Consider the following 144,179-nt stretch of genomic DNA (forward strand, 5'->3'; position numbering starts at 1 on the left):
TGTGCAACATGGCCTTTCCCAGTTTGAAGAGACACTTGGCCAACAGTCTGAGGCTAAGAGACAAAGAAGGAAGGCCCATAGCCAGGGAGACAGGCCAGGGACAGACTGCACTTGCTCCCAGTGTGGAAGGGATTGTCACTCCCGAATCGGCCTTTTCAGCCACACTAGACGCTGTTCCAGAACCACCCTTCAGAGCGCGATACCATAGTCTTTCGAGACTGAAGGTTGCCAACTACTAGTGTAGTGGACTACATATTGATCCCAACATCTTTCCAACCCTGTGTAGTTGATTTTAGAGTTGATGACTATATTTTAAGTGATCGTTTTCCACTAGGGCTGGAGATGCTGGAGTCTATGCCAGTTAATTTGCCAGTGCAGACACGAGAACCTCCAGGTCAGGCTATTCAGCCTGACCTGGAGGATAGGATCCAGCAGAGGTTTGACAAAAAGGTGTGAGGAACATGGTAAGGAGGGAAATTATCTGTTTCTTGCTCTAGCAAGTGGGATGCAGATAACTGCAGCTTGTGCTGACAGCAGGTTGGACAGAGATGGCATCAGCAGCAGATGACTCAGGGTGAAAAGCCCCCCTGAGTCCACCACCCTCTTGGACCCTTCACATTTGCTGCTTATGCAATCTGCATCAGGTGGCCTCATGGATGGGCCAGCAGTGAGTGTGACCAATGGTGTTCTGCCACTGAGCCTGAAAGCCCTACTATCGTGTCAGGTATGATGGTGGGCTGAGAAGGATGAGGCACTTCTCTCCCATTCTTGTTCTTGCAAGAAATGCAGTCAAGTCTGTCAACACCCAGATGCTTCTTTTTCCCGGCCCCACTGAAGAAGGACGCATGCAGGGGTTAAGTATTGTGCAGCGCAACCCAGACTGCACATTGGGCCAGTGCAAGTCTCTTGCACTAGCCCAGGAGGGTTGCAGACGTGCCATATGGCCTGTTTGCACCTCCATGTAAGTTGATAAGGCTGCCGTGCAAAGACACACCTGCCTGTGGAGGTTGGCATAAGCATCCACGCTAAGCTCAGTTGGTGCAAGGCTATAGGGTGGGTGGGGGGAGGAGGGAGGGAGACGTTCTGGGGTGGGAGGAGGGTGGGTGATCCCAGGTGTGGGTGGGTGGGGAGCAGGAAGTGGGACTAGGATTCAGCAGTTATGCTGGATCCCAATTCCCATTCCCAGGGAGTTTGGAGCAACTTCAAGCCACTCTGTTCTCTTTGGACTTGCACCATTTCAGGAGGTGTACAGGCCCTTGTACAGTTTCTGTGTACGCTAGTTTTCATGACTCACCACAAGGGGCAGTAGAATACAGTTATAAGGAATCTGTAAATCACTTAGACTCCTTTGCTCTTACACTTTACTAGGTGTACTTTTTCCCTGAGGCCCATTTTGGCCCAGCTGCAAGCCTACAGAGTAAGAGGGCTGCAAGGGTACACAAGAGCCATGGGTTTGGAATCTCAAACTGGGAAAAGCTATTGGTGTATTCTGTACAAAGAAAGCACACCTTGGCTCAGTTCAGAAAATACCTGAAGTGCCAAATGGACCCCCTTCAATTAAAGATGAGTGTGTCCAATAGTTTCATTATGCTAACTGTCCTCACCTTGAAACCTTGTGTTCATATTTTGCCTTTCCCTATGCTGGAAACCAATTAGGGCAAGAGCTTTTTTCAGCAGGAGACACAGTGGCCCTAATAGTGGTCCTTTTTTGTTTCTTGGGCAGTGCGTTCAAGTTCTACCATATATGCTTGGAATTTTTTTCAGGGATGGACCATAGCTCAATGGCAGTGAACTGCATTTATATGCAGAAAGACCCAATTTCATTCTCTTGTATATTCACATAAAGGGATCTCATATAGTAGAGCTAGGAAAAGCCCATACCTGAGACACACTGCCAACCCAATACTAGGTCAGATAAATAGAGCATTTTCATATGTTTGTAACATCCAACTGGGAGCATTTCTATCCTCGAGCATTCTCTTGTTTAGCCATATCAGTGTTTCAAAAATGTTTGACAAATGTTTTAACGGAGGCATGTTTTATGGAGGAAGAGCATATCATATCATCTCCTGCATATGTCCAAGTGCTTCAGCGCACGTAACTGATTATGTGCAGTTTAAGGATAGGTGTAGCCTGGGTGACAGTAAATCTATTCTTTGGTAAGGAAAAAAATTATTTTGCTGCTTTTAACCATTGTGATTTTTTAAAATGTACTTTATTGCAATTTTGTCTTGTAACCTTTGCTATTAGCTGCCTTTATCATCCCATTTTCTAGGTGGAAAGGCAAGATAGAAATATTTTAAATACACACAGTGGCGTCGCTAGGGGGGTGTGGGCCGCACTGGGCGATGCGCCCTGGGGGGTCACAGCCTTAGAAGCTACCATGTCATGCCATACACCGTTGGATGCAGAATGTCCAGCGGAATGCAATGCAGGAAACAGAATTGAAATAGCCCCTTTCCTTCAAACGTTATGGCCAAAAAACCACAAAGAAAAAATGCATGGATCCCTATGGAAAGTGAAAGTGAGCTGTATCACACATTTACTTGTGAGCAGGTGTACTTGCCTTAGTCCGTCGGAAAGGGCAGGCTGAGAGGAATCCAACGACACCTGAATGGTTCCAATCGAACGAATGTAGCCCCCCAAAACACCCGAGAAAGTCCCTCCCTCCCAGCTGCAAATCTGAGCCCAAAACAAAGCCACGTGGCCGCGTTTACTCACAAATAGGCAAACTTGCCTTAGTCCATCAGAAAGGGCAGGCAGAGAGGACTCCAAACAATGTCAGCATGGTCCTGATCTAATGAATGCAGCCCCCAAAACACGCAAGGAGGTCCTTCCCTCCCTCCCAGCTGCAAGTCTATTGAGCCCAATGGAAAGCAAAGCAGCCTCATGCTCACATTTACTCACACATAGGCAGACATGCCTTGGCTGGTGGTCAGGTCAGGCAAAGGGGAATGTGTGGACACCAGAATGGTCCCAATCCAATGGAGCTGGAGTGCAACAAATGCTCCAGAAGGCAGCCTCCCCCCACTCACTAAACAGGACAAAAAAGAGGCTTCAAGTGGTAAGGAGAAAGTTTTCTATTTTGCACTTGCAAAGCCAGGAGGGTCCTTATCTTGATGTGCCTGAAATAGAACAACTTTAAACAGGACACTGGGGAGGGCTAGAAATCTCACTGATTCTTTTTGGGCGTTTGTTATTGCAGGCAGACTACAGAGTAAGCTCCATTGACCACTATGGAACTTGCTTCTGAGTAAACATGCATAGAATTTGGCTCACAGGCTGCAATCCTACCCACACTTTCCTAAGAGTAAGCCCCATTGACCACAATAGGACTTACTTCAGAGTAGATTCACTTGGTGGAACAGAACTGGCTCCCCCTTATTTCATTATTTCTTTTATTTTGATTTAATTATTTATAATTATTTATTTTAATTTGCTTGATGATGTCACTTCTGGCCATGACATCACTTCCAATGGGTCCTAGACAGATTGTCATTCTAAAAAGTGGGTCCCAGTGCTAAAAGTTTGAGTGCTGCAATAAGGTGTTAGTAAGTTGACAAGGGTGTGTGTGTGACTCTACAAGTTTTCAAAATCACTAAAATCAGAGTTTGGAGGAATAATCCCATCATGTTATACATCAATCAATGTGTAATTTCATGCAGAATGCAATGAAACAAACCACATTGAAATATCTGTGTTATAACAAAAGGTACAGCCAAAAAACCAGTGGGGGCAGGGCGATGGCACATCACCACGCCTACTATCTGGGGTGTTGCCCCATCCACTGCATGGGGTGATGTGTAGGCCTCCCGCACCAGGTGACACGAATCCTAATGACACCACTGAATACACCCATAAAAATTGCAAACATATGCATAATTTTGTGAAGTAGATATAAAGTTTTGAGGATCCATTTGGAAAACAGGTTGGGTAGAAAATAGTGATAGATCCATCTACCATTGTTCTGAATGGTGTAGGAAGAATTCTTAGAAGGTAATTTTGCCTTTGTGGTTCTGTTGATTACTTTTTTTGTTTGTTTTCAGTAGACTTCATCTTCCTGTGTGTGTTTTTCCTACTGCAAAAATCATATGCATCCAAATAATTGAGAACATTTGGAAACCTTTGTAGGAAAGTTGCTTTTAGAATGATATCAGGCCCAACTGTCCATACTTCCTTGCAGCATTAGAACAATTTGGAGCAGATTAATTATTTTACATGGCATGCAAAACTTCAGTGGAAATTAGCAGTTCCATTCATGCAAAGCAAATCATATGCAATTACATAGCATTATCTGGTTACCTACCACATGAAGAGGAAAGTTAATTGCTTCTATCTGAAGCAGATTAATGTGCAGCAGGAAATTGCCTTTGTGCTTCAGAATTCACAGAATATGCTTACTTCTTGCTAAAATGCACTTCTTGGTTTCTTGGCTACCTGAAAATTAAATTTGTAGTTAAATGCAAAATGAGCATGTTAATGAGTAGAATGAAATAACTATTACACTGCAATGCTATGCATGTCTATTCAGAAGTGCTGGAAAGGAATGGGGGAAAGCAGAGTAATCAGCAAAAGCAGTCATCGCCTATGGTAAAAATAACTCACCACCCACACTAGTTGCTATCAGTAAAAAAAATACACAGGAGCAGAGGCTTGGTTAAGCTTTCACAAAAAATACTTTATTCACAGTTCAGAATTTATTTCAGCAGTGTTTCTCAAACTGTGGGTCAGGACCCTCTAGGTTGGTCATGAGCCAATTTTAGGTGAGTCCCAGTTCATTTTCATTTTGTATGTCATTTTTAATGTATCAGACTTGATGCTACCATGGTAGGTGACTACATTTGGGGAAATGTTACAGATCTGTACTTTGAACAGGCTACAATGCATATGCTTTTAACAATGATAGTCAATGGGGTTTACTCCTGGGTAAGTGTGGATATGATTGCAGTCTTTGGGAAGGCAGATCAGCAACTGTTTGGGAGGGTTAGGAAGGTTCTTTATCTTAAATAATTTTTTAAATGTATTTAAAAAGTTTACAAACTTTTAATTTTCTTAATTAGGTTTTGTCATAAGGGGGGGTCTTAAAAAATTTCCTGTTTGATGATGTCACTTCTGGCCATGATATCACTTCCAGGTTAATAAATCACTTCCGGTGGGTCTCGATAGATTATCATTCTAAAAAGTGGGTCTCAGTGCTAAAAAGTATGAGAACCACTGGTATACAGGCATTTTTTGATTATGATCAAATATCAAAGCCCTACTACTTTGGAACAGGCTCAAATCCCTAATGACCATACTAATAAATGATTCCCCCCCCAAACTTCCGTAGCCCACCTGCAGTCCATTTGCACTGCATGGAATTAATTGATGAATCAAGCAATTAGTGTTACAAACTCATAAATGAAGAACCACTTTGCAAGTTATTTTGCAAGTTATGGAAGAACCATTTTGCAAGTTACAGAAAGAAGAAAAAAGGAGGTAATTGCAGAAGTTATTGCCATAGCAGCCCCTGACAGAGTTTGGGAGAGCACAGAAAGAAATTAGGATCCACCAAACTGGTTCATGCCATGGCTAGGATGGTGTAGCGGATTGGGAGTTGGACTTAGACCTGGAAGAGCCAGGTTTAAATCCCTGCTCAGCCATGAAGCTTCCTGGGTGACCTTGGCCCAGTCATTATCTCTCAGTCTAACCTACCCCACAAGGTTATTGTCAGGACAAATGGATGGGAGGAACTATGTTCACCACTCTGAGCTCCTTGGAGGAAGGGCAGTATAAAAAGGTAAAAAAATAATAAGTTAATAAATGGCATGTAAGAATGACTCTTACCTGTAGGTGCTGTGTCTTGCCAAATCCCAATCCACTGGGCCTTGTGCCCACTTAAGGCTGATTAGTTTCCCTTGTGAAACTCACCACTGCAGCAAACAAAAGTCAGAGTCCAGTTCCAGTCCACAGATTCCAAGTAAACCAGTCCAATCAATAAGAGTTGCCAAATCAGAGTCCAGAGCCAATAAGCCAAGTTACAGTCTAAAATCAGGTTCCAAAGTCCATAAGCCAAGTCAGTCTTCTCTCCTACAACCCACACCACTAGTTCCTCCAGGTGCTGTTTATATGCTCCCAGGTTCATTTTAGCCTCTAGTGGCTGCAGCTGTGCTGCAGCTGTGCAGCACCCCTCCAGCTACCATCTGGGCTTTAACCCTCCATTTACTTAGAGCAAGGGGCACTGTGGACACCACACCCTATCTCCTCGGTAATATCTTCCGCAATTCCAATACATGCTGCTCCACTCGTTCACTGGACCTTGGAAACCCTGCACAGAAACCCTGCAGGATTACCGTATTATCCTTATGGTATCCATGAGCATTTTTCTCCAGAGACTTGAAACATTTAAAAAAAAAACAACACCCTGCTTTTAATCCATCCAAGCAGCTGTTATTTATTGCCTTATAATGATTTTGCCTGACATTTTGGGAATCTTTATGAAGGCTTTAGCACAGTGGTTCTCACTCATTTAGCACCAGGTCCCACTTTTTTAGAATGAGAATCTGTCAGGACCCACCAGAAGTGATGTCATGACTGGAAGTGACATCATCATCAAGCAAGGAAATTTTTAACAATCCTAGGCTGCAATCCTATTACCCACACTTACCTAGGGGTAAGTCCCATTGACTATCATTGTTAAAAGAATATACATAGTAGCCCACAGCTACAGGTACCATACAGGTACAGCTACCATACAGGTAGACCACAGCTGCGATACAAGGACATCTGCAAGAGGGATCTGAAGGCCTTAGGGATGGACCTCAACAAGTGGGAAACCCTGGCCTCTGAGCGGCCCGCTTGGAGGCAGGCTGTGCAGCATGGCCTTTCCCAGTTTGAAGAGACACTTTGCCAACAGTCTGAGGCTAAGAGGCAAAGAAGGAAGGCCCATAGCCAGGGAGACAGACCAGGGACAGACTGCACTTGCTCCCGGTGTGGAAGGGATTGTCACTCCCGGATTGGCCTTTTCAGCCACACTAGACGCTGTGCCAGAACCACCTTTCAGAGCGCGATACCATAGTCTTTCGAGACTGAAGGTTGCCAATACAAATACATAGTAGCTTGTTAAAAGTACAGGTCTGTAACATTTTCCCAAATGCAGTCACATACCAAGTCTAATATATTAAAAATAAAATATTGAAATGAATGGGGACCACCTGAAATTGGTTTGCGACCCACAGTTTGAGAAACTCAAACAGTTAGCGAATGGCTCCATCTGCAGGCTTTCCCAACAATATTCCTGCCACCACAGCTCTATTCTTTTATAAGCAACAGACACCTTGGCAGTGGTGCTTCTTCAGAACTCTGAAAGTCTTCCACTGAGCACTCCTGTTGTAACTTTTTCTAGTTCTCCAGACTTCCATAATCTGGGCACCCACTTGCCCCTTTGGCCAGCTCCAGCCACAAAACTCATGTCAAATGAAGGTACTTCATCACCACTGCTGCATTATAATTACACATGGATGCCCGGATTAAAGGGATGATCTCACATCTGGGCCTGGAGGAGGCATATAGCAACATTAGTACAGATAACTACACTCCAGAATCATCATGATTGAATTAGGGGCAAATATTAAGAGCCATTTTAGAACAAAGTCACCCACATGACCCAAGGAGGAACCGTAGCTCAGTGGGACAGCATGTACTTTTGCATGGGGCAAGGGTGGGTGGAACAGGGAAACACGGGTGCTGCGATAGGGGTGGATCAGGTCTGGGAAGGGTGTGGGTTCAGCAGCAGTGGTATCGACTGAATCCAAACCCCCTTCCTGAACCCACAACCTAATCCTGAAGTGGCTACCACTGGATTCAGAGACGCTGCTGAGGCTGCTGGAGCCAGGTCTCCTAGATGGAAGGGGACTTTCATCCCCTTCCCCCAGGGAAAGCCCCAGGCCCCAGAATGGGGATTCCCAACTTCCGCTTTGCCAGAGCAGACTTGAGAGCCTCTGTGTCTGCTTGACACAGAGGATAGGATATGGCAGAGCAAAGCTCCACTGGTCCCAACCCCTCCCACCCCAGTTCCTTCCCCAACCTCTCCTCCCCCACCCCACTCTGCCCGTTACTCATCTCCCCCCAAAACACCCCTCCCCATTGCCTCCCCCAGCCAGCCCTCCACATGGCGCTGAGGCTCAGCATCGACTGGTGCTGGCCCAGCACTGGTGGCCCCTCCGCTCCAGGTGCTACAGACATGCCTTATGGCACATTTGTGACACCCAGCGCTGGTTCTGAAGCTCAGCACTGGACCCACATGGACTTGTGCCAGCAATTCAAGTAAGTGAAGGAACATTTGCTCCCTTATCTGGAGGAGATCTCTGTGACCGCCCCTCCACAGGCTGCAGTTCAAACCATTTTAGTGTTGCTACATTGGCAGGGGGAGAGAAGGGATCTGGCCCTTTACAGGTCTAAATACAGCTTCTGCCAATCCTGCAAGGCAGGGCCTAGGAGAGGGGGGTGAAGCGGGTAATTTGTACCCAGGCCCAGGGTCAGAGGGGGGCCCAGGAGCCAAAGGAGGGGGCCCAGAAATTTCCTGGGATCTTATGTTTTCCAATCTCACCCAGACTCACAGCCCATATGAGATGCTGGGGGTACTACCGTGGGCACATGGTGGCGACTGCTGACACAAGTCATACACACCAGGCCCAGGAATGCATACATTCCTTAACAGTGTCACATCTGGGAGGAAACTGACCTGCTACAGTAGTTCTTTGGCTTGGGATCTGCTAACCATGGAGTGTATAGGAGCTTAGTGACACCGCTGTGGGACTGCAGCTATTGCAGAAGTCGGTTTTGGTGTACACATTCTAGTTGTGTACACATTCTACACATTTCCATTCTATGGTAAGCCTAAATACAATGATGCTAATCTCTTGCAATGATTTTGTATATTTGAAATATTTTGGAGGGACTTAGGAGTGAGTTTGGTTTTCTGTATTCCAGTATCTAGCTTCTAACGCCGGGCAGGCAGGTAGACCTGAACCCTGCATTGGGAAGCCTGGTAGACCTGAGCTCCAAAGACTATTCTGTCTATTGCCATTTTCCTCCTGCCTGTTTTACCCACATTCTGCCCACCCCCATTGCCACCCTCACCCCACCCCTCTTTGGGGAGGGGCCCAAAAGAAACTTTGTACCCCCTGATAAAATTCCTCTCAGAGGCCCTGCTGCAAGGTGACCTTGGAGCTTGAAAACTGAACTGGCTTCTGAATTCCTAGTTCTGGACATTGAAACTAATCTGCTCTGTTGATGCCCCAGGCAAAGTTTTTAAGGCATGAGTCTAGCACAAAAAAGGACATACTTAAGCTATTGATTACAGGTGGTGAGGAACAAAACAATAAACATCTTCTGTGCTGCGCTGTTCCATGTTTAATGTAAGGCTGTCTGTTGAAGACATACTGAAACTATATAAAGGGAGGTGTTGCTTGTTTTAAAGGTAATGGATTCACAGCTGCAGAAACAGCTTCCTTTTTTCTTTTTTACATCTCAAAACTATTTATATTTTTGTCTTAATTTATAACCTGGGGGGGGAGGAGAATGGGACTGGGCTGTCAGTTTTTCAAGCATCAGAAAGAATTGCATGATCAAATCTCACCATACTAAGGAAGAGAATGTGGAATTTCTAGTCTCCTGCAGAATTCACCTGTGACTCACTGCACATGCCTGTAAGTAGGCATAAGGTGACTCCTGTTGTTTGAGTTTTCTCTATCTCATACAGAAGAACAAGGTGAAAGAGCAGCCTGAATGGGAATGCAGCTCTTCTTCCCATTCAAGGTGACTGGGGATGGGTGGAAATCTGACTGGCACCTGGCATGTTAGCAGCTATGTGAGCAGATCTGGAGCACGAGATAAAATAATACGTGCATCCTATACATATGGACTGGAAAAGGAAGTATTCATTATACAAGTGTAATTTACTAAGGGTGCAATCCTAACCCACTTTCCAGCACTGACATAAGGGCAATGCAACTCCGAGGTAAGGGAACAAACATTGCCTTACCTTGAGGAGGCCTCCTTGAGTGCCACCCAACTGCAGGATGCATCACATGCCCCATTGGCACAGCTATGCCAGTGCTGGAAAGTTGGTTAGGATTGCGCTCTAAGTGAAACCCAAGTAGCTCAACTGCAGGGCTGATATGGAATGAGACGAACCAGATGTGGAACTGCCTATCTTGCTGCTCATGCAACAAGTTGTTGAAAGACAGATGGGTGATTCTGGCAGCTCTCTCTAATGTAAATTACACTACCTGACCTCTTAAAACATATCCTGTAATATTGAAGAAAGGGGGGGGGATCTGGGTGTCCCTTTTTATGTCAGTTTCAGTGCTAGTCAATATGCACTGCAACTGTATTTATTGAACCGGGTGCAAACATGTTTGAGGCACAGTTCCATTTTTCTTCTAAGAAATGTGATAATCTTGCCCCAGTTTTTACATCGCCTAAGGAGAAAGCCCATTGGGTCAACTCAGGGCTGATCTTGGACATGTGGAAGCACTGCTATGAGTGGTTATAGTTGATATAGGTATAGCATTAAAAAAGTCTTTCTTTTGAAAGCGTTGGAAGTTGCATGTCAACAATCTGCACTGTAGTGGTTATCTACACAGGCGCTGGGCTTAGCCTTGGTAACATGGCAACCAGCAGGCAAACTTACTGGTTCCCTCCCACTCAGGCACGCCAGAGTGGGCTAGTTGCTGAGTCTTCGCCCAGAGCTTGTAAACAGAGGATTTATTTTTATTTTATTTTGTTCACATTTTTATACCGCCCTTCCTCCAAAGAGCTCAGAGCGGTTTACACAGCTGCTCCTCTCCTTCTTCTTGTCCTCACAACAACCCTGTGAGGTAGGTGAGGCTGAGAGAAAGTGACTGGCCCAAGGTCACCCAGGAAGCTTTGTGGCTGAGGGGAGATTTGAACCTGGATCATCCAGGGCTGAGTCCACCTCCCAAACCACTACACCATCCTGGCTCTCAGATGTTATGAAGAAGTGCATATCTAGGAATGTGTAATGCGGTCAAGCCAGAGCCAGCAGGTTTCTTAGCAGTGCAAATTTCAGCAACCTCCAGTAATTTTCCTCAGTGTCATCATGTGTTTTGAGAATGAATAAAAGTCAGAGGAAGCTAGCCGGGGGAGCGCGGACTTCTCTCTCAATCTCAGACCGTCCTACTTCCGGCTTAGCTCTCACTGCATCAACTCCCTGAATGGCTGCTGTGTCTCTCATTGCTTTTATTCCTTGCTGCTCGAGTTCTAACTTTCAAACCCTCAGAGTGCTTCTGCTTTTAGCACTCTCACTCAGGCACCAAGGTTCTAAACCCTGGGTGCTTCCCAAATAGCGTTGCGTTGCAACACTGCACAAGCCAAGCCTTTCAAATTGATGGCTAAAAATGAAAGAGAAATATTTGTATCTGCTACTGTATAGTTAGTGGCATTGAAGGAGAAGAAAAATAACCCCTCCTTGGAGTTCCAGCTTGCTCTTTCTTCTGTACAGTTTTGGATGTGTACAATTAAATTAGCAAGGCAAGCTAAGTTCTGAAAGCAAATTAGATCAGTAAAGGCACCAATCAAACAAACAGTAACAATTTGGTAACCTTAGTAACAATATTAAGTTTCCTAATTTTAACAAGCACCATAGACTTCCAGGTTGCCTGCCTGCCTGGCTATCTGATCACAGATGCAGTTCCATTCCTTCACTGAAATGTGTGGACAGCTCAGTCAGTAGTGGAGGGGATCCCAAAGAAATGTTGGTCTTTGGTTTAACCTGCTGGTTTAATCAGTTTCCATTTATCACCACCTCTTCTTTCTCCTTCTCAAAGAGTGGCATCAATTTCTACAGATTTTCAGCAAGAACTCCCCTACAGTTTTCAGCAAGAACTCCCCCTCTGCTTTGCTGTATCCAGCGCTCATCGGGAACAGGCTGGAGATCTCCTTGGGTAAAGGGATATTTTTCCCGTTACCCTGAGTAATGCTCCAGCCTGCCCTATGGGGCTACTCAGATCTTTACCAGCTATTTAAGCTGCCCATGTAAGGCTGCCAGGCCTGGGACAGGGGTTAGGATGCAGTGGAGACCTTCTCTGGCCCCTCCTGAGCTTCATCTACCTCCCATTCCAGAAATGCCCCCTCACCCAGAAACACCTGCCCTGCATCCCACTGCTCCTCAACTGCCTGGCACTCCACTCACCTCTGCCAACAGCCAATTCCTTGCATGCAGCATCAGCAAGGCAGTGCAGGCCTCTCAGCCAGCGCTACTTACTCATCGCGTATCACAACATGCCTTATGACAGGTTTGCAACATCTTTCAACAGGCATCAACTGGCACAATGGCCACTGTACTGGCAGAGCAGCCACTTAGGATGGCACTATGAGATATACAGGTAAAGAGTACAGATTATAAGGTGGGAGAAGGATGCAATTCTAAGTGAGAGTATACAGAGTTGGGCCCAAACAATGTACCATGTCTAGTAACACCAGGATATGAACTCAGATCTTCTTGTTCACAATACCACACTGGCTCTTGTGTGGTGGCCGTGTTTTTCAAGAACTGCAGAAACTGGAAATTCCAGAATTTTCTATAATCATGATCAGTTTATTTATGGAACTAGTTATTAACTCTGAGGGTTAATACCCTCAGGTGTATTATTACCTCTGTTATTACCTCTGAGTTTTTACCTCTGAGGGTGGCTTGTTTTCAGCAGCAGAATTGCACTGTATGCCTTCAGACCATTTTCTGGATCCTCTGTTGTATGCAAAGATTTGTAGGAGAAGGGACTGTTTAAAAAGAAACACACACACACTCTTTTGTCATTGAGAGATTTCTAGGAGAAATATCCATGAAGTGCCTCTGAAGCATGGGCAATGGTGATCAGATGAATGCTGCGACCAACATGTTGTACTGCTTAGTACAGGTGTACTATATGCATCTGGATTGGCAACAAATACTTGTCTATAGTTTGATGCTGGGGGGTGATCACCATGAATCTGCTGTGTAAGTATTTCCTGTCCAAAAGCATGTGGCTTGACCTGTCTGATTCCATTAGAACTATCCCCTCTGCAAACTGACTCCCTGTTATCTGGAACATGTGGTTTAATCCGTGGGCAGCTGATGTGTGGATGCGTTTGCTTTGGGACAAGTGCAAGGGATTGGACTAGATTAAAAGAACAATTGAGTCAAGAACCTTGGGCATATTGTTTTTATTATTATTATTATTAACAACAGAATTTAATTATACAGAAATGCAGGCTGCCGGGACCATAATGCAGTTTCAAGAAGACAGCAGCACTGAAATCAGAGCGTGGTGAGGTGCTGACAGCTGCATTCTGTCAACCAGCCTCTGCATTGCAGTCTTGTTTAATCCCAGATAAAGCAACAGCACAGCTTCAGGTAGTAGAGCGGGAAATCATCCACAGAAGCCAAGAACTCCTGGTGCCTCTCTGCCAACTAGACTATCTGTGGCTGCAATCTGATACATACATATGAAGGAGGCTGCAATCCTATGCACACTTTCCTGGGAGTAAGCCCCACTGAACATAGTAGGTCTTACTTCCAAGTCAACATTTATAGGCTTGCACTGCATCAAAGGAGATCCTGCTATTTTAATGGATGCATAATGAAGTACGTGCAGTCAGAGGGCCCAATTTGATCCAACTTTCCAGTGCTGATGCAGTGGTACCAACAGGGTGCACACTGCATCCTGTGCTGTGGGGACAATCACAGAGGCCTCCTCAAGGTAAAGGAACATTAATTCCTTTACCTTGGGGCTGCGTTGTGGCTGCCTTGGAGCTGGAAAGTTGGACAGGATTGGGCCCTCAGCAACATTCAAGTGGGGCTGCTAGCAGCTCTCCATATTCTCAGGGAGTTTCTCCTATAGCACTGACAGCCCAATCCTATGCAATTGACTCAGAAGTAAACCCCATTATAATCACTGAGGCTTCCTTCCTAAGGCTTCAATTCTAGCCATACTTTCCTGGGAGTAGGTCCCATTAAACACAATGGGGCCTAATTGAGTAGACAGGCCTAGGCTTGGGCTGTAAGGGTGACTAGGATGGCAGCCTACTGAAGAGAGGATGCCAGGGACTGAATGACTCCCGATTCCAGCAGAACTCTCAATGGGACAAGACTTCCTCACCGATATGGGCTGGTTTCCTGTGCTTCTTCCCCAGTTCAGAATAAGCCAGAGCCCATCCTACTAAGCCCCTTCCTTTTATCAGCAGCCTGAGATCCCTTTGAAATTGGACCCAGGCTGCCATCCTCCTGTGCACACTTTCCTGGGGGTAAGACCTATTAGATATAATGGGACTTCCTTCTGAGTAGACATGGGAGAGGCTTGTGCCCCCCAGGCTGCCATCCTAGCCACACTTTCCTGGGAGTAAGACCTATTGGATATAATGGGACTTCCTTCTGAGTAGACATGGGAGAGGCTTGTGCCCCCCAGGCTGCCATCCTAGCCACACTTTCCTGGGAGTAAGACCTACTGAATATAATGGGACTTCCTTCTGAGTAGACATGGGAGAGGCTTGTGCCCCCCAGGCTGACATCCTACCCACACTTTCCTGGGAGTAAGACCTATTGGATATAATGGGACTTACTTCTGAGTAGACATGGGAGAGGCTTGTGCCCCCCAGGCTGCCATCCTATCCACACTTTCCTGGGAGTAAGACCTATTGGATATAATGGGACTTACTTCTGAGTAGACATGGGAGAGGCTTGTGCCCCCCAGGCTGCCATCCTATCCACACTTTCCTGGGAGTAAGACCTATTGGATATAATGGGACTTACTTCTGAGTAGACATGGGAGAGGCTTGCGCCCCCCAGGCTGACATCCTACCCACACTTTCCTGGGAGTGAGTTCCATTGGCTGCAGTGGGGCTTACTTGCAGTGGGTACACACGCCTAGGACCGGGCCTCCAGTGCCCATCTTTACTCCGCACCCAGGCTCCTGCGGCGTTGGCGCTGGTCCAGGGGTGCTCAGGGCGATGCCCATCCAGGCGAGGGAGCGGCCGGGTCGACTGCGGAATCGACCGGCCTCTCCAGCGCGGCCAGGCGCGCTTCCTGCAGGGCGGGCCACCTGGGCGGAGGTGGCGCTGGGCGCTGCACCTGTCCCGGTCCCGCCCCGCCCGCCCCGCCCCGCCCTTGCCCCGCGCCGCGATCGCCGCCCGGGCTGGGTGTGCGGCGTGTGCGGAGCCGCAGCCCGCCCGGGGAGCAGCATGGCCTGGCTGGCCCGCAGCCTCGGCGACTCGCAGCCCGTCGCCCGCTTCCAGAGGCGCTGCGGGCTCTTCCCTGCGCCCGAGCCCCGGGGGCTGGGCAACGGGAGCAGCCGCCCGCGGGACGCCAGCGATGGGGGCAGCAGCCCGGCCGTGCACCGCCGCCGAGCCACCTGCAACGGCGCCTGGAAGGTAAGCCCCAAAGGGGGGCGCTGCTACGGCTTCCGCGGCCGCTGCCCATCCAGGACGCGGGCTGGTGCAGTGTCCCCCGGGTCTACTCAGAAGTAAGTCCCATTGTAGTCAACGGGGCTTACTCCCAGGAAAGTGTGATTAGGATTGTAGCCCCAGTCAGCAACCCCCCCCCCCTTATTTCTTATGCGCCCTTGTCTCACCTGTCTTCCAGGTATCTCTTATGGAGGCAGGTGGACTTCCTGTTGCTGGAGCGAGGGGAGAGAAGACTGCAGGAGACCCATTTCTGGCCACAGCCACACTTCCACTGCAAGAAGGGTGACTTGTGCAAGTCTGCCACATCCCTGCAGTCATATAGCAAAGGGCCCAATCCTATCTAATTTTCTATTGTGTAGTTGCAATGAAGCCCCATGGTAAGGGAGCACATGTTCCCATGCCTTAAGAAAGTCCCAGTGACTGCCCCTCCACCACAGGATGCAGCGCACACCACTGGCACAACTGCATCAGCACTGGAAAATTGGATAGCATTGGGCCCTTTAAAGACCAAAGTGCGCACTCTATCTGTGGACGAAATAGAAAAGCAGGATAAGTTGCTTGATGGATCCTGTGGAAATATCTCGCACACCCACACAAGTATCTGTGTGGAAATTCTCACACACCCACACAAGTTATGGTAGCAGGAAATAAGAAAAGTGGCTCTTTCGGAAACTGTGCAGTTTTATAGCTTCCAAAAGTGCACCTTGCTAGCCAGCTCAGTGACTTTTATTTTTCATGTCAATCATCAACAAAAGCTAATTGGGCTGTAGGGCAATTCCTCCAAGGTAAGAGTTATCATAGAGTTGGAAGGGGCCTGTTAGGTCATCTAGTCCAAGCCCCTGCCTTAGGCATGAGTTATGGTGATGGAACAATTACAAGAGAGTAATTTGTGAGTTGGCTGGAAGTTGCCAAAGATGCAGCTTTTTTTTTTCCTCAATAAAAGGGGGAAATCCTGGGACAGAGGATGGCACACTATAGCCTAGAGATGCTGCTGTATCTGTGCTATACCTTTTGTGGGCAAGTGAAACAACTGATGACATAGTATTGATTCTGTTTATATTTCTGACGCTTTATGGAATTGTTTTGTTTCAATCACTAAACTACCTTGAATGGGGGAAAAAGCGGTATGGAAACCATGCAAGTTCAGTAGATTATCAGCAGCACCCCAATCGGTCTGTATGTCTCAGATTAGATATGGTTATGTCTTCACAGCCGCACACTTTAGCCAGGGGTTTCCAAACTTTTACTGTTGGGACCCACTTAAAAAAGTATCATTTTGCTAGCCACTCAGGGTCTCTGTGGCTATAACAGTGATTGGGCAGTAGTGCTCCCTCCCCTGCAAGTAGCTGCTTGTTTAATCTTTGATGTAGCCAGCCTAATTTGTCTTGTCAGTTTCACATCCCACCAAAAATAATTGGGTCCCAGACCCACAGTTTGAGAACCGCTACTTTAGACTTTGGGTCATAGTTAATGACACATTTAAAAGCTTCTGTTCTTGGCCCACAGTTGCCTTTCTGACCTTCTGCGCCTGAAATTGATGTCAATCTGAGGCTGCAATCCCATACACCAGTGGTTCTCAAACTTTTAGCACCAGGACCTGCTTTTTAGAATGAGAATCTGTCAGGACCCACCGGAACTGATGTCATGACCGCAGTTGATATCATCAAGTAGGAAATTTTTTTAATAATCCTAGGCTGCAATCCTACCCACACTTACCCAGGAGTAAGTTCCATTTACTATCACTGTTAAAAGCATATACATAGTAGCCAGTTAAAAGTACAGGTGTGTAACATTTCCCCAAATACAGTCATATACCATGGGAGCATCAAGTCTAACATATTAAATATAAAATATTGAAATGAATGGAGACCCACCTGAAATGGGTGTGCGATCCACCTTGTGGGTCCTGACCCACAGTTTGAAAAACACTACTATACACACTTTCTTGGGAGTAGGTTTCATTGAGCACAGTGGGGCTTACTTCTGAGTAGACATTCATAGGCTTGCACTGACAATCTCATGTCATTTTCAGTCCATCATGATAAGCATTGATTTGCTTGCTATGACTACAACAATTCTGTACTGTGACAAGTGAGAATTTTTTGAGGCTTAATCTATCGCTTAGTGAGGTTTGACTTGAGCACAGTAAGGCAATGCATGAGTGGTGGACTTCAGTTCCCATCAGTATTTTGTCAGAGAGTACAATGGGAACAGTGTGTACACATTATTATTATTATTATTTTATTCATTTATACCCCGCCTTTTTGCCCCGCCTTTTTGATCCTTGTTTGGAAGGCAGCTTACAAACATTTTAAAAATACAACATTAAAAACAATCATTAAAAACAATTTACAATAATTAAAAAATCTAAAAACAAACAAACCCTGTGGATTTTCATATAAAAAGCAAGAAGCAAGAATGCCAGCCAGCCTGTCAACAATTAAAAGCTTTTTGAAATAAAAAGGTCTTCAGTCCACGCCGAAACGTTAGCAACAAGGGAGCAGTTCTCAGTTCTAAGGGGAGGGTATTCCACAGTTCGGGAGCCACCACCGAGAAGGCCCTCTTCCTGGCCGCTTTTTAAGGGCTTTAAAAGTCAAAACTAGCACCTTGAATTGGGTGAATTGTAGCTGCCGGAGCAACAGCTCGACAGAGTCAAACCAACGTGCCCCAGCAACCACATGAGCAGCCGCGTTCTGTACTAGTTGTAAATTTCCAGACCGTCTTCAAAGGCAGCCCCACGTAGAGCACATTGCAATAATCTAATCTAGATGTCACTAGGGCAGGGGTGCTCACACTTTTTTTGGCTCGAGAGCTACTTTGAAACCCAGCAAGGCCCAGAGATCTACTAGAGTTTTTTTACAATGTTCGCGTCATCATAACGTATACCATTTATGTGTACAATGTATGTTGGTGTACTGTTGCAACGCAACGCTACTTGGGAAGCACCCAGGGTTTAGAACCTTGGTGCCTGAGTGAGAGTGCTAAAAGCAGAAGCACTCTGAGGGTTTGAAAGTTAGAATTAGAGCAGTAAGAAGTCAGAGCAATGAGAGACACAGCAGGCATTCAGGGAGTTGATGCAGTGAGAGCTAAGCCGGAAGTAGGACGGTCTGAGATTGAAGTCCGCACTCCCCCGGCTAGCTTCCTCTGACTTTTATTCATTCTCAAAACACATGATGACACTGAGGAAAATTACTGGAGGTTGCTGAAATCTGCACTGCTAAGAAACCTGCTGGCTCTGGCTTGACCGCATTACACAATCCTAGATATGCATTTCTTCATAACATCCTCTGTTTATGGCTCTGGGCGAAGACTCAGCAACTGGCCCACTCTGGCGTGCCTGAGTGGGGGGGGGGGAACTAGCAAGTTTGCTTGCCAGTTGCCATGTTACCAAGGCTAAGCCTAGCGCCTGTGTAGATAACCACTACAGTGTACCTTGCATAACCACATGAGCCAATATTGCACAACACAACATAATTAACTATAAACATTTTTTGTAATTACTTGAGTTTACTTTGATGACTTGCACTGAAGTGAATCAGCCAAGGATGCATAGTCCGGACAGTAGCTGCTGACAGCCAGCCTCAAGCACACTTCCAAATGTTCATCAGTCATGGTGGAACGGTACTTGGACTTAATGATCTTCATGTAGGAAAAGGCTGACTCACATAAATAAGTGGAGCCGAATAAAGCAGTCAAGGAGGCAGCACATTTCCTCATGTTGGGGTACTTTGCCTCTGTGAGTAAGTTCCAGAACTGTCCATGAGCTCTTTACTTCAGCTCAATGTCGGCTTGAAGAGTCAAAATCTCATCTTCTACTCCAGAAGAGTTGAGGTGAAACAGTGTTGCAATTTTTGATGCGAGTGAATCAACCTCAGCATCTTCCCGAAAAGGATAGCACATGACTCGTAGCGACTGGCTCGAGCAAAGAAAAGTCTTGAAAGCATTTGTCAAATTCTGACAGACAGTTGTCAATCTGCTCCATGTAGCATGCACTGTCAAGTTGCACACAGGCCTTCCCTTGCGTCTCCAGCTCTGACGCCAGGTTCTGGAAATTTGACAAATCATGGCGCTGCAGCTTTGAGGAGAGATGTTGCAGCTTTCGTTTGAAAGCATAAACTGAGCTGATCATATTGATCACTGTTTTGTCTTTTCCTTGCAGCTCTAGATTAAGGTCATTCAACATGTTTGTCAGATCGGTTAAAAATGCCAACTCTAACAGCCACTGACCGTCATTTAGTTGCTTGTATTCTGCATGTCCAGTTACACAGAAAAACTCCTTAATCTCTGGACAGAGATCTCAAAATCTTTGCAGGAATTTCCCTCGACTAAGCCATCTCACATCAGTATGTAGCAACAACTCAGAGTGGTCACAGTCAGGCTTCTCCAGATGTGCACGGAATAACCGTCTTTGAAGAGATCTGGCCCGAATAGAACAGGCCATCTTCATTGCCACATCCATGATCTCTTTCATGTTGAGCATTTTAGCGCATGATGCTTGTTGGTGGATTATGCAATGGTAATTCAAGAAGTCTGGGAAAGTATCGTCCTGCTTGCACTTGGTAATAGATCCATTCACGTGGCCAACCATTGCGGGTGCTCCATCCATGGTGATAGACACCAATTTGTATACTGGGAGCTGAGTTTTCTCAATAAAGTTTTTAAACAACTGAAAAATGTCCTCTCCTCGCGTGTGTTCTTTCATGGGAAGTACTGTCAATAACTCCTCTTTTGCAGTGATATCACTAAACACCATATGAATGAAAATGCACATCTAGGCTGTGTCACTCACGTCAGTAGATTCGTCCAACTGCAGTGAGAAACACTCACAATCTCCAATGTCCTTCCACATTTGCTGTGTTACATCCTCAGCCATGGCTTCACAGCGCCGTGTAACGGTACTTCTTGACAGCTGCAGAGCTTTGATTGAAGATAATATTTCTGCCTTACTTTTAAAGTCCCGGAACAATGAGTCAGCTGCTTCAACGAATGCCTCTTTTACCACCTCTCCGTCTTGGAAGGACTTCTTGTTATTAACAATGATGCAACTCACCCGGAACGACGCTTCGGTGGCGGCTTTCGCTTTTGAACTATGTTGTGTGAAAAATGTCTGCCGTCCGGACAACTGGGATTTTAGTTCATTCACCTTTCTCTTTCTCAGCTCGCTTTTCGGCGGGAAGTCGGTGTCGTATTTTCCATGAACAGTCCTAAAATGCCGCTCCACATTTCCCTTCTTTGGTGTTGCGATGGTACACTGGCAGATGAGGCAAACGCACTTAGAAAATGACATCGTGGAAAAAAAGTCCACCTCCCATTCCGTATGAAAGTGATACGTTTTTGTCTTCTCACTTGGTTCAGCAACCCCACTCATTTTTGATGGTCATAAGCTTTCTTTAGTTTAAAAGAAAAAAGCGAGTGCTTAAAATTGGACAGGCCACAGAAGTTTCCAGGGATCTTACATTTTCCTATCTCACCCACTCTCACTGCCTGTGTGGGATGAGGCAGCAGCTACTGCTGCAAGCTATACACAAGGCTCAGGAATGCATGCATTTCTGGTGTCACATTTGGGAGGAAAGTGGCCTGCTCCAGCAGCTCTTTGGCTTGTGGATCTACTATAGGAGCTCAGGGACTCAGTTGCAAAACTACAGCTGCTGCAGAAATCAAAATTGGTACACTCTTGCCATCCTAGTGTGAGCCTAAATACAATGATGCTAAATTTTCTGCAATGATCTCCTATCTTTAAAAGATTTTAGAGACTTAGGAGTGGGGTTTGGTTTTCTGTATTACTGGATCTAGCTGCCCACACTGCACAGGCAGGAAGACCTGGGCTCCAAAGACTATTCTGGCTGTCACCATGGCCCCCCCTGCCCTGTTTTGCCCTCCTCCCCCTTTGAGAAGGGACCCAAAAGAAACTCTGTGTCCCCTGATAAAATTCCTCTCTGAGGCCCTGTGCGAAAAAACCACAGGACAGTCGGTTTGGCAGAGGAAAGCAAAGGGTCTTTCTGCCTGGCACCCAATGCAGAGTTGGGCAGGATCCTTTTGCAAGCCCTGTTGCACTTAGATTAGCTTTGCAAGCGGAAAGCGCAGTCCTGTGCAGTTTCCAGAGAAGCAAATCGCACTGATTGCCGTGTCACTCAGGGTCCAACCCTATGCTTGTCTACTCAGAAGTAAGCGCCATTATAGTCACTGGGGCTTACTCCCAGGTAAGTGTGGATAGGATTGCAGTCCCAGTGGGACTTCTGAGTAAACACAGGCATAGAATCGGGCTGAGCAACATAGCTGGTGCGGGGCTCCCAAGTGGTGGCTCTGTTTTTGCACCTGGATCGGGGCCAGCAAGGCTTTCCTGCCGCAGCGCTCACCGATCCCCTCTCCCTTCCCTGGATCGGTTTGCAGCGAGAAGAAGGTCGGGTCTTACTGTGCTCTGCAGGCCCGCGCACAGGAAAAGGCAGTGGGGGTGCAAGACGCTGGGCAGCACAGTGGGTTGCTCCGGCAAGTTTGGGCACCAAGACTGGAATCTGGAGGGCTGGCACCGCCCAGCCCCACTCTCAAGGCGCAGCAGCAGCTGCAGGGGAGGGAGCCAAAAGAATCCTCCCACGCCCCTAAGTCAAAACAGGCGGGCATGCGCTGATGTTGCAGCATCCCTATGTCAATCAAGTGACGGGATGGATTATAGACTAGACTAGAGTCTAGCTAGCGGCTCGTATGACTCATTGTCATACAAGCATATTAACAGTTTGGAGAGACAGTGCTCCGCGATCGACTCACTTTGCTTCGTGATCAACCGGTCAATCGTGATCGATGTATTGAGCACCCTGGCACTAGGGCATGGGTTACTGTGGCCAGGTCCGCGCAGCTCAGGTATGGTCGCAGCTGGCGAATCAGCCAAAGCTGAGCAAAGGCTCCCCTGGCCACCACCGTCACCTGGGACTCCAGGAGCAGCTGTGGATCCAGGAGAACCCCCAAGCTGTGGACCTGCTCCTTCAGAGGGAGTGCAACCCCATTCAGAGCAGGACGATAGTCCAGCACCCGAGCTGTGGATTTCCGAACCAAGAGCACCTCTGTCTTATCCGGATTTAATTTCAGCTTGTTCACCCACATCCAGCCCCTAACCACCTCCAGACAGCGATCCAGGACCCCAACCGCCTCCTCAGAATCAGGGGGAAAGGAGAGATAAAGCTGGGTGTCATCAGCATACTGATGGCAACCCACTCCAAACCCCCGGATGACCTCTCCCAGCAGCTTCATGTAGATGTTAAAAAGCATGGGGGATAAGATGGAACCCTGCGGCATCCCAAACCTAAGGGGTCGGGGTGCCGAACAGGCATCCCCCAGCACCACCTTCTGGGATCTGTCAGCCAGGAAGGAGCAGAACCACTTCAAAACAGTGCCTCCAAGCCCCAACCCGGCCAGCCAGCCCAGAAGGACACCATGGTTGATGGTGTCGAAAGCCGCCGAGAGGTCCAGCAGGACTAACAGGGTTGCACTCCCCCTGTCCATCCCCCAGCGAAGGTCATCCACCAAGGCGACCAAGGCAGTCTCCGTCCCGAACCCTGGCCTGAAGCCAGATTGGAATGGGTCCAGATAATCCATTTCCTCCAGTACCCTCTGAAGCTGGGACACCACCACCATGTAACTAATGCTACTGGATGAGGTAGTTGCTAATGTTTCCCACATTTGAAGTTTGTAGAGAAAACATTCAGTGCTGTATCTGTACCAGTGGTGTAGCTAGCAGGGGGGCTGGCTGCCCCGGGTGCCACCCTTGGGAGAGTGACACCACTGGTGACCAAAGTCACTGCAATCACATTTATTAGGAATAATACCATCATGTTATATACCATTTGATGTGTAATTTGTAGCAGAATGCAATGAAACAAACCAGAGTGAAACATCTCAAATCTGTCAAAAGTTATAGCCAAAAAACAAAAACTGAACTTTCTTATGTAATAAAAAGTAGATTTCTTAAACTCAAAACAGACCAATGAGTGATTACTTGAAAAGTCAATTAAATGTTAATATGACACAGTATGGAACCAATAAGGTGTTAGTAAGGTGACACCCTCAGGGTGGAGGTGACACCGCTAGTGACCAAAATTGTGGAAATGGTGGTTTTTAGGAATAATACCACCATGTTTTTATCATATTTTTATCAGTTGGTGTGTAATTTAATGCAGAATGTAGTGAAACAAACCACACTGAAATGTGTTCTATCAAAAACTATAGCCAAATAACCACAAAAAGAAAACACAACTGCCTTAAGTCAGAAAAAGTGAATTTTCTTAAGTCAAAACTGAGCAATGAGTCTTAGTGTTCTGAGAGCTAACAAGATGTTATTATGACACAGCATCTTACCAGGTAAGATCTTGTTAGCTCTCAGTGGATTCTAAACATTCATTAGTGGTAATTAACCATAATAGCTACATTGCATCTCCAGATGCAGGGACAGTATGTCACTGGCTACTGTATGCAGAGGAGGGCCCTGATGTTCATCTATTACTTGTGGGGAAAATAGTCATTGTGTTTATTTTCTGGCCTTATTATTATTCATTCTGTGACTATTACTATTTCTCAACTATTACTATTTCTCAATTTCTTCAACATCATCTATCTCACAAGGTTGTTGAGAGAACAAAAGAAGGAGAGGAACCATGCACACCACCCTGAACTCCTTAGAGGAAGGGTGGTATAAAAATGTGAAAAATATTACTTAAATAAATAAATAGGTAAATAAACAATTTTGCTTTATGGGGGTGACAAAAATTTATGGGCCCCAGATGTCAAATGACCTAGCTACGCCACTGATCTGTGCTACTGGAAAAGCAACATATAAAGTTAATGATGGGCACCAGTGGAGAGAGAAATGTGTGCCAGTTTTATGTAGTACTTTCTTATTCAAGTGGTCTTTGTAGCGAGTTGATGGTTTGATTTGTCTTGTTACATTTTCTCTGTATTCCCATCCATTTATCTCAGAAGACAAGAGGTATTACCTGAACAATAATGTCTTGGTGCATTTACAGTTGTCTGTTCAGTTGCGCACAAACTAGAGCCCAATTCTTTGTCTACACCTACATTTAATTCCTACTAGTTTCTGACACTTTCTGAATTAGATTCTTACTTTATTAACATTCTATCAGTATGCGGTGCTCTTCTTCCCCTGTAGTCCAGCAGTCAAGCATCTGTGTGCATGCTGAAGACCCAAATTTCTAGCCCTGTCATCTCTAGGTAGAGTTCAGAAAGACCCTTCCTGAAATCCTGGTCTGCTGTTATCAGTCAGTGTAGACAGTATTGAGTTAGATTGGAATCATGGTCTGGCTCCATGTAAGGCAACTTAGTATATTCACTTGTTCTCTTTTCTTTTCTGCTGAGCATGCTTCCTCCCCTGGGGGCTGGGGGATAAGAATAGGCCCTCAGTTTGGCTGTACTTGTCGTAAGAGGCGACTAAACAGCCAACGGGTAGATGGGGCTCGTTAGCCTGGGAAGGCAGCTCATCTGAGAGAAGGAAAACTCTGATCCTAAACCTCCACTGCCTTGCGGCTACATCCAGTTGTGGAAAAGGCTTCAGGAGTCAACCTTGAGGCAAAATCCGGAGCCGGTGTCCCTGAGGCAGTTCATGGCTGAACACAGTCATGTTCTGGCAACTCCTGCGACGCTGCTGGAACCAACCGTATTGGCCTCTGCCTTTCCATTGGACCATTTCAGAGACGTGGAGAGGGGGGATTTGCTGCATGGGAAACAGTCTATCCTCCATATCTACTTTACCCAGGCTTTGTGCACTGGAGAGGTTACACTCTGTTCCAGAAACACCATTCAGAGTGCGATACCATAGTCTTCCGAGACTGAAGGATGCCAGCATGGAGGATGCTTCATTTCTTGTGTCATCTACACTGACCCTTTTCTTTCTGAATTCCATTGTCTCTCAGTTCTGAATTCTCCCAGCTGACACTTGTATCATCAGTTTCTTTCTTCTGGATCTTTTTTCCAGATGGTCTTGCCCAAGCAAAAAAAATTCTTGTTTTTTGAGGAGTTATTTAAATTTTCCATTTTTAGGAGTTACTATTCATTCTGTTTCTCCTTACCTTTACCTCTTACCTTTTTGGGGGGGAGGGGGAAGTGTTAGCTACTTATATTGTGTTGAATCCTATACTTCTAATTGATTGTTTGAATGGATTCCATCTGGATTCTGTCCACTTCATGCTACTGAATCTGCTTTATTGAATATCTTCAATGACCTTCCCCTGCTGAATCTCATGAGTTGTGTTCATTCTGCTGTAATGTCTGACTATGTTCTAGTATTTCGTGAGCTAACCTCAGGCTGACATACACCCTTCCCACCTGCTTCCCTCCCTCATTTGCAGCGAACCAGACTTTGCCATACATATGAACAGAGCAAACTATGTCCAAACTATGTTTGCTGTGACTGTTGGAGGGGAAGAATAACCATTCAAGTCTGAGATATTTATATAACAAACCATAGTGTCCTATTTCACCTGAATCAAGCCACAATCTCTTCTTAAATTTCTGTTTGTACTTATCACATTTTGTATCCCACCCTGCCTGGCATAAATTGGATTGTCCTACTTTATCCTATTGAGCCTCATGGTTAAAGGAGGTGACTTGAATCCAGGTCTCCTTTGTCCAAGTCTGTCATTCTAGCCTACTAGTTTTTTCTAAGCTCTCTTTAATACTGTTGATTATGCCAGCCTAACTCTTCTCCTTGAATTGTCTTAGTATTTCTCAACATTCATCCCCTGCTGTACCACTTTGCATGGTCCACCTATTGGCAGTACCACAGGAAGTAACTGATGATGACATCATCTCCAGTTACTTCTGGATTGGGAGGCCAGACATAACACAACAAACCCTGGTAAGAGGCTCATGGGGGATGGGAGGGCTTTTTTGAGCATGTGAAAATTGCATGCTAGAGCTCTGTCTGCCAAGCCAAACCTTCTACTGATGCTTGTGGTGTTGCATTGTTGGTCTTGCTGCCAAGTGGCAGAGGTCTGGGGTATCACCAGACACCACCTCAAGTACCACTGGTTGAGAAACAGTAGTGCTTTTACTTTCTGATAACTTTCCATGACTCTTGATGATCCCTTGTTGTCACTTTGTCCTTCCTGTGATGTTTCATATGGCAAAGTTCTCAGCTATCTCTTTGCTATTAAATCTATGCTTTTGGTGATTATATCCCGTAACTTCTCAACTCTCACACTTACACTGATAGATTATCTCCTGGATCTGTCTACGTCTCTGTCTTTTGCATCTTCTTTAGCTAGCCATTTTACTTGTTAATCATGACTCAAATTTACCACATTCCTCCTTCAACCCTCCTCTTATTTATTTCTAGTATTTGTATACCATTTTTTAACAAACCAGAATAAAACAAATGTTCCCAAGCCAAAGCTCTCTGTGAATAATTCACTCATATATTCTTCTTAACTTTATACAGTAGCCTTTGGTACTTTCCTTACTCTTCCCTTTGGTTGGATCATCTGATAACTGTTGCTACTGGTTCCTACAGGCTGGTTCTGCAGAAAGTTTCTGACATTCACTCTTCTCCCTTGACAGTAATTCTGCTTTAAACATAGTTCAGGCCCTTGTAAGTTAATGCTTACATCAGCCATTTTCAAGCACCATGATAGGCCACATTGGTGTGCCATGAGAGGTCCACAGGTGTGTCACAGGAATTTGGTGGAAGGTCATTCATAGTAGGTCCTTTGGGGGATGTGAGCCCTCCGCTGACAGAATGGTGTGCCTTGTCAATGGTTAAAAACCTGATGGTGTGCCTTGACCATTTTTTAGTGCCTTGTCAGTGTGTCGGGAGATGAAAAAGGTTAAAAATCTCTGGCTTACATTATCACGTATTGCTTACAATATCATCATAGATTTTTTTGTGTAATGACTCCTCCCCTCCCATGCACACACTTTTACTTCTCTTTCTTGGCTACATTTCCAACTGGCTCAGTTTTAAATTGCTGTTTCTCTTCAAGAAAACCATTAAAATTTGTGACCTGAATGTTATTGGTAGGAGAAATTCAGAAACTACGGAGAATTGCTTCTCCAACCAGCTATTTTATTTAACAGTTAGGCAGTATTCTTTGTTTATATAAGGGTATGTTTTCTCAATCGGATCTTAAATATGGTTTTTCTATCATTCTGAATCTATACCTGGGTTGAATTTTTCTGAATATGTGTAACAAATGATTGTTGGCTCTATGTTACAGCAGGCTGACATTTTTAATATTCAAAATAATGAACATCAGTTTTTCACTCTTGATGCTCTTCCTGACTTTACTATTTCTTGTGTTTTCATCTCATGATCAAGCATCCAGCACTCTGGATCATTCATTTTCCACCCCTCCTCCTCTTGCTCCCTCTCCCTCTTGCGTCCAAAATATATTGACTAGACCTGTGTAAGTCAACTTCAACACAGAGAGGAAAGCCTACATTTAATTCATCCTTTTGAAGCATCAGTCATTGGCTTCAGAGTATTCAAGGAGAAGGGCTGGAACCTGATCAGAAGTAGGGTGGAAAATTTCACAGAGCCTTCTGTGAATTGTAAATACAGTAGTACGTGAAAAGAGAGAGAATTTCATGTAGCCTTTGGTTCTAAGGCACTATGTAAAAAGATACATAACCAACATTAGCAGTCATCCAAATAAGCCTGACTCCAAACAGAAACTTATCTGAATGCTTCCATATAGCTTGTATCCTTTACCTGTCTTCATGATGATTGATTTAGAGTTCATTTCTTTTGCATAATTACTGTTGCATATTGCCTAAATATAGACATCACGTAGTGACCACATTTGTTCATGTATGCTTCACTCATGTGTAAGTCAGGGAATCTAATTTTAGCATCCAAGGGGCTCCATGTATGTTTAGAGCTCATCCTCCTTTGCTTTACCTCCGTTTATCACTCCAGGTACTTTTCTCGAAGTTCACTTCATTTCTGATGTTGGAGCTAGGTTGTCTCCTTGGAAAGGATTTTGGTCCATGAATTGCAGAAAGTGTTAAACTCTCTCATCTACATCCCTCCCCTTTGATGCCGAAATTGGCACCTATGCACCACTTTATATGTAGCCAGAGCAGATACACAGAGAACAAATGTGGCTGACGCTGTTGCATGTTGTCTGGCCTCTGTTTTGGCCAGAAAAAGGCTTGTGTGCAGTCGGGCATAGGTGACCTTTAAACCCATGCTGATCTTCTATGGCAGGGGTGCTCAAAGTTTTTGGCAGGAGGGCCACAACATCTCTCTGACAGTGTGTTGGGGGCCGAATTAATTTACATTTCAAATTTGAATAAATTTACATAATTGAATATATTAGAGAGGGAAAATGGATGAATGAATTCAATCCAGTTTATGATCACATTCACCCTAAGAAGGGGGGGATCTTCATGCCAGCTTATGATCCCATTCATACACACACACACAAATGGAGGGGGGGATCTTCCATACTTTCACATACTCACTTGCTCACCTGCCCCCTCGCCCTCCCTCCTTTGTTTGCTTGGGCTGCCTGCCTGCTTGCCCATATGCTGCTGCCGCCGCCTGCCTGGCCAGCTGGTTCCAGCCCTCCCTGCCTCCCTCCCTCAGGAGGGAGACTTGCTGCCAGCTTGGCTGGGCTCCCCTCTGGGCTGGGCTCCCCTCCCTCGTGATCTCTCTCTCTCTCTCCCCTGGCTCAGGTTGCAGGAGGGGAGGGGAGGGGAGCCGAGCCAAACAGCAGATACCAGCCAAGCCCAGCCTATGGGCAAGAAAGAAGAGACCAGCAGGCAAACGCGCAGGGTCTTTTATAATGGGAAGTAACGCGAGACCTGCAAGTCTCACATTACCTTCCCACTATAAAAGGCCCTGCACGCTGGCTGGGCTCGTCTTTCCTTTGCTGCCACCGAGCTTAGCGGCAGTGAGGGAAAGCAAGGCGCGGAGCTTGCGCGGCGGGCCAGCGCGAGCTGGGGTGAGGGCCGGGTGCCCATTGGAGGTGGGGGGGACCCCCTGGGGGCCGGATGGGGACCCGCAGCGGGCCGCAAGTGGCCCGCGGGCTGGGGTTTGGGCACCTCTGTTCTATGGGGTCTCCTTACATTGCCATATTGGTGCTTTGTGAAGTTAATACTGTCCTGTAGGTGTCAAAGAACTTAGTTGCCCCTTAAAGTTGTCAAAGCCAAGTTTCAAAATACTTGAATTAAAAAAAAAATAGTTTGCAAGAAACCATACAAATTTCTATTTGCCTTCAGTCTTAACAGAATTCAGGTATTGCACAAGAAAGTTAATTTATTCCATATCCTGTATGCCATAATATCTAAGGGACTTTCAGTCTTAATGTACAACTGCATTGCCTTTGGCAGTTTATTTAAAACATTAGCTTGACACACATTCTTTTATAGTTAATTAAAAAAATAAGCCTGACTAAACAGAGGCAGGATTGGTCACTGTGCTTAGCATGGGACTGATCAACGGTAACACTAAAATTCTAATCCTAAATCTACAAATGTCTGTTTATATGCCTGTGGGAAGTCATTTTCTACAAAAAAAAAAAAAAAAAAAAAAAATGGAGATGATAGCTTCATACAAGTGGTGAAGTTTAATTTATTAATGTTGTACACCGCTTTGAAGATATAAAGCCACAAATGGAAGCTGAGGATTAAGTATTGTCTAATCATGTCTCCCAGTTGGATATGAAAAAAAATAGAAACCCAATGTAGCAACTCTAGTTTTTGAAGGATTTGCAGCTGTGTGTCAGGTGAGGGGGAGGGTTGTGGCATATTATTTTTTTATTTTGCTGAAAACAGAACAAGGACGCGTGGTTTGGGATGGACATACTCAGATTAAAAAAAACCAGAATTGCATAACAGCTAAATAGCCAGTTCAGAGCTTATCCGTTCATGCAGCATAATCAAGAGAGAACTTTTCTTAGACTGGTCCACTTCAGATTGTAGATGAGGTTGCACATGTGAATGTACTCCTGTGAAAAAAGATGTTCCCTGCACATATGAAACTGGCATATTGAGGTGAACGGTTTTAGGCTAGCTTTCTCCTTAACATGATGGCTTTCCTAGTTGCAGTAAATCTTTTCTTTTTTCATAAGGAAGCATTCAAACCTAAGACCTCCCCTGCCACCCACAGTCAGAAGTGGTACAGGCCACAAAATGCTGTGTTGCATGATTCTTCTGTGATGGAAGGTCAGCTTTGCCTTTATTACAAAGGTGCTAAAGGACTTACCCATGTGAATGTGGTGAACTGGACTAACAGCCCAATCCTATGCATGTCTACTCAGATGTAAGTCCCATTATAATCAGTGGGGCTTACTCCCAGGAAAGTGTGGATCGGATTGTAGCCTATGTCCAGGACTGCGGTGTTTGTCCCTGTGGCATATGTTGGTGTATTATGTGCAGGAAACAGTCATAAATATGACCCTCCCTCACCTGCAATCCAGAGCTCTGCCATTGCATGATGTGTAAATAGCTCTTTGGAAAGAGTCAAATGATTGAGTTTCATGTCAGGCTACCTACTCTGGTGTTGTTGTTGGCAACCTTCAGTCTTGAAAGACTATTGTATCGCGCTCTGAATGGTGGTTCTGGAACAGCATGTAGTGTGGCTGAAAAGGCCGATTCCTTTTCGAGAGTGACAATCCCTTCCACACCGGGAGCAAGTGCAGTCTGTCCCTGGTCTGTCTCCCTGGCTATGGGCCTTCCTTCTTTGCCTCTTTGCCTCAGACTGTTGGCCAAGGGTCTTTTCAAACTGGGAAAGGCCATGCTGCACAGCCTGCCTCCAAGCGGGCCGCTCAGAGGCCAGGGTTTCCCACCTGTTGAGGTCCACTCCTAAGGCCTTCAGATCCCTCTTGCAGATGTCCTTGTATCGCAGCTGTGGTCTACCTGTAGGGCACTTTCCTTGTACGAGTTCTCCATAGAGAAGATCCTTTGGGATCCGGCCATCATCCATTCTCACAACATGACTGAGCCAACGCAGGCGCCTGTGTTTCAGCAGTGCAGTTTAACACAATCATGGCTACTGTTCAAGCAGTGCCTCAGCTCCCTTGAAGAGGCTCGTGCCCACCTACAGGCATGAAGTACCTGAATGCTTTTCAGTGCCATGGTCATCTTCAGTACCTCTTGACCTTAAATCTCACATTTATGGTAGAAATTATTATGGCAGCTTCTCATTCTGGGGTAGTTGTGTTCAACTGAATGCTGCCCGTAAAAGATTGAGATGGTAAATTATTGAACGTATCTTATGAAGTATTGAAGACATCTGGTTCCATCAGTAGGTTAAGTACAGTGCAACTATTTTTAGACCATTCTGGGAGGCTCACAAATTATTTAGATTCAAATGCTCATGAAACTTCTCCTTAAAAACTCAAGGATGGGGAGTTTAGAAATATCAGTTGACTTGAGCTGAAGACTTGGGCTGTTCCATAACAAGTTCCATGAAATGGGGGGGGGAGGGGACAGACGACCCAGTCTGTTACTGGAGGCTATTTGGAAGACTGATTGATAATTGCTGGTGTGTCAACTGAGGACTGAGCTCTGGAGTTGAGATGGCAAAATTGCAATGATAGGTATCAAGATAGCACCCTTGAAATACTGCCTGGTTGTTTGCCCATGTAATGATTAAATTTCTCCGCAAGTCTTGTTGCCAGCCAGCTATAATATATTCCATACTCGTGCCTCACTTCTCTGATCAGCAAGCAGTTCCAGGAGCTGCAGCATAACATGGGTTTGAGCTTCCTTTGGAGGAGAGTAATAGTTGCTTCATTCACAAATATACAGGTTTGAACATTGGATGGAGCAAGTAGCATGTTCCTGCAAGCAGCCTAAGCTAAATGCATCTTCTAAGCATATCTGTAGCTGCTAGATGTCAGTTCCTTCTCTTTGCTTCTATTGTGATCTCCTTTGGATCACAACTGTGTCTTTCAGAATATCCAGTTTGTGGTGTTCTTCCTCTTACACGCTGACGCAGAAGGGGAGGAAAGACAGAATCATCTTATGCTGTAACCCTTCTGCTGAGATAGCTGTACTTGAGTGAAGACAACAGCATTGTCTGTTTGGTTAAACAGTTTAAGCCAGTGGTTCCCAAACTTGGGGCCATGGCTTCCTGGGAAACTCTGGAAATTAACCAGGGGAGCCACAGAATCCCTGCAAAAACCTGCCATCCTATACAGTGTATAGGATTCTAGCCCTAATGGGGAGCTGCGGCCAATGGTCCCATATGTCAAGGGAGCCACCAGTCAAAAAAATTTGGGAACCACTCATTTAAGCAAATTAAGAGATCTGGTTTGTGAAGTGCTTTCCTGATCCTTCAGCACCTCTTCTGTCCTGGTACATTGTCTTATGTGTACATGGCTGTAATTTTGGGAGCCTCATCTAAAGTCAGTTGTTTTTTTTTACTTTTGATAACTTGGCTTCTTTCTTGCTGGCTACTCATGTAGACAGGTTAGAATTTTCCCAGTCATGTGTACTTACTTACCTAGTCCCCTTACTTAGCAGTAACTAAGGCAATGAGTTTGACATTGTTGGTGGTGAGGCTTTATAAATTTTGCTTCAATATCAGCGATGCATTACAGAGGTCAATTTTCCCTTATCGCTAGTTAACCCAATGTATCATGTGCCCCACTAACACTCACAGTCCAAGGGGGCAAGACCACATCCTTGGGCTGAGGAAAGGACATAGTCTCCTTAAACAGATGCAGCAGACACTCAAATGCAGTCTTCCTTTCATTTAAATGTAACTCAAAACAGTCCCAACTGGGAAAACTTGAACATAAATAATAAATTGTTTCATCTTTCTGTTTATCTCCCTTCTCCGTGTTTGCACTGAGATCTGAACATTAGGCTAGGAGGGAAGTCTTGGGTGGAGGGCCTGCATGCCCAGGAGAATTGGGAGGGGAGGGAGACTTTGGCAAGGGAATTGCAGACTCTATTCAGTGGCGTAGCTAGCTGGGGCAGGCTCCTCTGAGTGCCAACCTGGGGGGGTGTGTGTGTGTGTGTGTGTGAAACCACTAGTGATCAAAATTGCGGTTGTTAGGAATAATACCATCATGTTATATATCATTTGATGTTTAATTTACAGCAGAATGCAGTGAAAAAACCACAGTGAAATATATCAGCTCTATCAAAAGTTATGGCAAAAAAACAAGAAAACAAAAATACAACTGTCTTATGTAACAAAAACTAGGTTTTCTTAATTCAAAATGGACCAGTGAGACTGGTTGTTCGAAGAGCCAATGAGATGTTAGTATGACACAACATGGGGAACTAGTAAGGTGACCAAAATTGTGGAGATCTTGATATTTAGGAATAATATGACCATGTTATATATCATTTGATGTGTAATTTAATGCAGAATGTAATGAAACAAACCACACTGAAATACCTGTGTTCTATCTGAAGCTATAACCAAATAACCAGAAAAAGAAAACACAACTGTCTTACATCGGAAAAAGTAGATTTTCTTAACTCAAAACTGACCAATGAGTTTGAGTGTTCTGAGAGCTAATGGGGTGTTATTGTTTTCATGCTGTGTAATCTTCTTCTTCTTCTACAGTGTTTGTCCTGTGTGGTGGCGGGGATCGGAATCACCATTTCTCTTGATTGTAGACTTGGTCTGGGTGTAGGTGGGTGATTTTCATGTCACTGTGCAGGGTGTCAAGCCAGCGCTGCTTCAGCCGGCCCTTTGGTTGTTTACCATTGACCTCTAACTGAAGGCCCTTCTGCGCCAGCGTATCGCTGTTGGCGGGCAGAACATGCTGTGCAACAATAAGATAATAATGCTGTGTAGTAATAATAATAAGATAGATAATAAGATGTAATGTGTGTCATAATGTTGGGTAAGAGGCACTTTTTCAAGTGGGTGTCCTCTTTTTTAGCAGGGGGAGAGTAACTAGCCCTCCTCACCCCAGCAGTGTCTTTTCTAGTGGCTGTCTGCTGGTGTTCTTTTGCATCTTTTTAGATTGTGAGCCCTTCTGGGACAGGGAGCCATTTGTTTGATTTTCTCTGTAAACCGCTTTGTGAACTTTTCGTTGAAAAGCGGTATATAAATACTGTTAATAATAATAAATAATAATAAGATAATTATGTGTGTAATAGTAATAACGTTGTGTAATAATAAGATGCTATGAGTCGGCTGCCTTTTCCATTTATCAGAGCTAATACTCAAACTCCTGTTCAGTTGTGTGAGTGTCATCAAGTTGGCCTCTTTTTTTGGTTAGTTACTGATTGTTTGGGTAACCTGTATTGCTCTATAGCAGTGATTTTCAACCTTTTTTTTTGTCTCAAGGCACACTGACAAGGTACTAAAATTGTCAAGGCACACCATGCTGTTGGTGGGGAGCTCACATCCCCACTGGCCCTATTAACAAATGACCCTCCCCCAAATTCTCACGGCACACCTGCAGACCATTCGCGGCACACCAGTGTGCCACGGCACAGTGGTTGAAAATGGATGCCCTATAGTAAAATAAATAAAGTTAAAGGGGGTGACACCAACCCTAGTGGTGCTGCTGGTTGGGTGTCACTGGCTTAGATGACTTTTAAACTGGATTCTGTACATTCATGGTGGATTATAGTCTATCAGTGGTTATTAACCATTGAACCACCAGGGGCAGTATGTCACTGAGTACTATGTGCAAGAGCAATAGCGGAGGAGAACACTGACATTCATCCATTGCTTGTGGGGAAATATTCACTGCATTTATTTTCTGGCCATTATTATTATTCATTTCATGTCATGACTATTACTATCTCTCACCTTCACCTACCTCACAGGGCTGTTGTGAGGACAAAAGAAGGGGAGGAACCATGCAAACCACCCTGAGCTCCTTAGATAAAGGGTGGTATAAAAATATGAAAAACATTAATTAATTTTGTCGTATGGGTGGGTGTCAAAAATTTATGGGCCAGAGGTGTCAGATGACCTAGCGACGTCATTGGCCGATGTTGATGAGATGGATTACCCTAGTCCCTGCACTTTCCTCTTCCCCCCACAGGGTTCCTTGAGGGTGCTGGCCTCATGAAGAGATTCCACCAAAGGCTCTGTACTTTGGGCTCTTGGCTGCCTGACATGATGCTCTCAAAGGTTTCCCCAAGGCAGGTTGGCTGTCTTCTTCTCATTCCATCCCCTAACTTTCTACCATTTTCCAGATCACTCTGCCCCACTATCGTTCTTGATGCCTTTCCATTCTGTTCAATTACATATCCTTAATCTGTTGGGTAGGCAGGGGTACAGTGTCCTTCTGTGAAGCAAGACTGGGCTACAAGCTTCAGAACCCAGGGAATAAAGGAAAAACTAGCCAAAAGATATCAGCTGGTGGGTTGAGAACATACCTCCTCCAAAGGTGAGAGTGTTACCAAGGCATGAGGGTCTCCAAGTGGGGAAAAAAAAAAACCTCACCAAAAATGGAGAGAGTGGAAGTCTCTGTTGCAGTGCTTCCCAAACTCCTACATAGAAGTTGGGAGCACTGAAGGTTGTGGTGGAGGAGGGAAGGCAGCAGTGCAATCCCCTGGATTGTGCAGCTGCTGGGCAAGGGAGGTTCCCCCCCCATCGACAGCCAGTGCTGCAGAAGTGCCCTTTTTCTGAGACTTTGCAGGTATGGGGAGTCCTGTGGAGGACGACCCAGACCCCTCCCCAGAGCCCCTAGGACTGCAATACTGGCTGCAGGTAAGTTAAAAACAAAACAAAACTCCCTGGCATCAGCATGATCCTGGGGGAGGGCGTTGCTACCTCCCCACCCCTTGAAGAGCTTTGTCATGAAACCATTGTAATTACTTCCTGAACAGAGGATTCAAGTTTCTGCTTCTAGCTGCAGGTGTTCATCCCTCACATACAGGACCAAGCTCAAGACATTTAGCTGCCTGAGGTGAAGGGCAAGCTTGCTCATGCCCTTAGTGTAAGAAATACAGAACTTTGTGCCTGGAAGAAATATGTACAGATTCAGACTGCTAAAAGCAGCTTCACAACACACCAGTTCATAGGTTCTTGCAGTCAAGGCCTAACCATATCATTGGAGAAAAGTGGTGGTCGTATTTGCCACCACAGAAAATACAGATACACAATGAACAACCTACATCAAAGAATGCGCCTGTTCTTGCAATGCACTAGCTGTATTAAATTCAGAAGCTAGGTAAGAACAAGAGGATTTGTTTCCATTTTAGTGATTTGGAAAACATTATAAAGCTGAGATCCTGTGGAGTATGGGAGTATGTTCCCATCAACTCAACATGTTCCCAGTATGTTCCCTGGGAGTATGTTCCCATCAACTCAACAGGATTTATTTTAGAGTAGGCATGGATAAGCTTACACTCTTGGTTTTCACTTCTGAGGCGGCCACATATGTATCCTCTCTTAGCTGAACATCATCTCATGAACATGAGCTCTGCTAGGAAATGTGAACAATGTTGATCACGTTCTTTGTTTGACTCACAAACAGATTTGGAGTTAAGAGTAGAAGCAATTTTGGGTAGAGTCAGAGGTTTTGTATATTGACTCCACAGCCCTGCTCACAAAACATATAGCAATTTGCATACATTTTCCTATCAGTCCTATTTGGATTCACGTTCCTTAGGCTCCTGTCTTCTACATGCTTACTGGAGGTAAGTTCCAGTGAACTCAGTAGGGCTTACCTGTGAGTAGTTGTTCAAAGGATTCAGGTTTACAAATGCCTTTTGGGCTTGATAGAGATTAGTTGGAACCTACCCTCACCCATAGCACGCAGAGAGGGGATGAGTTCAGATTAGTTATGTTTGTACAGTCTGGGAAGTAAGGAAGGGGAGAGAGAACCCTTACAGCAGTGCTTCTCAAACCTTTTAGAGACCCTAGACTGCTGCATGATTAATAAATGCCAAGGTGTGTGGCTATAATGGTGATTGGGCAGCAGTGCTTTGCCCCCCCATAGCAGCTTGTTTTAACCCTTGGTTCATATAATCTGCCCTGTTTCACAAAACACCAAAAATTGGGTCATGACCCACTGGAGGGTCTGGGAGCCACAATTTGGGAACTGTTGCCTTAGGGAATGTTCTGCAGAAAACCAGCCAAACATCTAGAATGGGCAGGCTGGCAATGGATCCAGCCTGATAATTGTAAGTAGCAAAATCCAATTAAAAGTGGGTTAAAAAAAATTATTTAAAGATTAGTTTCATAGTTCCGAACACAAACCTAATACAGGAAAAAGTGAAATAATGGTCTTTCAATTCTGTTCCTTTTATGAACTATTAATATAACTCCATGCTATTTTGCCCAACATGTTAGAGATTCAAGATTTGCTCACTAGGGGAGAAATGTGGTACAACCTGTATTAGTTAGAAACAAGCTTTCAGTTTCCTATGTTATTGCTTATGTGCTTAACAACAGTGGGATGATACATGAATTGGTTTATGGCAGTCCAATGGCTGTTGAAATAATGAATGTAGTCATAACTTCTCTAACACAGTGTACTACCATAATTTTTTTTTTTTTAATATCTCCTAGGACTGCCCACAGGAATATGTTGTAAAGAATTATTTCTACTACTACCTCTTCAGGATTTCATCAGCAATGGGTCAAGAAGTTTTCTACATTACATTCTTTCCATTCACTTACTGGATAATTAATCCATTCCTTGCTAGAAGAATGGTAATAATCTGGACAGTAAGTATTGCTCTTATTCTTTCTGGATATTAACTAGTTAGTGTACCTTCCTGTTAGTCACCCTCTACTGTGCAGGCTGATTGCCTGCTTGTTTGGTTTCTCAGCTCAGCAGGAATGTTTAAGTAAGAAGCATTTGTGCTGCAAGCACTACTATGGGAATAAAAAGGTACTATGGGGGGAGCATCCCCTTATTCACTGATCCAGAGTGTCCCCAGGATCATTGGATAAGGGGCAGTGCAATCCTTAGCTGCCTGGTGCGCAGGGCTGTAGCTGTGCTGAAAATGGCTGCTGCCACATTATGTGTGCTCCAGGCAGCCACCAGCAGTTCCTTGGGAGAAGGCAACTTTCATCCCCCTCCCCTGGGTAAAGCGAGTAACCTCAGAATGGGGTTACTTGATTCTAAGACAATCTAAATGTCACCATAAAATCAAGAACCTCTGTGTCAGGCAGCCTCCCTCCCCCCCAGAACACCTCCTCCCTGCCCTCTTCCCGCCCTGCCTCCTCCTCTACCCATCTCTCCTCTGCTCGGCGGTCCACGTGACTGCCGAGCTGTGGAGCTCTGGTGCTCACCCGACACTAGCCTTGCGCTGAACAGCACTGGGCTAGCGCTGGCAACAGTGCACAGTGGTGATGAGTTTAGGATTGGGCCCGGAATCCGCTGATAAGGGGGCCCACCTGTACTGAGATTGTAATGTTCACTTGATGGGATTCAAATTCCACATTGATGTTCTCATCAAAGCTACACTGTCATGGTTTTGATTGGCTGTCAATTCCCAACATGTCTTCATGTGAAATATCTTCCTAATGCATGCTGTGGGTAACTCCAGTGTTGCCGCAACACAGATAGCTAAAGTGGCCCCACTTTGACAAACATCACTGCCTGTGTATAGTCCTGCCAGACTGATATCCTTAAGTACAACTGGACAGTAAATCATATTCAGGTTTGAACTGGGTAAAGTTGGTGCTTCTGAAGAAATGCATTTTTAACAGTCTTATGTGATCCATTGGGGTCTGTTCTGTTTTATTGTTCTAATAATTTTATGTTTTAGTATTGTTTTATATTTATAATCTGTACTGGTATTTTATCTTGTAAGCCACCTTGAGTGTGGGAGAAAGGTGGGGTATCAATTATTTAAATAAATACACCCAATAAAACTGTACTTAAGCCTGATTTTAAAAATCCAGATTGCCAGTTGTAGGTCCGATATTCACTGCAATGGTTTCTTGTCCAGTTTTAAAGAAATTGGATCCTAGAACAATCCAGACTGAGTGGTGGTAGTTAAGGTTTTCTCCCTGTATATGCACTTCTATGCTTCAAATTCATTCTGGATTTTGATAGCCTTCTATTTTCGTTTTATATCCGTGTGTGTTGGAGTGACCTCTGCTGGAACCCAGTGGCCTTCGCATAAATGACAAAATAATAAAGTTGCCTGTTTTAAAATAAACTTTGTGTATTCCTACCCAAGTAATTTTGATTCTTCTCAGAAGTGAATTGACCAGAGGAGATGCTTTAATTGTTTTTAGGAAATACCTCTGTACTCATTCTTGTTGGCATCCTTCAGTCTCGGAAGACTATGGTATTGCACTCTGAATAGTGTTCTGGAACAGAGTATCCTCTCCAGTGCGCAAAGCCTGGGTAAAGTAGATATGGAGGATAGACTGTTTCCCATGCAGCAGATCCCCCCTCTCCACGTCACTGAAATGGTCCAATGGAAAGGCAGAAGCCAATACGGTTGGTTCCAGTGGCGTCGCAAGAGTTGCCAGAACGTGAACATGACTGTGTTCAGCCATGAACCGCCTCAGGGACTCCGGCTCCGGATTTTGCCTCGAGGTTGACTTCTGAGCTGCCTTCCCAGGCTAACAAGTCCCATCTACCCGGTGGCTGTTTAGTCACCTCTTACGACAAGTACAGCCAAACTGAGGGCCTATTCTTATCCCCCAGACCCCGGTGGAAAGCTGAGGGGGCTTGTGTGAGCCCCCTACTCATTAGGGATTATTTTTTCTAGGTGAAATAGTAGACATTATTTTTAAGAATCTGTTTCATGTTCAATGTGCTGGAGATGATGTGTTTTATCCTCCATTTAGGCATGTCTAAGGAAATTACTAAATATTAAGATATAGCCTATTAAACCGAGTCTTTGAAACTCACAACCAAAGTTGAGAGTTGTCAATTTTAACCAAAGTATAAAAAGTACTGTCCTTGTTTCTTATATTGAAATACAAAAGGAGTCCAAAACCAGCATTGGAAAGAATTATTTTTATTGCCTGCTTCTGAGATTTAAAAGCTGTAATCCAAGGAAAGTATGCACTAATAATTTATTGGACTTAAATATGTGTAGAAATACAGGGCGTCCCCCATATCCCTGGGCCTCTCAATGCTTTATAAGGCATTAAAAATGTCACTTCTGGTTTCTCCGTGAAACGTGTTTTCAGCTGCTGAGCTCAATTTGGGCTCCCCTCTCCTCTGGAGGGTCCAGGCCACGGGATGGGTGTTTTTCCATATCTGTGGTTTCAGCTATCCGTAGGGGGATTTGGAATGGAACCTCCGTGGATAAGGGGACATGCCTGTACTAGGCAAGTGTTGCAGTTTCACAGAATTGCTTTGCTTGATACTTATGGGCATCTGCATTTTATTTGCTCTTAATCACCTGAAAATTGGGGCAGGGAAATAAGCCTGCTTCCACCTATATCTGCTTCAGCAAGAGAAGATGCAGTCTGCTACAGAAAGATCTTTGGTGTGGGAGGAACTGAACAGAAAGCTGAGCAATACAACTTTAAAACCAGGGAGCCTAAAGTCTGTTCAGAGTAGATCAGCCTGTAACTTTAAATTCACTGAACTATTCATGGCTTGAGCTAGGTCAGGAGAAGGGGACATTCAACACTTCCTGGTACCTGCTAGCAACAGAACTACAGAAAACACCCAACTGCTTAGTCAAAACCAGCCTTGAAAGTTTATGTGTATATGGATCCTATATTTACATTCTATTTCTTAGTATGTAAACTTATACAGAGAACATTAAGATACGCCTATACAGTTGTAACTGTACATTACAGCTGTGATTCTGTGAAGTTGTTCAGAGCAGCTGAACAGGAATTGTTTAATGGCTTTTCAAATGTACACAAACTGTAGCAGCAGTTGTATTTAAGAACTCCACCTAAACGGTGTGGACTTTGCCAGATAACTGTTGAGTGCAACCTGATAGATTACAGAAAAGCAGATCAACGGCTAGCTGAGAATGTACAGTAGCTAGAATTACCCTGAATGCCAGCCTGTCTCCAAAGCTTAAATCATGAAAATAAATATGATATATCTCATTTTGAGTTGGCTACTGTTGCTGCTTATAGACTCTTTGGGATTTTCCCAGGAGGGAATGCCTCTTTGCATTTGGGTTTGGGGGACTGGGAGCTGGGAGCTTGCATGCTATCCCAGCCTTACACGCTCAGATTAATGTTAAAGAGCTTGCTTTTTGTTAACATCTGATGTTTGTGTCTTAGGTATTATGGTATGTGCATTTTAAGATTTGTCTAAATTTTCTTTTATATCAGCAATTTTCAACATTTTCCTTCTCATAGCACACTAACCTCTGTGGTCTTCGCCTCTTGTGATGTCACTTCTGGTTTCCAGGAGATTCTTCTGTTTCTGGGGCAACTGTCTATAGTAACAGTGGAAGAAGACGGACAAACAATTTGTTACTTCACACAGTTGCCTAAGAAACAGAGCTGCAGAACCTGGAAGAGTCTTTCAGTGACTTTCAACTGCCGTGCTCCAAATTCCCATGGCTCACCTGTGGAGCTTTCATGGCACACCAACATGCCATGGCACTCTGGTTGAACATTGCTGTTTTATATGATGGTATTAGTTGTATTATCTGATTTTTAACATTTGTTAGAAGCCACCATTTTGTCCACTGCAGGGTGGAAGGGTGGGATAGAAATTATTTACGTAAGTATATCTCATCAAGGTGCATTTCAACATGGTATTTGGTGAACTATGTTTTGAGATGAGTGATCTAATCCAGGCTGGTTTGAATGTAATATCAAATAGTTTAAAAAAAGACTGGAAAAATCCTGGTTAATTTGATTCCTATCAAATAACTAGATTGAGATGTACATAGAATTTGCCAAAAACCAAAATGAATGATGATGGTAGCTGGTCACTGGACCTGTTTCCACAGAATCTTAACTGGAAGCAAATAATAACCTGGCCTTGTATAATAACAGTGCAAGGAAAGGATTGGAATTGCTGAAGAAAGGGAGCTGACAAAAAGTGGTTGTTAGAGCAAGAACAGTGGCCCGAAAGGAGAGTACTGGATGGAGGCAAGGAGTAGAGATGCTAAAAAGTGTGCAACATAAGAGCATTAGAATTGTGCCATGGGCAGAGAAAGGTGAAATGGATTGAGTTAGGGTGTTTACAGTGCAATCCTAGGTATGTCCACTCAAGTTCCACTTAGCTCAATCGGACTTACTCCTAGATAAGTGTGTATAAGGTTGCAGCCTTAGTCTGCAGCAAACATAAGCTTGAAAGTCTCTTGGTTCAGAGGAACCAGCTTCATTCTGCTGCTGAAGCTACATCAAGGAGGAAAGGCACGCTGGGGAATTTTATGTGTTTGTTAAAAATATGTGTTTCTTCCCTTCCATTGATATTCAAAGAGGCTTAAAAATTCTCATAAAAATATGAAATAGAACTAGAAAACATTCTACTACAACAGCAGCAGTGAAGCATTTGGTAGCAGATGGGCCAGCCCAGTGTAATCTCTTTGATCAACAAAAGCAGGAATGAGATAGCAGAAAGAAAGAGGGTTGGGCTTTATATGACCCAGTTTACATGACTATAATTCAGCAGCCCTCTAATTAGGCAGTTTCAAGGTGGCAAAAACATCTTGGTTTGCCTGCCCTTCAGTTACAGGACACAGTTCCCTAGAAAATTTGGCCCACTTCCCAGTGGAAGTTTAGTGTGGCTTACCTTTGGATGTGAACAAATTAAGAGCTCTGAATTCAGTATTAAATAGGAAAGTAAGAAGGCTGGGGCTGTAAGTAAGAAGGCAGGAAAAATAGGCCTGCACTTTAGCAAGAATCCTTGGGAGATCACAGTAGCATAGCTAGTGGGGTGGCACTGCCCCAGGTGCCACCCAAAGGCAACATGCGAAGGGGTACAAAAGTGAGACCGCCCAAGATGGTGGCCACTGGGGAAGCAGCTTCCCAGCTCCTTTTCTGCAGAGCCAGTGCAAACCTCGGAACATAGCACACTGATCGGAGATTTGCATCAGCTCTGCAGAAGCTGAAAGGTGGCCAGGAAGCAGAGTGGCAGTTCTGCCTCCCATCACCACAGTCACTGCCCTCCTCCACATCGCAACCCCAGGTGGCAGGGGCCTGGCTATGCCACTGGGGGATGGGCCATAGCTCAGTGACAGAGCACATTGTATACACAAGGTGCCACACTCTGTCCTTGGTATCTCCAGGTGGGGATGGAAAAGATCCCGATCTGAAACATTGGACAGCCTCTGCCAGTCAGTGCAGACAATACAAACCAGTGGTATACTGGTATAAGCCAACTTCAGGTGTTCAAGTAGATACTAACTAGGATGTAAGACAGAATGAAATAAAGATGGATGCAACAACAGGTTCAAAATTAAAACAGACATCCCTCAAATAGGTTTTCAGTTGCACTCTGTGGAAGCTTCCCCTAGTGAGAAATGCTATAAATATCCCTGCCTTCCCAGCTGATACAAACATTGTGATGCATGCATGTTCAGCTACACATGCATGTACACTTTCCTTTCCTTCGCTGCTAAGTATTTCTGGAGTGGAGAAGACCTCTTTTGTCCAGACCAGGGGTGTCCAAACTTTTTGGCAGGAGGGCCACATCATCTCTCTGACACTGTGTCGGGGGCCAGAGAAAAAAAAGAGTTAATTTACATTTCAAATTTGAATAAATTTACATAAATGAATACATTGGAGATGGAACTTATATGACTGAATGAAGGTCTTGCAATAGCTCAAAGCTTGTGAAAGGCCTTGCACAAAGCAAGCCGGCCTTTCCTTTGCTGCCACTGCTGCATCACAGGCATGAAACAGCAAGCGGTGGAGGGAGCCCTTGCTCCACAGCTCACCTGAGAGGTCGAACAGTTGGCCATCACATTGAGAGCAGTTGCGTCAGGCCAGCACAGACTCCAGCAAGTCTCCGGAGGACCAGAGCTCATTGGAGATTGCGGGCTCTCAGAGGGCTGGATTGGGAGTCCTTAGGGCTGCAAGTGGCCCCAGGGCCGGGGTTTGGGCACCCCTGGTCCAGACATAGGTGCCACTCTCTGTTTACTGTTGAGCATTTGTCTCTCCCTTTCTACTTTTGACTGAATGTGCCAGACTGCAGAGTGTACTTGTTTAGGAGGGTATGGAGTAGAGCAGTGGTCTTCAACCATTTTCATGTGACAACCCCAATAAAGAAATAGTGACCCACAACTGTGATCCACAAATTGACTGCTGGGGACCCACAGCTGATCCTGTTCCCTTCCCGGGACACTGTCTGCCTGCCCCCATTGCTGTCTACTCCCTGCCCCTGTTCTGCCCTCCCAGCACTCTTCACTGTAACCAAATATTCTTATTAGAGAGAGCAGAAAAAATTACCAGGAAGCCTGGCACTGGGGAAAGCTATTTTAGCACAATTACTAAGAATCTGAGTAGAACTGGGACACCATCTCCTGGTACCTGAAGGGGTACACCAGATGCTTCCCCCTTTACCTGGTGGTGGTCTAGTCCAGTGGTCAACCTTTTTCATTCCAATAAGTTGCCATGACACCACAACTGAAGCTTTGCAACCCCATCAGGGTACCGACCCCGCATTGTAGAAATAAATGTAGGTGTAAAGGGAACCTGGATCAAATGTTACAAAACCTTTACACCGACTCTCATATAGTGCTTGTCAATGAAAACTGTGAAGGCAAACATCTACAAGTATTGAAAAACCAAACCTGTATAATCATGCGTTAACCACTTACAGATAGCAAAATAGAATAAGGCTGCAGTAGTAGAAATATGTGACTAAGTAGGAAACCAAACAGGCATGGAATTAAAGAATAGCAAATTGTATTGAAAATAAGTTAAGTGTTGTAACTTTGGAGGGCATCTAGTCCAACCCCCTGCACAGTGCACATGACTGTAGGTGGCTGTCAGGTCTCTGCTTGAATGTGGGAGACCTCACAACTGCACAAGACAGACTGTTCCTGTGCTAGGCAGCTCTTACAGTTAGGAAATTCTTCATGTCTAGCCTGAATATCCTTCAGAGTTTCAACACATAGGCTCTGCTCCTGCCCTTGGGAACCAGAGAGAGTAAATACTCTCCTCCTGTGTGACAGCTCTTCAGATATTGCAAGATGGCGATCATATCTCTACTTCGTTTTCTCTTCTCCAGGCTAAACATGCCAGGTTTGTTAACTGTTCCTTCATAGGACACTTTCCAGGCTATTTACTATCTTGCAGCACAATCCTATGTATGTTTACTCGAAAGCAAATCCCATTATATTCACTGGATCTTATGCCTAGGAAAGTGTATATAGGATTGCAGCCTCAACTGCCCTTCTTTGAATCTGCTCCAGCTTATCAAGGCCCTTCCTTAAAATGTGTTGCATGAAAGGGAACACAGTGTTCGAAGTGAGGTCTGACTGTCTCAGTATAGAATGAAACTACTTCTTGTGATGTGGGTTCTATGTCTCTGCTAAGGCTGGGAAGCAGTGCACAGTTTTGTTTTGGTTTCTTTAGCCATGACACACTGCTGGTTTATGTTCAGCTTGCTGTTCATTAAAACCTTTAGATCTTTTTCACATATTCCACTGCCAAACCAGGTTTATCCCATCTTGTACTTGACTTTTTGTCCATATGTGCAAAATTTTCCATTTGTCTCTGTTCAGCTTGTTGGTATGGGCCCAATCAGCAAGTCTGATAAGATAATTCTGAATCATGATTTGGTCTTCCAGAGTGTTAGCTACCCCCCCCCCCCAGCTTTGTATCTTTTGAAAATTTTGATCAGCATTCCTTCTGCCCCCTCATCCAGATCATTTACTACACAGGACACAAGACAGTCCTATGGCACTTGGAGTGAAGTGGAATCTCCCTTCCAGGTTGATGATGTGATTTAAAAGCACTCATGGGAGCAGTGGGACAGCTAAGGGGGTGCAGGGGGTAGCAGTTGCACTGAGCATCAAGCTTTAGGGGGCAACAAGCTGAGCTTGACACTAGAGACCAAAATTGTAAAAATCTTGGTATTATGAACAATGTTATATATAATTGGAAATGTTACGTTATATATCTGTAACGTCCGTGGCGGGAGGAGGCTCCTGCCCTGGGGTCTGTACTGAGTGCGAGGGGCTTACCCGGTCGAGGCGTGGTGGTTGGTAGTGAATTAATGAACGGGAAGCAGGTATGGCGGCTTTACACAAGCGGTTTAATTGAGTCAACTTCTTTACATTCATGGGGGCTCATTACTTCCCGGCCCCCCTCAGTCTAGGCTGACTGGTGTCGTCGGAGCGGCTCCGGCCCTGGTCCTTCTGGTTCTTTGGAGCTTGTAGTCCTGGCCTCCCTGCCCGAGTCCCTCAGCCCTGCGCCTGGAGGGCACTGCCCCGGCAGTCCGGGGTCAGGCTGGCTGGCCTTGGGAGGGCCCACGGTACCTTGCTGTTTGCTCCCTTCTCAGTTAGTCCCCCTGGGTTGTAGTTGGAATCAAGCGTCCGTCTCGACAACCACCTCTCTCCAGGGTATGCTCTCTGGGTCTGGGCAGGCCCGGGGTCAGGGGGGTCTCTGCCCAGGCCTCCTCTCTCCAGAGCTGCCCACAGCCCCCTTCCTATGGAGGCCTTTCTCCTTTCCCTTTGGCCTGGGTCACCTTCTCCCTCTGGCCTTCCACCCCTCCAGAGAGGACCTCTCTCTCCAGCTTCCTTATGAGGCTTACTTCAGGTCTGCCTAACCCCACCCATCTGGCCCACTTGTCTTCCTGCTTCCAGCTGTTCCCTGTCCCTACTCCCGTGTAGGTGTCCTGCACGGCCCCCAGTCCTGCTGACACTCAGGGCTTACTCCCGAGTAGGCCCTGACTCCCGAGGAGACCCCTGTGCCCAGGGAACTCCTGGCCACCTGGGCTGGGTCCAGATGACAATATCATTGGAAAGATACTTTAATGCAGAATGCAGTGAAATAAACTGTATTGGAATATCTGTATTATATCAAAAGTTATGGCCAATTTAGCAGAAAATGAAAACACATTTGGCTTATGGAACAAAAAGTGAATTTCTTTAACTCAAAACCAACCTAGAGATGGTTCTGAGATCCAGTGACATATTATCATGTTATTGACACGTTGCAATGACATATTATCATGATACAGCATGAAACCAGTAAGGTGTTAATATGAGTCAGCTCTCATTTCCATGTATCATAATACAGTTACCCCTGCTAACTGGGTAAAAGGCACTTTTTCAAGTGGGGCCCCTCTTATATTTAGCAAGGGGAGAGGAACCATCTCTTTTCCCTTTTAAAAAAGCCCAGGTGTGACATCACTTCCAGTTGTGACATCACTTCCAAGGCAACATTCTGAGCTTGGCACCGGGCTACATGATCATTAGCTACACCACTGCATGGGGGTAGTTGTTTAGCTAGCTTTGAATCTTCCTGACAGTAATAGCCTCTAGCCCACATCCTGCTATTTTATTTATTTAATTTTATTTATTCATTTATAGAATTTATATCTTGCCTTTCTATCCAGTGAAGGGCACTCAAGGCGGCTATCCACAAGGATATCATGGAAGACTTTGTTAAATCCTTTGCTGAAATATACATATATTCACAAAGTTCCTATGTCCAGCAGAGCAGTCAATCTATCAAAGAAGAGATTATTCTGACATGACTTGTTCTTGACAGACCCATGTTGGCTCCGTTATTTTCAAGGTTCTATCAGTCATTCCACTTAATAATTGATTCTAGGATCATTCCAGGTAGCAATGTCAGGCTGACCGGTTTGTAGTTTCCAAGATCTTCCTTTTTCAAAAGCAGGGTTGATGTTTGCTCATCACCAATGCTTCAGCACCTCACCTATTCTCTAGGAGTTCTCAGATATTGTAGACAGCAGCTTTGAGAACACATATGCAAGCTCATTAAGTATCTACGGGGTATAGTTCATCTGGTCCTAGGAACTCAAATTCATTTAAAAGAAACTAAATGTTTTCTTACCATCTTGGTACCTATTCTGAGTTATGCTGCCTTCAGCTCTTCCTTAGTGCCACCGTTAGGTTGGACCTCTTCCCCTTGTGGGCAAAAACAGATTCAAAATAAGAATTGAGCAACTTTGTCTTCTCTCTGACATCTATTGCTGCTTCCTCATCTTCTCACTTCCTTGACTACCATCAAGGAAGCCTACCTTAATAGGCTTCTCACTTCCTTGACTACCATCTTTTGAACCTAATAAAACAAACCAAAAAAACCTTTTCATTTCGGCACCCCCTTTGGCTCTTTCTGTTCTTTAGCCTTCCTGACACCATCCCTGCAGGTGTGGGTTGTGCTTGTGTGCTGTTCCTTTAACTGACTCTCCTTTCACTACTTATACATGTTCTTCTTGCTTCTCAGTTTTTCAAAAAGCTCTTTGTTCTGCTACACTGGTTTCCTTAGAACTCTCTCAACTTTTTTTCTCATGGGAACTGTCTGTGATGGTACATTCAATATTTTGCTTTTTGAAAAGTTTGATCTTTGAGGTTTCTTCTTTGACTGTTCTTGTTATGGGATATGATTTAATTGTCCTCTCAGCCCATTAAAACCAGCTTTTCTGAAATTCAGAATTCACATAGGACTACCCTTAGCTTTTCTGTCCCTGGAGATCAAGAATTCCAAGATGATGTGGTTGCTTTCACCCAGTGTGCCTGCAGCTTTCACTTCCTTGGTCAATGCTTTCCTTTTGTCAAGGATTAAGAAACCTGCTTGTCCTTTCTCCACCTTCTGAATGAAAAAGTTGTCAGCAAGGCAATAATTTATCAAACTTCTCGCTCATAACTAGGGCCCAATCCTATCCAATTTTCTAGCACCGGTGTAGCCAGAATGCTGCCCCAAGGTAAGGGAACAAATGTTCCCATACTTTAAGGAGGCCTCTGTGATTGCTGCCCCACCACAAGATGCAGTGCATGACCCATTGGCACAGCTGCACCGACCCTGTGACTTTCAACAGATGGCAGGATTGTTGATGTCCCCCAATACCATCTATGATTTGCTTCCAGAACCTTGGTAATTTGTTTTAGGAAAACATTGTCTATGACTTATGCTTGGCCAGGTGGTCTTAGTAGATTCTCACAATTGGATCACTCGTATTCTTCTCTCCTTTTCTTACTTGTATGCTTTCTTTTGGGCTTCCATACCTGGATTCCTAGATTTCTGGGCAGGGGAATATATTATTTAAATATGGAACTCCTCCACCCCTCTCTCTGTTTGGGCTGTTCCTTTTCAGCAAGTTATACCTTTCCAGTCCTGTATTCTATTCATGGTTTCTTCCCACCAAGCTCCTGTGATGTCTATCAGATTGTAGTTGCCTTCCTGTTTCATGCAACCTTTTCTCTTTCCTCTTATCTTCAGTTTCTGCCTTTATATTTGCTTCTCTCTGACTGTGGGCGTGGGTGTGTTTCCCCTTCCTTTTTGTTTTTAGTTTAAAGTTATCTTGATGTGGCTTTCAAAATTCACATGGAATACATTCCTCCCAGTCCTCATGAGATGCAAACCATTTCTTACCAGGAGTCCTTCGTGGTATCAGCTGTGGTCCAAGAAACCAATGTATTCCTGGTGATACCATTTTTTCTGGCCAGCTGTTCACAGCCACGATGTTGCTTTCCCTTGCTGTGCAACAGGTAGGATAGATGGAAACACCACATGTACCCCCAACTTCTTCCCTTCCTTTCTCTGTACCTTCAAGTCTCTTGGCATCCTTCTGAAGCTACTTTAGATAGTTTCATTTGTTCCTAAAGGGGTTTCCATTTTGGCACCAGGGCTGTATCGTATATCTAACATAGTGTCTAGGGCTGGTAAATAAAAATAAATTTAAAAAAATAACTACATTAGAGACAGAAGGGGGGGGAGAATTAATGTTTTGGAGGGATAGAGAGTTGGGGAACAGGTGAGTAATAAGTTAGGAGAAATCTGATAGATTGTAAAGAGAAAACATGCTTTCAGTAAGTGTTGGATAGATGGAACTGATTGGCTAGTCTGATCAGGGTATCTGGAATGCCTTCTCTCAGTTTTCCAAAGGGTGTGTTATGATTAAGGATCAGGCTGAAGTTACTCTTGCTGTTTGCCTCTCTCTCTCTCTCCCCCCCCCCCCCCCACACACACACTTAACATAGGAGAGCTCACTTTCCAAGGGAATCCCTTCAGGCACAAAGCCTTCTGAGGCAATTTTCAGGAAAGCCTTTACAGTGGAAGCATCTCCCCGTGCATGACCCTGTGTACTTGGCCCATCAGCAGGTTGTTTGGTCCAGAGTGGCCGAGCTTCCCCATGCCATGCCATGCCATGGGCTGGATCAAATCTTCTGGAGGACCATATGTAGTCCCCTTGTTGGTGTTCAGAGACCCCTGCTATATGGAACTACAGGAAGGGGTGTAGATGTCAGTGGTTGCAGTGAACCTTGGCATCCACTCTGTCATGCCTGGGTACGTCACTAGGAAGATAACACACTTCCCAAGATGATGTGTCTAGACGTGACTTAACTTTCCATTATCGTGCCCTGTGGAAAGAGTGCAGTGTTCAGAACTAACGTGGAAGTGCCTCTTGGAAGGGATCTCATTTCTGCAGTTTTTACACCTGCACCACTCTTAACAGAGGAGTGTTTATACAGTAATAGTGATCACTTTTCACGACTGTTTCAGTACTGTTGCTGTTGTGTTTGCACTGATAAAAGGCAATTATGCTTCTATAATACAGTAGCTTACTTTCTTCAAAACTGGAAAAAGTGTGTCTGTGGTCTGAATGCATGTTTGAAGCAGTTTTGTGGCATCTCTTTCAGGGTGCATTCTCATTTTGTATACTGTATGCCCCTGTTAACTAGGACAAATGGCAGATTTTAATCATCTGCGAAATTCCATGAGCGAATTCCATGGAATTCCATGGAATCCATAATTCCATGAGCTAATGAGACTTAGGGCCCAATACTATCCAGACTTCCAGCATTGGTGCAGCCCCAAGGTAAGAGAACAAACATTACTTTGAGGAGGCCTCCATGACTGTCCCCCCACCACAGGATGCAGCACACGTCCCATTGGTGCAGCTGCATTGGCACTGGAAAGTTGGATAGGATTGGGTTCTCAAGCACCTTCATGTGCATCTGAACTAGAAACTGATCTTCCTTTCTGTGTTTTCAACCTATATCTGTGTTGGCAAAGTAGAAACATGTGATGCTTTGGGTTTGTCACCTTCATGTTTCTTGCTTCTTCAGTTTAGCACCTCCATGTTGAATCCCTTTGTTTCCTGCACTGTCCATTGGACTGTAGTCTCCTGTTTCTCCTTCCTTCATGCATGTATTCTCATCTGTTTGTGTGAGTACAAAGGAACTGGGATTCCTCTAAATCCAGCCTAGGCAATCTACTACTGGAATGAACCAGTATCTTGGAGCTTGAGGAGCACTGCTTGGTAGAGCTGAGGTGTTAGCCATAGGCCTTCAGCTTCCCCTTGGCTGAAGGACTAGGGGGGCAGGGACTACTGGAGTGCAGTTAGTTCAGAAGCTTCATACACCCACTTGTTCGGTGTGTTTGACCAGTCAGGTAAATGTGTGCAGGAACTTGTACTTGACATTTGGCTTTTGCCTGGGAACCGTGGCCTGCTCTTTCAGGGAATGTTGAGGCCCTTGAGAGAAGAACTAAATGGAGAACATCCATTTCTGACTCACTGGGGGCACAATCCTAACCAGGTCTACTCAGAAGTAAGTCCTATTTTGTTTAGTGGGGCTTACTCTCAGGAAAGTGTGGTTAGGATTGCAGCCTGGGAATGTTAAGGCCGGGAGTGTATAACAACGGTCAGAGAGACCCTGGACCATGATATTAAGCATGATGCACATTTTCAGCTTGTCTTCAGAACAGAACTGCAGAAAACTTGAACAAGAACAGTCCCTTTTTGTTGGGTAAAACCCATGGTCAAAGTGTTCTGCAGGTATGTGAGAAGTGATGACAGTGGAGCATTCACAACAAATGTCCATCCCTTCTCCCCAAGTCTCCAGATGTGAATGGATGATGAAAGGCCTAGTTTATCCTCTGCTGTTATCTTGCCCTGGTGACCTAGTTCCTACAGGCACTATCCCCCAGTGCTAAATGTGTGCCATTGTCATCAAAGGAATCCCAGCAATTCTGTAACAAGTGATTCTTACAGCAAAGCCCACCAAGCACAAAGCAGCTAAATTCAAGAGACTCCTTGAATAGTTCTATGGCCATCACTGGTTGTGCAAGTGAGGCTGTATTAGGGAGAAATGACTTGTGGACAGACTGCAGTCTAACTCGGTGCTGTGTTTTTCTTTGGTTTGGCACCGTCACGTGTGCTATTTTCCTTGACAACTTTGTGGAATTTTTTTTTCAAATAAAACTTGATGTAGGAAGCATCTCATTCTGAGTCAGTTCATTGGTCCACCTAGCTCAGTATTGTCAACACTAATTAGCAGAGACTTTCCAAGGTTTCAGATAGGAATCTTTTCTCTGCCCATTCCGGAGACGCCTGGGCTGCAGTTTGCAAAGCAGATGCTTTTCCGCTTAGATAAGAGTTTCAATTTAAGCTTGAAAAGTTGCTTCTAGCAGAAAATGCAAGATTTTCAGGGCTTTCTAACTTCAGGAAAGCTAGAGAGGTAGATACAAAAGTGCAGAAAGTATCTTGAAAGAAATTCCATATAATTTTATGCTTTTTAAAATTTGAAAGCCAGGATGTTGTAGTGGTTGTGCTGTTGGCTTAGGCCTGGAAGATCTAGGTTCAAATCCCTGCACTGCCATAAAGCTTTCTGGGTAACCTTGGGCCCGTCATCTATCTCTCAACCTAACCCACCTGACAAGGTTGTTGTAAAGACAAAGGGAGGAAGGAACCATGTATACCAACCTGAGCTCCTTGGAGGAAGGGCAGCATAAAAATATGAAAAATAAAGCTCATCTAATCAGAGTGCTGACTTGTCCTGGAAAAACCCAGATTTCAATCCCTGCCAGCCCCAAAGCACCCTGGGTGACTTTGGACCAGTCATCATTTCTCAACCAAACCTACCTCACAGGGCGATTGTGAAGATAAAGGGGAAACCATATATGCTGCGATATGCTGAATTCTTTGGAAGAAAAGCAGGATTATTATTGCTAATGTAATAAAAATTAAGAATTGAGGCTGACCTCTAGTATTGCATCAGAACATCAGGCTTTGCCAAATTTTGAGAATCAAACTAGGTAGGATTGAGTGGGATATTAAGTTTGTCTTGGCAATCCCTCTGAAATCTATTGTCTTTTTCCAGCTGGTTATGTATATTGGCCAAGTCTCGAAGGACCTTCTGAAGTGGCCTCGCCCTTTTACACCACCTGTTGTAAAGCTAGAAAAAAGAACCACTGCAGAATACGGCATGCCATCCACACATGCAATGGCGGCAACAGCCATCTCCTTCACTTTTGTTGTTACGACTGTGAACCAGTACAAGGTAGGAATGACTGTTTATCACTCACCCTAAACCATTGGACATGAAAGGAATTCAATTCTACTATCATGACATTAGGAGTTGCTCTAGGAACTGCAAGGCCCAGTTTATCTTCCTTGCCCCATTTCTTTTTTTCCTTCCCCACTACCTTTAGACAGACTCTACCCAGGTGATCTTATCACACAATGGCAATTCTGACCATCTGTTCATTTGCCATGACCCAAATGCTTTTGCCCCACATTACCTTTGTTAGAGTTGCAACCCTTTGTCTGGTAAAGAGTTGTATGGAACCTTGGATGAGCAGGCACACAAAACAGCATATACCAGCAAAGTTCTTTGAATGCAGTGGCTATATTTCAGAGCAAGGGTTATCACAGGTAGAGTAATCAGTAAACAGTCCTAGTCAGCACAATGAGCAGTCAGTCCATAAACAACAAATCCAAATCAGTTTTCCAAGATACACAGTCAAAGTTCATTCCGTGGTCAGTAACAACATGTATATACTCACATCCAGCCTCCCAAGTTACTGGCAGCAGTTCAGTAGTCTCCTACTACACTCCTACTGCTGTACTGGAAGCTCCAGCAGACTAACCTTATGTAGTTAGCTTAGCCAATCAGTGCTGGCTTGGTCACACCCAGGGTGTGTCAGTCCCAGGTGCCTGCTGATTCTGCTGCCTCAGCAATCTACACCTGCTCCCTGAACCAACTTGTAAGCTGTGGTTCTGCTTCCCTCAGAACTCAAAGCTAACAACCTTCGCAATTGCTTAAAGGCAATATGCCACTAGACCCACATTCCTGGTAGTGTCCCATCAATTGAATGGTATCATGATCTCTTTTGTCTAACCCAAAGGTTCCCAAACTATGTGTCATGATGCCCTGGGGCATCATGAGGCACTTACTGGGCCATTGTGGGCCACCAGCTGACTGGCAGAAAGACCGTGCAGGACATTACAAATGGAGGTAAGAGCCCGGTGGGCCAAGCTTCTGCATGTGGTTGGGAGAAAGTCAGGATAAAAATCCTGCACAATAAATAAATTTTCATGGGCTGGGAAAGACCCTCCACCCAGCCCTGAACCTTTTGCCTCCATTTGTAGTGTTCCGCATGGTCTCCAAACACAGAAGTAACTGGCCAGTTGACATTATAGCTACTCACTTCCAGGAGCCACGTGTTGCATTTGTAGCGCATAGCAGTGTCACAGGATCCTGAAGATTGGGAAGCACTGATCTAATCCTTTTCCTGATAATTTCTGATACTAGATATATCACCTTTTTCAGGAATGGGCAGCCCAATCCTGAGCTGCATGGCATGAGAGGCTGTTGCGACAACAAAATGGCTACCGCAGTATCCAACACATGCCAGGCAGCCCATGGCAGCTCCTTGGGGGAAGGGGACTTTTGTCCCCTTCCCCCAGGTAAGGGAAGTAGCCCTGCAACAGTGCTACTTGATTCTGTGGCAGCTCTTGAGCTACTGCAGAATCAAGGAGTCCCGTGTCAGGCCACAAGGCCTGACAAGGGGCTCAGGATCTGGTGGAGCTGAGATTCACCGGTCCCGACCTGCTCCCTCCCCTGCCATGCCTCCTCCCTGACTCCCCCCATGTCCCTACTCATTTCTCCACTGCCCAGTGGTTCAAGCGAACTGCCAAGTGGTGGACTGTGGGCTCAGCACCAGAGCTGGCCTAGCATAGGCTTGTACTGGGCTAGCTCTGGCACTGGACCCATGGATGCAGACATGCCGCACAGCATTTGCAAGTGTGTGCCAGTGGTAAGCTGGCGTGCAAGTCTCTGGATTGGGTCCTGAATTCTTTCAGTCAACTTGTCGCTGTAAGATTTCATTGCTGGATATTTATCAACTGTTAAAAGCTTGTCAGCAGTAACTGGGGCAAAGGCTCGCCTTCCCCCAATATGTGACATTTAATATTTTGCCTCAGCGTGTATCACTAAGCACATTGGGTCACATCTGCCATTCTCATCCCCAGTCATCCACCCAGGAGAGATTCCTTTGTAACTCTTCCCAATCAGCTTCAGCTTTTACCTTCTTGAATGTTTTGGTGGCAGCTGCAAAGTTGGTTGCCTTCAATGTCTTCCCCCAGTTGTTGATTAATAAGTGAAACAGTACTGGCTCAATTACAGAAAACTAGGGGTGTCCTGTTCCTCATTCATTTTGGAGATCTATCCTCTGATTTTGAATGTGTGTGTCTCTAAAATACAGCGTAACATTCTGATTGTTGGCATTGTTAGGCCCAAATTTGACATTGAACACTGAAGTTTTCATTCTTTCCACAGATTCTGGGTTGAGGAATTGTTCTGAAGACAGCATGAATACAACCTTATTAGATTTTTCATTGTAGGCTGTGTAAAATAGTGTTCTTAGAGAGTATGATCTGAGGGGACATGGTGCAGCCATCTTGCTGAAGCTAAGCTGGTCTAGGTTTGGTCAGTTCTTGGACGGTGGTTGCCACATTGAGTTCCACAATGGAAAAAAGGCAGGATACAAATATATATTTATATTTATAATTCATATAGTTCTAGTATTTAAGAATTGATCTGATATAAGAGGTCAGGTCATATATAAAACCTGGGCACTAGTAAGTTTCTGGGCCTACTTGATCACAAATGACATATAATTGCTATGAATGGTTAAACCCTCTCCTTCCCCCCTTTTTTTGCAGTACTCATTTGGGCTAGGAATGATGGGAGCCTTGCTGTTTTCAACCATGGTAGGCCTCAGCAGAATTTATACAGGAATGCACACGGTGCTGGTAAGTTACTCCTTGTATACTGGCTGACATCATAACCATGGGTTTATAGTGGATGTTCAGAATATGACTGGATGTGCATAATAGGCAAATGCTAGAAGCAATAATATCTAAATGTTATGATAGAGCCCTCCCTCCAATAGCACACAGCAATGCTCTCAGCACTACCCATTCTATTTATCTCTATGTCCTGTCTACCCCACACCAAAGCTGTACATATAACAACACTCCATGCATGAACATCCCAAATCTTAAAATAGTATCTTTTCTCCCTGATGCCTCCACACTTCACCCCAATAACAGTTCTGTAGGTGTTGCCAGTTGTCTATAAACGGCTCCCCTTGAGTGTAAATCCTTACTGGTAGAACTAGCTATTGTATGTCTCCGGCTCAGCAAGTGGGTACGGTCCTTGTTCTTTCTTTAGCCAGGGTCACCAGATACTTTGGGGAATTGGGAAGGGCTGCCATGGCTGGTTGATGTGCTTGTTGGTAGTGTGCAATTTCTGTCCTCATAGAACATTATACAAACTTAAAAATAGCCCTCAATATCTGAACAGTGAACCACCAATTTGATTGACTAATGGGAGAAAGGGTGTCCCTTAATGCTGAAAGTCTATTAAATCCAAATACCCCAATTAGTCCATAAACTTTACATTTTAAAAAGTGTCATTTTGGGTCAGCATTTGGTTTGCATTTGATGGTAGAGATTAACACTTTGCACAGTTTAGCCTTGAAGTCTAGTACTTCATTCAGCATTAAGTACTTCATTAAGACCTCATCATTAAGCAGATGGAGGTTGGAAAAAAGCACTTTTCTCTCACTTAGGAACTTATTAGCTGTAAGTGACAGAAGAGAAGATACGCAGATCTTGATCATATTTTCAAGATATGGAAGAGTTTGACCACCTTGCTGAGACATCACTTCACAGCTCAGCAACTGAGGGGTGCTCTGTGAAGTGATGCCTTGGCAGAAGCAACACTGCTGTGTTTGACACCCTTGTTCTAAAGAGATACTCTGACTCTAAATAGTGAGGGCTCACTGTGTTCTAAGTAGAGTGGAAATCTTCTACATGTTCTAGTGTTGAGAACTTGCAGCCATCTTGATAGAATTCCACTAGCAAAGCCACCTCTACCATTTACAAACCCAAAATAAGTCAGCTGGGTTTTTTGTTTGTTTACTGATGCATTCATATGATTTGTGTACTTAGAAGTGGTATGCATCAGTTTTCATACTACCTCCTACTGATTTCATAATGCAAATATCCTGAATGGTTACAGTTGTGTGTAAGGCCACGTTTGGTGCTTGTTTATCATCCAAATGTCCTGACCTCCTCTCAACTTAGCGGATCCAAACAGTGACCTGAGAGGATGTCTCTAGTCTAGATTTAACTAGTGACCCAGAGTCAACCAGTAAAAATTTTCTGCATATTTGTCTTGGTATTCCATGATAATAAAACTTTTCTAAATTCAGATGATGGAGAGAAGAGGCTGTTGTTGACTTTCTTTAAAGAACAAAGCTACTTTAATGGGGAAAAAAATCCCCCCTTTTAAAAAGATTAAATTACTGTTTTGTGAGACATTTTTCATATCTTGGGAAAATTAATTAAAAATGTAGTGGCAATAAATCTTCTGCCATTCATCTTCTTTTGAGCATATTTATTCATATCTTATGTTGGAGGTTTCTTTCCCTTCTTTGTTGTGTGTCCGTTGGGCAAAAAGGCAGGGTACAAATTAATAAAATAATAATAATAATAATAATAATAATAATAATAATAATAATAATAACAACAACAACAACAACAACAACAACAACGACATCTGTGCTGAACTAGGGGGTGGCATGACTGTGAAACCCTTTGTACAGCACTCCTATCTTTGTGGTGGCTTCTTCCTTAATCTTTTGCTTGACATTCTTGTACAAAGTGGACAAAGGAAACTTAAATCTCCTAGAAATGACTGCATTAAAGTGTGGGGTTATGGGTGGGGAAAGATAGTGTTCCAAGAAACCTATTGTTTAAATTTGCCTTGAATGTGTTCCTGTTCATTGCTTCATTGGATTAGATGTTTTCTTGTAGGAAACACAGATAGTTTCGTTGCCCTTCAAGGATCACTAAGAAGGCAAGCAGCGCTTAACAGGAACCTTCCATTACTAATGAGAAAACATTTACCGGGGGAATATATGTGCACAGGCATGGTTCACAATCTTACACAGCAGACATAAATGCAGCCCATATTCCACCTACCTCAATAGATGGTTTGGCTGTGCTTCCAAATCCCTCTTCCTTCAGTTCAAGGATGGATGTACACATCCCAGGTCAGACCATTGTTCCATCTGACTTGGTATTACCAATACTGACTTACTGACAGCAGCTCTCCCAGCCGGAAAGTCAACCTGTGATCTTCTGCATGCAAAGCAGGTGCACTGCTACAGCATAAAGGCCCCCTCCGTGAGGAGTGTGAACAGCAATAGTTACCCACTTCTGTGCTGGAGTGAGGCTTAGCTGGTCATGTGTGGAGCTTGTTTGCAAGTTACAGGCTTCAAGGGAGATATGTAAAAATGTCCCTTTCAGACTGTTCTAGAACTTGGAATATGCATGTACTAGAAGCATTGGGCAAGTACCCCAACAATGGAGATCTTTCTATGTGAGTAAGGGCCCAATTCTATCCAACTTTCCAGTGCTGATGCAGCCGTGCCAGTGGGGCATGCACTGCACCCTGGGGGGGGCACTCACAGAGGGTTCCTCAAGGTAAAGGAACATTTGTTCCCTTACCTTAGGGCTGCAGGATTGGGCCCTGAGTCAGCAGACAATGCAGTGTCATCTTATATTTGATATAAACTGGAGTGAGATAATGGATGCCATTTTGCATATGCGCTAAAGGGCCAAACTGCATATTATATGAATGTGCAGTTTCACCTTTGTACCTGTTCTTACCACATCTAAGCCTGCATCTTGTAAAGCTTTAAAACATACTCACTTTTACAATATGTCCTTGCAACTACAGCAAGTCCTCACTTAAAAGTTGTTTTAAGTCATTTTGTTACAAGCTGATGAGAAAAAAAACCTGATTCCTGGCTGGGGCTGCTATTTGGAGTTTGCATGTTCTCCCCGTGTCAGAAGTCCAGAAAGTTTTCTCTGGTCTAGAAAGCTCACGTTTGTTTCAGTGCTTAATATTAGAAGTGTTTTGGGTCTTTAGAAGTTTGATGTCTGTAGGAATGTAACTCTTGTTTATGTATATCAAGTAGGCAATGGTAAAATTGGTTTCATTAGAAGTTGTCTTTCTTAAAGTTGCAGTTTCTAAGACCCGCATCAATAACTTTAAGTGAGGACTTGCTGTACTTGTTAATGCTTCACAGCCAAATATATTAAGCAACATATTTGTTATTTCAAATACTTTAAAGCCATTTCATTGAATACACTTCTAAGTGATGGAAATGTATTAAAGTTCAGAAGAGGGTCGTGCCCCCCCCCCCAGTTTCTGGGGGAATGCACTTTACATCTAACACTTGTGTTTTCTTTTTGAATCTTTCAGGATGTGATTGTTGGCAGTCTGATTGCTGCCATATTGACTGCTCTTATTTTTCCTGCATGGGATGTCATTGATCACCTGCTGTTAACCGGTCCATGGTGCCCTGTGGTCTGCATCATTGTGCCCCTTCTCTTGTGCTACAACTACCCCAAACTGGATCATTATAGCCCTACTAGGGCAGACACCACCACTATTCTAGGGGCTGGGGCTGGATCAGTGATAGGTGTCTGGATAACAGCCTTCTACACAGACCATTCAACTGATGTCGTTGCACACAGTATTCCTTCAATCACAGGTAGAATGCTCTGGGTGATATTTGAAAAGATTTTGGTGGGAATTGGTGTTCTCTTAGTCGTACGGCAGCTCATCAAAAGCGTAACTCTCAAAGCACTGTGTTCATTGTACAAGGTTTCTATCAATGATCTTGAAGGCATCCAGCAAATTGAAATTGAAGTGCCCTATAAGTTCATCACCTATACTTCCATTGGCTTTAGTGCTACAGTACTTGTACCATTGCTGTATAAATTCTTGGGTTTAAATTGAGTCCTGTGCATTTTTAAAGAAAAAAATAGCCCGCCTACACCCAGACCAAGCCTGCAATTGAGAGAAAGCGGACTCTGATCCAAAATAGCGGACCCCGCCACCACACAGGACAAATGCTAAAGAAGAAGAAGCTGTGCATTTTTAAAGGAGAGCCCAGGTTCTGAGATGCAATCAAAACGTAGGCAGTGGTAAAGACTTGAACAAAAGAAAGTGTTGTGCTTTTCCACACTGGCCTAAAATGTCACTCTGTAGAAGATCCAAAAGGAGTTTCTTTAGTGCTAATAAACAATATTTTTGTCTGCTGCAATCTAACCAAGAAGACTAGATTACAAGAAGCTGCTCCTGTGTCAATGACTATGGTTGTCTTTCAGCAAAACATGCAATTTAACTAGTGATCTGGTACACTATGGGGACAAGAGATCCGAGTTGCTGTACAAGTAAGCTCTGCTCTTCCCTCCCATTTTCTGTGAGTTTCATGGAGTTCCCCATATTCAAAACCAAGCAGTACCTATGAGCGAGATTCCACAAGATTAATGCAACAGAAGGAATTCCTACAGCGAGCTTGTCGATATCCTCTTTTTATTATTTTGTTTTTTACATGAACTAAACAAGCAAAGCTCTTTACAAGCATATAGTATGAAAGTTGGGAGTAAGGTGAGAAATGGCCCAAGGTATACGGCATGGCTCTCCAGACTCTGACCCAGGGGTTGGATCTAGCGCACTGTTGAATCCCTCTGCCGCATGAACTACACTTACTGTTTGTGCTGCAGAGCAACGCGCCCCCCCCCCGACCTTTGCACTTGTTTTGCATTTCCAGGATCTTTCGCCCCAGCTGGCTTTGTGCCCAGATTTCTGGGCATGTGTGGCTGGCTGGTGAAGGTAGGGGGTGATCTGACGCACCAAAGAGAGGCCTCTGGGCAGAACAGTTAGCGCCATCCGCACCAGGGACTGGTTTACTGACACACAGTGGTCTCCACTTTGGAGACCACTGGTATAGGGCAAAAAACTGCTGCATTTAAAGCAGTGGTTCCCAACCTTTAGGAGCCTGTGGACCACTGAGGCAAAAAGTTGAATTGTTGTGGACCACATGCAGTCCTGACTGCGACCGGTCCATTCTCTGCCCCCTCTGGTGGTCCGCGGGGAAGCACTGGCTTGGTGAGACACTGGAAGTGATCAACGGCTATTCTTTCTGCCACCCCCCTCCCCCATGAGTGAGTCCTCGTGGATCACTTCTCAGGGTCTCCACAGACCACAGCTTGGGAACCAGTGAATCAAAGGAACAAACTTATATTGGTCTTGCAGTTGGACAGCCAGAGGATGGCAAAAGCAATGATTCAAAGCCAATAGGGCAAGATGATTTGAACACTCAATTCATTTCTAGGAAACAAACTCCTGTGTCCACTAAATTCACTAGTGGGGGTGAGTTAAATCAATGTTACGTTCATAACGCTCCTCTATGATGCAGTGGCAGGTGGATTTGGACCTAATACAGATATTACAGTTCCCGCATGCTGTTTTCTTCCTCTTGTTTTGGTAACGCTTTCCAGGAGCAGGGGCTGTGTGGAGTTTCTTGCTTCTCCAGGAATTCACATCATGTGTTCTGCGAGTTGACATGCAAGGAGTCTCTTGTGGCATGCTGATTATTTTGTATTACGATCATGTGGCTTCTCCCTGAGCACTTTCTGCAACTACCAAACTGGCTGTTTTTATGGAGATCATTTAGGTATTACATCGCTACTGTAATATCAAAGAAGCAAATTTGTTTTTATCTAACTATGCAGCAGCACCAATTTAGAAAAGGGCCGGCACAAAGCCAGGGTACAGACAATTTCCCCCTAAACACCCCATCCCAGAATATTTCTAAGGAAAACCCACTTAAAATGTAAAACTTAAAAAAAAAACCACATGGCTAATGCAAATCAGCAGATATTTCCTTGCATCTATATGATCTCTTTCCTTGACATTCTTCTGTAGCAGGATTGCTGTGGCTTGACTAAGAGGAGCAAGTAGTGCAGTGACACCCTGCCCCCTACAGTTCCTATGTGTCCTTGGACAAGCTGTGAACTGCCCTGGCTTTAGTCTTTCCTGCAAGTGACTGGCTAGAGACCATTCTGACTGTTTCACAGCACTGACACTTGAGCCTTGGAACTGTGTAGTTGGTGCTGCAATATTGTTAGCTCCTCAGGCTGTGCACTGATGTTGTCTTTTGGCATTTTGTAGCAGCTGTCACTCTTATAGCATTGCCCAAATTGTTAGACAGTGACAGCTGCTGTGACTTCTGAACTACTGAAAAAAGCCGTCAGGTGGATTAAATGATAAAGTGCAAATGTAATTATGTAACTTGGATTCAAGTTTGTTTTAAAGCAAAAACTAGTAAGGCTACTCAACCTTCTTGTCTGTCTTTGGTGCCAACATGTATGTTTCCTATTGCAGCTGAAAGCTTCAGGCAAGGATTGTGAAACAGCTCTTGCCATTTCTTGCTGGCAACTTTTTTGACAAAAACTTCTGTACATCTGAGTTCTGAAACCCTCCTTCATGCAAGCTGTGGGCAGGGTGCTTAAATGCCTCAAGGGATCTTATCCACTTTAAGCATGTTCATAATTGTTGTGTGGCTGCTGTGCAAAGATAACTTATAGTGGAGCAAATACAGCAGATCATCAGAACTAGGAACTAGAAATGCTGACATAAAAAACCACCATAAGAATTGCTTAGGAAGGTGGAAGCTTTAATATTATAGTAGGTTTTAACTTATGGGCATTTTTAGGAAGATGGGATACAATTTTTTTTTGTACTAAATCCCCCACTCACCCTTGGTCTTGCATCAGAAAAACGAAGTAAAAAACAGGGCTGAGGGGCTTGTATCTCTCCCTGTGCATTTGGGGGAGAGCACTTGTAGGGTACATTTGAGTTAAAAAGCCTGTTCTGCAACACAGGGAATATGTGAAGGTGAAATACCTGATGTCCATAGAGGACTTCTTTTATCACAGCAGCACTTCTTTAGGACAGATCTAGATGCTGTACACATGGTAAAGATTGGATCTCTGACCCCCAATTCCTCTCCTAATGTTGACATGAACTGTGTTTCAGGGGAAAAGATGGGAGATAATGAATCCTTTCCACACCTGGTGATTCTTTCCCAGCCATTTATAATTTCTCTTTCCAATCAGCGGATGGTGGGGGGAGGAGAGATCTGTAGTTAACCGTCTGGTAGTTTCTGGAAATGTCTCATTTTCTCCTCTGATGGAAATTGTGTGTCCAGTTTACCAATTGCTTCAAGATTAACTGTGTTCTTTCACTGACTGCTTTTCCAAACTGCAACTGTCTTATTCTGTTTTATGAACACAACTATATGTCTGGATGTATAAATTACAACTGGCATAGTTTCTATTTTTTATAGAAACTATTTTGTACTTTACTGTACGTTGTGAAATATGTAAACAGTTTTCAGAAAAGTGGTTAGCTCTGGCTTTATCCAAACTTTAAATGTTTTCAAAAACTATTTTTATTAAAGTATTTTGTCATGCATCTTTATTTGCAAGTTTATTATAAACACCAGGAACTTAGTTTTGAACTAATTTTGAGTGTTTCACATTTTCACTTATGTGACAGGAAATTGGTCAAGCTAGAAACCCTGAAACTATAAGAGTCTCTCTTCAAGCCTGTGCTAAAAATCCTTGGATCCTCTCTCACTCCACCCCCCATTCCAAGTTTTTGAAACTTTGAACCCTCCGGAGACTTCTGACTGTCTAAGCCATCCTCTTGTAGAGGCACTAACAGCAGAGCCACATGGCATCAGATTCAGGTTTTCAAAAAGATAATTCTTGCTCCTTTTGTGTAGGTATCAGGCACTGAATCTGCAGCCTTTGGTGTGCAAAGTCTGGGCTCTACTACATGAAGTTGCAGCTAGAACACAGGAGTTAGTTACCTTCTGCCTTATCTACAGCAGTGTTTCTGAATGTTTGTCCTCCTCTGTGACATCATCATCAGTTACTTCTGGGTTGGGAGGTCAGCTGCAATGCAACAAACAGCAGTAAGAAGCTCAGGGTGGACAGGAGGGCTTTTCCAAGCATGGAAAAGCATGCTTTGGAACTCTGCTCACTGAGCCAAGCCTCCTACTGCTGTTTGCTGTGTCACATTCCTAGTCTTGCTGCCATGTGGCAGGTGTCCAGAGGCCCCATGAGTACTACCAAACACCACGTCAAGCACCATTGGTGGTACCTGTAGCACTGGCTGAAAAACACCGATCTATAGTATTGCACAAGAGGAACTAGTTGGCCTTCCCTGTGGCTAAATGAATGATATCACAGGTACAAAAGTTTATCTATATTTGCTTAAATTAATTAACATCACACTTGTATGGAATGATGCAACACAGAAGGGAAACCAAAGTTTAAAAACATGTTGGAAAGGCTGGCTTTATGTAAAAAGTGATCACACTTCAGATCACCTGTCCTTCAGAATCAGAGGCCAACTAGTGTTTAGGGGAACCAAATACATGGGGAAATTTTGAATGCAAAGCTGCCTGTGTCTACCCATCACTTAGTTGCAACATTACAATAGCAGAACTGTAAACAACTTCAAAAGGAGAAATGCTACTGCAGCACAGGGCCCAGCCATTCATTCATACTACTGGATCATAAGATTAGTAGGGCTTGTTTATAATGTGAAGAGGCACAACTAAAGAATTTAGGAGTATAATTTCATTTTCCATTTCCAGGTTTACTTCTTTGGCGCATCTGCAGATAAGTCAGTACCTACCTGAGAGGTCAGGATAATGCAGTGGTTCTGGTGTTGAACTTGGACCTGAAGACCAAGTTTCAAATCCCTGCTCTGCCATGCAGCTTCTGGGGGGAACCTTGGGACAGTCACTATTTCTCAGCCTAACCTACCTCATAGGGTTGTTGTGAGGACAAAAGGAGGGAAGGAACTATGCACATTATTCTGCACTCATTGGAAAGGTGTTATACAAATCTGAGAAATAAATACAAATAGTTCAACTTTCTAGGCTCAGTGCTTCCAGCCTGTGAGACATTAGGTGCCCTCTGTCAGATAAGAATAGCTATCTATAGCAGAAGAGATGTGAAAGGAGGAGCTACAGCAGGCTAGTTTCCACAATCTTAGCTCAGTTACAGCCATGTAACATGCTTTGCTCTTGCTGGATCCAAGCTGAGGTTTTGTTCTATCCAAATATGAACAGCAGGACGCAGAGCTTTTCATTGGAGCTTTAAATACATGCCAAAATCATTTTGATTTCTTTCTATTTTAAGTCTATTTAGCCCCTTGGAAGGGACTGGCATCATGGCTGTACTCTAAAGAGCCCCTTTAGTCACATGGAACAGCTTAAGCAAGTATATAGCAGGTTTCTCCCATTATTAGGAACAGTGACTTCACTGGTTGTGTATGAAGAGCCTCTGAAGCTGCCTTGTGTTTGGAAGTTTGCTTAGCCTGAAGCACAGTCCTCCTTTCATCAAACTCTAATGGCTCAGTGCATATGGAACACAGTCCTTTGGATTTAAGCTCAGGTCCTAAGTAAATACAGAAACTGCAGTTTTATTTTGACCCCTTCTTTTTCAGTTGAAACAGTTTTTCATGTGACTGCTAACTTCTATAGAAATCTTGGATACAAAGCTGCCATCATTCGCATGAAGTTCATACATTTTCTCTACCTGCTCTTTTTTAGCCATTGCTGAGCTCATATATGGAAAGCTCAGTTCCTTGGTTCTGCTCACATTTGTTCAACATTTACCTAATTTACCTTATTTCATGCAATAAGAATGAAATTCCTGTTATGCAGCTGTAATCAGTTAGTCAGACGTTCAACCTCTGGAACCTTCTGAAGAACAGATCAAATGCTCTATAAATATATTTCTGGTAATACACAATGAGCATCTACTAACAGATTGGTGGCTCAATCACTAAGAAGAGCCATATTTGCATGTTACCTTATTGCACTGAAGGAGCATTTCTTTCAACGATTATAATAGTTCTTTAAAAAGGAAGGAGGAATTCCTGATGATAACCACCAGGCCTGGGTGCAGAACTGCATGGACCAAGGAGGGATGTTGCTGTAAGATCTTCACAAGAAAGGTTCAATGGTGATTTCTAAAGCAGAACAAGGCACAGTGAGCTCAAACTTTGTGATCACATCAGGATGGAGGACGCCTAGGCTTCCGATACTCTGCCCTTTAGCATAGATTTCAGCACAGCGGCCAGTGAAGAAAGCTGAATCTGAAAGACAGGAGAATATCTAGGTTAAAAAAAAGGCACTGAACACAAAAAAGTGAAAGACCGTTCAACTCAAGGTTGGCTGAAGCTATTGGGCTGCCTGTGACAGCACATACTTCCACTGCCCCCCCCCCGTACTATCTCTGCCACCTCCTTTACCTAGCTCCTGCTTCTGCAAGGACTCCTGATTCAAAGCAGGAAATGCAAAGCATGCAAGGATTCTGCATTTCCTCCTTTGGTTAAAAAGCCTGCTCGGAGTAAAGAGTAACATTGCTCTCCCCCCCCCCCAGCATGCTCTTTTAAAGCACCGGGTGGAGGAAGATGACAGAATAGATTGCTACACTCCAAGAATGGGACTGCAGCAATCTCACTCCTCCCTCTGTGTGGGCTCTTTAACACAAAGCATGCAATGCAGGGAGCACCTGGAGTGTGCCCTGCATTTCCTGCTTTGATTAAAGAACTGTGCAGAGGGAGAGGCTGGTAAGGAAGCCGGCTCTCTCTGGAGCAGCAAATTGGGAGGCATCTGTTCACTGCCCTCCACTTGGGCCCCAATCCACTGCCCAATGTGAATGGGTTCAATCCCATTAGGGATGGGCTACCATGTTTCAACTCTCATAAAAACAACTTTAATATCCTTGCATCAATACAATAGAATCACAACAGAGAAAAAAACAAGTATCCTTAAATAAACATTTTATACTCAAACTATATTTTACAAAATGTGTCTGCAATCTAAATTCTGTTCAAACAAGGTCAGGCAATACAGCTACAGTAAGTAAATGCAGAACTTCAGCTACTCTGTATATTCTGAAACCAAGTAAATGGGTGGAAGATTAGAAAATAATACTTCTAGTTTTCAGGCAGATCAGTTTTAAATGGCTGCTTTATATAGGGCAGCACAAATGCAAGTTTCTTTCACTACAGATGAAGTGACTCTGCCTTATCTCCACTTCTCATTCAAATCCCTTGCATTTCCATACATATTTTTGGAAACTGCTAAATTACTAACAAAACTAAGGGCCAAGACACACATTTTTTTGATATGATGAAGTCATTATATAGCAACTTTACCATGTAATTCTGATGCAGAGAAGCATTTATGCAACATAGTTCCGTATGTAAAAATCAAAAAAATGTGAAGTATTGAGATAAACTACATTATAGGATGTTTTTATTTTTCCCATGTGAGGGCTCTTTCACAGAAATGGATTGCCATTCAAAAATAATGTGATAAACTTATGATATGAAAATAGTACCATGTCAAAGAACAGGGCACAGTGCCCAGCCCCAGACATAACATTCACCATCATCATATATCATTCACCATTTCTGAATATACAGGATCACTCTGATGGATCTTCAGTATTCTTCGCATGTGGCTATTGGACACAGATGTCCCAAGAGAGCCCCTTGCACCACATATCTGAGCAGTAATGGTCCTCATGGTGCCTCAGGGGAGGGAGGTCTATGACATGCTGCCCCCCCCAAGGGGATACTTACCCAGGTGTAACGGAGCCCCACACGACACTGCAACACTCGAAAATCCTTCTGAGGTTTTTGGGGCAATCTTAAAGAGTTCTTTCGGTTTCCTGACGAAACCGGAAGATGGTGCTAGAAGTCTCAGAAGACTTTTTGTGAGTTTTGGAATGCCTTCACCTGCCCGTAGAACAGCTCTGCTGAGCGGGCAGGGGGGTGGGTGGAGGCAGCAGGGGTGTATTGGGCACAACACCTGGGGCTTTTGCCCCCTGCCTCGCCACTGTACCTGATTAATGCAAAAGCCCTTTGGTATACATAAGTAGCATCAGCACAAAGAAGAGATTTTGAAGCCAAGTCTTCCAGGCGCAAGCCCATTACTTCCCAGAGGACTGATATGACCACAGCTTGTCACAAACGAGAACTTCTGCTTGAAGTCTCCAGCTGTTCAAACCAGGATAATATATTTGTTTTTAAACACTTCAATACAGGTCACAGGTGGACATTTTTCTCTGTATCAGGCTGAACATGTTTACCTCTTCAGTTGCAAGTGATGTTCCACCCTAGAACAAATGAGCTATCCAGTCATAATTTTTATTTCAGACGAGTCAATCACCACCAGCCTTAATAAGAACCATACTATAGCTCACATACTGCCACACTGTCAGACTTTGTTTGTGAAACAAGACAGAGTCATGTATAGCGTGCTCTCACTGTAGTATGTATTTGATACTTCTCACAAGTTCACACAGAGCAAGGCCGCAAGAGGTCCAAGCTGGATACTCAAATAAAATAAGTATTAGCAAAAGCCCTCATGAAGTATCCCACAACAAAGTGGCTTTAAAATGATCTTGGAGGAGCCGGAAACTGTATCCCAACTATGTACTTCAGGAAACATCATGCTATAACCACAATGTAAAAAGCTAAGTTACAGCAACATGTGACCATTTCAGACTGATTTGGGAAATTTACCACAGAGAGTTTTATTTTTTAAAAAATCAGGTTTAAGTGGAAAACCAAATCCAGCTATGAGAACAAACAAAATATTAGGTGTCCATATCCCTGCATATCCTTAAATCCACTGACTAAGAACAGACTTTCCACCATGCTTAAGGCACTGTAAACTGTCAACATGTATGTATGGGGATGGGGGAAAGAATTAACCACGCTATTTCCCCATTAACAGTGGCCATGACCCTAACTTCCTGCACATGTTACAGTTTAATCCATCAAGCCATCTCTTGTTTACAGCCAATTCTATGTAGGGTATTTTACAAAAAACACACCTTATGCATACATGCACCATATTAATACATTTTAAACTATTTTTACCCCACCTTAATGGATCCAAAGCAACATAGAATACAGTATATAAAAATCAAACAATAAAATGACAAAAAGCAGCAAAAAAAATCAGTCTAAAAAAAATCAAAAGACTTGAGAGAAAAGATGGAAATCATCAAGAGGGACTCAAGGAAGGTTTGATTAAAATATATATATATTCAGCCTGCCCTGAAAAGGTGGGGAGGTAATTCTTCAAGGAGGAGATCACCACAGAGAAGGTCCTGTCACATATCCCCATAGACTGCATCTCTAAAAGGGCAAGATAGCCTCACCAGAAGATTGCAGGGAAGACTGAGAAGCCAGAAAAAAAGAAGCACAAGTAAAAATGCCACTGACCAGCTGCCAGAATCAATAAGTTTTGTTTGAAAATGTATGTCAATCAGCAGTGTAGCTAGAAGGACTGCCGGTCCAGAGCACACCTTCCAGGGCCACCCGCTGACCTGTACCCCTCCAAACACAACCAGAGTTGCACCACAGCAGCCTCCAGAGAGTGGTCCGAGGCCCAAGGAGGCTGCACACAGCTTGTCCAGGTCTGGCCTTCTAAAGGCCTTAAAACATTACATATAGTTTCCCCCAGAGACCTGGAAGTGATGTTCTAAGGCCTTCCAGTGAACACAGAACACTCTCTGGACGTGACAGGATCACAGCACAGAGGGGCAGTGATTGACTGCAAGTGAAGGGTCCCAGGACCCTGGCAGCTGCAGCAAGGGCTGCATTGCCACCCCCCAGGGTGGACCCCCCCCATCTCAGCTATGCAACTTATGTCAGTTAAGACTTTATCCATGCCTGCCATGTGAACACTTCTCTGTCAAGAAATGCTTTCTCTTTTGGGGGTAAAATCTTAGCAAACTGTGCCATAGTTTTTCCAGATAACATCAAGCCAACTATTGTGTCTTCTGGTGCCACCAGGGCTTTGCCAGACACTCAAGAAATAGGTTAACCTACAGTACAGGCCAGCACCTTTAACGCTGCCAGATTTATGTAACAAAGCAGTCAGGATTTCAAACTCTACTTTGAAATCCATCAAATCAAGACCTTAATTCTGAAGCTTGAGAACTCGCGAAATGTCACAGGAAACCCATCAAAGGAGGTTATGCCATCATTGAAAGGGATGTGATCTCTATAATCAGCAGTTACGAAAGGAGGTTGGGTATAAGGAAGTTCATAATGCCGTCAGGCAAAGGCACATGCACTGTGGGAAGAGAAGCTCTGAAATTAGGCATCACAGGAACACCACACACAGTAAAGTATGGTTTTTGCTTGTAAGAATGCAAGCTCCAAAATGCTTTGAGGTTCAAAGAATTTGATTATTAAAGCTATTACAATATGCCCCTAAGAACTGATCATTGTCTCTGTGTTCAAACAGCAAGACCACTTTGATTACTCAGGAGGTAACTCTTTAGACGCTAATCCAACGGAGTACCTAGTCTTTAGCACATTTTCTGGCTAATTTATCTTCAAAGGACTTGTTGAATTCTCTGTGTGCTTGGCTGTCAAACAACTTGCACAGCTTCTTTTCTTTGCCCATTCCCTTCCCTTCTTCCCATGTTTGGGAGAAAAAGATTAAAGGAATGATATAGGATCAGAGTTAGAATAAGCTTTAGCGGCTGTACCAGCTCACTCCTATAATTTGAAAAAAAGGGAAAAAATTCTAGAAAAAGAACGCTTAAGTAACTGAGAAAAGGGGTAATATTATCCAACATGATAGTTGAAATCTCAAGTCATATTTACCAATGTTTAATGTTTATTACCTGGACACAAACAGACTCTGGGACAAAACTATCTACCGGGTAGGAATTGGAACATGGTGTAAATTTAAACTGTCACAGTCATGTCAGACAGATTCACTAGTTTGATCAGAAATAAGTTTCCCTGGTGTTTCTCCAGAAAGTATACAGAAATCTTTCACGGTTGATCAACTTCCAGAAGTTTGATGAATTCTAACCACTTGAGAGATATATATCTATGAGTTATATATGAGTTATATCAAATATCTGAATTTGTAACTAAAGAATCCAAAACCTTGTAATAAGCAATTTTATGGGAGGACAACAGCTTCAATATGCCATGTACATTAGAAAAAATACTTAACACATTAGGTTTCCTCCATCTTTCCTGAAGAAAAATAGTCCCTTCACTAATTCACATTTTCACAGTACATCATAACTGGCTAAGTATCACATTTAAACAGCATCAACATACAACTGAACAGTGCTGTGCAGAAATACAAAGACAATGCTTTTGTTAGTCTTCCTTCATACCAGATTACTCATGGATAAAGATAAAATATGGTTTTTGCATACGAGATTACTATATACTACACAAAAGAAACCTTAGTTACTCACTGCCCATTTTTGAAAGAGAAGGAAATCAAGCCTCAATCACTAGCAAAGCAAACAGAAACGACGAATCATATTTGTGCACACACAATGTACTTAGTTTATGCTCAAAGTGAAACAATTTGAGGGGAAAAATAGTAAAAGACATGAGAGAAAAGATGGAAATAATCAAGGGTGACTCAGGGACCTCTTAGCAGCCACTAAGGTCTTAGTAGCCACTAACGGTCTCAACACTAGAAAGCATAAGCCTGTAGTTCGACAGCAATCTCTCATCTCTTTACTAAACAAAAATAACAAGTTCCTGACATTAAATGCTTGAATCACTAGCATGGACGCAAGGCCGTGGAAGTTTGCAAGGCATGAAGGTACAGAGTGAAAAGAACCAATTGCTCAGACTAGTGTTTCTCAAACTGTGGATCAGGACCCACTAGGTGGGTTGTGAGCCAATTTCAGGTGGGTCTGCATTTATTTCAATGTGTATTTTATTTTTAATATATTAGACTTGATGCTACCATGGTATGTGACTGCAGTTGGGGAAATGTTACAGATCTGTACTTTTAACAGGCTATTACCATGTACATGCTTTTAACAATGCTAGTCAATGCTTATTCCTGGGTAAGTGTGGATAGGATTGCAGCCTTTGGGATACTTGGGGAATTGTTTTTTTAACTGATCAGCAGTTACTTGAGAGGGTTATGAGGGTTCTTTATTTTAAATACATTTTTAAACTTATAATTATTGTAATTTTCTTAGGGCGCGGTCCTAACCCCTTATGTCAGTGCTTTCCAGCACTGGCATAGCGGTACCAATGGGGCATGTGCTGCATCCTGCAGTTGGCTGGCACTCACAGAGGCCTCCTCAAAGTAAGGGAATGTTTGTTCCTTTACCTCAGAGCTGCATTGCCCTTATGTCAGTGCTGGAAAGCACTGACATAAGGGGTTAGGATTGCGCCCTTAATTTACTCTTTTACTTAATCTATTCTTAATTTACTTAATTAGATTTTGTCACATGGGGGTGTTACAAATTTTCCTGCTTGATGATGTCATGTCCGACCATGATTTCACTTTAGGTTACTGACATAACTTCCAGTTGGTCCCAACACATTGTCATTCTAAAAATTGGGTGTTGGTGCTAAAAAGTTTGAGAACCACTGGCCTAAATTACTGCAGAGCCACACGGTCATGGAGGCAGGAGGCCTGCAGTTCTTTCTGCAGAGGTACATTTCATAATTTAATAGAAAAATTGTATTGACAATGTTGTACATGTGTCAACATTTGAATTAATGCTGGTAAATTCCAGGAGCTGTACCTGTGATTATAGCACCTGTAAATTGCCAGTCAAAAGTCCATGTGAAATTTGATCTCTCACACACACTATAGAAAACTCAGTTTTCAAAGAGGACAAGCAGTTTATGCCAAATAATTAATTTGGTCCTTCCAGACTGAAAATCTGATGTAGAGTAGTGGGTTTCTTTGCCTTCTATTTTCAAATGCCTCCTCCTCCATGCTTGTAAAAGAATATGGAGTGCCAGACTTTGCTTTGCTACATGTACTAAAGGCAAACAATCCACTCGAATCCAGATGACTGAAAACTGTACAATTAACACACAGGGGGAGGAAATGAAATCGCAGACACAATGCCCCAGGGGTCAGTGCCAGGGTTTATATCCTGCTTTTCCAGAATAATCCAAAGTGGCTGATAACAATCAAAGGTGTCAATATACAATGAAGTCAATAGAAAGAGACAACTGACAAACTATAACACAGCAGCACCATGACACTAATAAAGCATGCTATCTTGGTGCACAGTGCCCTCCGGTGTTTTTCTGCGATTACGTTAGTCTATTTTATTGTGTAGAAAAAAATCATTTCAGCGGTTTTGCACATATACACCTCTGTCATACTTGAAACACCTGCTAGTCAACATCTCATGTCAAGTTAACACCACATTTAGTGAATTAGGAAGCAACAAGCAAGATTAACACCTCAGTAAGCAGTTCTTGTTAAGGGCCAAGTTTATCACACGGGGGTTGGTATTTTTACTTGAGCTAAAGATAACGTAAGATGAGTACAGAAAAAACTGCTTAACTACCACCATTTGAGGAGTGCTGAATTACGGTAAACCATTTTAACAAAAACTGCTGTATTAGCAATGCAGTCTACCCTCAGTTCTTCTTGGCCCTGCCTCAGTGTGACAAAACCCATCACCTGCACAGTGGAACATCCACTCACTAAGGTGGCCAGTCTGCTTCCCTGGATGTTTCAGGCACAGCTGTCCACAAAATTCTTCTGGGCAAGCCCTGCCAAAGTTAACTGGAATTCCCAAAAGCACAACTGTACTCTTTGTACGGTTTGCCTTCACTGGGAAGATCTCTCAAGAGATTGCTGGATTTGGCTAATTGACTTGGCACTGAGCAACTTGCCTATCTGAGGAGCTGCTAGTCGTGGATTGCTGACCTGGAGTTAGGGGTGCAGTCTGTTCTGAAAGGGTTAGCAACCCCCTCTGAATGATCAGATCTGCAGCTTGGGATTGCTTCCAGACCCAGCTTTGCTCCTGGATGGTGAGACAGCAGTTGTGGCCAGGAGTGTGGTGTGCCAACTGTGTGTTTTTCTAGTGAAAGCAAATCTGGCCAGTGCAACACACACTCTAATTACACTGACAGACTCTTCTAACACACTTTGTTTACGTGTAACATTGAATAGCTTTAAAACATTCCAACTGGTCAAGTTTGTCCATACCACAGATTCTGGTTGGGTATGAGCTTGGGAATATGCAATATTTTGTAATACTTGCATTGATCACCAGCATTTCTGGATTCAATTCAAAGTGTTGGTTTCTATCTTTAAAACTTTAAATGCCTTGGGACCAGGTCATCCGAGGGACCACTCCTTCCATACATATATCTCTGTCCCTTAGTTTTTCATCCAAGGCTCTGTTCTGCATTCCCCCACCAATAGATGTTTGATTTTGGGCAGTGTAGGACAGTCTTTTTGATTGCAGATTCAGTGGAAATTGCAAATTCCACTATCCTTTGGGACTCATCTCTCCCCCCTCCCCCACTATTGGTGTTCTGATGCCTGAAGAAAACTTTTGTTTGTTTGTTAGTTTTGCCTGGTGTTCAATTTTATTGATCATCCTCCTGAAGAGATGCTTCCCTGAAAATCATCATGCAAAAAAGTAGCTCACATCACATTGTTTCAATTTTGTGGTCTGTGGGCCACTGTTGGAGGGGGAGAGACAAGATTATTAAGTAAATACATAAAATATATATTGTATTTATAAGAGCCCACATTCTATGGTAACTGTTCAAGACTACAGAACTTTCAATTACTAGGCTTTTCAGTAGCTTAAAAAAGGAGGAAAGTCTCACAAACTGCACCATTCATTCCCCCATTTCTTGTCTGCAGGTTTGCTTAAGCAATCATTCACAGACATTGCCACTCCTGTGTCTGTTAATGACAAGATGATGACAAACCAAGTTAAGATTATTCTACTTCCTTCAGTCCACACCCTAATCTTTTTTCCTGTCAATAAAGGGAGCATTCTAGTGACAGGCCAACAAGAGTTACACTTTTGATCTCAACACAATGAAATGTTTGATCTATTGACAGAGTGTCTAGCTCTCTGCTGAATTGATGAAATGTTTCAAATCATCCTTGCTGAGCAATTAAGCAACCTGCAAAACATCAAAATAAATGCAAGGTGGGTCATAATCCAAAGAAGCAATTTCGAAGATGATTTGAAGTCTTAACCATTTCTAACAAGTTCTAAATTCCTTCCTTCCTAGAAAGATTAGATTTTTAATCTTTCATTCTATCACTTTTATAGCCTACCTTTCTTCCATGATGGAACTCAAGGCAGCATGTGTTAGGTTTCCAGAAGCCTCTATGAATCAGACCTCCTAAGCTTCTGCAAAACTGTTGCATCATGAGCCTTCAGACCATGCCCTTGGACTAATTAGAACTAATTCATAACTTGATTATTATCCCATCCACTGCTATTCCTTCTCCTTTGTCCCAGTTCAACAAGCCTCCCTACACATCACCTAAATAGCTTGCCTTCAACTCGAGATTCTTCAGCTGGAAGCTGGGTCACCAGCTAGCAGTTTCTCCTATGGCTCAAGTTACCCCAAGGATTTTGAAGTTCAGCAGTTCACTCCTACCATTAAGAAATGATAGGTATTTGTGCAGTGGATTTTTTTTTTCTAATGGAAAACTAACTTATTTAGTTTGTGTAATGACTGAGTAAAACAGCCTGTAACACATTTGTAACGCAAAAACCACTGCAAGCCACAGATTATGGTGTGACAAATCAAATACAAATGTTTCAAATTTTAGTTTCTTTGTTAGGGTTTATTATTTCAGTATGAGTTCGGTTTATTTTAAAACTGTAGCTTCACTTCTGACATACGTCACCAAGCCCCAACACTCCAAAAAGGTCAAGGAGATGGGGACGACGACGACCTGACTGCAGCAATAACAACTCACTAAACTATCTTCTAGTTAGTATTAGGTTAACCATCAAATATCTAGTCAAGGACCTGGCAACAGCTTAGACACAAACACTGACACCTATAGCCACATAACAATCTGCAGGGGTCATGCAGGGTAACGGACCACTTATTTAGAAACAGAAAAACTAAGGAGGAATCCCTGGTCTTTGTTCTATGAACCGGCTACAGGAGAGACCCCAAATTACTGACTTTTTCCCCTGTGCTTTTATCAGAATATGACAAAACTGGATGCAAAAGCAGTAATCACTAGATCAATATTATTGATCCCCAGCAGTGTCTGTTCTAGTGGCTGTCTGCTGGCGTTCTTTTGCATCTTTTAGATTGTGAGCCCTTTTGGGACAGGAAGCCATTAGTTATTTGATTTTTCTCTGTAAACCGCTTTGTGAACTTTTAGTTGAAAAGCGGTATATACATACTGTTAATAATAATAATAATAATAATAATAATAATAATAATAATAATAACTGAGAAGTATCAGATAGCGTTCTATGCAATTTGTTTCTAGACTCACTGCTGCTTAAGATTTTCATCAATGTCTCAGAACACCATGATCAGTGGGTACAACCTGTTAGCCCCCCAAAGTGACTTTACAATGATCATTATATTACAGCACAATGACATTTTGCAATCTTGGGAGTGGGCTTACAATAATAAAAATTTTTAAAATGCAGATGCATTTCCACTAGTTGCTACAGCTGTCTGATTTCCAGTCAAAGAGTAAGTGAAAAAACTGTCACTATTGTTTACTATCTGGAGTATTTATGTGCCATGTACCACACCTTCGACATAAAAGCAGCAGCAGGTCCAACACTGAGGTGCTTTAAAATTGTAACTCAGCTGGCAAGCTGCCAAACCTTTCTTACTAGGGCTGCCTAAGGACTAGGAGAATGATGTTTACACAATAAAAGATCCTTTAGAAGCAGCATAGTAGAAAATATACTCAGTACTTTTTGGTCAATTTTTTGCTAGTCAAAGAATATTACAGCGCAATCCTATCTTGCGCTGGAACAGGTAGGCCAGAAGGCCTGCGCTGTATCCAGCACAAGATAGGGGTCCAAAGTGGTTTAGGCGGAGGTAAGGGGAAACTAGCAGCCATTAGAGCACTGTGGCCATGCAGATCACAGAAGTTTCGAGCCTTGCACTGGATCCTTTGGCAGATGGTGCCTGCATTGTTTTGAAAACATGCAGCCATTTTGGCTAATCACTTGCTTTAATACAAATGAAAGCTCAGTCTCAGAATTCTGCCTCACTGCCAAACTCTGAATCTCTGAAAGGGCAAAATGAGAGACAACTAAAAATACAGACTGAAGTCAAATACTGTACATATCCCCATGCTAGGGCTTTGTCTACACAGAACCTTGTAGGAATGCCCTTTAGGGCACTATGGCCAATGTTTACACTGTAGAATTTAAATACAGCATTATATGACCACAATACACATTTATCTTTTCTTTTTTAAAATAGTAGACTTAACAAATGTGTAGCCTATAAGGCTTTCTGCTAGTTCCACTAACTTAAAAACTTCTTGCTTAAGTACAAATATTTTGCATGGTTTCCAAAATACAGTATGCTATATACACCAAATCAAACTTTGATTCTATTCTAGCCTAATAGGCAGTAGTTTTCCCCGTCTTACTGCCTGAGATCTTTAACTGGAGATGCCATGGATATTCTTCACTGAACAACGGTTCCTTTGCCGATAATTTAGGGAACGATTGTTTTATTTCTTTTAGTCAACCTCATGCGATGCCTACTTTTCCCCCAAAAGGCTCAGAAATGTTCATACATGGTTCCATGGGAGTTTCCTATTCAAACAGCATCAGACTTGCTCAGCTTTGGTAGCTCTGTGTAATGAGTCTTCAGACTGTTCTCTGGGTCTGCAAAGTAGCAAGCCTGGTGCACGTGGTTGCTAGATAAGAGACCACATGGGAAAGGATTCTCTGGATTCTCAGATTAAAAGTTTGATGTCTTCTTAACTGAGCTATGCATCCAGATAGAAGACTCAAAAACTATTTGTGCTCCCTAACCATGTTCTTGAAGCATGTAAGAAATAATGAGCACAGAACTTAAAACTGTACAGTATATGAATAAAAACAACACAATCTCTAAGGTATATTTAGAACATAAATTGAATACATTAACAGTCAACTGGCACTTCCAAAAGAACTTATTGCTTTTACAGCTCTGGAAAAAACATTACATGTTTAGAAAGTGGCAAGCCATTTAAGCAGATTTTTTGCTTGCTTTTTTTTTCTTTTCAAAAGAGATAAGTTAGAACAATGTATTTTTATGGTACCAGTAAGCTCCAGATGGTACATATTTTGGATTGTCCAGAATACACTTTCAGAAATTAACATTTCATTTTTAATAAGCCTGATCATTCAAAGCTAATTTTTCTTCTCAATATAATGCAGGGTTTCAGTTACACTGAACTTCTAGTATGAAGGCCTAGGGAATGTCACAATTTCACCCATGCTTTCAAGCATCTGCAATAGTTGCACAGCTGTTGCTACAGGGGTGAAAAGGTTATGACCCCAAGATTAACTTCATGGACATTTAGGCATAATTGGAACAGAAGGTGCTGTAATAACCATGCATGGCACATAAGGGACAAGGACTCACACACACAGTAAACAGGCACTTATCTAAATTCTAAAATGAATCAAATCAGTATACAATGCTTAGCAAGGGTTTTACTTGTAGCTCTCCATTTCCCAGGTCTTGCACATTTTCAAAATAATGTGATTTGCAAATTAAGACCAGAAGTCTAATTTATGCAGGCACATTTTGAAATAATGCATTAAATAAATAAATAGAATAACCATGGGCTTCCATATTATTTTGGGGGGGGGGGGAGACTCCCTTCATAGGTTGAAGATAGCAGGGGAAGGGTTGATGAGAGAGGCTACTGGGAGTGGCTACTGATGGCTTACAAAGCAATAAGGAAAACAAAGATGCATTTCCCATCCACAATCCTTCCTCTGAGACAAATGCTCCTGTCTGCTTGGCTTAACTGTTTCCGCCTCCCTAGGAGTCAGCCACACAATGTGCCCTTACTCAAGGGGTGGCGACCTGCATAGATTCTCCTTCCTCTCCCCACCCTGTTAAACTCACAGCTGACATGTAGCCCTTAGTTTTTGCTACCACACTCTACTAGTAAAGACGGCACAGCAGCACACCCTCAGCACTCCATCACTATGCAGTCTCCATTCAGTTAGTCAATTTATTAGGCAGTCAGCCAGCTCATTTGTCAGTTAGCCAGTCTGTGAGTCTGTCCATTAGTGAGTCGGCCAGTCCTCTCTCTTTCCTTCCTCTAAACTGCCTTCCTTCTACTACCCACAAACTCTCCCTTCTCCAGGTGTTGCTTTTATCCCTGAGGGCCCTATTGCCTCGAAGTGGCTGCAGCTGGGGGCTGCAGCACTCAGTGAATTCTAAGGCCCTGGTGTTAACCCCATGCTTCCCAGACCTGTCAGAGTAAGGGGCCACTGTTGACACCACACCCTATCTCCTCTCCGACTCATACACTACAATATGTGTAGTGGAAACATGTAGTGCATGTTTCCACTACACATGTTGCGCTGCATGGAGAGCAAATAGGCAATCAGAATATTTGTTAAAATATACTGAAAGTCCAGCAGGAAAGTCAGGAAATTAACCAAAAACTAATATCTAGAATCCTATCAGAATGCTATCAGACCCTATCCAAATATAATTCCCGTTGGAAGGAATGGGTCTACATTTTGATGTAATATACATATGCAGGTATGGTCAATATGCATTTTCTCTCTTTTTCCTTACCTTCAGTTGCTTTAATATAATATCCATTCTCTTTATTTGGTGGGACATTGAGCAGTTGCATGACTCTATCCAGCAAGCCATGAATTACCTCAAAGCCTGGGTTTTTGTTATAGTAAACAGTACAGAGATGCCTGTGGTTTCTCGCACCTACATCTGGAGAAAGGAAGACAGAAAAAAGGCAGACAAGATCACAGACTTTGCAAATGTTGCATTTTAAGGATTTTTTTTGTCCAAGTTTACACCAGCATTTATTTATACCCTGGCTGCCTGAAAAAAGAAATAAGAAGAGCAGTAGCAACTTATTCTAAAAAACGTATCCTAAGCAGTGGCGTCACTAGGATTCAAGTCACCTGGTGTGGGAGGCCTACGCGTCACCCCATGTAGTGGGCGGGGCAACGCCCCAGGTGGGCGTGGTGATGTACCATTGCCCCGCTCCCACCAGATTTTTGGCTGTATCTTTTGTTATAACATAGATATTTCAATGTGGTTTGCTTCATTGCATTCTGCATGAAATTACGCATTGATTGATATATAACATGATGGTCTTATTCCTCCAAACTCTGATTTTAGTGATTTTGAAAACTTGTAGAGTCTCTCTCTCTCTCTCTCTCTCTCTCTCTCTCTCTCTCTCTCACACACACACACACCCATGTCAACTTACTAACACCTTATTGCAGCAGTTCTCAAACTTTTAGCACTGGATCCCACTTTTTAGAATGACAATCTGTCCAGGACCCATTGGAAGTGACATCCTCAAGCAAATTAAAATAAATAATTATAAATAATTAAATTAAAATAAAAGAAATAATGAAATAAGGGGGAGCCAGTCCTGTTCCACCAAGTAAATCTACTCTGAAGTAAGTCCTATTGTGGTCAACAGGGCTTACTCTCAGGAAAGTGTGGGTAGGACTGCAGCCTGTGAGCCCAATCCTATGCACGTCTACTCTGAAGTAAGTCCCATAGTGGTCAATGAGGCTTACTCTCAGGAAAGTATGGGTAGAATTGCAGCCTGTGAGCCCGATCCTATGCATGTCTACTCAGAAGTAAGTTCCATAGTGGTCAATGGAGCTTACTCTGTAGTCTGCCTGCAATAACAACCCCCCAAAAAGAATCAGTGAGATTTCCAGCCCTCCAGCCCAGTTTAAAGTTCTTCTATTTCAGGCATATCAAGATAAAGACCCTCCTGGCTTTGCAAGTGCAAAATAGAAAACTTCCCCTTGCCAGTTCAAGCCACTTTTTTGTCCTTTTTAGTGGGGGGGGGGGGGGGGGGAGGCTGCCTCTGGACATTTGTTGCACTCCAGCTCCATTGGATCAGGACCATTCTGGTGTCCTCACATTCCCCTTTGCCTGGCCTGACAACAAGCCAAGGCACGTCTGCCTACTCGCAAGTAAACGTGACATGAAGCTGCTTCACTTTCCATAGGGCTCCATAGACTCGCAGCTGCGAGGGGGGACCTCCTTCTCCGTGTTTTTGGGGGCTGCATTCATTGAATCAGGACCATTCTGACCTCTTTGGAGTCCTCTCAGCCTGCCTTGACTAAGGCAAGTCCGTCTACTTGTGAATAAACATGACCACGTGGCTTCGCTTCAGGCTCAGACTGGCAGCTGGGAGGGGGGAGCTTCTCGGGTGTTTTGGGGGGGCTGCATTCATTGGATCGGGACCACTGTGGTGTAGTTGGATTCCTCTCAGCCTGCCCTTTCCAATGGACTATGACAAGTATGCCTACTCGTGAGTAAACGCACAATACAGCTCACTTTCACTTTCCATAGGGCTCCATGCATTTTTTCCTTCCAGTTTTTTGGCCATAACTTTTGAACGAAAGGAGCAATTTCAATTCTGATTTTTGCATTGCACTCCGCTGGCCATTCCACATCCAACAGTGTATGGCATGACAGGGTAGCTCCTAACACCGTGATGTTAGCACGTCCTCCCCCAGGGCGTGTCACCCCCCCGGCGCAGCCTGCACCCCCCGCATCCCCCTAGCGATGCTAGTGATCCTAAGTAATAAAAAGAAAGTGTAGTAATTTATCCTAAAAATCACTCCTTTTCCACAGATCTATTGTTGTGGCAAAATCACATTTGGGCCATAAACAGATAGCTGGTGCAGGCTCACGTGACTGAATACTTGAATACTGAATCCTTCCTCATAGAAAACTAGAAGTCAGAGACAAGAGAGTTAAACTGAGCATTCTCCATGACATGCTCAGTTTGTGCATTCTAATTTTTTTTCTTTTTCTAACGGAGGAGCATTTCCTTTCTGGACAACATCAGAATCCTACCATATGACGAAGCCCAATGCTGGAGGCAGGGGCTTCACCATTTTTGAGACGCTTCCCCACTTCTCCAAGTGGTGAGAAACATGATGGGCAGCCTGCCTTTTGAAGGAGGTGGCACTGGAGACTTATGGAGGTGTTCCTGGCAGGTTTGCTTTCTCTGCCTCTATCCAAGTGGAGGCCTATTGAGAGATGCCTGGAAAGAGCCAAAGAGGTTCAGGGATGGTCGGAAGGAACTGTCACACTAATGGACCTTCTGGGCAGGTGCTCGGGAGGTGGCAGCAAGAGTCAATGGATGGACTCAGAGGATCATGAATGCCACCAGAAAGACCACCGAGCCCAAGTGCTTCCTCCTCCCTTCAAGCACTAGTAAGCAGTCTTTGTGCGTGATGGAAGCAGCCTGGCTTGTTCAACCACAACTGTGCATGTTTATTTAGACTGCAAGTTAACTCGTGCTCAGTTGGTTTTTTCCTGCTGCAGCACTTTCCCCGGCTTTCAGGGGGAAGGAGGTGGCTCCCACCAAAAGAGACAAAATACTCCCACATCTGCAATTTTTGAGAACTGGAACTGAAGACTTATCAGGGAGGCTGGGGAGGGGGTTTTCTTCCTCCCAATAGAAGCCACTGTCTGAGAGGATGTTGGAAACAGCAGCGCCTGCCGCCAGTTCCTGCTGCCACACTAAGGATACACAGGCAGCAATCCCAATCAGTAAAGAGAAGAAGAAGCCCCTGCCACCCTGCAAAGCCTTTACTGCACCTTCAAAAGCTTCTGGTCTTCAATGAGGCTTCCCAAATGACACAAATGTGTCTACTTACGAGACATACGTTCTCAAGAATGCAAAGCCTCAGAGTGTCTGCTGGCATTCCTGATGCACAGACAAGAAGAGCTAACAGTGTGTAACAGCAGGAGGGAGGGCCAAGCACGACCAACCTCAGGGATGAGGATGGTGGGAAAAAACCAATGCCTAAGACAGGGTGTACAGTCCCAGGATATACAATGAGACATACAAAATTATGCAGGGGATGGATAGAGGGATGCTCTTTTCCCTCTCACACAACACCAGAACCAGAAGACATCCACTAAAATTGCATGTTGGGACAGTTAGGACAGACAAAAGAAAATATTTCTTTACTCAGCATGTAGTTAGTCTGTGGAACTCCTTGCCACAGGATGTAGTGGTGCCATCTGATGGTAAAGGCCTGGATGCCTTTAAAATGGGATTGGACAAATTTCTGGAGGAAAAGTCCATCACAGGTTACAAGCCATGATGGGTATATGCAACCTCCTGATTTTAGAGGTAGGCTACCTCAAAATGCCAGATGCAAGGGAGGACACCAGGATGCAGGTGTCCTGTTGTCTTGGGTGCATCCTGAGGTATCAGGTGGGCCATTGTGAAATAAAGGAGAATGGACTAGATGGGCTTCTGGTCTGATTCAGCCAAGCATTTCTTATGTCCTTATGGGAGTCAATCAGTTAGGTGCCAGAATGCACATACAACCAACACTAGATCCATGGGACCTTGCAAGAGGGTGCTAGAGGGTTGAAAAGGTTTTGGTCAAACACTTGTGGATAATAGTACATTGCGTGTGCCATGCTGTTGTGTCCAGCTATAAATGCAAATCTGGTACCCAAGAAACTTAAGCAAAGAGGACTAAAAAACAGCTAAACAGGCATTGATTGGTGATCCATTTTTTCAAAACAGAGAAGGGATAATGGGCAGAAATGGAGGAGGGAAAGTTCCATTTAACAAATGTATATAGTAGGCCACAAAAATTGTGCTTGGCCACTTCCCCAGATGGGGCCTGATTGCATGATAGCAGCAGTAATGTAACATGAACACATCCCATTGTCAGTAACCCTGGTAGGGGAATAATGGAGTTTTTAGTACATGGATAGCAGCCACTAGCCCTCAAAAACCATTAATGTTGGGAAATTCAGTGCTGGGTGCTGACCTATTAAATTTTGCTCTCAGCACATTGGTAGGCATGATATTAAACCTAGCTAAGGTAAAGGCTCTACGGATCTGAGGCGAATGTATAAAAGATAGATAACTTGAACCCAAATCCCTACTGAAAGAACTGGAGATTCCATTCCAGTGTCCTGTTCAAACTGGGAATATCCCTGAAACTGAAGCGATACTGAGGTGTAAATCCTTGATATAGTATCAGTGACAGATCTACATTTTTGGGCCGTGAAGTTTTGAATTGTTTCGGGGGCCCCTTCACAACCAGGTCTGGGTAACCACTGTTATTTTCTTCAATGCGATTGTTCCATGACAGATCACTACAATTTAAAAAAATAAAAATTTAACCACTACATCTTAGATTTTGATTAAAATTGCAGTACTGGATTATCTCACATGTCAAAGTCACTGGTGTGAATAAAAATTTCTTATGCCTTATAGTTTTTGAGTTATGGGAGGATGAAAATTAGGGAAATGTTACATACATACATGATGCATCACAGAATGATGGAATAAAACACAGAAAAAACCACAGTCAATATAATCAATATAAATTGATTTCAACATTAATTTATGCCACAGTCAATATAAATGTAGCATATGGTGTTTCTCTGCCACAGCCAGAAGTAAGCTACTATTGTCACTTCATAAAGCACCCAATGCAAGTTACATACCCTGGTGTTAAAAAAAAATTGTTCATGCAAACTATTTTTCTTAAAATCTGTCATGAACTACAAAGAGAAAAACTTATTCTTCAAACAGAAAAGACAAGGAACAAAACTAAATGAACCACTCACAAATAAGGGAAGACTATGATCTTCCCAGAAATAATCAGGGCAGTTTTCAGAAGTGCACTGACACACAGCATCAACAAACAACAGAAGTGCATCAATAGCATCTCCCAGTAGTAATCTCATATAGTATGGGAGGCTCACACAAGTTTCCCATTTCCTGAAAACCCCCCCCCCCACAAGATCACCTGTGATTTAAGTGAAGAAGAAAAAGGAATCAAGCCTATAGGTACCCTCCACATGTGGGTCTACAATCATGGTAGCCTCAAGTGTGCTCTAGCTGTTTTAAGAAATTAGTGCTTAACAGCAATTATCTTACCCTTGGTCGAATCTTTCACCACAATGTCAGAAATTTCAAAGAGTTTCAGAGGCAAAGGCATCTTCCTATTAGCTGCAATAGTTTTGAGGAGACCAGGCAAGAGTGTTGTGCGCGCCACCTGTAGGCCAAAAATGGAAGTTTTAATTTCAAACTTCTCTAAAGTACACTTTTCAATTAGAGCAGCATGCTATATAACAGGCAACCATGAAATATCAATGTTAACAATAAACATTTAAATCTCCCCCTTACTATTCCCCTATCCCCACACAGTCTGCCATACAGCCCAAAACTCACATCACAGGGTTCAAACAACACCATGTTTTATAAAGCTGTTCAACACGAATGTATATATAACATTTCATGTTACTGAAACATTGTATTAACTAAACTAGAAAACGTAATAGGAAGCTCTACAGCTTCAGCAAGATGAATTTTGGATGGCTTCCACATTAGAGCCCAAATTACAAATCCACAGAAAAGCAAAACATTCTAGTGTCTACAGCTCATTAAAGTATTCAGGTAATATGAAGTTAAAAACATCAACTTAGAACTCCACTCTTCATCCTCACCTGAAATTCTGCAGTTTTGGGGTTTGCTATATGTACAGCTTTTGTTGCAGAAATGTCAACCCCCAATTTATTAGCAATGTCTTCTTGGGAACACTAACGCAAGGAAAGAAAATATATTTAACATGAGCATTGAATACAATTTGAATTTAAAGATAAATTATTAAGAGCAATTACTCTTAAAAATCATTCCCCAACTCCACCCCATCCAGGATTGCTAATGCATAGCTGTGGATAGCAGAGACAGCAAGGGAAACCCCACACTTAAATCCAAGTACAAATGTTAAAATGTTTATTTTATTAAAAAATGACTACTTAAGCTTTAATAATTCACTGATTTTTCACATGCTTTCCTGTTTTGTATGCTTCTGTGAACACTCCAACAGGGCAACAAGCTCTTCCTACAAAGGTTTAAGCTAAAATCAGCACAGCTAGTTGTGGAGCAAAGCTATAGAAGGATTTCAATCTTGTCCTAAACACTGCTTCATTCCATATACGCTTTTTGATCTAGAACCGTGTTTCTCAACATTTGTCCTCCACTGTACCACTTCACATGGTGGAGCAACAAGCACCACTGGAAGTAATTGATGATGGCATCATCACTGTTTACTTCTGGGTTGGGAGGCCAGATGCTAAGCAACAAACACCAATAAGAGGCTCAGGGTGAATGGGAGGGTTTTCTGAGCAAAGAAAAACATGCTTTGGAGCTTGGCCTACTGAGTCGAGCATCTACCACTATTTATTGTGCCACATTCCTGGTCTTGCTGCCAGGCAAGTACCTCAAGTACTACTGGTGGTACCCGCACCATTGGTTGAGAAACACTGATCTAAAAGTCACTGAAAGAACAATAGAATGGCTCAGATGTATACAAGACTATTCTAAAGCTAGGGACAGACTATTGCAGTAATGCTTAATTACTGCAATTAGATATTATCTAATATTAGATATTATCAGATATTATCTGATATTAGATATTATCTAATTACTGCAATTAGATAATTACTGCAATTAGATATTACAGTAATGCTTAATTGTTATAAACTTCATCATTATCCTAATATTTGAATTGCTTGAGACATCTAATAAATGTTACAATAACCTGCCATTAAGTATTCTAAAAATAATCTAAGATCTAAAAAGATCTATAACATTTAAGTACAGGATATCTAAAATAGTTTAAATCTTTGCTTTGTCCCACTTCTAGGACCCATCTACATCATTTTTTCTAACCACGCTTTAGGTGACAGCTCTTACTTGCTAACCAAATAAAACAGAGGGCTTATTCACATCATCACTAAAACTGGGCATTCTGAATATGTGGTGGAGTTGCAGAAGTGCATAAGCACTCACAGTTCCTAGCCCGTATGTGTACATTGGCTGAGTACACATGATCCTTCCATTCCTCTCTTCCACCTTAGATGGACCTGCTAACTGGGCAGAGGCACTTTTTCAAGCAATGCTCCTCTTATATTTAGCAGGGGGACAGTAACTGCCCCCTTCACCCCAGCACAGTTATCTTCTCTAGTTGCTGTTTGCTGGGGTTTCTTCTGAAACTTTTTAGATTGTGAACCCTTAGGGGACATGTATCCTTTTGGTTATTTGATTTTCTCTGTAAAGTGGTTTGTAAACCTTTTTGTTGAAAAGCGGTATTTAAAAATTCTTAACAGTAATAATATAAATTCAGAATAGATATGAAAGAATACAAGTTGTGCAATCGATTTACATACAACAGCAATACGCAGAGGTAGGCAGCTGCACAGTACTGCTACTATACTGCAAGTTCAGAATACACAGTTTGACAAAGGTGTCAAGAGATGCAAAACATATGACAAAAGCACTTTATTTCAGACATGTCAAACTTCCAAAAAAAAAAAATGCTCTTGCCAGTCCAGGAAGTATGCCAGCTCCAAATGTTTACATGCAATTCAGTCTGCTTTTATTTAAATTTGCAAAGGTCAATTTAATACTAGTCATGTCAGACTGACATATCCCATTTTGATACCTACATTACAAATCAGAACATACAGTGGGCCCACTGTATTCATGGATTTGGGACCCGCGGGTTTCGTTATCCCCAGGTCCCCAAACTCATGGGTTGGACCACATGGACCCCAGCTCTGCAAGGGCTTTCAAGGCCTTAAAATGTCACTTCCAGTTTTTCAGGACAGCTCCCTTCACTTTCGGAGAATTACAGGGCCCCCAAAACCTGCAGATTCATTATCTAAAGGTTTCCTTATCTGCGGGGTTTCCTGGAACAGAACCCCCATGGATAATGCAGGAGGTCTTATATAAGCAGTTGGTCTGATAAGCTTCTTTTGTTTAGCAGTATGCCTTTAATACAGAAGGCAGGACTGGTAAACCTGCCTCCCCTTCAGGAAAGGAGTTGCCATATAGGCCAACTTTGTAGGATCAGACCCTTGAGTGGAAACCAGCTTGTTCATGGCCAACCACCACCATTCCAAAATAGAAACAGAATCCTTATTCTAAATTTACCTAATTCAATGGGGGAGAGAGATAAGAGAGAAAAGTAAGGGAGAATAGGGTAAAATATGCTGGGTCTTAAAGCTCCAAGACCAAAGCAACTATTACTTTCCATTGTCAGCATAAAGTCAAGTTTAGATAAGATAAAATTCAGATACAGGTTTGGCATCCCTTATCCGAAGTGCTTGGATATCATTTTGGAGCATTTTGGATATCGGATTTTTTCATATTTTGGAATACTTGCATATACTTCACGAGATATCTTGGGGATGGGGCCCAAATCTAAACACATTTACACCTTATACACATAGCCTGAAGGTAATTTTATACAGAATTTTAAATAGTTTTGTGCATTTTGTGCAAACTGTCACATGAGATCAGATGTGGAATTTTCCACTTGTGCGTCATGTCAGCATTCAAAAAAGTCGGTTTTCGGAATACTTTGGATTTCAGAATTCCAAGTAAGGGATAACCAACCTGTGATACATTTATCCTGAGCCATTAACAAATCAGGATCTCACAAGCCAATCATGTAACACTTGCTGCAATTAGAACCCTCATAAGAACTGAGCTGCCTCCACTGTCACTTTAACAGATCTTTAGAACATACCAGAGCAAAAGTGAGTGCTTCGGTAAAGCCTGCTGCTGCCAAATCTTGTCTCAGAAGTTCAGTGAGTTTATTGAGAGGCAACTAAGAGAAAAGAAAACATTTTTTTCATATTTCAACTCAGTCACTATCACAAGTTATGGAGGAGACTGCTTGTATGACTTTAAATTTTAAAAAAGTGTAACCCCCAACCAGCTCCATCTGGTCTTTACTAAGGAAATGCAATTTCCAATTAAAGATGTAATTTGGGCTCCAGTTTTAAACCATGCCCTTTTTCAAAGCTCATCCACTTACAGGTCTTTGGAATTGCTCAGTTGGGCATCTGTTTTGTATCCTTACTCTGGTAAACTCCCCTTGCAACAAGACATGACAGAAGATTGTTTCAATCCTTCAGTACAATTTTCCTCCAAGAAGCCCTCTGGCATACTTCTAGCCATTTAACTGACAATACAGACTGTTTACTAAAGGGTGTAATCTTACTTGATTAGCTATGGTGTATGTTTTCGGAATAGTCATCTGAATGTTGTTATAGCCATACGCTATTGCTGCGTCTTCTATGATATCACATGCATGGATAATGTCAGCTCTGGTAGGAGGAATTTCAACTTCTATATTGTTCCCATTCCCTATGACGTGAGACTTCAAACACATTCTGGTGAGCAACTTTGCAAGGCTTGATGGAGTCTCACTAAAACAAAAGCAAAAGTCATTAAAAATAAATTGCACATGGTTTCATTCTGTAGCCATTGCCTTTTATTGCCATAGTGACTTCCACCTTCAAATGGGTCATTACTCAAGTACAGTATTTCCAAAATAGCTAAGGCTTATTCACAAATTGAACCAGAACAAAACAAAAAAAACTTGTCTCCAGGTGTACAACAATACTAACCTTCATGACACTTGGTGTCATAAACAGCATTAGGGGTAAGTCAGGTTGGGCACTAGGTAAGAACCTCCAAGGGCCTAGCTAGAGACCTTGAAGTCCCCAGCAGCCTAGAGGCAACAGTAGCAGCAGAGGATGCTCAACAGCATAACAGTAGTTGTACTACACAACACTAAATAAAGGACCATGCATGGAGACAAAAAATACACTTAGCAACTAATGCTAAGCCAAAAAAGACAAATTAACATAGCAACTAATGACTAAGGGCCCAATCCTATCCAATTTTCCAGCGCCGATGCAAATAGGCCAATGAGTCATGCACTGCATCTTGTGATGGGGCAGCAGTCACAGAGGCCCCCTTAAAGTATGGGAACATTTGTTCCCTTACCTTGGGGCTGCATTGCGACTACACCGGTGCTGGAAAATTGGATAGGATTGCGCCCATAGAACAGTGGTGGCCAAACTCGCCACTGCTGTGCAATGAAAATGCAGTCCCCATTTGGACTGCAGTTTACCATTCTACTGGGTCTCTGTGTGCAGTCTTCCTTATTTGGGAGACAGGAACGCTCTGGGCAGTCACGTCTGTTGCCCATTGTCCCAGAAGCTGCACAACAGGACGTCCAGGCAGACGCAACTGCCCAGAGTGTCCCTGTCCCCCAAATGAGAAGGAGTACACACAGAGACCCGGCAGAATGGTGCTCACTGGGCTGACGGGTTCGTCCAAACCCCGGATCCAGCCCCTGGGCCAGGGTTTGGACAACCCTGACTTAGAAGCATCGCAGTTCCCCTGAAAAAAGGAGATCAAGTCTAACAATCCTGAATGTCAGCTCTAACTCAAAGGAAAATACTTTATCTAATGACCATCATCAGTACTATACATTAATTCTCCTAGCATCTTAACAGTAAGGTACAATACTTGAAGATTCTCCGCAGCTCATGTTGCTGTTGCCCAGTCCGTTCAAATAATGAAAAAGAGCAAACTGTTGCTGTGTTCCCTATAGGAGAGATTTTTAAAAGCCAATATTTGTTGCCATCTATATCCTTTCTTCCGTGATGGAACTCAAGGCATCATAAACGGGTTCTTAGGCAGTCAGCCATCCAGGCAGTGACCAAGCCAAGATCTGCTGATCTTCAGCAAGGTAGCTGCATCATGTGTTTGCTCAGACTATATACTACTAGGTCCCAGTAGTATATCTGGCCTTAAGGGCATAATGAGATCATGTGCACCCACATCTGTATGACAAATGACAGGCCTTTATGCTAAGCAGCAGAGCACAGCAAGAATTTCTTGATTGCAGTGCTGTTAACTCTCCGGCCAAGATAGTTAAATATTTCAATGCAATAGCCAGTGTCAGCGCCAAGATGCTGTACTGAGCTCCCACGACACACACCCCCTAATGGTGCACTGAGTGCTACCACTGCAACTGGTACTCAGTGTTCAGAGGGAGGCCCAACTAGATGGGCTCTTGGATGGGTGTGGGAACTCAGCCAGTGCCCAACAACAACAAAAAATACCTGGCTGGCCCCTGACGTCATTCCAGGCAACAGCATTAAATACAACTTTGGAACTACCATATTCAAATAGAACATAATCAAACAGAAGAAAGCCAATACGTAACAGTGGGTGCAACATATATTCAGCGGAAGGAGCTGGCACTGTAGAGGTTCACAGAATTATCATACTGATATTCACATTATCGCATTAATATTCTAGCCTGCAGCACCACACACAAAGACAATTAGTACACTTCATGTACACAAACACGTGTGACTTAGCCTGCATTTCACTGAAAATTTATTCAAAAAATTTATTTATATAGTGACTCACAGCCAAGCTTGTTGTTTTTCTGTCAAAAGTATCATATTTGGTAAATCATCTCTAGGCTTTAGGACACATCTAGCCTATTCAAACTGGATGCTAGAAGTCTAACACAGCAACACAAACAACGCAGTTTCTATCAGTCACATACTGCGTGCACGCCTCATGAAAAGAGCCAAGATTTAACATACCAAATTCCTATTTTCTTATTCATTATATCAGGTTTTATCTTTTCCCGACGGTAAGCCAGTTCCTGCAAAGGAGGAAGAAAGCTCTTAACAATAAAGAAGTCAGTTCTCTCTCAAACAGCCCCAGCACTTCCTTACATAATAAGACATAATTATTTTCCCAGTTGTTCAAACCCAGCAGGTGGCAATCAGACATACTCTGCCTTTGAGCCTGAACATCCTTTACGATTCTAGCTAAGCCTTCTAGCTAAGCCTTCGAAAGGTGCCTTCTGCCTGAAACAAAGCCGTTGTAAATTCCTTGGTTTAGTGATCCTCAAACATCCTATAACAATAGATCCCATGATTGTTCTTTGATTGACGTAATCTTCTCTCACCATTTAATCATCACCTTGGTGATGGAAACTCTAAGCAAGGATGCTTTTGGCAATGACTGAAAAAAGAGCACATCGGGCCTATTACAGCACAACTGAGAGTTCTAGCAATTCCACACTACACAATCATATACAGTACCTGAGCTCCAAGTACCTTGGAAAGAGAGACATACTAGATATCAGTCCACGCACCACCAAATGTGCAGCGAACACACCACACCCTGTCCTAGGTTTTATGTGAGAACTAAGAGTACAGAAGTTCACCTGTGTGGCTGCATCACATGGATGTAGTGGAATGTGCTGCTATTATTAGAAGCAGCTTCATTACTCTCTTGCAGGCATTTAAGAGGTAATTAAGCTTAGCTTCTTTGGAAAGCTTTTTTGCAAGTCAAAGATGTTTCTTCCCCAAGGATACAGGCAGGATCCAAAACACTGCACATTTTTGGCTTTTCAGCTCATGCCTTCAATAGCAACCCTCTACACTCTCCCAGAAGTCCCAAAGCTCTCCAAAACAGCATCTGATAAAGCAAAAGGGACCACTACTAGAAGATCACCACACACACACAGCCACTACTAGCACCACACACACCACATCCTTTGCCCAGAAAACACATTCTAACCCCATTCATAAGGCTTTGGATTTTGACCACTCTTGGCTATGTTTTAATCAAGTTGTGGTAATCTAACACAATAAAAACACTTATGTTATATATCAGAGATCTTCAACAAGTGGGATCCAGAAATAAAGCGCAACCCAACCTCAGGTGGACTGCAGAACAGCTGCATTGCCATTTTGTTCCAAGGCTTAGATCTGCACAGTTTGAACAATAACCAGGGCTAGGAGTCCTAGAAGTTGTAAATTCCACTGGAGACTTTAAATTTGGAGGGTTTTTTTTTTACCAAATGCCCCAATCTTCAGTGATCTAACTAAGTCGCATCCATCTGTTCTACCCTGCCATGGCACTCCCACTAGACTACGCCTTCACTCCATCCACCTTTCAAGCATGTGTGTACTGTTGCAATACCCCTCTCTGTTACTCCTTCTGTGTCCCTTTAATTTGGCCTGGAAAGAAAGAAGGGACAGAATGACACACTACAGCACACTGATTGGATGCCATTGGTCAGAAAAAGGAACTGTGGTCTGACTAAATATTGGCATTCCTTCTATAATTCTCTTCCGTACTCTTAGAAACTAGAGTCATACAATGACTCTATGCTCTGTGTTCTGAGAAAACAAATGTCTGATAGTGCTAAGTGACACAGCTATGGAAAAACTGTTGGAACAATATTCAACGAACACTGTGGATTACAAGGTAAGAGATGGAGAACTGTACCCAGAATACCCTACAGGACATGGAAGCAGAAGACTAGTTACAACTCCATTAAAAGTGTGGACTTTCAAAGAATATTCAAGAATTTTGAGCTTATAGATACCCTTATTAGCTATAATTTTGTTGCTTCTATAATACTCACTGGGAAGATGTAGCTTTTCCCATTAGGATAAGTTACTTCTACCGCTTCAACACTGAGGGAGGAAAAACAACCAAAGTGTTTGTAAAGTACAGGATACAAGAGGTATGCATATATTTACAACTGAAAGAGAGCTATACTAACGTGAATGGCTTCTGACAGTACTCGCTGAACATTGCAACAAGGATGTCAAGGACAATTTTTGCCTGAAATAAAAACATACTGATATTATGTTATTAGTTTGATATTATATTAGCCTGAGAAGTACATTACACAATTCAAAGTTATATCAACATTTTTCACAATAAGATACTCTACTTGGACCAGTGTTTTAGGCTTATAATTAACAGCTTCTCCAGAATCAGTAGGAGGGCAAAAGAAAGAAAAATAACTCAGATCCGCTGGTTGAAGCCAACTGATATCTCCTACCAGATGCATGGTCATGTCCCATAGGGATGTCTGAACTACATTTAGGGCACAATCCTAACCCATTATGTCAGTGCTTTCCAGCACTTTCATAGTGGTACCAATGGGACATGTGCTGCATCCTGCAGTTGGGTGTCACTCACAGAGGCCTCCTCAAAGTAAGGGGATGTTTGTTCCCTTACCTCAGAGCTGCATTGCCCTTATGTCAGTGCTTTCCAGCTTTCCAGCACTGACATAAGGGGTTAGGATTGCACCCACAATCTCTTAGATATTTCAGCCAACCATTGCAGGCCAATGACAACTTTATCCATTGGTCTAGTACTTTTAGAAATAGGCTCACTTTGTAAATATCTTTTTAACTGAACTCTCACATCTACTTTTGTAGAGAATGGGTTTCTGCACAGTAATATAACCCAGCAGGTAAAATCCACTTCAGAAATGGTACATTATTTCCAGTCCACTTTGAAAATTCCAATTATACTTAGTTTTATCTGTGTTTTTTATCTTTATTTACCTTAGTAAGATCTGTGGCTGTACATTCAACGAATACATTTTTCGTATTAAGACTTATTTTTGTATGGTCTCCTAAAAAGACAGGAACAAACATTTAAAGTTGCTTTGAGTCACAAGTATTCACCTTAAAAAAAGAAATATACATATAGATATGCTTGTAAATCCTATTTTTCCATACTGCTAAAACAGCATTTACAGTGAACAATTTATCATAATAGACAAATTCCAAGCATCTGGGTCAGCATTCAAGGAGCCCTCTCAGGTGGGTGTAATACTGCGTGGTCAAAGTCTTGTTCTTGTTCCTCCCTGTCTACAACTCTTCACAGGATATTTGTGAGAAAAGGGTATTTGTGAATTTTCCCTTCAGTTTCAAGGACAACATACTGAACTGCTGCTGGGAAGAAGGGACACTTGCTAAGTTCACAGTTCTCTGGATTCTGAAAACAGTAGATAAATATGCAAGATACTGGGCAGAAAGCTAATATTTTCACATTAATGTTCTCACAACATTAATAGTAGGATAGTAGGATATAGGATATCCTATAGTAGGATAACGGTGTTAATTGCTACAAGTGCATAACAGAAAATGAATGTCACTCATGGGTGGCAGCGAATTAACACAGAAGTAGAAAATGATCTTACCATTAATTATTGGTGGCATTGAAAGAACAACACCGTTGCTATCGTAGATAACAGGGTAAAGTGGTTCATCTTCAATAATGTGCAAATAATGTCTAAGATGGCTATCCGTCTACAATGAATGAAGCATAAAATTATTTCTCAAACAACTTCCATCATAAGTTACTCCAAGGTATTATCCTATAATTACAGAAGCAATAGATTTGAGCTCACTTAGGGCCTGATCCTATGCTGGGGCAATGCCAGCAGCCATATTGCTGCCCCAGCAACCACCATTGCAAAAGTGCTGTAAGGCACTCCTGTGCAGGTGGTAAGCCCACTGGGCTGGTGCTGGGCCTCAGTACTAAGAAGACAACTCTAGAGCAGCTCTGGAAGCAAGTCCTCCCACTGGCCAACAGTGATGCTTTTAGGGACAGGGGAGGGCAGGGAGAGGCGGTGAGGGGCAGGACTGGGCAGAGGAGAGTGGGCCAGAGGGAGGATCGGGCGCAGGAGGAGAGCAGGGATGGCAACAGAGTCTGCCACTGAACTGTATGCCTCCTACCCGGCCAGGAAGGTTCTGCACCAGCTAAATAGCTGGCACAGCTTCAAGACAACCCATTGCCGCTGGCTGCGTTCCACCGGGGTAAGAGAGCAAACATTCTCTTATCCTGAGGAGACTCCAGCAGCTGCCCCAGCTTCAAAGGACATAGCGGCAGCCATTTTGGTTCTGCTGCTCCTTTGGGCACCACCAGGAGTACCCAACAAACAAAGCTTCATGCTTATGCCTGTAAGAGATGTGTTTTGATCCTCAAACTTTTAATATTTCAGATGCTAGAACAGACTGACTAGAAAAAAAAACCTACATACAGGCCATATTCAGACATCAACAAGACATCTGGGAGTTTCTAGGTGTGTGTGTCTGTAAATAACTAGTTTTTAAGAATTCTTTTAAGTATTTATCTAGAGACATGGTGAGTCTCAGGATTAAGAAGCAAAGTCCCATTAGTTCTCTGTGCCTAACTGGCCAATTCTCTAGATTTTTATTTACTATTATCTGAGTACATGGTACTTTATACAGTTCCCCCTACTGCTAAAGGCTCATAATAAAAAAACCGATACAAGGGGCAAAGTCAAACTGGGGGAAAATGTAACTGTTTTATGCACATGTACTTAAGCTTAGGGTGCAATCCTACACTGTGCTGGAACAAGCAAGCCAAGAGGCTTGCGCTGTATCCAGCGCAGGTTAGGGGCCCAAGGTGGCTCAGCCAAAGGCAAGGGGAAACTTTTCCCCTTAACTCTGGGTAAGGCGCCCTTGCCCCTATGGGTCTCCTCGGATTTGTGCCACCACCTGAAGTGACAAACTCCAAGGAGAACGAAGCTGCTTGAAGCCCAAGAACGGGGGCTGGGATCTGGCATAACGTGGATCTCTTACCCTGCCTTCCGCTCCTCACCCCCTGGCCCCAGGGCCGCCCACTACCCGCCCTCTCCCTGCCCAGGAACGCCTTCCCCCCGCCTACTCCAGAGCCTTGTGTCGGCCCAGCTGGGCTGACGCAAGACACGCAGAGGAAGCCGCCACGGAGGCTGGATTCAGCCTCTGTGTGTTGGCACACCTCTGTGCGCCGACACGGCTTACTTTCGAGGAGGCACAAACATGCCTTACGGCACACTGTCAGGATTGTGCCCTTAGTTACGCAAGTTTACTGCAAACACTTTTTAAAATAAATATACCTTATAGATTTGAAGAAACTTACCCTGTATAGATCCATTAGTTCAGCAGCATTGTACTCCTTGTCCTGATTCAAGGGCTTGAATTTGATTTCAAGTGGTGCTTTAGCTGTATAGGTAAATGGACCAGACACTGTGTCTAGATCATGGGTACCAATTGCTACTAATGATCTTTTCCTAAAAGGGAAACAAACAATAAGTAGTAACAGAGTTTCTAGACATTCTTGAAAGTCCCATTAGCTTGCAGACACAAAATCTTAACAGAAATATTGTTAATTTCATTTCATGTCCTGGTTATGTTAAATGGGAGGCAAAATTTTACACAACACCACATTTATCAAATGAGGCTATGCAAAAAGTAGTATAATCTAAAAAGCCTCCACAGTTACAACTATACACAAAATTATTCTTTTATGACTAAAAATCTAAATACCAAAGAAAACAAATGCCAGTATATTGCTTATCACCATTTCCCTTAATAACTACAAATTTCATCGATATGTAAGAACACAGTACATTAAAGTTGCAATATCTAGCATTTCTGGAATCAGAGAGTTCCCGGATATGATAATCTTTCAGATATTACAAAAGTATACCTAATGGCTATCACCCTCTTCTCCCCCAAATAGTCACTGTAACACCACCATACAAGGTTACTCATCACCACTCAATGCCCCACACTCACAGACACTCAGAGTGGGACATGGGTATTCTCATGGGTATTCTAAACCCTTGCAGCCACTTGGAATTGCTGCTTGGTGCTGCCAGGTAACAGGTGAGTGAAATATAACATGCCTAAATAAGCCAATTTCTAGTTAATAGAACTTTCTGAATCAACAAGTGTTGGACAACACAACTTTCACTGTATATACAAGATATTTCATTATTTAAAAAAATAACCCCACAGTTCTCAACAGCATAAATTATTTAACTAACCTGCATATGTTTTGATGCAATTTTTCCTGGAGATCAATGAAGCTATCATAGCGGTCCTTGATAAAAGTTATGTTACGAAGAACGGCAGCTACAGCATAAGGACGAACTTGGGAAGTCTGCAATGTGCAAGAGTGCGATTACAGGCAATAAAGAATTTGGGAAAAAATATTTCTATCCTAACATTGAGGCACAGAATGTTTTAATTTCAGAAACCACACACAAACATTTCTCCTTCTCCTGCCCTCTCTCCCCCAATTAAAAAAAAAAATACTACTTGAGGGATGGAAAAAGTGCCTAGAAGCCAGAGAACTAGTGGAACTAGTTCTGAAACCCACCCCCCCCCAAAGAAACTTCTAAACTTTATGAAAAAAGCAGCTTCCCATGCCATATGACAAATTGTTTTTTTAAACTGAGGAGAGATACAAAATCAGCTTATACTATGGCAAGGGGCAGGGGAGTTTGTTATTTAAGGACAAAAGTAAAAACATTTACTGGGCTACCACAGTTTTTTGTCTAATCTTAAGCAGCTCTTTGAACCCTAGTCACTAAAACATACCGATATTGAACAGTCCTGGTTAAAGTTAAAATTTCCTTATTTGTCTCTCTGTATTGTAATTGCTTACCAATGATTTATGTTTAAAGTAAACATAAATCATAAATCTCTCTGTATTGTAATTGCTTACCAATGATTTATGTTTAAAGTAAACATAAATCATTAGTAAGCAATTCCAATACAGAGAGACAAATAAGGAAATCTAGGGTGAAGAAGGCTTTTGATAGTTTGAATACTTTTTAATATCACACACACAATTAACATCATTTGCATAAGATCTGCTTGGTCTTTCCCACTCAGAACTACGTTATAGTGCCTCAATTCTACAATATGATTTTTGGTAAATTCTAGCATGAGGCTCTCAAGTGAACTGTTTGGAAATGGCTGTCAAGTGTTGAGCATCTCTTGTAGTAAAATATTAATGCTAATATAAGTGTATATTTGCAAATATATCTACAGTTAAGAGACAGAAGCTCATTTCAGAAAAAGACACAGGTATCATTATTTTACAATCACGGTCTTGCAGATGGCTGGAATAGTCAAAAACGTGTTACTGCTAACACTAGGTACTTTCGGTTTTAAAAAACCAAGAGACTACATTCAGCTCACAGACTTGAGGTGCCATCTCTCTCTCACTAGCGTAAATATGACTAAATCTATAGGAACAGTATAACTGGTTACAATGAAATCAAAACAAATACTGAATGTATGTCAGGTGCAACAACACCACTCATGTTAACTCTAGTTATGCCTCTATCAAAAGTCAACTCAACTATTATGACAATCACCCATTACTGAGTTAGGTACCACCCTAGGTTTAGTTCACAGTTTACTTACCTCATCAGTAATGTTAAGCCTTTGAATTTCACCATTTGGTGGCATGATCCTTTTGTATCGTGGAGCCCTTATTCTAAATTTAAGAATTGAAGTTTCAGTTGAAGGCTGAAGGACCACTACTACACGCTTACAAAACACAGCTGAAGAATGACATATTGCCTGAATCCCCTTCCCGCTGTCTAGTTACACAAATGCTATTTAGGGTTAAACAAATGACATATTGCCTGAATCCCCTTCCCGCTGTCAAGTTACACAAATGCTATTTAGGGTTAAACAAATGGAACAATTTTGTCTGATGGCCCAGTAGCAAGCCACTGACTAATATAAATTAGGAACAATTTAAAAATAACATCCTGAAATGCCACATTACCTCCCTTTAAAGATCTGAAGTCCTCTGACAAGCCCTTCCAAACAAAGGAGATCATATCTGTTAGCAGGAACATCTATTTTATAGAGAATGATATCAGATGCACCCTCTCCTTTTTCATTGCCTTGCTCTTTGCTTATTATGTCCTTCTCAGAAGTCTGAAACAAAAAAATATTCTTTACTGGAAATACTACCAAAAAGAATGCACTTCAAAAAAAGCACACATGAATAGGGAAAGGAAATGAATGTGCTTAATATTCTTTCATATGCAAGCAAGCAGGTCCCTAGCAAGAGCACATAGGTAGTTTAAACTTAAGTTCTGAAAATTAGTAATGTATTTATATTAGTCTGGGCCATTAAGCATCCAAAATGTCCTTGGCCATCTCTATGGCCCTGATACCAGTATATTTGTAAAGATGGAAGTCACTGTTTGCTGCCATTACATCAGCAATTTTCAACTGGTGTTGAAAGATCCACAGTTGTGCTATGGGAATTTGGAGCACAGTGGTTGAACCTTAATAGTCATAATGTTCAAAATAAATTACTTAGTGTTCTTGAATACAAACTCTCTTGCATCGGGTTCTTATTCAGTTTCTGATTGAGTACACTGCTACCCTTCCAACATGCACTTAAGATAAATCAGTTTCTCCTTGTATTTTTAAGCCTTAGACCAGGCGTATCCAAACTTTTTGGCAGGAAGGCCACATCAGCTCTCTGACACTGTGTTGGGGGCGGGGGAGGGAAAGAGAATTAAATTACACTTCTAATTGAATAAATTTACATAAATGAATATACTAGAGATGAAACTTATATGAATGAATGAAGATCTTGCAATAGCTCAAGGCCTACAAAAGGCCTTGCACAAAGCAAAGCCAGCCTTTCCTTTGCTGCTGCAGCATCACAGATGTGAAACAGCAAGCACTGGAGGGAGCCCTCATCCCACAGCTCATGCAAGAGGTTGAACAGTTGGCCATCACGCTGAGAGCAGTTGCATCAGGCCAGAGTGGGCTCCAGCAAGTCTCTGGAGGGCCAGAGGCTCACTGGAGACTGGGGGCTCCCTGAGGGCCGGACTGGGAATCCTCGAGGGCCGCGAGTGGCCCCAGGGCTGGGGTTTGGGCACCCATGCCTTAGACTGTTGAAGGCAGAGTAGAAAACAAACTAAAGGCCCAATCCTATCCAACTTTCTAGTGCTGATGCAGCCTTGACAATGGGACTTGCGCTGCATCCTGGGGGGGGGAGCAACAAACACAGAAGCCTCCTCAAGGTCAGGGAACATTTGCTCCCTTAGCTTGGGGCGGCATCAGCACTAGAAAGTTGGATAGGGGTGGGCCCTAAATGACTTTTTAAAGCTTCATGGGAAGAGAACCCTGCTGTCAAATCAGCCCTCCCCTGCCTGAATAAAGCTGGTTAAAAGGGAAAGGATACAGACTCATTAAAAGATAAGTTCCTGGAGAAGATGATACAGATTGCCTAGGAAGCTGAAAGGGCATTGAGAAATTGGAAAAGAATATCCAGAATAAATATGCTATCAGCCTTCATTATAACCACTTTGCAAAACTAAGCATATTCAGGACAGCAGCTGGACCACACAGATCACAACGTAAGTGGCTCTACAAGCAGATATTTTCAAAATAATTACTTACAATTTCATCAAGTTCTAAACCAAACTCAAAGCAGAGTTCATCAAATTCTTCATCCGCTGGGGAAGAAAAATGCCAGATTAGTTTTACCATATGTTAAATTTACAAGTAAAAATGGTTAATTAACAGTATTTTTTAATACTGGTTTTTTAATATTTAATAATGTTATTTATTAAATAATAATAGTATTTACTAATAGGTTAAGCCTTTTATTTTTTTAAGTAACTGACCAAATTATGGCATTTAATGAAATGTTACTGTTAAGTATTGACAGAAGTGCCTAGGAAGTTATAGAAAATGCCCCAATTTTGCTAAGATTCTCAATTGTCAGTTCTACTGCTTCTTGTTCTAGCACATTAAATATCTCAATTCTCATTTAAATTATATGTCATATTTTAAAGAGCAATAATAGCAAAGATGTGACATTTCTGAGAAAAAGGGAAGAAGGGTATTTGCTGCAGCTTGATCTCACTCATATTTGCTTTTTCAACATTATCCACACACCCCTCCACACACCCCCCAAATCCCTTTCAAATTCAATGGTACGTTATCCTGCCTGCATAGCTTAAACAGCAACAGGGATTGTGATCAGGAAGATCGCTTTCAAAAGGGAAGATTAAGCTACTGCACAAGAGCAAGGCAATGCAGAGCTTCCAAAGAATTTAAGCAACTGAGGGCACAATCCTAACTCACTTTCCAGCACCAACATAAGGGCAATGCAGCTCTGAGGTAAGGGAACAAACATTTCCTTACTTTGAGGAGGCCTCTGTGAGTGCCATCCAACTGCAGGATGCAGCACATGCCCCACTGGCACCACTATGCCAGTACTGGAAAGTTGGTTAGGATTGGGGCCTAAAAATTTTTTTAAAGTCATAAATAATAAAGCACAGCCTTGCCACTGTTTGAAATTTACAATTGGCTAGTTAAGTTCTTCTGCACTAGAAGAACTTAACTACATACATACAAGAGTCCAGCATCTTGTGAAGCAGGAATTAAAACAAATGCCATTTGAAATCTAAAGCAGCCAAAGCAGGTAAAGCCCTTTTCAAAGGATTCATCTCTTTCACTTTTTCACAAAATAAGACCACTCATTCTCCAATTCCACTCTGATCCAATACCTAAAGGCAGCTTACTGGAGCACACACAATTTAACACTCATCCCAACCCTTCCTGATCAGCCCACCACACTCATCTTCTGGCTACTTGAGTTAAAAATTCTCAGAAAATGAACAAATTGAATTCATTATATTATTATTATAGTGTTTCTTGAACTGTGGGTTGGGAGCCACGAGATGGGTCACAAGACAATTTCAGGTGGGTCCCCATTCATTTCCATGTGCATTTTATTTTTAATCTATTACACTTGATGCTACCATGGTATGTGACTGCATCTGGGGAAAGGTTATAGACCTGTACTTTTCACAGGTTACTATGTATAAGCTTATTCCTGTGTAAGGACTGCAGCCTTTGGGATGTTTTGGAAATTTTAAAAAACAGATCAGCAAATACATGGGAGGGTTAGGAGGGTTTTTAAAATAAATTTTTAAACTTATACTTATTGTAAACTTTCAATTTACTTTATTTGATTTGGTCATATGGGGGTGTCAAAAATTTTTTGTGCTTCATGATGTTACTTCCAGCCATGACATCACTTCCAGGTTAATGACATAACTTCCAGTGGGTCCCAACAGATTGTCATTCTAAAGTGTGGGTCCCAGTGCTAAAACAGTTGAAAACCATTGTGCCAGGTGCATTGCATAGCAGCTAGCTCAGCAACCTTTGAAAATGCAAAGCTGAAAAAAGCTGAGCACAGAGCAGCTGGGCAGGGCAGGCTTCCGGTGGAAGAGACGCATGGTGCTTTGCCCTTAGATGGGATGCTGGAAAGAGGGAAGCACTGAAGAAGGATTCAAGTCTGCATTCTGCTTTGACTTCTGAGCTAGAATATTTGAATTCCAAGCTGTGCAGAATAACAGCATAAGTGAACTATATAATGGGACCTTTGGCTGATCTCAATTTGGGTTTGATGCCTAAATTGATGATGCCACTTCCAGCCATGACATCACTTCCACTGGGTCCCAACAGATTACCATTTTAAAAAATAGGTTCCAGTGCTAAAAAGTTTAAGAACCACTGCATTGTAAACCCAATATTACTCCTTTTTGGGATTCTGTGAGACAATGCGTGCTTTGCTGAGAGGGAGAGGGAGAGCGTGCCCCACTGAATTCACAGAGCTTGCTTCTGAGCAGCCAGACACACCTTTGCACTCTCTGATAGTGGTGAGTCTGCTGCATCGAGGGTGTTTGGGTCGCCCAGGTCCCCAGGAGGGGGAAGGACTGAGGGAAAGAAAAGGGGCCTGGTAGGCAGCTTGGATGGTCCAGGGACTCGCCTGGTCCTTGCTCAGGCAGGGGGCTGCACAGGTGGGGGTACCAGGGCTGCTGCCCTGGCCTTGGGGAGGGGGTCTGATCTAGAGGCTCTCCTTACACCTGTGGCTTCCTCAGCCTCTCCTTACACCTGAGGAGGCAGGTGTAGGGAGAGCCTCCTCAGGAGAGCCTGCTCAGGTGTAAGCAGACAGGGCAGCTGCCCTGGCACTCCCACCTGCGCCCCCTGCCTGATCGAGGGCCAGGCAAGCCCCTGAACCGCCCAAGCCGTTACCCAGGCCCCTTCCCCCTCCTGGGGCCCCGGCCCGCCCCTCTCCCTTTTCCTCGCACTTACTGTAACTCCTCCCCAGCGCTTCGAAAAGCAAGTCCCGCTTGACGCTCACAGTCGGCATGTCTGGAGACTGGGAAGATGGACTGCCTCATGAGAAGCTCCTCTGCGCATGCGCAGAGCCCACAAACACACATGCGGAGTCCCCTGCGCATGCGCCACGCGCCCTCGAGAGAAAGGACCCCCTCCCCGCCGCCGTTGCGCCCGTGGGTTCAGCTGTCTAAACCACTACCTGCCCCAACGCTGCCCCTCAAGCGCCTTCAGGCCTCCTCTGTCTCGCTCAGGAGAATAAATACGCCGTGCCCAGTAGCAAGGCAAGATTTTAGACGCGCTGGGTCTGCCTCGGGAAGAGCCAGAAGTTTGATCAGGAGCGCCAAGGCCAGCTAAAATTCACTCACCGAAAGCCCAGTCACTGAGGCACACAGAGACAGGGAGTGTCACGGGCAACCTCAGGCTTCCGGTTCTATTTGGCATCTCCACTCACAGTCAAGGGGGTCGGAGGAACATTCATTCCATTGGGCGCAGCCTTGCAGCAAGGATGCAGATGGGGTTGCAGTCCTTTGCTTTGCACATGACAGTACATGATGTCCCACTGAACTCACTGGGGTTTACATCTGAGTAGACACACATAGGATTGCACTGCAATTTATTTATTTTGCTGCAATTTTTTTTGCACTTTATTTTGCAATTTGTTTATTTTGCTGCAATTCTGTTTTTGCAATTTTTTTTTGCACTTTATTTTGCTGCAATTTATTTTTTTTGCTGTGAATTAAGGTGTTGTATGTGACTTGAGGGATTTTTTTTCTCTGTCCTGTGCTGTTTTCTACATGACTGTGCCATTTCAGGTGGTTTAGGGTACAATGCTATCCATACTTACCTAGGCGTAAGTCCCATTATAATCAATGGGGCTTACTTCTGAGTAGGCACATGCAAAGGATTGGGCTCTTAGACTGTCTATGTTGATTTACGTTATTGCAAAATGTGTGGTTTTTTTTTAAAACCTTTGATGGAGATACAGTAATAGGAAGACTGGGCTAACCACTACTTGCTGTCACCAGATTCAGGAAATGCCACTCTCATCATGATGTACAATTGCCTGAGTTGTAACATGATCATGCTTGTACTTTCTTAGAAGTACCATTTATTTCAGCAAAGTTAACAAGTTAACTTAGGGCCCAATCCTATCCAACTTTCCAGAGCCAGTGCAACCACAATGCAGGTCCAAGGTAAGGGAACAAACATTCCTTTATCTTGAGGAGGCCTACATGACTGTTCCCGCATCACAGGATGCAGCACACACCCTGGTGGAACAGCTGCATCAGTGCTGGAAAGTTGGATAGGATTGGGGCCCTTACTTGGGTAAGGCTGCATTTTTGTGCACATTTACCTGAAAACATTACCCTTACTGAGGGCCCAATCCTATCCAACTTTCTAGCACCAGTGTAGCCGCAATGCAGCCTTGAGATAAGGGAACAAATGATTCCTACCTTGAGAAGCCCTCTGTGACTGCCCCACCACCACAGGATGCAGCACACACTAATTGGCACTACAGCACTGGCACTGGAAAATTGGATAGGATTGGGCCCTGAGTCAATGGACTTCACTTCTTAATAAACATGCTCTGGATTGTGTATTGTTCTTCTGTAATGAGAATCAAGACTGATTGTAAATAACTCCTCTTTGGTACTTATTCAATATACTATTAACGGCACCAGGAGGATGACTATTCCTGCAGCTAGGCCTTTTTCGCATGCAACTACCTCTTTTCTCAATCAGCTTTTGTTAACTTCTGCACAAAAAGTACTCCCCTAGATGGCAGTTGTGAGACAATCACAGTTTTGTTCACACTTGAACATTCACATTTATGAGGATTGCCATCTTTGGATCGAGATCTTCCAGACCTGTCCCAAGAGCCTTACATGTGAATGTGTGAAATTGATAACCACATATATATGAACTGAACATGCACCCAAACACACACTGAAATGTTCAACTAAGTGAGGATGCAATAGGACATGAATACATATCCCCATTTACATTCTGGCACTTGGTGCACAAACGCATTTTTAAAATCAAGGTGTGTTTTGAAAACAGCAACTGTGAAGCAGGGGCCATAACACCTACACCACCAAAGGAAAAGGGAAAATGTGAAGGAGGAGCAAGGAGTGAAAATGTGACTGGGGGTGGAAGGAGAAGACTGGAAGGAAATTGGCCAATGCCAAACATTTCTTCCACTTGGCATGTTCATCCCTATCAGAGAAGATTGCATGAGCAGGACCTCTGGGGGTGGGTGGGAATTATGGTGGAGCAAAGTGGACGAGGAGGGCATTTTCTGCACTTGAAACCCTTTTCCATCTTTGTCGCTCTACCTGTAGCCACATTCTCTACACACATGAGCCCTTATGAACATCTAGATTATGCTTCCATGTTTTACATGCACTGATTTTTCTAAAATATAATCAAGTGTCAAGTTACACAATGTGCTCCAGAACAGCACCATCTTATCCTAGACATGTCTACTCAGCCCCATTGAGTTCAATGAAGTTTACCCCCAGGTAAGTGTATATAGAATTGCAACGTAATTTAAGCATTTGAATTTAAATTCTAATTTGTTTGAATACATGAGCAAATGCTTTAAGGGCCAAATCCTATCCAATTTTCCAATGCTGGTACAGCCATGCCAACAGGCATGGTAATTTAAGCATTTGAATTAATTGGTAATTTAAGCATTTGAATTTAAATTCTAATTTGTTTGAATACATGAGCAAATGCTTTAAGGGCCAAATCCTATCCAATTTTCCAATGCTGGTGCAGCCATGCCAACAGGGCATGCACTGCATCCTGCAGAAGGAGGCCAGTCATGGAGGCCTCCTCCAAGTAAGGGAATATTTGTTCCCTTTCCTCGGGGCTGCATTGTGGCTGCACCGGCACAGAAAAGTTGGATAGGATTGGAACCTAAAGCAGCTGGGCCATGAAAGTAACCAGAAGTCCCTCTCCAAAGTAACCACGATCCCTCACTAAAGGCTACTGAAAAAACTCCACAGTCAGGGAATTAGAGGCCAGGTCCTCTCATGGATTGAGAACTGGTTGAAGACCAGGAAACAGAGAGTGGGTGTCAATGGGCAGTTTTCACAATGGAGAGAGGTGAAAAGCGGTGTGCCCCAAGGATCTGTCCTGGGACCAGTGCTTTTCAACCTCTTCATAAATGACCTGGAGACAGGGTTGAACAGTGAGGTGGCAAAGTTTGCAGACGACACCAAACTTTTCTGAGTGGTGAAGACCAGAAGTGATTGTGAGGAGCTCCAGAAGGATCTCTCCAAACTGGCAGAACGGGCAGCAAAATGGCAGATGCATTTCAATGTAAGTAAGCATAAAGTCATGAACATTGGGGGCAAAAAAAATCAAAACTTCACATATAGGCTAATGGGTTCTGAGCTGTCTGTGACAGATCAGGAGAGAGATCTTGGGGTGGTGGTGGACAGTTCGATGAAAGTGTCGACCCAATGTGCGGCGGCAGTAAAGAAGGCCGATTCTACGAGAATTCATACGATTCTCGTATGCTCGGGATCATTAGAAAAGGTATTGAGAACAAAACAGCTAATATTATAATGCCATTGTACAAATCAATGGTAAGGCCACACCTGGAGTATTGTGCCCAGTTCTGGTCACCACATCTCAAAAAGGACATAGTGGAAATGGAAAAGGTGCAAAAGAGAGCGACTGAGAGCCCAACCCTGTGCTTGGTGGCTAAGCAATGTTGCAAATGTGCCATAAGGCATGTTTGCTAGCCTCACCGCTGGGCTCCCGCCTGTGCTAGCCCAGCGCCGGCTGCTGCCTTTACCTTACCACCTCTACCTGGAAGCATAATCTAGATGTCCAAAACATGGACATCCATGTCTAAAACATGGAAGCATAATCTAGATGTCCATAAGGTAAAGTGAGTAGCCCCATTGCGGGGCTGCTTACCTTACCCGGGGTAAGAGGACAAAAGTCCCCTTCTCCCGAGGCACCTCCCGCGGTAGCCCGGGGAGCGCAGGATTCGGCGGCAGCCATTCTTGGTGCCGCCAAGCCTGGGCGCCCCGAGCAGCTCAGGATTGGGCTGTAAGATGATTACTGAGCTGGGGCACTTTCCTTATGAGGAAAGGCTACAGCATTTGGACCTCTTCAGCCTAGAAAAGTGGCGCCTGAGGGGGGACATGATTGAGACATACAAAATTATGCATGGGAAGGATAGAGTGGATAGAGAGATGCTTCTTACCCTCTAACACAACACCAGAACCAGGGAACATCCACTAAAATTGAGTGTTGGGAGAGTTAGAACAGACAAAAGAAAATATTTCTTTACTCAGCATGTGGTTGGTCTGTGGAACTCCTTGCCACAGGATGTGGTGACAGCATCTGGCCTGGATGCCTTTAAAAGGGGACTGGACAAGTTTCTGGAGGAAAAATCCATTACAAGTTACAAGACATGATGTGTATGTGCAACCTCCTGATTTTAGAAATAGGCTATGTCAGAATGCCAGATGCAAGGGAGGGCACCAGGAGGCAGGCCTTTTTGTCTTGTGAGCTCCCTGGGGGCATTTGGTGGGCCGCTGTGAGATACAGGAAGCTGGATGGGCCTATGGCGTGATCCAGTGGGTCTGTTCTTATGTTAAGTCATTTTAAAGTTTAAATTTGCATTAATGCACTGCCTTTCCTGCATCAAGATGAAAACATTTTGTTTCCTTGTTCATTATTGCCCATTGTGAAGAACACTCAGTCCTGCAACTAATCCTGACAAAAATTAAAAATCAGTATTGCCCAGTATTTTAAAGGTGTGGTAGAGTCAGCCCCACATTTTTCAAGCAGCATCTTTTTCTATATATTCTTGCATGAATTTTCTGTTGTGACTATAATGGAATCCTGTCTCTCTCTCTCTCTCCAGGAGCAAATGCTTAAGGGCCCAATCCTATCCAACTCTCCAACACTGGTGCAGCCACAATGCAGCCCTGAGATAAGGGAACAAATGTTCCCAAATGTTCCCTTGAGGAGGCCTCTGTGACTGCCTCCCCAGCACAGGATGCAGTGCATGCCCCATTGGCACAGCTGTAGTGGCAATGAAAAACTGGATAGGATTGGACCCTAAGACATTGGTTCTGCTTTCATCACCGCCAAGAGGTGTCTGGAGCTGTGACGAGAGTTACATTCTGAAGCAGATGCATTATTGCAGTGTAAATCAGCTGAAGGGGCAAGAATGCTGGTGCTCTTTTGGGGGGTTAGGATATTGTTAGCTCCTTGATAAGGGGGCTCATAAAAGCCTCTCTTAATTTTCATTAGGACTAATAATAATAATAACTTTATTTTTACCCCGCCTTTCTCCCTGAAGGGACTCAAGACAGCTAGGCAATTAGAACTAGGCAAGTACATGAAAAATAAATCTATCAACTGCTCTTACTCTAGACCAGGGGTGTCCAAAGTTTTTGGCAGGAGGGCCACATTGTCTCTCTGACACTGTGTTGGGGGCCAGGGAAAGAAAATAATTTAAATTTAAAATTTGAATAAATTTACATAAGTTTACATGAATGAATATATTACAGATGAACTTATATGAATGAATGAATGAATGAAGGTCTTGAAATAGCTCAAGGCCTATAAAGGCCTTGCACAATGCAAGGCTGGCCTTTCCTTTGGTGCTGCTACTGCATCACAGACCTGAAACAGCAAGCAGTGGAGGGAGCCCTCATCCCACAGCTCACACAAGAGGTCAAACAGTTGCCCTCATGCTGAGAGCAGTTGCGTTGGGCCATTGTGTGCTCCAACAAATCTCTGGAGGGCCAGAGGCTCATTGGAGACTGGGGGCTCCCTGAGGGCCACAAGTGGCCCCAGGGCTGGGGTTTGGGCACCCCTGCTCTAGACTACCTAGCTCCCTGATCTGGCAGGATCATCTTATGTTCTCATCCTAGAAATGGTCCCTGAAGAAGAAACAGGTGTGCAGAGAAAAGAAGCCGATTGGTTTACAAAACATTTCCCCCTCTACTCTGTTGTCAGGACACCCAGGCCTTGTGCCAGCGTGGTTCCTCTTTTTCTCTTTAACCGTGGACCTAGGCTCCCAAGTGGAGCAGCATAAGCAGAACTGACAGCAGAAAGGATGAGGGGAGAAGGGAAAAAACAATGCCCTGGGCAATCCTCTCTCTTCTTCCCAACCCATCTTTCTCTCTCTTTTCTTTCCCACTTCCTGAGCAAAGAGAGCACAAGCCACATCCAGGGTGAATCACATGACAGCAGAGGAGGGTTGGGTAAGAAGGGGAAAATGCTACCCTAGGTAATCTACTTGACCAGATTCTCACCTAATTCAGTTCTTCATGTCCACAGCTGCCTGTGTAAACAATGGACAACTGACAACCCTATTTGAAAATAAATGACGTTCTCTTCTATGAAATGTAGCAAAGTCTCCACCCCCTGCGACTCAAGTAGAAAATGAGTCCTAATGGGGGCACTTTCTGAGTCACCTGGAGCGTTTTCAGGACTCTAAAAGACTCGAGTCACAAATCTTTTTGAAACACGTCAGGCGTAGAAAAAAAAAAACAGAGCTGCTGCCAGGAGGTGTGTGTTTTGAAATTCTCTTTAAACTCTTCCCTGCTGTCCCATCCCATCTGTAAACAGGGCAGGAGGGGGTGGAATGGACTTTGTGAGAGTAGGAACAGAATCGGCAAAAGGGAGGAGAGATGTGCAGCAGCTGCGAGGCTTACCAGGACCCAAACCTTTGCAGCTGTACTCAGAAGTAGTCCCACTGCAGCTGGTTATTCAATGGGGCTTCCTACCCCCAAGTAACAACAGAGCTCACAGCACCCATGCAGTTGGAAAGTGTGATTGCTATGAACCTCTAAACCCCCCCCCCCCGGTTTTCCCATCTCCTTTTTCCCTAGGCTTCTCCAGCCATTTCTAAGGCAAGAACACTCTTGGGCAAGAACCCCCAAAGAAACAAATCAGACCACCCATGTCCTATGATCATTGGTTCCTTCCTATCAGAGATGGGCAAGAGAACCCACTCCTGCCTCCCCACCTCCTGCTCGGATGAAAAAGCAAACATTAACCCTTCCCTGCTGCTCCCCCAGTCTGAATGATGACCCCATGAGGATTTTCACATGGTGAAAACAGTAAGCAAGCACACCCAGACACAGGCAGTCTTGAGTCTGCGCACATGGAGTCCGAGTGCCAAGTCAGGGGCTTTTGACTCGAGTGTTTTGCTAAGCCTTCCATGCGTGTGTACATGAGTCAGCTAAAAATGCTGATTTTCATGACTTGAACTTGAGTCACCTGACTCAAGTTCCCTTCATTGGGATGGGACTCAAGGACATCATTGACTCAAGGAATGGGGCAGCATTTGGCACCAGGGGGTCTTGGGGTAGCCCTGCCTAAGACCCAGTGGCCTGTTTGTTTCGATGGGGCTTGTGAAAAGGAATTGTAACCAGAAAGATCTTTATATTTGTTTGCTTGCTTTTTGACATTGCAGAAATACAGCCATGGCGAGATACACTCCCTTTTTCGAAGCCACAACAAAACCTGGCAAACTGAACCAGGGCCTCTGAGAATAATTTTATCAGGGGGTACAAATTTTATTTGGGGCCCCTTCCCAAAGTTGGGGGGGGAACAGGGTGGGATGTGGCATCAGCAGCTAGATACAGCAATACGGAAAACCAAACATACCCCTAAGTTTCTCTAAAATCTTTTAAATACTGTATGGAAAATCATTGCAGAAAATTAGCATCATCATATTTAGGCTCACATCAGAATAGAAAGTGCCCTGCGTGGACCCAAACGTACTTCTTCGACCCAAACGTACTTCTTCAGCCGCGTCCCTGAGCTCCGATACATCTTCATGATCAGTGGATCCACTTCAACTGTAAGTGGATCCACTCCTTCAAAGGCCATTCCTTTAATGGTAAGTGGATGCACAAGCCAAAGAGCTCCTGTAGCAGCAGGCCAGTTTCCTCCCAGATTTGAGCCTGTGTCCAGGAGTGCCATGTATGCATTACTTGGCTGGGTGCATATGCGGCGGCGGCCACTACCATGCCCGCAGTAGTGCCCCCAGCCAGCATCCCACGTGTGCAGCAAGTCCAGGTGAGACCAGAAATTGTAAGATCCCAGGAAATTTCTGGGGCCCCTCTTTGGGCTCCTGGACCCTTTTTGGACCCTGGGCCGGGTTCAAATGCCCCCTTTACCCCCCCCCCCCCATGGACTGAAGCGCTTCCAAAAAGGGCACCCCCTTCTTCTGGCCAAACTTGGAAGCCACGAGGAGACTGGTGGAACAAGCTGCTGCAGCCCGGAGCGGGAGGCGGCGTCTCTTGGCAGGCATCGCGGGCGGGGGACTTCGTGTGGGTTCCCCGTCTTCTCCCTCCCACCTCGCCCCCTCTTCCTTGTAAGGGCCGTGGCCGGAGGCTCGTCCCCTCGCCCAAGTGGCTGCTGCGTAAAGTTGCGAGCCGCTCCACCTGCAGGATCTCCCAGTGCCGGGTCACTGCGTGGCGCCACGACTGGAGCTGGCAGCCAGCCAGCCAGCCAGCCAACCTGGGGTCATTTGCCTTCGCCTTCCTGGCCGTACGCAGCATGAAGATCGAGTTCGCCCCTCTCAACATCCCCCTGGCCAGGAGGGCGCAGACGTTCGCCGTGGTCCAGTGGGTCTTCTCCTTCCTGCTGCTGGGTAACCGCTCTCTCTCCTCTGGGTGTTCCTGGGGCGCATCATGTGCCGCCTGTTTGCTGGAAGTCAAATCGGTTGAGATCCGTGTGAGCCACTTCCAAGGAAGGGCGCCTAAGAGCCCGAGCCCAGCCATGTCTCCAAGTTGTGGTCAATGGGGCTTACTCCCAGGTAAGTGTGGATAGGATTGCAGCCCGAGGCTATTGAAGGCTGAGGCTGCAATCCTAACCACATTTTCCTAGGAGTAAGCCCCACTGACTATCCTGGGACTGGCTTCTGAGTAGACATGCATAGGATTGGACTCTTAAGAGCCCCATGCTATGGCGTATCTACTCAGAAGTAAGTTCAATGGGACTGACTCCCAGGAAAGCATGCATAGGATTGCAGCCTGAGCTGGCAATCCTGGTCATATTGGGAGTCAACCCAATGGAACATAGAGTTATTTCGGACTAAGCATTGATTGGATGGGGCATTGGGCAGTTCTATGCACAATTTTTGGGGGTGCAGACTTCTTGAATGTAAGTACACCTAGGACCAAGTAGCATGGCTGCATGCTTAAACACATGTGCAGCTATGCACGTTCCTCAGAAGGTAGCCCCACTGAGCTAAACTGGACTTCCTTACCAAAAATTAAGATTGCAGTTTTAGTATACATTCCATCGGATTTATGTCTTTTTTGGGGTTAACCTGAATAGGATCTGGCAGCTGGAAGTGTAGGAACAAGTGGGAAGCTGTCAGAGTGGAGGAGTCAGAAGTGTGGTCCATCAAAGATCTGTGTTGAGATTGGTACTTAAGCATTTGTTTGTAAATGATCTAGCTGAGGTAAAAAGCAAGGTGGCCAAATTTGCAGATGATACTAAACTATTCAAGGTAGCTAAACTATTCAAAGCAGGCTCAAAAACGACCTCTCCAAACTGGATGAATGGGCAACCAAATGGCAAATGTGGTTCACTCTCGGTAAGTGAAAAGTGATGTACATTGGACCCAAAAAGTCCAGCTTCACATATACACTGATGAGATGTGAGCTGTGGATGACAAACCAGGAATGTGATCTTAGGGTTGTGGTGGATAGCTCAATGAAACTGTTGACCCATTTGTGCAGACTGCTAACATTCTGATGTCCCTATGGTGCTGTCACATTGGGATACGGTTCTGATTACCACACATCAAGAAGTGTAGTGTAGAACTGGAAAAGGTGCAGCCAAAAGCAGGCAACCAAATTGATTGGGCACCTGGATAAATATTCCCTCTAAGGCAGTGATTTTCAACTTTTTTCATCTCATGGCACACTGACAAGGCACTAAAATTGTCAAGGCAGACCATTAGTTTTTTGACAATTGACACCATACTGACAGCAGGGGCTCACATTCCCCAGTGGCCCTATTAACAAATGATCCTCCCCAAACTCCTGTGGCACACCTGCAGACCATCTGTGGCACACCATTGTGCAATAGCACAGTGGTTGAAAATGGCTTCTCTAAGGTGCATGGCAGCTTGGCTGTGTTTTCAGACTCATGGTGATGATATATCCTCAAATTTCTGGGAACATTGAGCTCTGAGCTGCAGAGTTCAGTTTGTCTGGGCTTTTGAGCTGAGTAGCCATGTAGCTTAAAGAGAACAATGGCCTGGAGTACCTTTCTTATGAAGAAAAACTACAATATTTATGTAATGTTGGGACTAGATCCTATAATGTGTTTTAATCTATGGCTTAAAGACTCGAGCAACATGTTAAATAATGCTTTAAACTCATCCACCCGTGAAAGCCTTAGTATGTTTGTAAAAATTACAATGTTCGTGGCTTTTGAGCTTGGAAAAAAAATACAATGAGAGGCATGACTGAGACTTATTAAAATTATGCATGGTGTGGGGAAACAGAAGTTTTTTCTCTCACATACAATACTATAACAGAGTGAATATTGCCTTCAGCACCTCCGTCATTCTGTTGTTGACATGTTGACCTCCCTAGACTTATCTGTTCTTTTTTTCTTTTCCCCTTAAACTTTGCTCTGTTTTGATATTTTTTTTTTTACCATGTAATGTTAAAATTAATGTTTTACTGCCTTGTTGGATGTTTTTACTTGTTGTGATACTCTGTACTTTGTACCTCAAATTCTATTTGCGCAGGAACTTCACTGGTATCAACCTTAAAACTGCTTCCTACCCATGCTGTAATGAATATGTGCAAATTCTTTCTATCAGAAAATAATTTCTCTGAATCCTAAACCACTCACTGGGAGAACGAACATTTCTAACAACAGTTTCAAGCAGTTGTAAAGTTGATACCAGTGAAGTTCCTGTGCAAACAGAATTAGAGGTAGTTGTTTAAGGGAGAAAATAAGTGTGGCTGCACTGCTCTATGTAGCTTGTTTTTTTAGAGCCCAATTCAGAGGTTCCCAAACTGGGACACTGTGACACCCCAGCAGGGGGAAAAGGTTGCTACCCCCTTAAGGAGAGAGACAATGGCAGCAATGGTGCTTCTGCGATCATGCCACTGCCATGAAAAAGGAGGAATTTCTCAGTTACTGGGGGTAGTGCCAAATTTTTGGAGGGTGGGGAGGGCCATGGCTCTCTCTGCAGTCCACCCCATGCTTCATAATGGTTCCCTGAAGTTGTTGTAACCCCACTTCCAGTTTTCATTGTGAAATAAGCTATGTGCTTACCTGACCATAAATCCCAATGAACTTACTTCAGAGTGGACATGCAGAGGGCTGCACTGTGAATTATGAACTTTGTCAAGTTTGTTCCCACTTTTTAGTATCACAGTAGGTTTGTGAGCCTACAATGCTCACATGATTTCTGGCCAGGAAGGTTGTCATTTGTCCCTTCAAATGTTCAACTCTGGCTTCAGTGGAAAGCTGTGTTGTGTATGTAAGCAAGGCTTAGACCCATATGAAAAAAACTGAAAGGAAGCTCCTCTTCCCATCAACCCATGTGGTTAATAAAGGCAGTCAAAACTGCTGATGTATCCTACAACAGCAGAGTCTTTAGATCTATATGAAATGCTTCTCCATGACTAACAGCAAGTCAGAGTCATGTGCCAGAATTTGCTGAAGCACTTTTTTTGAATGCCTCACTAACAGTTCATCTGTCTCACCTTTCCCCTAGTTTGTGGCAGTCACACCCGAAACAGAACAGAACTTACAGCAGTTGTCCTCTTATTAATCACATGTAAAGATCAAGGTCACAGTGCTATGGACAAAGATGGATGGGACTTCATGGACATGGTGTCTTAAAAAATCAGATGAAAGAAGTAAAGTCTCTGATCTTTTCCACTGAGATTAAGCATGGGCTTCAGAATATGAGTGGAACCTTTTTGAATAAGCCTTTTTAGGCTCTGTAACTAGCAAGATATAGAACAGGAGAAGAACAAGTGTTGTGAATAATTGGTGAAAAGGGACTTTTCCTTACTGTAACATGTAGCTAAACTTGCCTGTTTCATTGCCAGGGGAGCAAATTGACTTCCTGCCATTCCATTCAATGTTTTGGCGGATTCACTACCATTCATTATTCATTATTAGAAGCTAGAGTCATAGCAGTGGACAAGTGTTCTCTACTTAATCCAATTAGTGTAATGTCTCATTTTACATGTGCAGAACACCCAGTGCAAATGAGCCAAAGAGGAAATAGCTTGCTTCAGGACAGTGGCTTGAATAGAGCATCCCCTCTTCCCAATATTTTTGATCTCCTAGAACAGGGGTGTCCAAAGTTTTTGGCAGGAGGGCCACATCATCTCTCAGACACTGTGTTGGGAGCTGGGGAAAAAAAGAATTAATTTACATTTAAAATTTGAATAAATTTACATAAGCTTACATAAATGAATATATTAAAGATGAACTTATATGAATGAATGAAAGTCTTGCAATAGCTCAAGGCCTATAAAAGGCCTTGCACAAAGCAAGGCTGGCCTTTCCTTTGCTGCCGCTACTGCTTCACAGACATGAAACAACAAGCAGTGGAGGGAACCCTCATCCCACAGCTCACGCGAGAGGTCAAACTGTCTCCCTCAAGCTGAGAGCAGTTGTGTCGGGCCAGCATAGGCTCCAACAAATCTCTGGAGGGCCAGAGGCTCATTGGAGACTGGGGGCTCCCTGAGGGCTGCATTGAGAGGCCTCGAGGGCCGTAAGTGGCCCCAGGGCCGGGGTTTGGGCACCCCTGTCCTAGAATACCAAAACCTGTTTGGTATGTTAAGCAGCCTGTCTGCAGCCTGGGAATCAGGCTGGTTAAATTAGGTGCCATAAAAATGAGCAGAAGAGGCTGGTCTCAGAAATGAGTGCCAAAAGATCCTTGTTTTACCACCCCACGCCTTCCAACATATCACAGCTGAAAATAGGGACGCTGCCTGAGTGCCTATGCCACCTTTTCCATTGTTACTATATTCTGAACTGTCTTCCAAAGCAAATAAGTTAATAAAGCCATTGCTCTTGTTTGGTTTGTAATGAGCATCATTACATTTTTAAGCAAAGAAAAAAAATGTTATGATCACTTTACTAACCCTCATGCACACACTTGTGCAGTGCCATCCCTTCAGTCCTTCCCCATAATTGCTTATCCAGAGAGTAGGTATTGTATCTGCCCTGTGACCAGTACAAGTAGATCCATTCTGAGAGAAAACAGCATTGTTTATGCTCAGAATGGATTTGCTTGTACTTGTGAGGGACAGATGGAATACTGACTGTCTGAATAAACAGAAATGGGATGGAAGGGAAGGGGCTACACATGGGTGTACCTGAATCAAAGTTCTTTAAGAAAAGGCATCCCCACAGGTAGGAAATGCACAGGTAGGCTCTAGTAGATCATGGAGCGTCTTGTGTGTTTTACACAGAGCCTACCTGTGCATTTCCTAACCTGAGCCCTGTAATTCCTTCACCTGAGCCAGACATGAGTCTGGGATCTATGAGACAATATAATTTCCCCAATGCTGCTGTTAGCTGTGGAGAGAAAGGCTTATGGCGCAAAGTGCTTGCATGTTATTCCCTCTGTGACTTTAGTTTCTTGGAGGGAGGGAGAATTAGGGAATTTGTGCTGGGAAAAAGGGATTAACCCCACTCTTTCCAGACCACAGCTGCTAGGCAAGTCCAGCTGACTTTTGTAAAAGAAACATAGTCCCATGTCGTGCCTAATTTGGTTTTAAGGTGGTTCTGTTTTAGAGCCTTTAGAAAAAAAATTTTTCCCCAATTTAGGGAATTGTTTGGTCTACTCCTAGCTGTTACTTGACTGCTCATCCAATGTTTTATATTGTTCTGGATTATTCTTTTGTAAACTGTATTTTTAAAAATAATTTTTGCAAGCTGCCTAGTAGCTGCCCAATCCTAACTTGCTCTGGAATGGGGTGGGAGGCTGGCCTGCCTGTATACAGTGCGAGGTTGGGACCCAAAGCAGCACAGCCTGGGGGAAGGGGAATTGCTTCTTCTTACCCTGGGCAAAGCTGCAGCTGCCCCAATGGGGCTACTTGGATCTGTGCCACCTCAAGAGATGGTGCAGATCCAAGCAGCCCAGAGCTGTGCTGGGCTGCCCAGGAACGGGGTTAGTATCTGGCACAAGTGCCAGATCCTGGCCCCACCCCCTGTTCTCCCACTGCCTGCCCGCCCTTCCCACCTCCTCCCCACTCACCCCATGCCCCCCAGACCCCCACACCAGCCGAGCCCAGGCGGCATGAACTTACCCCATCCTGTTGCCGTGGAGGCTGGATCTAACCTCTGTGGACCCGCACACCTCCATGCGCTGGCCCCTGACTCCAGAGGAGGCCCAAAAATGCTTTACAGCATGTTTGTGACACTTCCCCCCCCACACACACACAAGCCCTCTCCAGTTTTTTCCTTACTTCCCTTCTTTTTCTGTCCATAAATTTAATCCTTGTGACAGGGTTTCGCTGCCACAAAAACATTGCACTATAAAAAAAGCCCACAATTCTGGGAGGAAGAGGCACATATGGAGAGGAAGTCCAGGGGTGTCTGCACAGTTTGAATACTGTCTGCAAGGGGAGCAGGGATGGGGGTGCTCCTGGCAGTTCTGTAAATGTGAAGACTCTCCATGCTTTAGGAACATCTTCATAGGGCTTAACTGACCACCTCATTCACTCTGAATTTGCTCTGACAGGCATGCTCGAGATTGACTGTCAGAGCTGTCTATACTGCTGCCAGTCATCTTTCACCAAGAATCTCTGAGTATATAACTTCCTTCTATTGAAGACCACTGAAGAAATCTCTTTAATTCTTCAGAATTTGTTGTTCTCATTAGTTCATTCAGAGTGCAATCCTAAGATTGAACTCCTTTTTCTTTTTTTGTGTGTGCAGTTTATTTATTTATTACAGATACAGGTAAGGAAAATGGGTTAAATTTAGGGCTAGGACTACATAGGTTACACATAAGGGTATTGGCCATAGATTACAACATGTCTTAATCCAAAAAAGAAATCAACAACAACTGAAAAGAAAAATAGTCATTGACACAAAAATTATCATATTTGTCCTTATCCTAATTAATGATTTAACTAAACAATCAATACTGTTTAACTAAAATCATTTATCCAATCATAAAAAGGCTTCAAATTTTGCACATACAATATTCTTGCTACTATACTGATATGTACAATAAAATGTTTCTTATATTGATCTTCAATTTCTAATATCGCATTTAAGAGGAATATTTCCGGTTTGAATGGTACTACACAATTGAATATCTCTTGTAACAATATATGTCACTTTCCAATATTTCTTTGCTTCCCACATATCCACCACATATAATAAAGAATTCCCTTAATGTCTTTGCATATCTAACAGTTATTTGATGACCCAGGGTACATTTTTGCTACTTCCTCTGGAATTAAATTTTCATCTATAAAACAATTTATATAAAATACCACTTTAATTATCTTAATATTTGTGTTCCACCTTTGTTTTCATTTACATCTGCTTTGATCTGACATAATTAATGAAATACTCCTCACTTCTGAGGAGAATTCAATCCATTAATATCTACAAAAAATTTCCACTTGTTATTCAGCCATTTTACATAAGAACATAAGAACAGCCCCACTGGATCAGGTCATAGGCCCATCTAGTCCAGCTTCCTGTATCTCACAGCGGCCCACCAAATGCCCCAGGGAGCACACCAGATAACAAGAGACCTCATCCTGGTGCCCTCCCTTGCATCTGGCATTCTGACATAGCCCATTTCTAAAATCAGGAGGTTGCACATGCACATCATGGCTTGTAACCCGTAATGGATTTTTCCTCCAGAAACAAGTCCAATCCCCTTTTAAAGGCGTCCAGGCCAGACGCCATCACCACATCCTGTGGCAAGGAGTTCCACAGACCAACCACACACTGAGTAAAGAAATATTTTCTTTTGTCTGTCCTAACTCTCCCAACGCTCAATTTTAGTGGATGTCCCCTGGTTCTGATGTTATGTGAGAGTGTAAAGAGCATCTCCCTATCCACTCTGTCCATTCCCTGCATAATTTTGTATGTCTCCATCATGTCCCCCTCAGGCGCCTCTTTTCTAGGCTGAAGAGGCCCAAATGCCGTAGCCTTTCCTCATAAGGATCAAGGATTTTCACTTCCTGTCTTAATATTTTCTTTGTTCTCTGTCTTGTTGATATTTTCCTTCTTGCTCCTCCCACTTCTCCTTCCATTTCCTTCTTCTTCCTCTTAACTCTCTTATATTTCTTGATCCCTCTCTTTTCTTCTTCCGTTTTCTCCATTTTATTCTTTTTGAATTTAATCCAAAGATTCTTCTCCTTCTTGAAAGAACGCGCTCTCTTTCTCTGAGAGTTCCCTCTTTTTTCTTCCTGAAAATTCTAATAGTGAATGCTGCTTTTTCCATCTCCGGTCTCATTACAAAAATATCCAATTCTTTAGTTTCATCTGACATTTGATCCATTCTTTTTTCCTTCCCCTCCATACTTTTCTTTGTTTGTCTGTTTGTCAGGGAGGAGTTTGTTTCCCTCATTTGTACAGATAGGCCGTGGGGGAGGGAAGTCCTCAGCTGTCCAAATCGTCTACGAAGGTGGCGTCTGGGATTCGATGTGATTCAGCACAAAGCAACATCAGGGAAAATATCTCTGAAACCGCCGTCTCAAGTGACTGCCCCGTTCAAGCTCTCAGCCTTCATTCCTTCTTCTTGGCAATGAAGAGTACCTCATTATTGAGGTCCTTGAAAAACACATCTATTTAGTCGTTCCCCCCAGAGCCGTCCAAGGTTCCCTGCTACTTCACTGAGTGTTAGCTCTGCCCTAAGATTGCACTCCTAAGATCCTAAGATTGCACTGGGCCAGTGCAAGTCCCTTGCGCCAACCTAGCAGTATCGCAAATGTGCCATAAAGCATGTTTGTGCCTCCTTGAGTGTCAGCTAGGCAGACACAAGGATGTGCACCAGGCCACAGAGGCTGCAACCAGCCTCCATGCCAACAAAGGAAGGTAGGTCCATGCCAGCCAAACTCGGCTGGTGCAAGGGTATGGGAGGGCATGGGGAGGCTTGGAAGGAACCATTCTGGGTTGGGGTGGGCAGGCCTGTGGGTAGGTGGCAGGACAGCGGGGTTGGGATCATGTCCCACCACGTGCAGGATCCTGATCCTGTTCCCAGGCAAGCTCCGGGCTGCTCAGATCTGTGCCACCTCTAGGTGGCGCAGATCTGAGTAGCCCCATTAGGGCTGCAGCGCCTCTCCCTGGGGTAAGAGGAAGTGATTCCCCTTCCCCCAGGTTAAGCAGCTTTCTGCCTGATACCCACTCTGGATACAGGACAGGCTTGCCCACCTCTCTGTTCCAGAGCAAGTTAGGATTGTGCTGTCATTAGCTTAGTGGGTGTGTCTGGGTTGGTTCCCACCTTAGTGTTCCCCAAGACCATTCAGGATCAATCTTTGCTTGGAACTAATGCAAACAAATAAGCTTTTGTTGCTACCTAGATTGTGGAGGCCTTTATGAATTCTCCAAATAGCCTCACCCAATACTAGTCATCTTTGTTTTGTATAACCACAAAGTCATGTTGAGGTGAAACCACATGGAATCCTGCCAAGGAACTGAAAAAGTAGTTGGCAATTCTGCCAAATCAAGTGACATTATGTTGAGTCACTGTTATACTAGGAACTTGCTCAGCTCACAAATTTGTGTTTTTAGAAGGTGTTTAAACTGAGCTGCAAGATGCTTGTGGTTTAAAGGATCTCATCAGGATTTCAAAATCAAGAGTAAAGGTCAAGCTGTCATGGCTATGATATATTCTGAAATGCCCTTGGAACAACTTCTTCGTATGTTAGTACATATGTGACATCAGTGTGTAAGCACTGAATCTGTTGAAATTTAGAATTGTCACAACCCTAACTTTCATTCCCTCTTTAAGGCTGCAGTCTATACACAGTCACCTGGGAATATGTCTCATGGAAATCTATGAGGCTTATACCTGAATGGACATGCATAGCATTGTGCTGTGCAGCAAGTCTCATTGTGGAGAATGGTTTGATCTGGGAAAATATGGGTAATATCTAGTTAAGACTCAGAAACCATAAGGGGACTAGGAAAGGTTTCCAGCAAGCTAGGGATGTGGATTTGGAATTTGTACAACTCTTTTATTTTCTGTTCATGTTTGCTTTATTAATTTAAAATATTTATCTCACAACAATAGTAAAAACATATAAAATAAAATTCAGCAACAAAGTGGCAAAGACAGAAAAAAACAGATCAGAGTGAGAAATAAAATCCAACTTATTCTGCGAGGCCTGGGCAGGTAAACAAGTCTTTGTCACCAGAAAGGTATCAAATTTGGAACTCACATACAGTTACTTCCTGGGGAGGTCATTCTGTATACAGCAGGGACCACAGCTGAAAATACTTTTTCTCCAGCTTCTACCCTCCTTACTTCAACAGGTAAGGAAATCCTTCTGTTGGAGAAGACAATCCTTTTGTGGGAGAAGGGAATCCTTTATTAAGAGAAGACGTCCAACAAGGAGGTTCTCCAGCCTGCACCAACAAAACAGCTGGCACAGACTTGAGTAGCCCCATTGCGGAGCCTGCCCCCTTATTAAGGAGAAGGGGACGCTACAACAGGCTGTAAATTATGTGAGAGTGGATGCTGGGAATGCATGGAAATGCAATGTTCGTATGTGATATATAGATGGAGCTATCAGGAGAACAGTCTTGCCTAAGTGTAGAAATTCCAATAGGGAAGGAGAAGACAACTGTTTGGAAACTGTCTCTGAGAAAGCAGTTGTAACAGCGGCTTCAGAGATATTGGTCTCTGTGTTTGTTTATTTTTGTAGGACAATGTTGCAATATAGTCTTTATTATCTTACTTTTTGGAGACTACTGGTTCCTCTCTGCTTTATATATGCTGTGGCTGTACTTTGACTGGGAAACGCCTCATACTGGTGGAAGAAGATCTCAGTGGGTCAGAAACTGGACTGTCTGGAAGTACTTTAAAGACTACTTTCCAATTCATGTGAGTAAAACTGTTCATAGGTAAAATCATGACATGTTTGACTAGCATCCTCGATGATCTCTTAGGATCCAGGAAAAGACTACCTTGTCCCCTTATTATGCCTTCAGTAGCATTTAATTATATTTACATTTAATTATCTTCTGATTTATTACCTTCTGCTTTCTCTGAGTTTTTGTTTCAGCTTCAAGGCATTTTTATTTTTATTTCATTATTTTTCCCCCTGTACTTTAATGGCCTTATTGTAAAGCATCTTGAAGCTCTTTTGTGAATATGAAGAACTTTTAAATTATGAACGAAATAAAATCAATCAATAGGGCTCATGTTTTTGACCAAATGCAGATCTGATGTGTAGTACTCGTATGTCCGTATTAATGGTTTTGCTAGGATATGCCTCAGGGCATTGTGGGAAAAATTGATGCAGTTTGCACCCATTCTTAGGTGGTGTTCCTGATTAGGGCTCCTCTTCTAAGCTGGGCATCAAAGAAGTCAGTAGCTCATAAAGAAGCATTAACTTTTGGAAATATCCTTTGCAATGTCTGGAAAGATATCATGAGGAATATTGGCACCCTTTAGATCTGTTGCTTCATATGGCAGGCTGAGACATGTGAGTAAACTTACTTACAAGTGAGTGCTGAAGACTACCATTTGAAGTGACTGTAAATAAATTTGCAAGTAGGCCAGCTAGCCTGTCATTTGTCCCTATTTTTTCTTAATCTTCTCTTGGACTGTTCCTGTGCTGCTTTTTGCACATTTTCCTGTGCTGTCATTTTGCATGTGTGGACTGTGAATGTGCAAAAAGCAGCACAGGAACAGTAAGAGACAGTAAAATGAGCTCAATCCTGTGCTTGTTTCTCTGGCTTTCTGCCAGAGTGCACTGTCACAAACGTGCCGTAAGGCACGTCTGCGAGGCTTACCACCGGGCCAGCGCCCGTGCTAGCCGGGTGCTGGGCTAGCGCCAGGCGGGCACCCATCCTCCACTGCTCGGCTGTCTCACAGAGTGCCGAGCTGCGGCACGGTAAGCGGGGGTGGGGAGGAGGCGTTCCAGGGAGGAGAGAGGTGGGCAGAGGGCGGAGAGAGAGTGGGGAGGAGGCGTGACAGGGAGGCAGGAGGCAGAGAAAGGACGGACGGGAGGCATGCCAAGGAGAGAGAGGGAGGTGGGTCCCGTGGAGCTCTACTCCACCGGATCCAAAGTGTTCGTGTGGGGCTCAGTGCCCTATATGAACGTCTTTACCTAAAATGAGTACCCCCATTTCGGGGCTGCTTCCCTTACCTGGGGGAAGAGGACAAAAGTCCCCTTCTGCTGAGGCGCTGCCCGCGGCAGGCTGAGGTGTGCAGGATGTGGCGGCAGCCATTCTCAGCGCCGCTACAGCCGCGTGCCCCAGGCAGCTCAGGATTGGGCTGTAAGATAGGATAAATAGCAACATTGTTAATATACCATAATGTTGCTGCAGTAAGCATGCAATCCTGTACACACATTCCTGGAAGTAAACCTCTTGGAACACAATGGGATTTACTACTCTTGGAACACAATGGGATTTACACAATGGGATTTACTACTAAGTAGACATGCATAGGATCATGCTGTAAGTAGAAGTATTTCAGGAAAGATCTTTCTCCTGGGAAAGAAGTTTACTTCAAAATAATGGGGAAAAATTTAAGAAGATGAAAATGAAGGCAGTTCTGCTTCTAGTAATTGCTGGATTCTGTAATCAAGAATAACTGAAGGCCAGATGCCTGGATTCATCCTGCAAAACATTTTAGTCTGTGGATTTATGCAAACTTATTTGGAAGGAATTGAGATTGAACTCTGTGGGATTTATATCTGAGTAAATATGAATAGGTTTGGGGTATTAGGAAGAAAATTTAGCTATTCCAAACATGGAGTTTCTATATACCTTGAAAACCTGCTTTCTTCTCTAGTTTAATAACCAAATTGGGAGTTGGACTTAGACCTGGACAATCCAAGTTCAAATCCCCCCTCAGCCACAAAGCTTCCTGGGTGACCTTGGGCCAGTCACTTTCTCTCAGCCTCACCTCCCTCAAAGGGTTACCTACCTCACCTACACAGCAGCTATGTACACCGCCCTGAGCTCTTTGGAGGAAGGGCAGTATAAAAATGTGAAAAATAAATAAATCGAGTAAAAAAAACTTAATGGTATTTGTTCCAGCTCATAAAAACTTGTGATTTGGATCCAAGCCAAAACTATCTCTTTGGATTTCATCCTCATGGTGTCCTTGTTGCTGGAGCCTTTGGAAATTTTTGCACAGAATACACTGGTTTTAAAAAGCTGTTCCCTGGTCTGACACCTTACCTTCACACCTTGCCTTTCATGCTCAGTTTTCCTTTCTACCGAGAATATATAATGTGCATAGGTAAGTCGTGTTAAATTGCTTTAGAAATTGCGTCAGATGTGGTGTTTCAATGGACTGTATAGTTTGTATCTCATTTCGTGCTGACGTTCAAGGCAGCCTGCAACAAACAAGGACGTACAACAATAAAATAGCACAGACCTGAAATACAGAAAACTGTTGATCAGTACAATACTGCTAAAATAGTGTTTAAAAAAGGTAGTGCAGAAAAGCTGCACCAGCTAGCCATTCTCAAAAGTCTGCAGTGGGGAAAATGTCTGTACATTTCCCCCTCCCAATAGCATCAACATGATATCACATCCAGATTTTGTCACCAGTGGTCCAAACTCAAAGGAGGGCCCAGGTTTCAAGTGGACAGCCTGGCATCTCCAGGTAGGGCTGGGAATGATCTGTGACTGACTCACAGCAGCTAACCTTGCTCTCAGTGTAGACCAGGGGTGCCCATACTCTGGCCCAGGGACAACTTGCAGCCCTTGGGGTTTTCCATTCTGGCCCACAGGGAAGCCCCCAGTCTCCAAAGAGCCTCTGGCCCTCTGAAGACTTACTGGAGCCCACACTGGCCTGATGCAACTGCTGTCAGTGTGAGGGTGACTTTTGAGCTCTTGCGTGAGCTGTGGGACGAGGGCTCCCTCCTCTTGCTTGCTGTTTCATGTCTATGATGCAGCAACAGCAGTGAAGGAAAGGCCTGCCTTGCTTTGTGCAAGACCTTTTATAGGCCTTGAGCTATTGCAAGACTATCATTCATTCATATAAGTTCCATCACTAATATATTCATTTATATAAATTTCTGTAAATTTATTCAAATTTGAAATGTAAATTAATTTTTTTTAATTTGTTAAAAAAATTAAATCTATATACTATATATACTATTTATTTTTATCTGACTATATATACCTGACTATATATACTGACTAGGTATATATATATAGTCAGGTATATATATATACCTGACTATATGTACCTGATTTTAATTTAAAAAATGAAATCTATATACTATATATACTATTTATTTTTATCTGACTATATATACCTGACACAGTGTTAGAGAGATGATGTGGCCCTCCTGCCAAAAAGTTTGGGCACGCCTGGTGTAGACAATGAGGAGCTAGATGGAGCAATGAACTCAGTAAGCATAGGACTTACTATGCTTACAACTTCATAGGACTTCCATATGAAGACTGTTCCACAGCCTTGTAACTTCATATTGAAGGTCATGTACCATCTCATTACAATTCTTACACCTGTTGGAGATGGTACTTTCAGTGGGGAGTGGGATCTCAGAGCATCATTTGACACAGAATTATTTAAAGCTGGAGTATACAGAAAGCATTGTTAATTTGCCAAGTACTTTACAGGCAACTCTGTATTTGCTGTGCAGTAGGAATACAGTTTTCTTACCAATTTTTAGATGGTAAGCTGAGGTTGAAAATTACTTTTCTAAGGCATACAATATGACCATTCTGGTCAGAGGTAGGGCTTGAATCCAGTTCTTCCAGATGCATGTCAAACTATCCATCCCCTGGACCACATTGGCTACTGGTATAATTTATTGACCATATGATAGCAAAGGATGGGGAAATTTCATTTCCTTTGTTTAACGTTTTAACCTCAACTTAAAGTGGAATATACATAAAAAAAATTCCAAAGTAAGGAGGCATAAAAATTATAACTCAAATGATACAATATTACTGAAATGGCCAAGAGCTTCGCCATGGCAACAGGCAACCTGTGAGAAGTTGGTTTCTAGCAACTTTCATTATAGTAGGTTGGGTGGGGTGCAATGTTCCCTCTAAGCTGCACAGCCCCAGGGCTGCACAGCTGGATTTCGAGCTCCACGCAGCTTCCTCATTGGTGCTCCAGAGCTTGGTGATGATGTCATCACCAAGCACTTTGGATCTGCCCCCACTCAACCACCGTTCCTCTCCATGCACAGGTGGGGTGGAAGGAAAATGGTTGAAAGGCATATTATTTTATACTGAAACAAATATTTGCTTCCAGTCTGGTACAGTATGTTTCTGGTTTATTCAAATAGTGAACAACTATAAAAAGTGGAATTTGGAATCTGCCCCTCAAGTAACTGAAGCAGAAAACAAGTTGTCGGATTTCTGATTTCATGTTAGCTTCTCACTGGATTTGGCACCAAGATAGTACCCAATATTTTGCAACCTTCACTATAGTAGTACAGTGCAACAATTTACCTTAGTACGTTGGTGAGATTCACTGGAATTAAGTTGAAATTTTTCATCCAGTTATTAAGAGCTGCTTTATGAGAAAGAAAGAAAGAAAGAAAGAAAGAAAGAAAGAAAGAAAGAAAGAAAGAAAGAAAGAAAGAAAGAAAGAAAGAAAGAAAGAAAGAAAGAAAGAAAGAAAGAAAGAAAGAAAGAAAGAAAGAAAGAAAGAAAGAAAGAAAGAAAGAAAGAAAGAAAGAAAGAAAGAGGCCCCTTTTTAAGTGAATGTAATCATTGATAAGAGTTTCCTTTCATCTAGTATATAGATTGCCTGTGTGGATTAATATTGAGTACAGTAAAGGAAATAAAAAACCAGCTATCTGGGTCAAGACTTCATGAAAGGATGAGCTAACAATGGAATGTAAATTATGTCTTTATTCTTAATATATTCAATTCATTTTTAGTGAAGAGAGGGGCTGTGAGTGAGGTTTCATTCTTACGCTAATTTTTTATATGGCAGACTACCATGATGTAGCTATTATCCATTGTTTTCAGACAGCGGTCATGTTTTCTGATTTCTGCTGAAATTTAGAATATGCCCTGTCTTGGAGATTCAGCAACCACTAAAAGTTCTCTGGCATGTAATACATCTCAGCTCCCTCCATACAGGCTTGTCTTTTTGCTGTATTAAATTAGTTCTGTAATTTTTTTTTTTTCAGGCGCATGTACCATACCTCAGGTTCTGTGCCTTGTATCTGATTTGGTAGGGAATTCCACACGAAGAAGACAATTTCCCACTTATGGCAACTCCCATGCCACCAGGCAAACAACTAAGCAATTCTCATACAGAAATCCATTTGTGGGAAACAGAGCTGTCACTAGAGCTTTGTGATGAATATCCTATTCCCCCCTTTTTTGCCTATTTTTCCTTATTTTTGGATAGTGCTAATTTCTCATAAGCTCCTGTACAGGTTCAGCCGTTTAAAAAACTGCTGGCAGGCAGCCTTTACCCTTTGGACAAATTGAGTTTTGAAACTCAATTATCCACCAGCCACATATGGATTCAGAGACTTTTTTGCTCTCTAGGGTAGCTGCCTAGAGATAGATAGGCACGGCCAACTAGGTAGCAAACCTGTCTATCAACATAAAAGGGTAGGATGGAGAGGCCAGATGGGGTTCACTCCTCCAATCAGATAATTTGATAACATCATCAAACTTTGGTTACTTAATCCCAAGCATATGGAAGCCCTGTGTGTTCAAGCATAAGGAAGCCCTATGTGCTCCAGATTCTGTCCATGATATCAAATACTGATTCACAAGAGGTGCACCCACTTAACCTCAAGTAGGTGCAGGGACCAAGATTTCTGGAACAATGTAAGTAATTAATGATAGATACTGTAATCCTGTAATTAATGATAGATACTGTAATCCTAGCTAGAGCGTCAGGGAATTAATCTTTACTCTCTTTGCTTTTTTCACTTCAAGCCAGCTTGCAAACTTCCGTAAGAAACAAGTTTTTGCAGGGCTGCAGTGCAACCAATGCATTAAATCCAGAATCTTGATTTTATAGGGTATTCCCAATATTCTCCGCTTGGACGTTTAATGCCATATTTTGCAGGTTTTGTATTAATAACACTAATTGAAGTACTGTGGCCACAAGACTGTACAATACAGATCAATTGATTGGGTGGTGGTTGTTGCTGTTTTTACACTTTTAGGGCTGGTTGTGGCATCCAAGAAGAGTGTGTCTCATGTCTTAAGCAATGAAAAAGGTGGAAATGTTTCAGTGATTGTAATTGGAGGGGCAGAGGAGTCTTTGGATGCCCATCCTGGAAGCTTAACTCTTAATATCTTAAAGAGGAAAGGTTTCATTAAGATGGCGCTGAAACATGGGTAAGTTCATACCAAAATGGCATGCTTTTTGGAATGAATTGTTAACACACAACTTTTAATGGGGAACCTGAAGAAATTGTACTTGAACTGAGATGGGATGCAGATATCTAAAATAAGAGCTAGACCACTAACTTATGTCCTAATAAGTGATCATCCCAAATTGTATGTGGTGTTAAGGCAGCTTTGGGCATCTTGCTTTATTTTAAAATGTAAATATTGTAACAAGCTTATAGTTCTTTGTAGGGAGAGGGGGGGTTTTCTCCCAAATATCCAGCAACTCATCAGTTCACTGTTTTTGAGTATTCCCTTTCCCCCTTCAACTACCCCATGTCACATTCAATGCCATTACTGAAGACCTCAGGGGCTTAAGAAGCTTCATTTGGGAGGGAGAGGTAGGGAAGATGCCTTACGCTGGTACATGACTTGCTAGCAAAGTGTTAACCAAAGTGACTACTGTTCTTTTTCTAGTATGTTTCAACCAAATGTTCCTGTGTGGTTTGTGCCACCTTGACCTTGTATGATGTACGTTTTATTTTTATCTGAGAGGAATTCTTGAAAGGCCTGCTTTGATTGTGAAGTATTGTTCCCTGCTTTCAGAAGATTAACATTAGTCTGTACTTCTGATATTCACTCAACAGAGTCAGACAGATGTACTTGTGCACCCTTGTACTAATTATCATATATTAAAATTAAACAGCCATGTAATGCTACTGCATTTTTTAATGCACAACTCCCATGTAAGCCACTGTGAACTTCCTGAAGGAAGAGCACAATATAAGTAATAAATAAATAAGATGCTTATTAAGGGCTTAAAAGAGGCTTCACCCGCTGTAGAGACATGATGGGAGACTGCACCTCCAAAACGCACAAATAGTCTAGAGTTGCTCCTTAAAGGCAAATAAATCTGCCACTGCTTGAATTGATTGAAATAAGCATTTATGGATTCTAAACATGGCTTGTTGAACATGCTTAAGACTGCAATCTTAACCACACTTTCCTGAGAGTGAGCCCCATTGAACAAAATAGGACTTACTTCTGAGTAGGTTGGTTGGCAACCTTCAGTCTCGAAAGACTATGGTATAAGCCAGGGGTGCTCAAACTTTCAACTTTAGGGATCCTGGACCTTTAAAATTGTGTAGGAGAGATCATTTCAGCAGGTGCAGCTTGTCATCTGTGGGATGACAAGTTGCACCTGCTGAAATTCTCTCTTCTATACACTTGTTAAAGGTCCAGCATCCCTAAAGTTGAATGTTTGAGCACCCCTGGTATAAGCCTACAGCACCCAGTATTCCCAGGCGGTCTCCCATCCAAGTACTAACCAGGCCTGACCCTGCTTAGCTTCCGAGATCATGGTATAAGCCTACAGCACCCGGTAGACCTGGTTAGGATTGTGCCCTAAGAGTGCCAACTTGAAGGAGAAGGGAATCTGAGCTAAAAATTTGGATATAGTTCCACAGGGACTATATCAGACAGATACAAGTATTTTAGCTGAAGAGACAGTTGAGTCCCTGTAGGATCTAGTGAGAAGAAACACATAAAAGAAAATGTCAAGGTGACTTTAATGCATTTTACCTGTGAGACAGTCCATTATCAGTTTCACCAATTGGGTGCCTGTAAGAAACTACAGTCGTAGAAGGGTCATGAGTCTGATATAAAGGAGTAGCCAAGAGCAGTGATAACAAATGCTATATCAAGTTGTCTGCACAGTTGTCTGAGAGACATGAATATTCCAGACTCTTCGTTGTGCAGCTGAAAACATTAGGTGTGTCAATGCACTTTGCTGTTTGTCTAAGCTACTTGGGTTGGCCCTGTCAAGTTCAGCAGGTACTGCAGCTGCCTACCAGTTGGATAATTCCATCTTCCTGTTATCCCTAAAACATGTTTTACAACTTTTTGCAGGATTCAGTGTGCTTGTGTGTATGTAATCAGATATCCTCCCAAAGACAGGTGCATATGGTACTCCATAGACACTTGGTTGACTTTCTTCACACTATGTAGCGAAATAAGATTGTGAAACTATATGTGTAGTAACTTCCCATTTCATGCCTTGTTTGCTGTGTGTTGCAAATATGCTATTAGTCAACATTAGTCCCTGACCTTTCCCTTCCTGTGTGTCTTGTTTCTGATTTCAAAATGTATTGCATCCCTATCCCTTCCAGTTTCATATATGGGTAAAAGAAACCCATTTATGAACCCAGTTTCATATACGGGTCTGCCAGCTACAGTGTCCCAAGTCTGATCATTAAAAAAAACAAAAACCATGTTTCTTTTTCATATCGGAGTTTCTCTTCTAGGCCTCTTTGCAATGTCATAGAGTTTTTAAATTTGTGTTTAACATGAGGACATGCACAAATTAAGATAAGATTGTAGCACAAAGCACTTCACTGTGTTTTAAAGTTACATTGCCTTTTAGTAAATGCTAATCACCAAGAAACCACATTGCTGCAATGCATTTGGCAAGCTGACATGTATCCTATGGCAGCGGTTCCCAAACTGGTAGGTTGCCACGCACCAGGAGACCTGGAAGCAGGGCATTCCCTGTTAAGGGGAGTGACCTTTCAAGGATGGCCATGACAGTGCCAAAGCTATTGCTCTGCTGCTGTGACAAAGGGACTTGTTTACTTACCGGGGGGGGGGGAGCATTGGCCCCCTGTAGAGTGCAGCAGGCCTGCGACCCCCACTGCAAACCTCCACCCTGCTGTGAAAAGCTTTTAGAAGCCACTTCTGCTCAGAAGTGTCACTAGAGGGGGGGTGCACTAAGTTTTGCAGAGAGCCTCCATGCAGCGTGCAAGCGGCTCCTCCCCCTCCCCTCTGGAGCCATTCGCCTCCAGCAGTGTGCAAGCATCCCCTCCCCTCCCCTTTGGAGCCATGTGGCAGGAGTAGGGGAAAGGGAGGCGAATGGCTCCCGAGGAGAGGGGGAGGAGCCACTTGCAGACTGCAGGGAGGCTCTCTGCAAAACTTAGTGCACCGCCTAGTGCACCCTCTAGCGATGCTTCTGCTGCTGGTTACTGTTGGGTGACCTCTATAATTGCATTGAGAATGTACAGATAGGTGTTTGCTAAGATAATACTGTAGGTGTAACAGGGATTTCAGTGAAGATGACATCCCTTTTTGGGAGAAAGTTAGACCACCCCTACCTCCTGCTGAAATTAGAACACTGGATGATTTAGCTCCCTTTGTTTTCCATGGTATTCAGGCACATCTAACTTCCTCTAGAACAGGGGTCTCCAAAGCCCGGCCCGCAGCAAGCCTCTTTCCGGCCCGCAGCCAATCTCTTGTCCCCTGAAAGTCTCTGGCCCATTCAACTGAACATGACCAGAACTCTGATTATGCTCTGATTGTGTCTGGAGGGTGTTCTGAGGGCCAGAGAGGTTAAATGAATGAGCCCATGCATTCATTTATTCACTTATCCAAGTTCCATCTCTTTATTTAAATATTATATTTAATTTTTTTTTCCTGCCCTCCACACCACGCCAGATATTTGATGTGACCCTCTGGCCAAAAAGTTTGGAGACTCCTGCTCTAGAAGTTAGAAGAATGGCTTGCATCTTAAATATTACATTCCTTTTAATGGGAGGCTCTGTTACCTTGATATTTGATATGTTCCTAGAAGATAACACATTGCTACATAATTTTTTTTAAACAAATCTGGCATTACGGTGTTACTTTATGTATTATTTATAATGTTAACTTCTTTTAACTGGACCTACTTGCCATTCCTTTGTTGCGGTCTACACCTATGGCATGTTTTTATGTTCTTTGTTTTCCCTCTGGCAGGGCTCCGCTTGTCCCGGTATATTCTTTTGGTGAAAATGAACTGTTCAAGCAAATTGCTAATCCAAAAGGATCATGGCTAAGATCACTGCAAGAGAAACTGCAGAAGGTTATGGGGTTTGCCTTGCCTCTGTTCCATGGCAGGGGGATCTTTCAGTATAGCTTTGGTATGATACCTTACAGGACGCCTATTCACACTGTTGGTAAGTTCTGTTTATGGCTTTGGATCTTATACGGATGTTTGAATGTACAAACTGAGAGGCTTGTCCTTTAAGAACATAACATCATGTGGCAGGCCCTGCTGGATTCAACTAAAGATCTGTCTAGTACAGCATCCTGTTTCTTCAAGTACCTAACAAGGAAACCAGGTGTTGCTGCTGCTCCGCTGTTGCTCAGTTGGCACGCAGTGCTTAGTTGGCACCCACTGTGCTTAGTTGGCATGCAGTGTCATACTTTCCCTGAATCTACAGGTTCCAGAATGTTTGCAAAGTAGCAGTCTGCCATCTATGCACCAAAGTTAGGAGAGAATGATGTTTGAAATGAATGGTCTCTTTGCTAATCTTTTATTTGATCTAATATTTCATTAAAATCAATCATTTAGATTGCATTTGCATTTGTTACCAAAATAGCTACTGCTGCATCCTGCGGTGGGGGGAGCAGTTGTTGAGGACTCCTCCTTTACCTGGGGTAAGCCTCCACGGCGCAGGGGTCTACTCAGACCTGTGCTAACTAAATAGCTGGTGCAGGTCTTGTGGAGCCACATTGTGGGATCGAGAAGGGGGCGAGGGTTTTGCAGTCACCAAACCCACCCCCTTCCTATACTTGATCTACCCACCCCCCACTTCCTCCCCACCCAGTTTATTAAATTAGCACTCAGTATAAACTGGTGCAGTTCAAAAGCTGCAAAAGCTGAGTCACATTCCCTTCTTTTAAATGAGGCCTTCCCAGGGTCAACCCAAGACCTTCTGGCGCTTGAGGTGGCATGCACAATTCCATGTGATTTTGTGATATATCATGCAATCTCACAAGATATTGTGTGATCTTGGGGTCTGCTGGTGACTGTCTTGGCCTCCCACAGCACTGCCACAATGGAGCACCATGAAAGAATTCCTGCAACTTTAAGGCACTATGACCAGGATAAATTTGGGAACCTCTGGCTTACATTTGGCTGAGGGAGAGCAGGAGGAGGAACCAAGGGGGTTCTTGACTTGAAAAGCCCAGGGAGGAGGCAGGGAAGGAGGGAATGGTTCCATAGCAATCACGCATGGCTGTTGGGGAGGCGGAAGCCTCACTGAATGACCAGCTACAGTGGGACTACTTCTGAGTAGGGCTGCAAAGGATCAGGTTGTCATGGTAAGCCTTGCAGCTGCTGCACGTGACCCTCCTCCCTCTTGTTGCTTCTGTCCCAGTTCTCATGCAATCTCTCCCACCCTGTTTACAGATGGGACAGGGCCGCAGGGGAGTAGTTAAAGAGAATTCCAACACATACACGCACAGAGCGTGGCAGCAGCCCTGTTTTTTCCACAGCAGGCTCTTTAAAGGGGGGGAGGCGACTCAGCTCAAGTCTTTTAGAGTCACTAAAGGGTGTCCCCATTATGGAAAGTGCCACCATTACGACTCTTTTTCGAGTCGAGTTGCAAGGGGGCAGTGACTCTAGACTTGACTCGAATCAAGCCCTGCTGGATTTTCCCATCCCTGTGCTTTTCTCTCCTGCTTGTGGACTTCCTAGATATAGCTCAGTGATTTTCAGCCTTTTCATCTCATGGCACACTGACAAGGTGCTAAAATTGTCAAGGCACACCTTCAGTATTTTGACCACTGACAAGGCACACTATACTGCTGGCAGGGGGATCTAATCCTCCAATTGCCCTACTAATAAATGACCCTCCTCAAACTCCACCAGCACACCTGTGGGCCATCCGTGGCACACCAGTGTGCCACGGCACAGTGGTTGAAAATCCCTGCTAGACCAATGCTGGTAAACCAAAAACTGGTAGACCAATCTGGTAAACAGGAGGCTGAACTAGATGGGCTTTAGCCTGATGCAGTAGGACTTTTCTTAAAATCTAATATGGGTACCATAAGTGTTGTTCGTCATTCTTGTTTTGTTACAGTTGGAAATCCTATTGCTGTAAAACGGAATCTGAGCCCTTCCCCTGAAGACGTTGATGAACTACATCAGAAATATTTACAAGAGCTAAAGAAATTATTTGACATGAACAAAGAAAAGTATGGGATACCTGAGCACAAGTCTCTCACCTTTACTTAAGTAAAGGTTCAGAGAGAACCTGGTGCAGAAGAGTTGCTCGCAGATGATAGAAAACCTCATTTTCCTCCCCATACCATGACTTTCTGAGACTTATTAAAGTCTTCTTGAGCAATTGTTCAATATATGCTTGTCCATTTTCAGAAATTATTCTATATAGATGAAATTATTTTTGTAAGTATTGATTTTATGGAGTCATCTTGCTATTGACTGAGAATTATTTTCCTTTCTCTGACTGGATGTGATTCTGTTAAGGGATACAGGAGGCCTAGTAAGAATTCAGGAATTGTTAGTATTATGGTTTCCATTTTGAGTTTGAATCAGTCTGTGATTGGTGCTATGATCTCATGTAGGAAAAGCCTTTGGCTCCAGTGCCTTTAGTTGTCTACCTCTAAAAAACTTTCCTGTGTGAGCTGAGCATCCTCAAACAATAGTATTTTGCACAAAAACACAGGTGTGATTGCCAAGAAGAAATTTGTAATAGATTAGACTGTGTGCTTTCTCTCCTTACAAGTTCTCTCTTTCCTTATAGCGCAGGCACAAATTGTGTTAATTTGAGCTGACCAATTCTTCTGTGAACCAGGGGCTGCACTCATTTTCTTCTTCCTAAAAGCATTTCATGGGTTATTTTTTGATTGTTTGTATATGGCTAAATGTCTGGCTATTGATCTGTATCTAAATATGCATGATAATCATGTGGTCGGTTAGGTGCAACTAAGGACCAAGCTACGTGGGATGTTAAGCTCTGTTTGGGGCTGATAACACGATGCACTTGCATTTTATAACTTTCAATCCAATCCTATGCATGTTGACTTAGAAGTTAATCCCAAATGGGGCTTACTTCCAAATAAATGTGCATAGGCTTGCAGCCTTAATAGCAATGGGGCAGATGATCAAGGTTAGCACCCCCCATGTCTGCTATTACCCAAAGGGAAGTTCTCATTGTACAAGAGGAAAAGGTTAAAGCATCCCTTTTTCACACCATAGTCCGAATCCTGATCAGCACTCCCCTCTCTCACCTTGGTGGCTGCTATTTAAGTTATAAAAAGCAAGGATGTCAGCTCCAATCAGTCTTAATACAATTGTAGGGTGGCCCTAAACCATATGGTAATTTTACTTGAAGTGGTTTAATAAATCATAAATCCTCATTTTGCAAGGCAGTTTTGGTGCTTCTGTTCCAAAACCAAACAGAGAGGGAAAATTTGATTCTCTGGGAAAGACTGCATACCCACACACACACACAAAAATCAGGGTCAAAAATATATTGAATCAAAGTTATTTTCATTCAAAAAGAATTATGGGTGCTATATTATACCAATGAGACATGTGAAAAGAGATGGAATTGAATATTTTACAAATCATAACACTTTGTATCTATTAGAACGGTGTTGAATACTTTATATCCAGACTGAAAAAAGCAATTTTACTTGGGATTAAAAATATTTTCCAAAAAAACTCTTTGTGTTAATAACAGCCCAATCCTAAATTTAAAAAAATTAAAAATTAAAAAACAGCCCAACAGAGCATGCACTGCATCTTGCAGGGCAGGCAGTCCCACAGGCCTCCTCAATATAAGGAAATACTTGTTATTTTATATTTTACCTCAGAATGCCAGATGCAAGGGAGGGCACCAGGATGCAGGTCTCTTGTCTTGTGTACTCCCTGAGGCATTTGGTGGGCCACTGTGAGATACAGGAAGCTGGACTAGATGGGCCTATGGCCTGATCCAGTGGGGCTCTTCTTATGTTCTTATATTATCCCTTTAGGAATTTCTAAATTTTTACTTTTGGTGATTTCCAAGCCTTCTTTAATGTAATTTGTCAAAAATGTTGATATTTTATGTTGAACTGTAAATGTTTTATTAGTAATTTAGTATCTTAACTCCGTTTTTGATAAACGGGACTAGGACTAATTATGTTTGCTTTTATGATTTCTCTATCTATGCCTAATAAAGGTTTATTCATTCATTCATTATCCCTTTATCCTGGGGCACTAAGCTGCCCCAATGGAACTCCATTTTGCTGGCATATATATATATATGTGCTGCCACATGGCCGTTTATGACAGTGGAACATCTGTTCTGCTGTCATAAAGCCTAGTTGGGATTGGGTCGTAAATTCTGTTCTTACCATACCTCCCCCCATTCCCTGCAGCGGTTGCTGCCTATGTACTGTTCCTTCTCCCAGTGACTATAGTTCTTCTTTCTTTTTTAAATTACTCACATGGATGTCCCCAGCTTATGAAAGATCATATAGCAAACAGTATGACATCACAACACTACATACTCAGTAAGATTTAACCCCCTGATGATGTCCCTGAGAGCACTTGAGAATTAGAGCAACACTTTCTGAATTAGTTACTTGGGTGATCCCACTAAATCAGATATCAAGCAAGAACAGGATGGTGTCACTAGGTTACATAGCCAATCAGATTAGCTATAGGATATCACTGAGATCATGGACAGGCAACTAAAGGCCAAACTAGATTAAATATTAAACATGTCATTGCCTATTGGTTTTCCTCCTTTACAATAGCAGCCAGGGAGGATCCAAATTGGAACAACAGCACAGGTAGACTTTTTTTTTAAAACCCATGTCATTTTCCCATTGAAAAATCACCCACTTCAAGCAGTTACTCACCCCCAAAGATACTGTATATGTATTTCCTGTATATGCATATTAAAATAGGCCATCTCCATGTGACAGTGAAAATGCAGTTATTGCATGTCTTTGCTTGGGGAAAAACATGGTGAGTAGATTATCATCCTAGTAGAACTAGAAAGTGGGATCAGGTATCAAATATATTATCATCATTTTTAAAAATCCTTTATTTTAGGCTTGCCCATGCTACTCATCATTACCACATTGTACCCCAACTAGTTAGCATGTTCAATTAAATTGCTTGGGACTTTTTTCTGCTCTGTCTCTTCAAGGATCAGAACTGTTTTCGGCAAGCAGACTCCAACAATAAGGATTCACCAGTTTTTCTGCCCTAAACCAACCAAGCATACAGCCATCGTCTCTCATTTATATTCCAGTCCCACACAATCAGATCGTGCTTTGGAGGCAGTAGATTAGGTTGGAAGGTCCAGTACAGTTTGAACAGCTGCTTAACAGAGGATTTGTGATACAAGCATTTTGATGTTAAACTAGAGTGGGAGCAAAACAAGGAAGCCACTAAAAATTGCATCAGGGTTGTTTTCCTACTGGAAAGGACTGCACCCGGAGGCAGAGAGATAATACTGCCTTCTCCAGTCTATCAAAGACTTTACTGCAAGTTTTTTTCCTTTTTGTTTCTGTTGATGAGAAAAGCCTTGCTGAGGGCCACTCTAGCCAAGATCTGACATTCTGCTGTTCTTCTATACCGAAAGTTAGCTCACTGCCAGCATTTGCTTCCTCCATTCACCTCCTCCTTTAAACCACATTCTTGTGTCATTCTCAGGTCAGGTAACTCCACAAAATTTTCAAAGTATGTAATTTTCTCGTACGGTACCCTGCTTAGCATGAGATGGGAGGGTGGAAGAGAGGATGGCTCCAGGGTTCAGGGAACCCTCCAAAAGCTGCTCCCTATGGGCCTTTTCCTACCTGGATGGACCCTGAGAGGATCACGATGCCACCCCCCACACTATGCTCAGAGATGGTCTGAGGGGACAGCAATAGGCCCTTCCAAATGCCCTGGGCATTCAGCAGCAGCCCAGCAGCTGGCCAACAGTGCCAACCTCATAATGAGAGAGAGAGAAAGAAAGAAAGAGAGAGAGAGAGATTTGGAAGATGTATAAGAGCCCAATAGATCCACTCATTGGTGTAGAGTCCGGAGCAGAGGCATCCCTGGCCATGCCTGCCTAACCATAAGAACATAAGAACAGCCCTGCTGGATCAGGCCATAGGCCCATCTAGTCCAGCTTCCTGTATCTCACAGGGACCCACCAAATGCCCCAGGGAGCACACCAGATAACAAGAGACCACATCCTGGTGCCCTCTCTTGCATCTGGCATTCTGACATAACCCTAGAATCAGGCGGTTTCTAGAATCAATCAGTTTCTAGAATCAGGAGGTTGCACATACACATCATGGCTTGTAACCCGTAATAGATTTTTCTTCCAGAAATTTGTCCAATCCCTTTTTAAAGGCATCTAGGCCAGATACCATCACCACATCCTGTGGCAAGGAGTTCCACAGACCAACCACACGCTGAGTAAAGAAATATTTTCTTTTGTATGTCCTAACTCTCCCAACACTCAATTTTAGTGGATGTCCCCTGGTTCTGGTGTAATGTGAGAGTGTAAAGAACATCTCCCTATCCACTCTATCCTTCCCAAGCATAATTTTGTATGTCTCAATCATGTCCCCCCTCAGGCACCTCTTTTCTAGGCTGAAGAGGCCCAAATGGCATAGCCTTTCCTGATAAGGAAGGTGCCCCAGCATCCTATCCAATTCCTATCCTATCCAAATCCTATCCAATCCTATCCAAATCCTATCCAATTTTCCAGTGCTGTTGCAGCAGTGCCAATGGGGTGTTCCATCCTGTGGTGGAAAGGCAGTCACAGAGGTCTCCTCAAGGTATGGGAACTTTTGTTCCTTTACCTCAGAATTGCATTGCGGCTGCACTGGTGCTGGAAAGTTGGATAGCATTGGGCCCTTAGTCGCTCTTTTGCACCTTTTCCATTTCCACCATGTCCTTTTTGAGATGTGGCAACCGGAACTGGATGTAATAGTTCAGGTGTGGCCTTACCATTGATGTGTACAACAGTATTATAATATTAGCTGTTTTGTTCTCAATAGCTTTTCTAATGATCCCGAGCATAGAATTGGCCTTCTTTACTGCTGCCACACATTGGGTTGACACTTTCATTGAGCTGTCCACCACCACCCCAAGATCTCTCAGGCAGCTCAGAACCCATTAGCCTATATGTGAAGTTTTGATTTTTTTGCCCCAATGTGCATGACTTTACACTTACTTACATTGAAACGCATCTGTCATTTTGCTGCCCATTCTACCAGTTTGGAGAGATCCTTCTGGAGCTCCTCACAATTGCTTCTGGTCTTCACCACTCAGAAAACCTTGGTGTCATCTGCAAACTTAGCCACTTCACTGCTCAACCCTGTCTCCAGGTCATTTATGAACAGGTTGAAAAGCACTGGTCCCAGGACAGATCCTTGGGACAAACCACTTTTCACCTTTCTCCATTGTGAAAATTGTGAAAATCTGCATTGTGAAAATTTCCATTGTGAAACCTTTTCATGCAAATCTCTATCCTTCTATACTTTCCCATAAGAAAAAGATCACTTGTTTCCATCACACATCAAGAGCAATGAGTCTAACAGAGGTATACTAGAGACCCCAGTGTGGCTATCCCAGGTACTTAGACTAGAACTCAGCAGCTGTTGGGTTGTCATAATATATTTTCTGTTAAAAATTTGATCCAAATAGGAAAAATCATACTTTTTCTTTTCATTTTTTTAAACTAGAGTTATCCATTCAGACTTTAACCTCAAAAAGAAATTCATATTTTCATTCAACCTCAAAAATAAAAATTCATATCAAGAAATCAACTTTGTTTCTGACTTCTTTAGAATAATAATATGCGTATGGTATGGAATGGCTTATACACCATACAAAAATCCAGGTTAGCAATGAATGCTTCATCAGTCATTTGATGACTCTTATTCTACTTATGATACTTTCTTTGACACCCTTGTAATTGTTAATGAATTTTCAGTGGTTAAAATTAGTTTTCAGGGCTGACCTGAATGTTCTCCAGTTTTGCTTTATAGCTCGAAAGCAACTTGTTCCTCCAAAAATTAATATTAGGTGTTTTTGTAACTGGTCTCCCCTCCAGGCCCCAGTTCTTTGAAAATAATTTGTGTCAGTTTCATTCCTCTCAGAGTAATCCTAAACAATCATACATATTGGATGTGGTGAAGTTACATCACCAGATAGCCAATCACATTTAGCTTTGTGCTGATATCACTAAGGGCAAATGAAGCCAGTGCATCCAATACTGGTCACATCACCAATCCTAGACAATCAGGGATCACTCTAATAACTGGACAGTTTTACAACCTTTTCAGTGTTGCTAAAGGTTTTTGCAAAATGTCTCCTCCAGTTTGATTGAATACTGCTTACCATATTATGACTTAATAAAAAAAAAGTTGTAGTTTTTTTAAGCGGAAGCCTTGATACAGTTAATTAATTTTATACTAACATGTGGGTATATTTACATGAACAGAATTCTCTTTATGTATTCTTTATTATTGCTGTAGTAGCCAGTTCCTGAAGACGTTGACTACACTGGAACAGGTTTGAAAAGGATCTCTTTTCATGATTGTATTATCATGGTATCCATGAGATGCTGTTTATATTGGAAACCACCTCAACAGGCTAATCTGCAGCCACGTCATCCATCTCATTCCCACTCAAAAGAGCTGGGAGTTTGTGATTTTAGTATTGTTTCCCTAATGAAATATAAGCAGCATGCTGGGATGTAGCATAAATCAACAAAAGGCAGGAAGAAAGCCTGATTAAAGGTCATAATGAAGTATTGTCTCATTACACTGGGGATGAATGAAAGCAGCAGCTGCTTCATAGGGCAGCACTCTGAAATGTAATAAAGGGAGATCAACATTGTAGCTGTGACTGTAGAAGGAGTGAATTAACATCTGGAAAACAGAATGGAGTTGATAATGATTATTAGCATTTTATATTTTCAAGATAGTCTTAAATATTGATCATGTCAGCCTCCTTCAGTTGCATTATCCTCTCATTAGAATTGGATTCTTCCTGAAATGAACACCATTGCTTAAATCCTTCTGGACAAATCATTCTCTGCTATACGCAATGAAAGAAAGTGAACTACAGTAGCACCTGTGGCCCAAGAAATACAAAAGTAAGGAACACCTAATCACATGTACTGCAGTCCTAAATGTATTATGCATAGAAGTCAGATGCCTGGAAAGCAGCACTCTTTAATTGACAAGGCCAAAATGTGCAAAGTTTTCCCTTAGGTAATCTAGGGGAGGCTAAGGGAAAGGTGGACTATGAGGGCGCAATTCTAACCCCTGATGTCAGTACTTCCCAGCACTGGCATAGCAGTGCCAATGGGACATGTGCTGCATCCTGCAGTTGGGTGTCACTCACTGAGGCCTCCTCTAAGTAAGGGAAAGTTTGTTCCCTTACCTCAGACCTGCATTATTATTAATTATTATTAACAGTATTTATATACCGCTTTTCAACAAAAAGTTCACAGAGCAGTTTACAGAGATAAATCAAATAACTTATGGCTCCCTGTCCCAATAGGGCTGATAATCTAAAAAGATGAAAAAGAACACCAGCAGGCAGCCACTAGAAAAGACACTGCTGTGGTGAGGAGGGCCAGTTACTCTCAGTAATAATAATAATAACTGTAAATACTATAATATAAATACTGTATATATTGATAGATATATCTTTTAATCTGTGATCCAATTGTGTTTTGTTATGTCAGTGCTGGAAAGGGGTTAGGATTGTGCCCTAAATCAGTTAAATGCTCTGTGCCCTCAATGGATCTGGCAATAGGAGCAGGTATTTGGTCACTTTGACTGACTCCCAAGAAAGATCCACCTGGCTGTAATTAACAATGGAATCATGGCAAATTGATTCATTCAGTATGTACTGTGTGCATGATCTTCTTAGCAAGTCCTCCATCCTGAATCCAGGTTATCTAGTAATCAGCATGCATGCAAAACATTCATGTTTTATGGACAACAATGCCATATGGATATGGACAACAATGCCATATGCATATGCCAACAATGCCAAATGCCATATTTTATTAGGACCAACTACAATGACAAAAATCTTGAGCAGGGAGCTTGTCAGATCATTAGAACCTTTTATATAATCAGATAAAAAGGCAAACAGGTGGAAGAGAACCAAGCTTGGTGAAATGGCTCCCCAGAGGACTACATTTTATTTAAAAGAAAAGAATCAGAAGGAGTAAGTTATGCAGGTCTGCACTGATCAACCTCACTAGGTGGCAGACATTATTTTAGTATCCAGGGCGTTTGATATAAAGGAGAATCAATAACAGTTGTACCCCTGTTTTAGGAAATCGGTACACCCTAGGGATTAATTGGTTTCTTAAGGCATAAACCCACTGATTTCCTACTGCTGTGCTTCTACCTGGGAAGATGAATTGATAGAATTGCTGGGACTTATTCCTCTGTTTTTATCTTAAAAGTTCATGAGCCTGTCCCTGTGAGGGTTGCCATCTATTATTTAACTGCCTTGTATTGTTATCATATCCATTGCCTTTTTCTGAAAGCAGGATTTATTTTCCACCTGCTGGGTCAATTGTCTTCGG

General features: G+C 43.3%; 3 protein-coding genes across 3 annotated transcripts; 2 read left to right on the top strand and 1 right to left on the bottom strand.

Moving 5' to 3' along the window:
* Nucleotides 1–15,219: 15,219 nt before the first annotated feature.
* SGPP2 (sphingosine-1-phosphate phosphatase 2) lies at nt 15,220–60,522 on the top strand. Its single transcript, XM_066622237.1, has 6 exons — nt 15,220–15,311; nt 17,567–17,570; nt 37,901–38,047; nt 53,521–53,700; nt 56,367–56,456; nt 59,983–60,522. The coding sequence occupies exons 1-6, from the start codon at nt 15,220–15,222 to the stop codon at nt 60,520–60,522; spliced, it is 1,053 nt and encodes a 350-aa protein (XP_066478334.1).
* Nucleotides 60,523–61,098: 576 nt separating this feature from the next.
* On the bottom strand, nt 61,099–104,367 carry FARSB (phenylalanyl-tRNA synthetase subunit beta). The gene is made up of 17 exons (XM_066620521.1): nt 104,275–104,367; nt 101,566–101,621; nt 99,926–100,080; nt 99,556–99,628; nt 98,166–98,281; nt 97,256–97,406; nt 95,529–95,637; nt 94,888–94,958; nt 94,092–94,153; nt 93,951–94,002; nt 92,110–92,171; nt 89,697–89,904; nt 89,220–89,300; nt 86,131–86,223; nt 85,562–85,679; nt 80,215–80,367; nt 61,099–66,750 (listed from the first exon to the last, which is right to left on the bottom strand). The coding sequence occupies exons 1-17, from the start codon at nt 104,330–104,332 to the stop codon at nt 66,599–66,601; spliced, it is 1,770 nt and encodes a 589-aa protein (XP_066476618.1). The 5' UTR covers nt 104,333–104,367; the 3' UTR covers nt 61,099–66,598.
* An 8,484-nt stretch (nt 104,368–112,851) lies between these two features.
* On the top strand, nt 112,852–135,841 carry MOGAT1 (monoacylglycerol O-acyltransferase 1). The gene is made up of 6 exons (XM_066620903.1): nt 112,852–112,945; nt 123,189–123,367; nt 125,536–125,740; nt 129,624–129,798; nt 133,576–133,775; nt 135,687–135,841. Exons 1-6 carry the CDS (start codon nt 112,852–112,854, stop codon nt 135,839–135,841), a joined length of 1,008 nt encoding a protein of 335 aa, XP_066477000.1.
* Nucleotides 135,842–144,179: the final 8,338 nt, after the last annotated feature.

This window comes from Tiliqua scincoides, chromosome 3 (assembly GCF_035046505.1).
Source record: "Tiliqua scincoides isolate rTilSci1 chromosome 3, rTilSci1.hap2, whole genome shotgun sequence".
NCBI classification, from domain to species: Eukaryota; Metazoa; Chordata; class Lepidosauria; order Squamata; family Scincidae; genus Tiliqua; species Tiliqua scincoides.

Excerpts from the sequence above, each read along its gene's own strand:
- MOGAT1 (XM_066620903.1), top strand. The coding sequence starts at position 112,852 with ATGAAGATCGAGTTCGCCCCTCTCAACATCCCCCTGGCCAGGAGGGCG. Across the intron at positions 112,946-123,188 it reads CTTCTCCTTCCTGCTGCTGG|GACAATGTTGCAATATAGTC; the intron begins GTAACCGCTCTC and ends TTATTTTTGTAG. Across the intron at positions 125,741-129,623 it reads AGAATATATAATGTGCATAG|GGCTGGTTGTGGCATCCAAG; the intron begins GTAAGTCGTGTT and ends TTACACTTTTAG.
- SGPP2 (XM_066622237.1), top strand. The coding sequence starts at position 15,220 with ATGGCCTGGCTGGCCCGCAGCCTCGGCGACTCGCAGCCCGTCGCCCGC. Across the intron at positions 38,048-53,520 it reads GAATGGTAATAATCTGGACA|CTGGTTATGTATATTGGCCA; the intron begins GTAAGTATTGCT and ends GTCTTTTTCCAG. Across the intron at positions 53,701-56,366 it reads CGACTGTGAACCAGTACAAG|TACTCATTTGGGCTAGGAAT; the intron begins GTAGGAATGACT and ends CTTTTTTTGCAG.
- FARSB (XM_066620521.1), bottom strand. The coding sequence starts at position 104,332 with ATGCCGACTGTGAGCGTCAAGCGGGACTTGCTTTTCGAAGCGCTGGGG. Across the intron at positions 89,905-92,109 it reads AATAAGAAAATAGGAATTTG|TGAGACTCCATCAAGCCTTG; the intron begins GTATGTTAAATC and ends CTTTTGTTTTAG. Across the intron at positions 89,301-89,696 it reads CATACACCATAGCTAATCAA|TTGCCTCTCAATAAACTCAC; the intron begins GTAAGATTACAC and ends CTTTTCTCTTAG.